Here is a 144,179-nt window from a genome sequence, read left to right on the forward strand (position 1 = left end):
GTATTTCAAGTGTGGCAGCACCATAATTTTGTATAAGGGCATCATAATATTAGCAGTTTTATTTTCAGTCTCCTTCCTTATTATCCCTAACATGGAATTGACCTTTTTTCCCCAACAGCTGCCGCACACTGAGTCGACACTTTCAACGAGCTGTCAACCACAACCCCAAGATCCCTCTCCTGGTCAGTCACCAACAGCTCAGATCCTATCAACATATACTTGAAGTTGGGTTTTTTTGCCCCATCCTCCCTCGCTCCCCAGAATGCCACTCTGATGAGAGAGCAGTCCGTTGGCTAATGGGCTAATGTTGCAGCATACACTGAGAGTACCACCTGGTGCAACAAGAGTACCACCTCGTGCATTTGAAATTAGTCCTCACAGATGGTTCTTCTTCTTATGAGCAAGACTTATGGAGCAAATATCCCCACCTGGAGAAGGGGCTGGGCCCCCCTTCCCCAGCCTTTCTGTGTAAAAAATAGAACTTGGCTGCTCCAGCTTCTCTGTTTGGGTCTGCCTTTTTTGCTCCTACCCCGGCCATTTGCCCCCATCCCTGTGCCGTGAAGGGGTGCCCTGCTTGTGCTGCCACCTGGAGGGTTTGTGCTTGTGAACATACATGACTGTTGCTGAGTGCTTGGGGAGCAAAGCACTGAGTGCCCGTCCTGTTGCCTTGTGCCCTCGGCCTGCCACTAGAGGGAGCAAGGGACTGAGTGGGAAAGATGGGGGTGCCCCCAAGTGGCTGTGTGGCTTGACAGGCTGGCCAGTCTGGGATGGGGCATGTTGGCATCCTTGTAGCCTGGCAACTCCATAGCTGCATGGCTGACAGGAGGGGCATGGCTGGTTTCCCCGAGCGGCTGCCAGTGAGAAATGCCAAAAGCATGGAGCAGCCACGTCCCTGGTATAAAAATATGTTAAATAAATAAATAAATAAATAAATAACTTCAGCCATCTATAACCGCGGTCCTAGTGTACTTGCGAACCCGGCCATTGTTTCTAAAAGCTTTTAAAAAATTATTATTTTTATTTAATACATTTCTATACCTCCCCAAACGCAAGTTACAGAGCCCCTGGTGGCGCAGTGGTAAAACTGCCACCCTGTAACCAGAAGGTTACAAGTTCGATCCTGACCAGGGGCTCAAGGTTGACGCAGCCTTCCATCCTTCCGAGGTCGGTAAAATGAGTACCCAGAATGTTGGGGGGCAATATGCTAAATCATTGTAAACTGCTTAGAGAGCTTCCAGCTATAGAGCGGTGTATAAATGTAAGTGCTATTGCTATTGCTAAGTTCTCTGGGCGGTTTACAAAATGATAAAAACAGCCAATAAAAGATTAAAACATTTCAACATTAAAATTAAAAAGTTAAAACTATTAAAACACAATTAAAAAGACAATTAAAACAGTATCTAATTAAAAGCCTGGGTGAACAAATGCATCTTGACTGCGCTTTTAAAAATGGTAAGAGATGGGGAGGCTCTTATTTCAGCAGGAAGTGTGTTCCAAAGCCTCAGGGCAGCAATGGAGAAGGCCTCAAACACCACAAAAGGGAGCTTTAGGCCCTACAAAGGTAAGGAACAGAGACAGGGAGAGACAGGAAAGAAAGTTCTTCAAAAAAGCAGCAAATTTTAATGTCTTTTTTTAATAATAAAAGGAGAACGTTCATATACTGAAACTGATGCATCAGCAAACTATCAATGTTCTCATACTGAAGAACAGGAATTGAAGGTGCCAGGTGTGTGGTGCATTTCAAAATTATTATTTCTGAGGTACATGGCAGAAAATTTTCTGGAGCACTACCAATTTTAGCTGTCAGCTTATGACTTTGTTCCAAGTTATGTGGTTAAGACTGGGGTCTAAGCACCCATGTTAAAACAAAGAACATGCTGGGACTGGCAGGAAGCTCACATACTCAAATTTAGCCGTGAGAAACAGGCAAGCATATGAAAGCAGATAAGAAAGTAGATAATGTGAAACGGCTTTTTTCCCCTTGTGTAGCAGAAAAAGGAGGTGGGAGGTGGGAGCAGTCCACAGACAGTATTTTTGTTCCCTGCATTATGTATCATCTGAAAGACTTGTGACAGTTTTCTGGTAAATTGACTGTTGGGTTTAAGATGGATTGTTACCAGAAATAGTGGTTTTGTCTGTTATATTTATATCTCCTCCTTCCTCAAGGAAATCAGAGCAGCCTATTTTATCTTCACAAGAAGCCTGGGCTAGGTTGGGCCAAGGTATGGTGACCTGCCATGATGGAACAGAGATCGTCAACTCAGGTCTCTCAAATTCTTTCTGGCTCAGTGGGCTTCTGTTTAGCAGGCAGAGAGCAAGTGGCCCTATCCAGTCACAGCCCATTAGCCTTCCAGTGGCTGTTGCTTGTTGGTGTCTACTCTGTGTATCTTTTAGCCTGTGTATCTTTTTCGGACTGTGAGCCCTTTGGGGAACTTCTTCTTAATTTATTTATTTTCTCTGTAAACTGCTTTGAAAGCTTTTGTTGGAAAGCAGTATGTAAGCAAAAGGGATTGCATTGCTCAGATTATATATGCCTATACAATGCAATAACAATAATTAAGTGCTGTTGTATCATAGGGGTTGGATATGGAGTTCCAGTGCATTGACCTTTTGCCCCGACTATCCTAATGACCACTAGGGGCATTGGGAGTAGAGGTAGCTAGCGAGGGTCTCCTTACCTGTCCCTGATTGCTTCTACTCTATGACCCCTGCTTTGACTCCTCAGGTACTTCCTGTAGTGAGTCAGTCCTCTTCCTTTCCTCCTCGAGAGAAGATGGCAACCTCTCTCTCTCTCTCTCTCTCTCTCTCTCTCTCTCTCTCTCTCTCTCTCTCTCTCTCCCTATTCATTGTGTAGCAGATAGGATAGGTCTTTCCTGTCTCAAAGGTACTTCACCAATAAATCAATTTAGTTCGGACTCTACAGTGATCTCCGTGCGGGTTCCTTAAATAGCTGCAACAACTAAACTCTGTACTCTGTAACTGGAGTGGTAGTGTCACTCATTGGTGCTTTGCTAAATAACCACAAACCCCAATAGGCACAGGGGCAGTCCTTTCATGGGGCGAGGCGAGGCGGTTACCTCATGTGACAGCATGGAGGCAAGTCCCACCCCCCGTACTGCAGTCTGACCCCTGCAAGATCTGCAAGGGCAGAGATCAATCAAAGGCATCAAAGAGATCTATCAAAAAGGGATCAAAGAGATCACTCAGAGGAATCACTCAAAGGGATCAAAGGGATCTATCAAAAGGAGATCTGTCAAAGAGATCTATCAAAAAGGGATCAAAGGGATCAATCAAAGGGATCAAATGGATCAATCAAAGGGATCAAAGATCTGCCCCCCCCGGCCCTTTCTCTGGGAGGCAGAAGGCAAGGCAGAATTTGGCACCTCATCCCAGGTGCCGCCAGCACCTTGAACCACCCCTGCATAGATACCCTGTTGGACTCATAACCAGATCGTGTGATCTGCGGTGCATTACAATCAGTGGAAAGGATCCGGTGAAAGAATCCTTACCGTATATGAATCACGACACTGAACCAGTCCAATGATTCACTCATTGCAAGGCCCGGGAGCCAGTGGCAGCTCCCATCGGCCCAGGGCTGGACTGGGGGCACTGAGAGGGCGGTGGAATGTATGTGGGGCGGATGCCAGGTTTAGAGCAGAATGGGTGCTTAAGGGTGGGAGTATTCACTGCTGCCGAATGCGGCAGGGTACAGGGGCGCCCTGCGGGTGGGGCACACCCGGAGGAATATGCCCTGTTGCCCTGTGGCCCAGTCTGAGCCTGCATCGGCCCTAAGTGCAGCTCCCTGACTAATCGTTAGGCCTGTGCAAAGCTTTGGTTGAAGCAGAAACTTCGACAAAGGCCCCTTGGCAAGGTGCAGAGCGGCAACCGTTCCCACCGTGCAGTGCTGCACTTTCCTCAGTGCCCGTGGGGTCCCTTTAAGGGAAACCGAGCCCTCTCAAGCCCCAGCACCATCTCAGAGGAAATGTAGTCCTTACTCCTTCCTTCTGGTGCTTCCTCCATAGGGATCTACAGGAGAAGCACTGGGAAGGGCTACGCTTCTTAGCACTCTGTGCACACAGGGCCGGATTATGACATGCTGAGGCCCTAAGCGATGCCAAGCTTAAAAGGCCCCACAGCATTACAGAATGGGCCCTACTAGGGTTGACAACGTTGCGTTGGCTGAAACTGGGATGGAGACTCCGAGGGGGCCGGGGTGGAGTGGGGCATGGCCACCTAGGCGTGGGGCTTGTCTAAATGTTTAAAACCACTGCTCAGCAGAGGCGGAGTGGGGCAGCGGCGAAAGCTCTCCCACCTCCCCCAAACTATGGGAATGGCTGCTCTCTGGCACGGGCTCGCTGGGGCAGGGTCACTGGCGACAGGCACACTGCAACGAAATGAAAGGCACTCAAGCACTCACAGCCACTGACTGACTGCAGGAGGGAGGGACAGAGTCGGAGAGAAGGCGGCGGAAGAGCGTGCATGCACATGTGTATGCAGAAGCCTGAAATTGGCCGGCCTGCCTCATTTGGAGGAAGGCGGAAGGCCGAGGAAAGGACTTTTTCAACGCCTTCTCTTTAAACGCTAATAAATAAAGAGGGGTGTTTTTTTTGAAAGGTCAAAAAGCAGGAAAATGTGCGTCCCAAACGGGACGAGCGTTTCCCCGCAGAAAGTAGGGACATCCTGCACAGTGTGGGACAGTTGTCAATCGGCCAACAACTGGACAGTTGGCCCACCCACTCTAGTGTGTCACCAACCCATTGCTATTGTGCTGCTCACAGTCACAGCAGCGTTCATCTAAAGACGTAAATGCGGCCTTTAACTGTGATGGCAAGTGATGGTCTAAACTGGGCCCTGGCCGAATGAAATGTCAGTGTAACTTATGATAGTTTCTGTACAGATTGATAAACTCAATATGATGAATACTTGTGTAGCCGTATAAGTATATGTTTGTCTTATCAGAAAGATAATGTCTGTTTTAGCATCCCCCCCACTTCTCCTTTATTTTTCAACCAATTGTGTGAAACTTGAAATGTAGCGTTATTTTCAGGTTTTCAGGGACCTCTCGTAATGTGAGGCCCTAAGCTATAGTAGCTTGCTTGTCTTGTACTTAAATCTGGCAATGTCCGTGCACATCTTTCAAGATGGCCCTGGAGCTTGGAAGGGCTCTGTTCCTCTTAAAGGCCATCCCCACTGCCCAACAGTGGGGAAAGCACAGTGCTGTGTGGCAGTCAGCATGGCAGAAAATGTCTCTTATACTGAAAGTGAAGCTCTTCTCACGATCAGTGAGAAGAGCTTCTGGTGGGTCTGCGGGGAGAGCAGATGATCATGCCTGCAGCCCTAGGTGGCCCACATGACTACCATCTCCGTCTCCATGACTACTGGGGATTGGGAGCTGCGAGGCCCCCAGAAGTTCCAGGATGCCCTGCGTGAGTGTGCGGGGCATTCTGGCGGGACTCCCGAGACCGAGAGGCTGGCTGCAGCCTTCCAGTTGGGGGTCTACTCATGTGTCGCCATGCACCGTGGTGGCACACGAGCAAAACAAATGAGGTTAACGGAGTACTCACTCCTTTAAACTCATTTAAGGGGAGGGGGAATTAGGCGGGCTAGCCACCTTGGAACCTCCGGGCTCTCCTGCAAGCCCAGTGGTTCCCACGATCAGTAGAGCTTTCTACTGATCGAGGGAATAGCTTCAGTGTGTTTGTTTTGCCAAAGTGATCGCTGCTTGAAAAACAGTGAAGATCACTACATGAAACTATTGCAGTTTCTATGCAATAGTTTCTCCTCTAACTATGGGAGGAGAGCAGGTCTATGGGAGGAGACCTGGTCTTGTGGTAGCAAGCATGAATTGTCTCCTTTGCTAAGCAGGGTCTTCCCTGGTTTACATTTGATACATGTGAGCACTGTAAGATATCTCCCCGTAGGGATGGGGCTGCTCTGGGAAGAGCACCTGAAGGTTCCAAGTACCCTCTCTGGCATCTGCAGGGCTGAGAGAGACTCCAGCCTGCAGTCTTGGAGAACCCGCAAACAGTCTGTGTAGACAATACTGAGCAAGATGGACCAATGGTCTAACTCAGTATCAGGGGCGTATCTAGGGTAGGGCAGGCAGGGCACATGCCCCGGGCGCCACTTGAAGGGGGGGCGCAATTTTTTGAAATTAACTTTTTTTAAAAAAGGCCACTGAAAACAAAATGGCCACTGCACATGCTCAAATGGTCTCTGTGAGGCCCTAGGCCATGCAGGCCTCGCAGAGGCCATTTGAGCATGCACGGTGGCCATTTAGTTTTCAGTGGCCATTTTTTTTAAAAAAATATATTTTTTAAAATGGCCCCCGCCCATGCTCAAATGGTCCCTGCAAGGCCCTAGAGGCCAGCGGGGGGAGAGGGAACCGTTGCAGACTCCTGCCATGGCCTTTAGGAAGCCCCCTGAAGGGGCTACAGGTAAAAAAAAATTAATATAATATAAGTCACTGTACACATATTCAGTTTGGCACTATGTACAGAGAATCGGGGCTTGTGAATACTGAGCTGAAGCTTATGAGCTAGGATTGTATTCATTTGCTCTTACTCTGCTTCTTGTGATAAGTGAGTTAAATGTGATGGCTATTAATGGTGAGCTTGTCTTTGAATCAGTGTGAAATCCTTAGTATTAAGGCCCACTGGGAGTTTCTTGCTCTCTTTCTCTCATTTTAACTATCTTTCTGAAATATTAGAATATATTCCAAGCAGTGACACAATTTACTCTGCATTTTCAGAGTATCTGAGAAAAGTCAAATTCTCCATTTATTTTTAAAACTTGTGTAATAGTGATGCTACAATGCACAGTAGACAATTAGGCAGGTGCTTCTGTTTAGTTTTCCAAGTACACCTCCTGATAGTATTGGGGTATTTCATGAGCCCCAGCGTACTGAAATTTGTAGTTTTCCAGCATTATTTTTAGTCTGGCTATGTCCACTGCTAAATAGTTTTTGAAATATTAAAAGATTAACTAGCTTGACTTGTATTTTTGAGCTGATAATATGGTAAAGTAATCTGAAAGCTGGGTGTCAGATGTTTGGACAGGGGGCGCAATTTCAGTGCTTGCCCTGGGCGCTATTTTCCCTAGATACGCCTCTGCTCGGTATAAGGGAGCTTCCAGAATCCTCAGCTGCAATGGCTTTTGCCTGGGGATTCTGGTAGTTATAGTCCAACAACATCTGGGGGCCCAAGGTTAAGAAATCCTGGGCTAGAGCAAGTCGCAAGTAACCCTGTCTCTGTCAAGGGAACCAGAAATCTGCTTTTTGTCTGAATGTATGGCATCTGAATTTATGCATGAAGCATTAAATAGATCACACAGCTTATGTCTAACAGTAAATCTCCAACAGTAACTGCATAATTGTCTCTCAGGATCTCCTCTCAGCAATGAACATTTAGTAATAACATGCCCACAGCTAATGATCTCAGCTCTCCTCCCACTTGTAGGAACCAGCAGTGAGTGGGCCGAGAAACAGTCTACTAGCTTTTATATAATATTTTGAAAGGATGAAAACAGTTTAGGCCAGAAGCTCCGGTGGAAACAGCAATGTGCCTTAGCCACTGAACATAGGGTGAGCTTTGCCAGGAAGGGTTGGTCCCAGAGATGAGCTCAGAACCAGTTACCAGGAGGGTCTGCAACTTGGGCCCTCAGATATTGTTGAACTTCAGCTCCCATCATTCTTTGGCAATTGTGTCTGGGAGGAAAGACACTTGTGAGAGGAAATATAGATTATTAGATTTGGTGGCTGCAGGGGAGCAACAGCAGGAGAGAGAGGGCATGCACGTACCTCTTGCCTGTGGGCTCCCCACAGAGGAGGCATCTGGTGGGCCATTGTGTGAAACAGGATGCTGGACTAGATGGGCCTTGGGCCTGATCCAGCAGGGTTTTTCTTATGTGGTGGCAATTCAGAAAAATGAAGGAGGGAATTTCGCAAATGTTTATGGGGGATCTGCACTCCTGATTTGATCCTACATTTGTTGCTCATGTTCCCCTGGAAAGGGTCCTGGCAAAACTGCCAGCTGATGGACACAGAGGCGCTTTTACCCCTGGACTTCGGGGCTGAAGTCCAGGGCCTCCACACCCACTGGGGGCCTCAGGATAGTCCTTAGTGTGTCCTGGGTGTTGTGGTTTGTGCCCTCAAGAATCTATCTATTAAAAAATGAGGGTTAACTTGCAGTGGGAGGGTCTCCAAAGGCCTTTAGGTCCAGGCTCCACAATTACCTAGGTGCACCTCTGGACGGACAGCAGTGGCCACTTCTTCACCCATGATGCCATTTTAGATTTCCCATCATGCTCTGCCTCTACCAACAACCCAGTATGCTGCTTCCATCATGGCTACTTTTTACAAAACCTTTGTTCAGGAAGTTTGGTCACAGTTCTTCAGTGCCTCGTTTCTTTTGGCTCTAACTTAACCCTTGAGTTTTAATGGGACTTACTCTTCGAAGGGCTTCTAGGAGTGCTCAGTCCTTGTATCACCACCACAACTCAGATTGCAGAGATTGTGGAGTGTGGATGATGGATCTGGACTGCTATCCCAGTGGCCAGGACTGGCTCTAAGTTCAGGAGCCCTGGCAAGGTGGTGTCCTCTGGGGGGGCCTTCTCCTCCCTCCATGTCAGGAGACTCTGGTGGCAGGTTTACCAAGAAGCAGCACATGTGCCCAATCTCAGGACCACCAAACTGTGGCAGGTGAGTTTGCCCTGGGGATGGGTCCGTAACTCAGTGGCAGATCATCTGCTTTGTATGCAGAAGGTCCCAGGTTCCATCTCCGGCAGGCTCCATCTCTGGGGGAAACTCCTGCCTGAAACCTTGGAGAGCTGCTGGTGGTCAGTGTACTGAGCTTCATGGACCAAAGGTCTGACTCAGTGTAAGGCAGCTTTCTATGTTCCTGTGGATGTCATGATGTTAGAGGTTGTTAATTTTTACCCTCAGTGGGTAAAACAGGAGAGCACTAAGGAATGAGCACACACTCTCCAGTTACAGAGTAGGTTGTAGAGGATGGTTTAGTTGTTGCAGCTATTTAGAGAAAAACACATGGAGATCCTTGTAGAACTAAATACTATTTATTGGTTAAGTACACTTGGATAGGAAAGACCTAAACCTAATCTAAAGGACTACATAATGAATAGGTAAGGAGGGAGAGAGATGATCTTCTAGGAGGAAAGGGAGGATTGTGACTCAGCACAGGAAGTGAGGAAGAGTCAGATTGGGGTCATAGAGTAGAGACAGGTAGAACAGTTAGAAAGATCCTCACTCACTATCTCTACTCCCAATGCCCCTGGTGGTCATTAGGATAGTTGGTGCAAAAGGTTGATACACTGGAACTCCATTTCCAACACATGAAGCCAAGATGATGAGCTTCTCAGCCATTGCTGAGAAGTGGGCCCACTCTCGTGCTGCCATAAGTCCAACCACAATGCCATGCCCCAGACATAGCACTGATGCTACATCCCAGACATTGCATGGCAAGGGAATTGAAATAGCATCTTTTTTTACTACAACAACAATTTAATTTATATACCGCCTGACTCCAAAGGCTCTAGGCAGTTTACTAAAATAAACCCAACAAACACAATCTAAGACAAACTGTTAAAACAATGTAAAACATTCAAAGATTACTAAAAGCCTGGCTAAAAAAATGTGTCCGAATGGCTCTTTTAAAGGCTGGTAAAGATGTTATGGTGCAGCAGGGAAATGACTTGATTATCAAGTCAGCCGCTGTTATGTTTCCCAGACTAAGGGAAACACCTATATTGGGCAGCAGTGATATAGGAAGATGCTGAAAGGCATCATCTCATATTGCGCGGGAGGAGGCGATGGTAAACCCCTCCTGTATTCTACTGAAGACAACTGCAGGGCTCTGTGGTCGCCAGGAGTCAAAACTGACTCGATGGCACACTTTACTTTACTTTACTTTAAAGATGTTAAACCACAAACCTTTATAGGGAGCTCAGGAGAGGAGAGGTAAGCTGGTCTTGTGGTAGCAAGCATGACTTGTCCCCTTAGCTAAGCAGGGTCTGACCTGGTTGCATATGAATGAGAGACTAGAAGTGTGAGCACTATAAGATCTTCCCCTTAGGGGATTGAGCCGCTCTGAGAAGAGCAGAAGGTTTCAAGTTCCCTCCCTGGCTTCTCCAAGATAGGGCTGAGAGAGATTCCTGCCTGCAACCTTGGAGAAGCCACTGCCAGTCTGTGAAGACAATACTGAGCTAGATAGACCAATGGTCTGACTCAGTATATGGCAGCTTCCTATGTTCCTATGAGTGCATTCCATAGCTCAGGAGCGACTACAGAGAAGGCCCATTCCTGAGTCTCTGCCAGACAAGCTGGCGGCAAATGGAGATGGACCTCTCTATGACCTTAATGTGCAGTGGGGATCATGCAGAAGAAGGTGCTCTCCCAGGTAACCCGGTCCTAAACTGTTTAGGGCTTTAAAGGTAATTACCAGCACTTTGTATTGTGCCTGGAAACCTATTGGCAACCAATGCAACTGTTTTAAGACAGGCATAATATGGTCTCTTGGAGAAACCCCGGAGATCAATCTAGCTGCTGCATTTTGGACCAATGGAAGTTTCTGAAGTACATAAAAAGGCAGCCCCACGTAGAGCACATTGCAGTAGCCAAGCCTAGAGGTTATGAGAGAGTGCACCACAGTTCTGAGATCACTATCTTTTAGTGCTGACACGGAGAGATTCAGCACTGCTGCTGCCACTTGCCACCCCTTAAGCCCACCGGAGTGGGCCTACCAGTGATGGTGGTGTTGGGAGGCACACTGGGAAAGAGGGCCTAATTCCATCACTGCCCAAAGAAGCAGGGCTGAGTGGGGGCTGGGCTGCAGCTGCAGGCCAGGGGCATTGGTGGTGGGCTCTCCCCACTGGGTTGCCAACATCTGCACAATGGTTTCAGCCCCTGATCCTGCCCTTGCGATATATTCATATCAGATTTGATAGGAAAGGCCTATGTAAGCTCTTGACTTGGCGGTCTCAAGTCTGAGCTAAAGCCAGAAGTGTTTAGGTTTGCTTGCTGAAAGGCTTGCAAGATGCTGGAAACTGGAGCTTGTGTCAGCCCACATGATCACACAAGAACAAGTGCCGGTGTGATCATTGTTTGCTTTAAGCCAGAGTCAAAGTTTGTGAAAAGAAGAGTAGTCATGTTAGTTTATTGCAGCAAGAAACCCGCACCTTAAAGACTAAACAGATTTATTATGGCATATTTTTTGTGGATAATACAACTCCCATCATCCCCAGCCACAGTGGATGATGGGAGTTGTAGTGTCTTTGGTAGTTTATACCACAGTGAGTCAGATAGGAAATGTACTGTTGTACCTGCTTTCAGCATAACTTGAATAACTGTACCTGTATACAGATACAGTGTACAGTGTACAGTGTACACTGTACAGTGTATACAACACTACAAGTGTTGAACTTAATGTGTGAATAGGGTTAAATTCATCACAAATGGAGAAAATAAGACCCAGAGCCTGAGACGTTCTTGTAAACCACTTGAGGACTGCAGCATCAAGAGATGACGTGTACACTTACCAAAGTGTTTGCTCCCATGTTAGACTTTTAGATCTTCTTCCCTGTCTGCATGTTGCCACCAATAGAAGAACTCAAGAACAGCCTTGTTGGATTGAACATCCACCTAGATCAGCATCCTGCTTCCCAAACCAACCAGTCATAATCCTCTGGGATGGCAATAGCTCCTCCTTCTGTTGCCCCACCCCAGCAACAGGTATTCAGTTGCATACCACCTCTGAACAAAGAGGTTTCAGGTGGCCATCTTGGCTAATAACCATTGATAGACTTGTTCTCCATCCTGTGGCAATTAATTCCCCAGATTAATTATGCATTGTGTGAAGGAGGTTAGGTTTACTGCATGGTGGAGCAGGGGCGTGGTAAGGTTGGAGCAGGCCGTGGGGAAAAAAATGAAGATGAACCCTTGCCATCTTTTTCAGAGAGGCAAGCGGGGGAGTCACCCAGCTAGCAGGTCCCCCTCCCTTATTGGCCCAGGGACATTTGTCCCGCCCCCGTTCATATTATAGTTACACCCCTCTTACGGAGTCAGGAGCAGCCCAAGATATTGTGATGCCTGAGGTGAGGCACAAAATAGTTTACTGCCTTGCCACACATTTTGCCAGCCCCCACTTCAAAACCAACTCTTGCAAGCTTTGGAAGTGCATAGAAGCAAAGACAGTGGGCGGGGGAGGTTTTCAGCAGCCTCCTCTTCTCTCCTTGGCCTTCTTGCAAGCTTTGCAAGGAGTGTGAGGAGAGGCATCCCTCACAAAACTTGCAAGGGTCATCTGGCTACCCTGTTGCCACCCCAGTGATCTGTTGCCTGAAGTAACTGCCTCACCTTGCCTCATGTAAGGGCCAGCCTTGTAAGGAATCACAATTGCGGAACTACGTTCGGAGGCCGATTCTCATCCTTAAAAACAACAACAACAAAAAACCACCACGCTGAGAACTTTTCTGTTGACAAGCAGTATATAAATGGTAATCATAATTTGACTCAATCTTCTCTTTGGTTGCCTCCTGAAAGCTGCACAGGCTTCTTGTTTTTGGAAAGCACTCAATGTAGCCTGCTGTTTTCAAACATGTTTATGATAATTTTATAAGATTTTTATTGTGTTCTCAGGATAGGCTTTGTTTAATGGATTGGTAGATTGCCTTAGGTCTTTGTGTTAGAGAAAGGCAGGGAAGAAGTAGAATTAGTCATAACAAATAGTGCGAGTGAGCCATCGCCAATCAAACACTGCAGACAAAACTGTCATATCAACTCAAGCGCAATGTAGAATCAGTTCACGTATTCAGCCACACACCGTAAAGTGATGAGAAGACATACATGATGTATACATATTGGAGCTGGCCTTCGGGCAAATGGAACAGGAGTGCTGGATATTTCTTCCAAATTCTAGACAGCATCCAGCCTAGCACTGCAAGATAGTTTCTCACATGCATTATGGGAAGGTGGATTTTCACCAGTCATCCTTCCCTCTGGAGTGCCTCCCAGCTGCTGTCTTTGAGGTCCTTCAGCCCACAAAGACATATTTCCAACCATATCAAAGAAGTAAGAGGGATCAGCAAAAATGATCCATCCCTGTTGCATAAGCAAAACATTCTCATGCAAGGGCAGCATTAATTTGGATGCTGATTTCTGTTAACTAGTGATGATGCAGTGTGTGTGTGTGCGCGCGCGCTATTTGTTGTAGATTGTGTTTGCTTTGCTACATGTCACCAGAAAGCTTGCCATGGTCCACAGGGACCTTACTCTTCTATTGCCCTGGGAGATATCTATCTATCTATCTATCTATCTATCTCCCAGGGCAATAGAAGAGTAAGGGCCCTGTGGACCATGGCAAGCTTTCTGGTGACTCCTTTCTGGTGACTCCAGTATATATTTATACTGTCCATAAGAAGCCAAAAGAAATGAGCCATGCGCCCTGCACTGACCTCAGACACAGGGGCACTGCCAGGGTGCTTTCCAGATTAGACCCTGCAAAAGGGTCAGGACGTATCTCTGAAGTGTGCTTCCACACTTCTTGTGTTGTGACACCGCAGTCCCTACGCTGAAAGCCGGGGGCCGTTCATATTTCCAATGCCTTGTTTCGAATGTAATCACTGTGATATAGTGCAATGACGTCGTATATCAGGCATAAGGAAGTTAGTGGGTTTTTTTGTTTGCTCGTTTTCGTGAGACTGCTCCCCCTGCTGTTTACGTTTTGAATGCGATTTGCCTGAATGGAAGCATTTTGCTGCTGTTGAGCGGCTAATCTGGAGAGCGCCCAGTACTGGGGATGGGGCCACTCAGCCCCTGTGGAGTTTCCCCTGTCAGTGGTTCATTGAACCGCTGATCGGGAGCTCCTTTCTCTGCCTCCTCAAGGAGGCTTGTCCCTCCTTGCTCCATTGTCTTTACGCTCTTGGGTAGGAGGCTTTTCCTACCCCAGTTACAATCATGTGAACTGCCCTTGTGAGTAACGGCCACGCAAGTGTCTCCTCAGAAGAATGACAGGCCACATCTTAGGTCCTGTGTTAAGAAAAGCTGGCTTTTGCTGTTGGAATATATTAATCGAATGTAGATCCATTTGCTTCTGTTGGCTCTCTGCAATACATAATACATCCAACACTGATGAGAGTATTAATCTGCTAGAAGGGAGGCGCAGGTGATGGGTGCAGGCTGAAGACCTCCGGATGTGTGGTTTGCAGAGGTCAGGCATCCATCAGACACCCTCCAAAACATTCAAGAAGACATTGTTTCAAATTGGGGTTGTGCCAAATGTTTGCTAATTTCAGTGTTTGCTTTGATGCAGCCAAACTAATTACCATGAAGATAATCAACGTTTGCATTGTTGCAATGCTGTTCAGCAGCCTTTGTTCTCCTGGTTGTTGCTTCTTTGTAGTGTCATCCCCTCCACATTTTTTTCTTTGTCCTCACAGTCCTCAATCTCATCATTTGCAATCACTGCCTTTAATCTGATTGTCTGAGGTGACCTGTATTATTTTGTTTGGAGAGGGGCTATAGCTCAGTGCTAGGGTACATATTTTGCATGCAGATGGTCCAAGGCTCAATCTTTAGACTCTCCTGGAAGCTTTTCACACACGGCTTTTGAAGCCCTTTAACTCACATCACCTCCGGAATGGAGGGGGAGCTTTCACATATCAGCTAAATTTACCCCGAAGTCCCTGCGAGTTATCGAGGAGCAGTTCACACACAATTCGGGTTTTTCACTATGCATTAGAGTGTAACCTGATTTATATCCGAGGTAAAAAAAAAATCCACTATTTGTGTCAGTTTTGGGGGACAACTTTGAGTTCCCAGTAAAGCCTCCCCGTAAACTCATGGTAAAACCTACTGTGCGTAAAAGCCCCAAGTAAAGCTCAGAAAGATCCCCATCCGAAACCCAGGAGAATTGTTCCTGGAAGTCTAGATAATACTGAGCTAGATGGACCAGTGGTCTGACCCAGTATAAGGCAGCTTCATATGTTTATTGGTATCCATGATGTCATCGCATGAGATGCAGTGTTACTGACAGAATTACGTGGAGTGCCTCAGCCAATCAGATTAAGTTCAGTGAGGGCAAATGAAATCAAGGACAGTGAAAGAGAAGCAGCAGAATGACACTGAGAAGCAGCAGCAATGAAACAAAACAATGTTAATATATTCTGTGAGTGTCAAAAGATTGCTGAAAATGACAGCTGCCTTTTGACAATTACAAACATGAACACAAAACTAGGTCAGCCCTACTTCATATGAGGTGTGTGTGTGTATTTGCCTGTCACAGGAACATAGGAAGCTGCCATATACTGAGTCAGACTATTGGTCTATCTAGCTCAGTATTGTCTTCACAGACTGGCAGCGGCTTCTCCAAGGTTGCAGGCAGGAATCTCTCTCAGCCCTATCTTGGAGAAGCCAGGGAGGGAACTTGAAACCTTCTGCTCTTCCCAGAGCAGCTTCATCCCCTGAGGGGAAGATCTTACAGTGCTCACACTTCTAGTTTCCCATTCATATGCAACCAGGGTGGACCCTGCTTAGCTATGTGGACAAGTCATGCTTGCTACCAAAAGATCAGCTCTCCTCTCCCAAAGGTAAAGTGTGCTGTTGAGTCGATTTCAACTCCTGGCGCCCACGGAGCCCTGTGGTTTTCTTTGGTAGAATACAGGAGGGGTTTACCATTGCCTCCTCCCACGGAGTAAGAGATGATGCCTTTCAGCACCTTCCTGTATTGCTGCTGCCCGATATAGGTGTTCCCCATAGTCTGGGAAACATACCAGTGTGGATTTGAACCGGCAACCTTTCGCTTGTTAGTCAAGCATTTCCCCACTGCACCACACTTGAGGTGACTGTGTGTCTCTGTCTCTGTGTGTCAAAGTCAGTCAGTTCTCGTGCAGGGGTGGCCAACCTGAAGCTCTCCAGCTATGGTCGGACTACAAGTTCTGAGCCATTTTTGGAAGGGCAGGATAGAAATCAAATAAATAATTCCCTCACCCTCTGCCACATTCAAGTTTTGGAATGCATTTCCCACCATCCCCATAAATAGAGATCTTGGGAGCTGTAGTCCAACTATGGCTGGAGAGCCTCAGGTTGGCCACTTCTGGTCCTATCTATCTATCTATCTATCTATCTATCTATCTATCTATCTATCTATCTATTTAACATATTTTTATACCACCCAAAACTTACATCTCTGGGTGGTCTACAAAAAAATAAAAACAAAACAAAAAAGTAAAAGATTAGTTAAAACAAAAAGAAAAAGTTCTAAACATGATTACAACCATTTAAATTTTTTAAAATAATATTTTAAAACCACATTAAAACCATATCAGTTAAAAACTTGGGTGAACAGATGCGTCTTTAAAGAGTTTTTAAAAGCTGTCAGAGATGAGGAGGCTCTTATTTCAGTAGGGAGCGCGTTCCAAAGCCTTGGGGCAGCAGTGGAGAAGGTCTGTCTCTGGGTAGCCACCAGACAAGCTGGTGGCAACTGCAGACAGACCTCTCCTGATTATCTCAATGGGTGGTGGAGTTCACAACGAAGAAGACGTTCTCTTAAATACCCAGGGCCCAAGCTGTTTCGGGCCTTATAGGTCATAAGCAACACCTTGTATTTTGCCCGGAAACATATCGGCAGCCAGTGTAGCTCCTTCAGTACAGGACTCTCCGATTTCTAATGGCCTTAGAATCCAGGATACCTGAGTTAAAGCACTACCTCTTTTGTGGAATGAGTCTGTGGCCTTGGGAAAATATCCATCTCTCTGTTGTTCCCCATTTATAAAACAGAAACAACAAAGTGCCTTGCAGGGTTATTGCACCATCTTTACATTTAAAAAACTGTAAAGCATTTTGCAAAATAAGAATCCCAGATAGCAAAAGCACTATCATTCTGAAATTTCAATTTCATAGGGCTTTTCTCCTCCAGATTTGGATATGTTTCCTGGAAATGAACTTGTCTCAGTGTCTTTAAAAGATTATGTGAAAAGCAGCTCTGAGGCTCTACCAGCAGGAGTCTTCACAGACAGGGCTTCTACCCCGAATCTCCTTCAGAAGAGAGTGTGTGCATTCACACACCAGCCAAACTTACCCCGAAGTACCTTCAAGATCCTTGGACCCACTCCACACACGCATCGGGCTTTGTCTTGCAAATTCTAGCTAATGTTGGTGTATTTCCGAGTTTTTAAAATGCTGGTTTTAAGCTACTTTTTCTGAAAATGCCAGAGCAAATAAGGAGAGGTACTGATGTAGAATCATTAGCATGATAAGAGGGACACTCTCTTTAGAAATGCAGGCATAGTTCTTTAGGAAGCTCTTTCTCTCCCCCCCCCCCCCCGCCATTGGTTAGAAGGAAAACACAGAGGCATGCGATGTGAACTTGCAAAAACAAAAACCAAGAGCAGAGGGGAGGGGCTGTTTCCCCCAATGCTTCGCTCAACATTTACCCCGCAGCATGAAGCCACATGCGAATAACTCCCAGTTGAATGCAGATTCAGGTTCTTTTGCCTGTGCCTATTCAGGAGGTGGGTAAAGGCAAGTCATTAGCTCTTTAAAGAAGCAAACAGAGTTATAATGTTTTGAACCATGGTTGTGGCATTTTAACCCCGATTTTTAAAAAAGAAGATATTCTCTAGCACAGTGTTTCCCAACAAGGGTTCCTCCTGATGTTGCTGAACTACAACTCCCATTACCCCCTGCTACAATTTATTGTGGGCAGGGATGCTGGAACCATTGCTCCAGCTTAAAATGATCACCACTCTGTCGTTACTCAGCACCTGAAGCCTGCGAAGCGGTTTGCTGGTAGGATTGTGGGCCACTGCAGGAAGACATCCAGTCGTTACCGTTAGCAGTTGGAAGGTAGGGCTGGAGGCAGGGCAGGGGCGGCCTTTCCATGAGGTAAGATGAGGTGGTTGCCTCAGGGAGCAGTTTATCGGGGCACCAGCAGGGCAGCAAGATGCCCTCGCGCCCCATTTTAGCAAAAGGTTGAAGAGGGAGAGGAGGGTGCGTGCAAGGGGAAAGGGGGGCATTTGGTTCCTTGCCTTGGGTGCACAAAGGCCTTGAGCTGCCACTGGCAGGGTGCATAATGCATAGTTGCTGATTGGCTACACGCCCTTGCTGACATCAGCAGCTGATCCCTGAGTGGGGGAAGTCTAGCCAATCAGCAATTGCAGGCATGAATAGTGCTGTCTGAGGTACCCCATACCTCCAGCATGGCCTCCCAACTGCTGCTGGGAAGGGTGGGAATCCTCTTCCTCTGCTGTGGTTGGATGTTTCTGCAAGGGAGCCACTTCACAGGCCACGGCTGATGAGGTGCTGGTCTTGACACTAGGTGCCAATGGCAGCTGCCCTCCTAAGGCAAACAGCAGCCAATAGCAGGGGACCCAATCAGCAAAAGAGGTATTCCCAGATGTTGTTGACTGCAGCTCCCATAATCCCCAGCCAAAGGCTATTGCAGCTGGGGATTCTGGGAGTTGTAGTCAACAACATCTGGGAATCCCTTTTACAGGGAACACTGTACCCCAGGCTTCCCCAACCTGCAGCCCTCCAGATGTTGCAGAACTACAACTCCCAGCATCCCTAGCCACAATTTATTGTGGCTGAGTATGCTGGGAGTTGTAGTTCAGCAACATGTGGAGGGCCGCAGTTTGCGGAAGCCTGCTGTAACCAATCTGAATTGGGAATGTGGTGGGGCTAAACCCTGCCTCCCTCTCATCCTGCATCTGAATCCAGATCAATTCCTCCTGTAACATGCTTATTGTAATGTTTAGTGTAGTATTGTAATGTGTAGTACCTGCAAAAACAAAAACAAGCTTGAGGAGAAATTGTATTGTAGCCTAGAAAAGACTTGTTTAAAACTCCTCTTAAATAAAGATTGCATACTAAAATAAACTCCCACAACAGTTTCCATAAACTTTCCTTTGAGATCAGCAGAATGATTTTTTAAAATATTGTTTTATTAAATAAAGGATAAGAAAATGTCTTTGTTTTATAGAAGATAATTTCAAAATTTCTACCTAGAATCACTTGTCTCTGCCAGTCTATTGTTCATGATGGCTAGAGCACCCACTCCTCCCGAGAAGCCATTTTGTCGAGTGTTTATACAGACATTCCGAGGGTAGCCATTGGCTGTCTCGGATAACTGCTTTTGCAGAAGTGCCAGGGAGACTTTGTTAGAGGCTGTGAGATCCCGCATGGAGATCATTTCTCCTGAAAGCCTTCTCCCCTCTGTATCGCTATCATACTGTCCATCTGTTTCCATAGAGAAGTTATGCCGGCGGAAACGGGATCCTGGCGTGATGGCATTGCGCCGCCCAAGGCGAGCAGTTGGTTTATGGCAATCTGGGCAACATCTACATCGAAACTTTCTGAGCATCCAATTTAAAACCTGCTTGATTACTATCGAGATGACATTAAAAAGAGAGTATATGCAGCATACCCCCATTAATATAAACATGAAGTTCCCGAATCGGTATAATCCCTGATTTCGATACACAGCGTTTTGACTGCTCACCAGATCACCAAATCCGATGGTGCTGAAGGTGACAAAACAGTAGTACAAGGAGTCAATGTAATTCCACCCTTCCACGGCTGTGTACATGGCCGAGGCACAGCAAGAAAGAATAATGGCAAAGATTCCCAGGATCAACATCACATGGTAGACTGATGGCTTCCACCCAATCAGGCTGTCTGCATCGGAGACAGCTGAGCCCCTTCGGCAGGTTGGAGGTAGAAGGCCGCTTCTCCGCAGCCGTCTCTCATGGCAAGCCTTCATGACCAAAGCCAGCAGCGAGATGATGCGCTCCAGGAAAAGATTGAAGAACAGAATCGTCCCAGCACACCCAAAGAGACCATAAACGATAAGGAAAGCTTTGCCAGCTACTGTTGCTGGTGTGGACATTCCGAAACCTGGAGAAGCAGTGAGATAATGAGACTGTTATAAACAGAGATGACCTGAGAGTGAACATTCCAATGCTTCTGCAGTGGTAACATCATCATCATCATCATCATCATCATCATCATCATCATCATCAATAGATCTTTTGTTGTCTTTTTATTGGTACCCCCAAATCTGCCACTTGGGGTCTCACCTTACCTAATAGTATGGCAGGCCCTGACTGTAAAATCAGCACAGGGGTGGTACGGACAATATGCAGCCCAGTACATATGATAAAGTAGGCAGGCATGAATTATCCCCTTTACTATGCAGGGTCTCCCCTGGTTTGCATTGGAATGGGAGACTACGTGTAAGCACTGTAATATATTCCCCTCAGGGGGGTGGGGCCGCTCTGGGAAGAGCACCTGCATGCTTGCATGCAGAAGGTTCTAAGTTCCCTCCCTGGCAGCATCTCCAAGATAGGGCTGAGAGAGACTCCTGCCTGTAACCTTGGAGAAGCCGCTGCTAGTCTGGGTGGACCACACTGAGCTAGATGGCGACCAATGGTCTGACTCGGTAGAAGACAGCTTCCTATGTTCCTGTGCAATGTTGGCAGAGGACATCCTGACATACTCCCAGCATGCCCCTTTATCATGTGTATGGGGGTGTGTCTGTTCATCTGAATTTCCCCCCACATGTATGCCAGGTATTTGGAGCATGTGTAGAGGTGTAATTCAGTCCCCCACATGAGGGACATACCAGAAGCATGTTGGGATGTCCTCTGCCAGCATCGTGGTAGGCGATCCTTTGGTGCCATTCCTTCCCTATCACATGTGTTGGGCTTTGTATCCCACATCCTGTATTAAATAAATTTTAAGCAAATAACTATCAGTTTTAATAAATTGATTCATGCATTGCATAAATCTGCATCAATCTGCATATGAATAAAACAATCATTTGGAAAGGAAAAAGAAAGTTATTCTAGTTTTAGATAATCCAGAGCAGGGAACATCTCAGAAGAGGCATCACCACACCATGTAGCAAATCAGACTTAGTGATGTGCTGGTATCAGTAAGGGCCATATCAAATCTATGTGAGTGAAGGGAACTCCTCTTGTTCTGGCCATGTGATTGGTGTTCCTAGCCAAGCAGGGATCACTCTAAGAATGAAATGGTTTCTTAGTTCTTTCAAAACAGGTGCCCCTCTTTCAATTCTGATTATGGTTGTTGGGAATCTGGCCTTCCCATTTCTGCCCAGGACTAGTTGGCAACCTTGTATTCAGTGCACTCACTGGTTCCACTGGGTTTACTCTAGAAACAGAGTCTACAAGGCCAAAAGCTTTGGATGAGGTGTCATATTTGAGCATGGTAGAACCTCAAATGTTTAACCAGGGCTGCTCAACTTCGGGCCTCCTGCAGATGTTGGCCTACAACTCCCACAATGCCTGGCTATTGGCCACTGTGGCTGGCTATGATGGGAGTTGTAGTACAAAAACAGCTGGGGGGCCAAGTTGTGCAGGTGTGGTTTAAACACTGGAATGGAGAGATGCCTTAGAGGTCTAGGCAGGGGTGGGGAAACCTGGCCTTCCAGCTGTTGTTGACAATAAATAAATTTATTGTTGAACTACAACAATTTGTGGCTGGGGATGATGGGAGCTGTAGTTCAACAACAGCTGGAGAGCAAAATTTGCCCACTCCTGGTTTGCGGTTACCAGCCGACCTCCATTTTAACGGATTTTCTTTACATCAAAGGACTATTCCTTTTTTCAGAACTCTGTGGCATCATTTAGAAATAAAGGTGTGCACAGAATGGGTTTTGCGTTCCATTATGAGCTCAGAATGGAATGCAAAATGGCCCAAACATTCCGACCGAAACATTGGAGTGATCTGGTGTTTTGGTCCGAACAAACCCATTCCACTTGGAATGTTCCAGCCGGCATCCCATGTCGCGGCACATCACTGGAGCTCAACTGGTCTCCGCACATGCAGAGTGTTCTTAGGAGTGTTCTGTTCTGAGCTCGGAACACTCGAAACCGCCTAGGAACATAGGAACATAGGAAACTGCCATACACTGTGTCAGACCATTGGTCTATCTAGCTCAGTATTGTCTTCACAGACTGGCAGCAGCTTCTCCAAGGTTGCAGGCAGGGATCTCTCTCAGCCCTATCTTGGAGAAGCCAGGGAGGGAACTTGAAACCTTCTGCTCTTCCCAGAGCGGCTTCATCCCCTGAGGGGAATATCTTGCAGTGCTCACACATCAAGTCTCCCATTCATATGCAACCAGGGCAGACCCTGCTTAGCTATGGGGAGAAGTCATGCTTGCTACCACAAGACCAGCTCTCCTCTCCGCCTGTTTCAAGATCGAACATTCTGAGCTCAGGTTGTTCTGCACATCCCTATTTAGAACTCCATGGAACAGGCAACGCAGCTCTGTCGCATTCCCAAGAATTGAAATGTGTATGGGGCAAGCTTGTATGTGCTTTACTCACTGACAGTCCAAGGGCTTAATTCGAGGGCTTGTTTGCTAGTGTATAGCTTGTTGCTGGGATGAGCGGGAAGTCTGTAATAGCACACTGGCACTCGATGAATCAAAACATACAGTAAACCCCCATATCCAAGAGGCTAAAGTATGATAATACACTACCAGGGAGTCAGACAGCTGTGGAGATTTAGAGCTCTCGCAGGGGGAAAAATTACACCTTTGTTTGACCTCCATACCAATCAAGTTCTCTTCTGTGGCATCTAAACAACTCAAGGACATTGCGAAAAATAGGACGTTGCCAATTATGCTTTCAGATTGTTCTCCAGTAAATTGCTGGGCAAATCTTCAAAAGCAGTCTTAGACCCCAAACTGGTATACAAAGAATGGAAACAGATAACCGCAAGTTACTTAAAAGCTTCTCATGTGGCAGTTGTAGCAACAAGGAGAGGGCAGTGTGTGTAGTTGTAAGCCCTGCCCCAATGGGCTGCAGTAGTTGGTTCAGGCTGATGGGTGTGGTCAGGGAGTGACATGCTCTGCTGTGAGAGACCAAGAGACCAGAGGGCGATGAGGGATGTCTGTCTGTCTGTCTCCCCTGCTAACTGGGCAAAGAGGCACCTTTTACCGTGGTGATTCTCTTTATTGAGCAGGGGGAGATTAACTGGCCCTATCCACTCCCAGCACAGTACTTCCAGTGACTGTTGCTGGTGTCTATCTGATGTTTCTTTTTAGAATGTGAGCCCTTTGGGGACAGGGAGCCATCTTATTTGTTTGTTATTTCTCTTTGTAAACCACCCTGAGCCATTTTTGGAAGAGCGGTATAGAAATCAAATTATTATCATTATTATTATTATTGATGAGACAGAAGTTGAACCAACTTTAGCCTCTTGCTTAGGCGAGCAGTTGGGCATTTAATTATAAGTGCAGCTTGGGGATTTATTTTGTTTTGCTCTCGTTATGAATATCTATTATTTAATTACAGGCAGTCTTCCCTCTAACAGGGATTTCCAGATGTTGTTGAATACAACTCCCAGAATCCCCAAGCAAAACTATTACAGCCGAGGATTCTGGGAGTTGGAGTCAACCACACCTGGGAATTTCTGTTAGAGGGGACACTGATTACAGGGCATTGTAAAACTTGAAGTTCTCTTGTGGGCCTTACTGGAAAGCAGTGACTGCAGTGGGGTAGTGAGGAGAGAATGGGCTCGTGTCCCAGCACTGAACACGGATGGCCCCCCCTCCCTCACAACAGCATGCTGCTCACACTCATGCGCACGTGAACCCCCACTCTCCCATGCTGCTTCACCACTGCTCCTGCCACCCACCCGCTCACCAGGGCTCCCAGGCTCATCTTGCTTCCATCAGGCTCAGAAGCCACTGGGAATGAGAGCACATATGCACCCTGCGTCTCCATCCAGGTGCATGTGCACCCTCATTCTCAGCAGGCTCCTGGCTGAAAGTAAGCAGGATGGGCTCGGGAGCCAGGACAAGTGGTGGGGGGAGGCAGCTAGCAGCAAAGGAGTACTGGCCAGCCGGGGGGGGGAGGGCTGTGGGCTGCCTCCTGCCACCCAGGAGCCAGCGGACAGAGGCAGTGCGGGTAGCAAGTGGGTGGTGAGTGAGCAGCAGTGGCAGCAACAGCAGACGTGGCCGGATATCTGGCTGGGGGTGGGGGTGGAGGGGAAGTGAGGCTGCTTCCAGTCATAGGGTTGCCATATTCTGGCTTTCCAAATCCGTGTGCCTAATTTGCACATTATGTAAATTGGCTGGAAAATAATTTCTGAGCAGAAGAGTAACTGCACGTTTTGCTCCATAATGCCACTTCTTCAAAGGCTAGAGCTTAGCTTTCTTGAAAAAATGAAATCTGAAATCTAGGAGAATCTGGGAGGGCTAAGCAAGCTGGGAGAGATGCTTAAAATCTGGGTGAAACCCAAAATTTCAGGGGACATGGCCACTCTACTCCCAGATGCTGGACAGCTCACATCCCTTGAACATGTCCGCCCAATGATAGCTCCGCCCCTGAGTGAGTGCTTGCAAGAGCAGAAGAGCTAGATTAACTCTGCAGAAGTGAAGGCAGGAGTTTCAGTTTGGAAAGTTTTTCCCCCTTCGTTCCAAAGCTGTTTGGATCAGTTAAAAATTAGACTCTCCAAAGGCAGTGGGGGAGTGGCAGGACAGAAGTGTGTGAGAATATGTTGAGTTCGAAGTGCTTCTGCTAATCCTTATTTTGTTCTTGCATATTCAGTTGCTGTTTGAGCCCTTAAGAACCCATGTGTTACATAATCTCTGAATAAATAAGTCACATTTTTCTCCCCATTCCAGATATTTAGAAATTTGGGGAAGCGGTGTGATGGCGGCAGGTGGCGGGGGGCTGGACTTATCAGAGACTACACATCATCACAGTGGGGACAGATGCCACATGATAACTCTGGCTAGTATGCATTTCTAGAGGTCCCAGTGTATTGGACAGTTCTGTGTGATCCAACAGTGTGGTGTATTGGTCAGAATGCTGGGCCAGTACTGGGGAGATGTGGATTCAATTCCTTATGCAGTCCTGAATAAGGGCGGGCCAAGGTATTGCAGCGCCAAAGGCAGGCATGGTCCGTGAACGCGCCTCGGGGTGGTGGCGGCGGGCAGCATCATCTGGCTCCCACAGAGGCGAGCCTCCTCCAGCAGCCAGGTGAGTGGCTGAGGCAATTCCCTGCCGTGGGGGCTGCTGGGCGGCACAGAGCACCGGCTCCATTTACACTTAAAGATGCCGCCCGCCGCCCTGCCCCCCCGGAGGCGCATTCACGGGCCGTGCCTGGCCAGAGGCAAGGTGACAAAAAGCTGTCTTGCTGCATTACCCCAGTGAGGGCCAGCTCCCTTTCAGAACTGACCTCTTCAAGTTTTGAAAGTGGCACATGGGATGGGGAGGAGGGCAAGTTGCTAGCCTCTTTCCTCCTTGTGCTTCTTGCAAGCTTTGTAAGCAGTGTGAGGAGAGGTGCTCCTTGGAAAGCTTGCAAGGGTCAGATTGATCTCAAAGAGCTCCTCTGATGTAAGTGGCAAGGGGCATCTTGCTGCCTTTCTAGCTCCTGACTAATCTGCCACCTGAGGTGACCGCCCCACCTTGCCTCATGGAAGGGCCGCCCCTGGCTATGAAGCTCAATGGATGACTTTGGGCCAGTAGCTGCTGCTACTACCACTATTCCCAGTCCTACAATGAAAGTTCTCAAAGAGGTTTACACACACACACACACACACACACACACACACACACACACACACACACGGTTCCCTACTCACAATCTAAAAAGAAACATAAGGCAGACCCAAACAATGCTGGGGTTGGATAGGGACATTTGCTCTCCGCCTGCTAAACAGCAGAGAATCACTGCTTTAAAAGGTGCCTCTTTGCTTAGTTAGTAGGGATAAGGTAGGTCAGCTCTTACTCTAACCTATCTCACAGGGTTGTTGGGAGGATAGAAGGGTGAGGGTGAAAAACACCATGTATATTGCCCTGAAATTGTTGGAGGGATTACTGTAAATAAAATGAGATGGTTACTTCTTGTGCCGTTATGGGTGGTGGGCACAGTTGTTATGGCATCCCTGATCCCGCCCACATGATGGGTCTTGTGTGCTACTGAAACAGCAGCTAGACTGACATGCCACTAAGATCATAACTACAGCTGCTTTTCGATACACGCTCATCTGGGACTAAGTTCCATTAAACTCAATAGGACTGACTTCTGCTTAGACATACTGTCTGCTGCATATTACATCCTACTAGCAGTGTTTACCCCAAACACTAGGGTTTCAAGGCAGACACAGTAATCAATATAAAACAAATTTAAATATAAAATGTGTGAACCTCAAGCAGGGGCCAAGGAAAAAGGTCTTCTGTTGCCAAATGCTTCTCAATCAAATCTTCTTCAGGGGCAACAATTATTGCAATCCTTCTTATTGCAAGAGAGAGAGAGAAGTACAAAGTGCTCCAAAGTAATTTGGTTAATGCCCCACTTGAGATTTCAGAGCTATCATTTAAAGGCATACCTTGATGAGGCCAAGGGCCAAACAGTGCTGTGACATTCACTGCATCAACAGGCTTGCATTTACTTGTGAGTAGCAGCTGTGAAAGGCTGCAAGTTGGATCAGGACTACAGTGCAGAGATAGGGGGTATTTAGCCCTTTAGCTCCATATTTCCCTGCTGAAAATCATCCCTCCGCCCGCCGCTGAAGTGACTGTTTAACCCACAAAGTGCAATTGTAACAAATACTGTACATCAAAGCAAATTTATTTAATGATTTAGAATATTTGTAAAGTGTGCCGTCAAGTCAATTTTGACTCCTGGCGCCCACAGAGCCTTGTGGTTTTCTTTGGTAGAATACAGGAGGGGTTTACGTTTGCCATCTCCCGTGCAGTATGAGATGATGCCTTTCAGCATCTTCCTATATCCCTGCTTGCTGCCTGATATAGGTGGGAAACACACCAGAGGGATTCAAACCGGCAACCTTCTGCATGATAGTCTAGCATTTCTCTGCTGCGCCACTTACTGCCCCAAACCCATGCCTCTCACAAATGACACTTTTGGGATTAAACAGCTGTTTCCAGCAGGGTGTGTGTGTGTGTGTGCGCATTTTTAGCAGGTTAAATACCCCCTACATTTGCACTGCATTCTTGATTGTGACCCTGCACTGATGCAATTCATGAGTAAATGTAAGTTTGTACGTCCACACATATTAGGGTTGCCAGATCCAAGTGGAGAAAATAGTTGAAATCTGTCACCAAAAAAGTGGAAAGAGTTGGTGCTGTTCACCAAAAAAGTCTCTAAAAAGTCCCCATTTTGCATTAAAAAACTGCATAAAATTTACATATGCTAACTGGTACAATTGCAAAAGCAATGAATGCACCACTGTGAGACCTTAAAAGCCAAGTTGAAGACAGATCATCCAGGAGAGAATCTATCTATGTGGTCGCTAAGAGTTGACACCGATTTGTTTGTGTTTGTTTGTTTGTTTGTTTGATTGATTGATTTCTAGACCGCCCTTACAGAATAGCTCAGGGTGGTTCAAAAATATCATAAAACAGTTAAAATCAATCAATGATCAGGAATGAAAATTTTAAAACACAATAAAGCAGCTAAAAAATAAAACAATTCAAAACCTTATAAAAACCCGATACATTAAAAACCCTTTAAAACAATTAAAAAAACCCTGGAAGGCCAGGCTGAACAGGTAGGTCTTTAGGGCTCTCCTAAATGCCAATAAAGAATTCAAATTACGGACTTGGCGGCACTTAATCAAATCAATCAATCAATCGGTACAATACATGCATGCTTTGCTAAAAACAGGATAATTTGAGAATACAACCCACACACCCATTTCCCCACACAGTTCAAACACCAGTCTTCTTCTGACTGGATCACAGAATCCTGTGAGGAAAATGGTGCCTCTTCTTTTCATTTCCAAGGGGGAGGGAAACCACCACAGAACCCTTTCCACAGAGTTCAAACAGCAGTAACCTCTGGATCACAGAATCCCACGAGGCAAATGGGGGCATTTCAATTTCGTTTTGAGGGTGGGAACACACTCCACCGTGCAATACTAGCCTCCCCTCTACAGTGGTACCTAAAGGGAAAGTTTCCTGACCTGGAGGGAGCTTGCTGGCTGAGCACTGCAGCCGTAGAGCAGCAGAGACACAGGACACAGTCAGTAGATGAAATCCCTCCTTGAGGCGTGACTGGGCCAGTCACAGAGATCCACTGAGAAGAGAAGGAGGCAGGCTGCTGCAAAATACCTGTGGCTGGGGAAATGGGGTGAGAATTGCCAGCACAGCAGCAGCATACAAATGAGCTCCTCCTGCCGCCACACAGCAAACATTACACGTGAGTAAGCCCTACTCACGGGTTACCTCATGGGCCTACTCACAGGTAACTGCTACTGACTGATTTGAACCACTTGGTGCTTGCAGCAGGATGGCTGGAAACCTCCACCAGCACAAAAATAGCTGCAGGGGGTTTAAAATAGTTGCAAATCCAGGGTAAAAGTCCACATCTGGGAACCCTAACACAGATGCAGTTAAGGTTACATATAGTTTGGCCCTAAATAGCTCTGGATCTGTTCAGTACCTGGAGACTGGTACTAGATGTATGGTACCTTGCGTTCCATTGTAGAAAGAGGGGCAATAAACAAACTGTTTAAACCTGCCAGTGGGTTACATAGGAACACAGAAAGCTGCCATATATGGAGTCAGACTATAGGTCCATCTCACTCAGTATTGTCTTCACAGACCAGCAGCGGCTTCTCCAAGGTTGCAGGCAGGAATCTCTCTCAGCCCTATCTTAAAAAGTCCCTTTCCATTTATGGGAAACAAGGTGGCGCTTATACCACCAAGTACTACCACTTACTGCGGCTAAGCCATGGCTCCCAGAGGACCAGCAAGAGTGCCCTAAAATCACCTGCAAACAGAAAGCTAGTGAGCTAGGTAAAACATTCAGGGAAACCCACTCACATTTCTTAAAAGAGTGTGTGGTAGCCAAAAGAGTGTGGCAGGGAGTAAGCAAGCTGTTAGAGTGGCCTGATTTGGAAAAACAGACTTGGGAAGAACTAACCTCGGGTTTGAGCGATAGAACCTCCTTTCGAGGTCCAAGAAAGAAACCTTCAAGGAAACGGGACGAACGGGTCCCCTCATACTAGGGAATTGGAATGTTCCCCTCATTGTAATCAGGTTAGTAAACCTGTATGTCATTTATGCAATGCTCCTGCATAGGAATAGGGACAGAAGACACGACCAAGAGGTTCACGCAGATGAGACAGTAAATCTCTTCTGGAAAAGCTTGTGTGGTTATGTGCAAAAAGACAAGAGTATCTCTTCTAAACAGCAATGGGACAAATTGTGGAAATGGACGTCGGATGTAACCACCACCCCCCGATTACCTGATGTGCCTTGAAATCCCCCACCCCCGAGTTACAGTACTACCTGCATATACTTCATAACCTTGTGGGTTTCCAAATCATTGTGTGTAAATCTTTGTAGATATGTACAAACAACCACTTTGTATATAATTGTGCTTTGGCAATGTACTGTATGCTTTGGTAGTTTGTTGGTTCAATAAAAAAATCTTGTCCTATAAAAAGAAATCTTGTCCTATCTTGGAGAAGCCAGGGAGAGAACTTGGAACCTTCTGCTCTTCCCAGAGTGGCTCCATCCCCTGAGGGGAATATCTTACAGTGCTCACACATCAAGTCTCCCATTCATATACAACCAAGGCAGGCCCTGCTTAGTCATGCTTGCTACCACAAGACCAGCTCTCCTCTCCTGGGTTGTACCTGTTTGGGTTGTATCCAATGCACTGCAAGCAGAAAGAAAATAGCTGCAAATTTGGGTACAAACGTTCAAGGAATCATAGGCTGGTTCTAGGGCTTCCAGGTGCGCAAGCTGATTTCGGTTTACAAATAGACTGGATTTAGCTTCATTTTTCTTGCTCAGTACTCCAGCACAAGATATAATGGTTCTTAAGACACATTTGTTCACTCAAGCTTTTTAACTAGAATCGTGGCGTCAAACTGTTTTAGTGTTTTAATTTCTGTTTTAATTTGTTTTATGTTTGTTGTAAACTGCCCAGGGATGTGAGTTTGGGGCGGTGTACAAATATACTAAATGCATTAAGTAATGGTGAAAGATTTCTTCCACAAGTGGAACGGCACATTCTCAGGGATGCAAATCCCACCCCCAAGCATTTGAGGAGTTCCCCCTTCATTTTCCTGAACTCTGCCCACCAAAGCTAACCCGCCCTGCCCCACCCTGGCATTAATGAGAGACACACTGCCTGCTGGCTCGCTGTTCATCCAGTGGAACTGCGTAGGCTGAGTAATATGAATACGACAAATATTTGAATATGAATACGACAAATATGAATACGACGAATATTTATATACCACTTTTCAACAAAAGTCCCCAAAGCAGGGTACATAGATATAAATAAATAAATAAAATGCCTCCCTGTCCCCAAGGGGCTCCCAATCTAAAAAGAAACAGAAGGTAAACACCAGCAACAGCCACTGGAGGGAAACTGTGCTGGGGATAGAAAGGGCCAGTTGCTCTCCACCTGCTCAGTAAAAAGAATCACCATTTTAAAAAGGTGCTTCTTTGCTCAGTTAGCATGATTAACCAGCCCCTGTGGTTCTACCTGAGAAATGGCCAGCTGGCAGGCAATAGCGCTCATTAACGTGGGGTGGGGCAGCAGAATGGAAGAGAGAGCACACACAGCTCCCAAACCCAGGTAGAACACAGTTTTTGATTGTGTGAATGACCTCACTGAACGCTAACACACCAAGGAGATATCCAAGCCTCGTCTTCTTGATGAGATGCTCGGTTACCACTGCATGGAAACTATCACTAAATACCTGGGAACATGCCATCTGAATGTACCAAGGCATGCCTTTTTGTCAAATTGGCTTGGCCCCAAGGGGTCCAAAAGAAAATCAGTCTGGTCACCACAGGAACACACAATTCATTGACTAATTTTAGAAACTGCAAACATGCTGTGACAACATGAGCAGCTTACAAGCAGGGGGGGGGGAAGCAAACCCATCGGGCAGTCCCAGTGCTAGAACAATAGCACAGTAGATTAGCCTTAATTGGTACATAGCCTGCAGGAATTGGAGAAATAATGAGAGAATTTGGAGGCTTAGAGTGAACAATTGGACCTAGGAAGAGAACATGGCAGACAGTGCAGTTTTTTGTTATCGTTTTTTGCAGATATGCTTTTGGAACTCCTTGTGGAGCAGGGAAGAGCCACTTGAGAAAGAGGAAAGAAGAGACAGAAAGCAGGGATGGCTAAGTAAAGTAAATAAAGTTGTGCCCTCGAGTCGGTATCGACTCGTGGCGACCACAGAGCCCTGTGGTTGTCTTTGGTAGAATACTGGAGGGGTTTACCATTGCCATCTCCCGCACAGTGTGAGATGATGATACCTTTCAGCATCTTCTTATATCACTGCTGCCCGATATAGGTGTTTCCCATGGTCTGGGAAACATGCCAGCAGGGATTCGAGCCGGCAACTTCTGGCTTGCTAGTCAAGTCATTTCCCACTGTGCCATTAGGTGGCTATTAGACAGGTAAAGAGAGAAAAAAAAGAGGCAAAGAAAAAGGAAGGGAAAGAAAAGAAAAAAGTAGGGGCTGCCTATGATGCACAGAAGTTATTCTCATGACCAGCACTACCTGGGTAGGACAGGGCTAGCCCAGGTAGGGCTGGTCATGAGAAGTGCTGGAATTGCTCCTGATCCCACCACTCCTCCCCCAGGTAGCCCTGCTTTTTAACCCAGGTTTATAGTGAGGTAGAAAGGAGGACAAGTGTGTGCCTCCTACCTTCCTTGCCAGATGCTGGCAGCCATCTTACCTACAGAGCTGGGGGCAAGAATCGGCCCAGCAGTAGGGAGGTATCCCATTGCACCACACTGCTTGTGCAGTGCATTGTGGGGTATCTGGCGGCCCGGCTTCCTTCTGGGCTCGCCTCAGTGCTGATTGTGTGGGTGTGTGCACGGTGGAGCCCATATTGTGGGGGAAGACAGATAGGCTCTGGCCTTTCCTCCAGCCCCTCCCCCTTTGGCTGTGAGAATGACATCACCGTCCAATGGAGTCATAAGGTCCCATGTGGGGCTGTGATGGACACCCGCCTGTTCCCCAGGAAACCCTCTGTGCCACCTGAAAATATGTCCCTGAGTATTTGTACTCAAGGACACTTGTACACACATACAACATATCTAAATAGTGCTATAGTAACAAATGAGACTATAGGCTCCTTATAACTATGAAGTATTTCTTCATATTTAGTCCAGATGGAAAGGTATTGTTTGTTTGTTTGTTTATTTGATTTCTATACCGTCCTTCAAAAAATGGCTCACGGCAGTTTATATAGAGAAATAACAAATAAATAAATGATAAACCCAAAGATGAACCCAAAGGGCTCACAATCTAAAAAGAAACATAAGATAGACACCAGCAACAGTCACTGGAGGTCCTGTGCTGGGGGTGGATAGGGCCAGTTACTCTCCTCCTGCTAAATAAAGAGAATCACCACGTTAAAAGGTGCCTCTTTGCCAAGTTAGCAGGGGTGTATGTTACTTTTACACAAATAACCAGTACAGATATCTCCTTATCCTACTGTTCAAGTTATGGAGCAGGTATATCCATTCACATTTGTAAGGATTATCTTTTAGTAAACTATGAAATATGGTCATCCCTCGCTAACTGTGAGGGTTCCGTTCCGGGAAAACCTCGTGGTTGGCAAATTTGTGGTTGGAGAGCAATAGAAATACATTGGAAACTGGCGATTAGGGGAATTGCGGTCGGGAAAAGACAGAAAAATACAGTTAAAAATAGGAAAAGATAACCCTCTGAGACTCCCAAATCACCCACTGAGCATCGAAAATCTCCCCCTGAGCCCCGGAAATCACCCCTGGAAATTGCAAAAAAACCCTCACCCCAAATTGCCCCGAAATCTTGCCAAGCCGCAGATACTCGGGTCGCAGTTGGCAAGATCTGCAACAATATCCCAGCCGTGGATACTTAAAACAGCGATTAGGAAACCCGTGGTGATTGTATGTATGTTGTATGGTGATTGTATGTTTAGAGCAGCATTGCCATCCTGTAGATCAGAGGTAGGTCACCTTGGCTCTCAGTCTCCAGCTGTTGCTGAATTACATCTCCCATCATTAGCCGCTGGGGATAAAAGGAGTTGTAGTTCAGCAAGAGCTGAAGAGTCAAGGTTGCCTACTCCTGCTGTAGATTCTAAATGCTTGGAACAAACCCTAAAATGGTGCATTGAGCTTATAGGATAAAGAAATGGTCCAAAGTCATGGTTGAAAATATCAAGCTGGTTTAGGCAGAGTCAGTCCTGTCAAGTGTCATGCCCATTTTTGAGGCATATTTGGCAGTGTTTGCTTTCAAAAGATAAAAAGAAGTTTGAAGCAAGCCTAAGAGAAGCCATCTTTAAGAGAAGCAATCTTTTATGTAAGAGTCCTGTTTTTGTTTAGAGCAAAATTTGTTGTTTTGTGCTCTGTGCAAGGCCTTCACTTGTGCCAGCCTGGTCATATCATTTGCACCTGACTCTTGTTTTTAATTGGGAGGAGGGAAGAGAGGAAAAAGTCCTTTTAGCTAAGGCCTGCAACAGTGTGTGGAGGGCCGAAGGAAAACATCTTGAGTGGATACTGAAGCAGTTTGAAGACATCTAAGATGAAAAAGTCAACTTGGCAAGCTTTTCCTAGCAAGCCCTGAGAGAGAGAGAGAGAGATTCTGAAGTTTGCTTTTTGGAATCTTTTGTGTTTGTTATTGCTATTGCTACTGCTTTTTTCAAAATGAAAACCTCTAATGAAAATTTATACTTTGACATCCCGTCAATGCTTGAGTTTTGCAGCTTTTATTTACGTAATGTGCCTTGGCCTCATGCCAACATGTATTTTATTTGTTAATAGACAAATAAAGAGACATTACAGGAGAAACAAAAAAGGGATGTGCCCAAACCGCAGTTCAAAGCGCAGTTCGAGCACTTTGAGAAATTAGAAAGGGAACTTTATGAAAACAGAGAGCAGGTGCTTACTTGCTCCCCATCACCCCTTCCAGCTTCCTGCTGCAGCAGCGCATGTCCCAAGAAGCCCAGTACACTGTCAGTATGCACATGGCGTCCACGCATGTGCATAGCCTAGTACCACAGGCATTCATTTTGCTGGGAGGGGGAAAGCCTAAGTGGAGATAAAATACACGTTCTCAGAAGGCACATATATCTCCTTATCAAAAGTATCATTTCTGTGACATATTCTAGGGATTTCAAACCTTGGGCCCCCAGATGTTAGACTGCAACTCCAATCATCCCCAGTCTTTGGCCACTGAGGTTGGGAATGATGGGAGTGGCCGTCCAACAACATCTGTGGGCCCAAGGTTGAAGACCCTTGGGCTATACAGTTAATTAACCTACAGAGTTCTTCTAGTCCAGGCCTGCTCAAGTTTGCCCCCCCTGCTGTTTTTGGACTACAACTCCCATAATCCCCAGCCACAGTGTCCAATAGCCAGGGATTGTGGGAGTTGTAGGAGGGCCAAAGTTGAGCAGGCCTTTTCTAGTCCAACAACATCTGGGGATCTACTACTACTACAACATCTACTACATTTATATATCACTCTTCAACCAAAGTCCACAAAGCGGTTTACAAAGAAAAATACATAAATAAAATGGTCTCCTGTCCTGTCCCCAAAGGGCTCACAATCAAAAAGAAACATAAGGCAGATACCAGCAACAGACACTGGAGGGATGCTGTGCTGGGGCTGGATAGGTTGGGGACCCCATCTAAGGTTGTGGACCCCATCTAGCCCAGTATTCAGGCAAAGAAAGGTATTTCCCAGCCTCCCCTTCATGGATTCTTTAAATGAGAGATGCCAGAGATTGAATCTGGAACCTTCAACATAGGAACATAGGAAGCTGCCATATACTGAGTCAGACCATTGGTCTATCTAGCTCAGTACTGTCTTCACAGACTGGCAGCGGCTTCTCCAAGGTGGTAGGCAGGAGTCTCTCTCAGCCCTATCTTGGAGATGCTGCCAGGGAGGGAACTTGGAACCTTCTGCTCTTCCCAGAGTGGCTCCATCCCCTGAGGGGAATATCTTGCAGTGCTCATCCATCAAGTCTCCCATTCAGATGCAACCCGGGCAGACCCTGCTTAGCTATGGGGACATGTCATGCTTGCTGCCACAAGACCAGCTCTCCTCTTCAAAGTAGGCATGGGGCTCTACTTCTATGCTACAGCTCCTTCCTATCTTCATGTATCTGCAAACCTCTAACCACAGCAGGGAAGGGGAACTGCTGTGCTGAGTCGGGAGGCATCGTCCTCACTTGGCATTTGCCTTCAGTGACATCATTATATGAGTGATGGGGCAGTGATGTCATTATTGTTGGAGGGGAGGAGTTTGACTAACCCCAATTATAAAAGAGCCAGCGTGAAAAGTAAAAGTTGAGCCCACTGAAATGTAGGTTGAGACCATTGTTTAAGACTCCAGAGCACGCAAGCTTTATCAGAGAAGTTATATGCTTAGATAGAAAGCCTGTGTGCCTGAGCTTTCTGTCTTCGACTGCTATGGATATTTATATACCGCTCTTCAACCAAAGTTCTCAAAGCAGTTTACATATAAAAATGAATACTACATAAACATGGTCCCCTGGGCTCACAAATCTAAAAAGAAACATAAGGCAGATACCAGCAACAGCCACTGGAGGGAAGCTGTGCTGGGGTTGAATAGGGCCAGTTGCTCTCCCCCTGCTAAATATAAGAGAATCGCCACTTTAAAAGGTGTCTCTTTGCTCAGTTAGCAGGGCTAGGGCCCTCCTTTGTGCTCATAGGGGAGAGAGAGAGAAAGAGAGAGTGAGAGCGAGAGAGAAAGAGAGAGCGAGAGCAAGAGAGAGAGAGAAGCTGCATAGCTAATGGAGTCTGCAGCAGAGAGAGAGTGGTCTGGGAACAGGAAAGGCAGAGTGACAGGCCCTGAGAATATCAGTCTACCATTCCTAGAAAACTTGGTCAGACAGAGAGACAACAAGAGGGAAAATAAAGAGGAAGACCCTTCTTCACGGATACTACTTCTAATGCCCCCAGTGGTCCCTAGGATAAAAGGTGCCAAGAACCGTTGCTGCTGGAATTTCATATTCAACCATTAGACTGCCTTGCAGCCAGCCAAGGGAAACAAGCTGGCCGTGGCAGCAGTGATAGGGGGCTGTGGAGGCAGTGACGGATGTGTGTGTGGGGCTGAGCCAGTGGGGCTGAAGACTGGAGCAGCCTGCCAAATGATTTAGAGACGACATGGGCTGCCGCCAGTATCGCGATGCCACTGATGGTTAGCGAAATATCTTCCCACTTTGATTGGAAAACTAGTGATATTTTTTCCAGTTCATTTTCCCACAATGGTCTACGTTGGTCCATGTCCAGTTCAGACAATCTCATTATTTCCTTTCAATATCTGCATTGCAGCTTTGGGGAGGATATCAGTGCACTCTGGGCGCCTAATCAAGCGAGGAGAAACAGAAGCCCCCAAGGCATCAAGCCCAGATTTGGAGCTAAGGAGATGCTTAGGCTGTACTGCTAATGAGCTGTCAAAAGACTGTGAGGTTGCTGCTGTCCTTGTGAATTCTGAAATGTATCATCAAGTCCCAACAGTTGGTTCAGGGTAGCAGTTCTACAGGGGCTCAGACTTTCCAAATAAAGGGATTAGTGCCTATCTAATAGGCACCTTCTCCGGTGCTTCTCTGTAGCTCCAAGACTTCTCTGTAGCTGCTCCTGGGCTGTGGAATGCACTCCCAGCAGAAATCCGCAATCTGAATTCTTTATTGACCTTTAGGAAATCCCTTAAAACCTATCTGTTTGGTCTGGCCTTCCAGGGTTTTTAGTTAGTTTTAATTGTTTTAATGCTGTAACTTGGTTTTCAGGGTTTTTAATAATAATAATAATAATAATAATAATAATAATAATAATAATAATAATGGTCAATAACGAGAAACTATTCAACACCAATGAAACAAAGCAGGCCTACAAGAAAGAACAAGTGAAGAACCAAGCAGAAAAATGGAGAAATAGGCCCCTGCATGGTCAATATTTGCACAATATAAGTGGAAAATCAGACATCACCAAGACCTGGCAATGGCTTAAGATTGGCAACTTGAAGAAAGAAACAGAGGGTTTAATACTGGCTGCACAAGAACAGGCACTAAGAACAAATGCAATAGGAGCAAAAGTTGAAAAATCCACAACAAACAGCAAGTGCCGCCTTTGTAAAGAAGCAGATGAAACCGTGGACCACCTAATCAGCTGTTGTAAAAAGATCGCACAGACTGACTACAAAGAAAGGCATGACAAGGTAGCAGGGATGATACACTGGAACATCTTCAAAAAATACAAGCTACCTGTAGCCAAAAATTGGTGGGACAATAAAATTGAAAAAGTTGAAGAAAATGAAGATGTAAAAATATTATGGGACTTCCAAGTACAAACAGACAAACATCTGCCACACAATACACCAGATATCACTGTAGTCGAGAAGAAAGAAAAACAAGTTAAAATAATTGACATAGCAATACCAGGGGATAGCAGAATAGAAGAAAAAGAAATAGAAAAAATCACCAAATACAAAGATCTACAAATTGAAATTGAAAGGCTGTGGCAGAAAAAGACCAAAATAATCCCAGTGGTAATTGGCGCCCTGGGTGCAGTTCCAAAAGACCCTGAAGAGCACCTCAACACCATAGGGGCCACAGAAATCACCACCAGCCAATTACAAAAAGCAGCTTTACTGGGAACAGCCTATATTCTGCGACGATATCTATAACAACAACAACACTGACAATAAAATTCAGCCATCCCAGGTCCTTGGGAAGGACTAGATGTCTGGATAAAACAAACCAGTCAATAACACCTGTCTGACTGTGTAAACAAGAAATAATAATAATAATATAATAATAATAATCTCTTTATTTTGATCAGCGACCAGCATGAGGTTAAAACAAATGTAAAAGAGAAGACAATCAAACTTCTATTACAAACAATAACACCAAATAAATTTTTAAAAGTCCTCCTCACCATAGATCAAGGTATTGAAAATACTACTAAAATAATTAGGGATAAAGGAGGCAGCAGTATTTCATACTTATGAGGCTATTACACACAAATTAAAACTCAACCAGTTGCCTTCTCGACTCCTAAATCTGAGAGGGGTTAAACAATTCAGGAGCTTGGGAAAATATTGCTGTTAGATTTACTGATGATATACAGGTGATACCAGTACCTGCGTGCCTACCTGCAGCTAGCCACATTATAGCTACAAGTTGCTCTGGCCTTAAATCTATCACCTATTTTCCCATTATTAAGCTCTTATGCAAATGGAGGGTTTTTTAATTGTTCTGATTGTTTCATTGTTTTTTTATGATGTTTTAATTGTTAATTGATGTTTTATATTGTTTATATTTCTGTTTTAACTGTTATTGGTTTTAATGGTTTTGTTTTAATCATAAACTGCCCGGAGCCACTTTGGAAGGGCGGTATTAAAAAAAAAAATCAAATAAATAAATAAATAAACAAACAAACAAACAAACAAACAAACAAACAAATAAATAAATAAATAAATAAATATCTCAGGATCATACAGATGCTAACATAGCAGCTGTCTATGTGACGATCAGCATTCAGGACCACAATGTGTAAGGGGAAGGTATCACATTTACTAAGGGTGTGCGTGCTGGCTCAGCTTGAAAGGTTCGAGGTCGAACCGGGCTCAATTCAAGCCAAGCCAGCTCGGAACTCTACTGGTAAAGGGGAATCCGGTGAGGATTCCCCTTTACCAAGAAATGGGGAGGGCAGAGGGGCTTCTGTAAAGTTAGATTGCATGGGAGAGGAGTAAAAAGTTACTTAAAAGTGCTGCTGACAGCAGGGGTGGCTCCTAACCCTCGCCCTCCCTTGAGTAGCCCAGGCCGTTTTGGGCCTAATTTGGGCTCAGTTTTGGCCTCTGTACAGGTGTGGAGGTCACTAAAATGGCCAGTGGGGGTGGGTGAGGGGTGGGGAGTCACCCACAACCCCCTGTGGCTGCAGCCACAGGCGGCACATTTAAGGTACTTTTTGACTCCTTTCCTGCCTGATCTACCATTACAGACGTTCCCCTGCCCCCCCCCCTTAATAGTAAAGGGGAATCCTCATTGGATTGCCCTTTACCAGTATACCTGAAAGCCCTTTCGAATCATCTCATTTTGAACCCGAACCGAGTCCGTTTCAATGGTGCACAGAACTTTTGTACACATCCCTGGTATTTACCTGAATCCAAAACTAGGTTTCCCCCAAGATTTTTATATTAGAAATCTGGAGGTTGTCTTAAATTCAGAGACCTGCGCCTTTTGAGTAAATGCAGGTATAACCTGTCATCTTTTAAAGGGCATCATCTTAAATTCAGGGTTGTCTTCGATTCAGGTAAATATGTTAACTTCTGTTTGTAAGGAGTAATTTCAGAGGTGTCTTCTATTCGGGTAAATACGAAATCTCCTTTTCTGTGTGCTATGTGCAAAAACCTCCTCTCCTTGCTCTTACAAGCCCTGGGAAGGGGTGGGTGGGTTTCCACTCATACCAATGGAAGCTTCTCTTCCCTCCCTGGCCTTCTAGTGTGTTGCGGGGAGGGGGAGTTTTCATCAGTGTCTGAAGGAGCTGGGTATCTTGGGCCTGGAGAAGAGAAGACTAAGAGTGGATATCGTCAAATATCTGAAGGGCCATCACACAGAAGAAGGAGCAGGCTTGTTTCCTGTTGCTCCTGAGGACAGAACTAGCCAATGGATTGAAACTATAATGAAACAGATTCAAGCAGGACACTCAGGAATAACAGACATAACACACCAGGGTGCTTTCCAGACTAGACCCTACAACAGGGTCAGGACGAATCTCTGAAGTGTGCTTCCACACTTTCTGTATCGTGACACCGCACTGCAGTCCCTACACGGACAGCAGGGTGCCGTCCACATTTCTAATGCCTTGTTGCAAATTGAATCACTGCAATACAGAGCAAGGACGTCGTATATCCGGTGTGAAAAAGTTGCTGTTTTTTGGGGTTGTTAGTGGCTGTGAGACTGCTCCCCCTGCTGTTTACGATTCAAATGCGACTTGCCTGAATGGAGGAATTTGCTGCTGATGAGCAGCTAGTCTGGAAAGCGCCCAGGACCAAGAAGGCCTTGCAACTGAGGTAAAAGCCTAAGTCCAAACAGGAAGTTTTTCTGTTTCTGTTCTCTTTCTATTCTGGAATAATTCAATGGACAGCCCGCTGGGCAAGGGCAGTCCACAGTCTTATGCTTTTATGCTAGAGAGAGGGCCTTTTCAGTGGTGGCACCCTGTCTATGGAATAGCCTACCCAATGAGGCTCACCTGGTGTTGTCACTTAGTGTTGTCATTTAGATGCCAGGTGAAAATCCTTCTGTTCACCCAGGCTTTTTGAAACTGATTTTTTTAAAAAAGTTTTAAAATGTTTTGTGTTGTAGTTTGTATTTTCTATTGTAATCTGTTTGCTTTGTATTATGTGTTTTAATTGGATGTTTTACTGTTGTGTTGTTGTGAGCTGCCCAGAGAACAATTTGTTATGGGGTGGCTAACAAATCAAGTTTATTATTATTATCATACCCTGGCAAGACTGCTGCAGTTCAGCACTTGGCCACACAGGATAGCTGTATTACAGAGCCCATGACTCTCTATCCCAACTCTTGATACTTGGCGGCAGAGAATGGGAGCCTGCAGGGCTGGCCGGGAAGTTACATGGGAGACATGTGAGCACATTGGGAAGGTCTGTGTGGGTATCTGGGAACTGTAGTTCTGCCTAGCATTGTCCCCACAGAAATAGCACTTGGAGGAACTACACTTCCCAGGTTGGGACGAAAAACCCCAACTTCAAGTATACGCTGATGGGATCTGAGCTGTCGGTGACTGACCAGGAGAGGGATCTTGGGCTCGTGGTGGACAGCTCGTTGAAAGTGTCGACTCAGTGCGCGGCAGCTGTGAAAAAGGCCAATTCCATGCTAGGGATCATTAGGAAGGGGACTGACAATAAAACGGCGAATATTATAGTGCCCTTATACAAAACTATGGTGCGGCCACATTTGGAGAACCATGTACAATTCTGGCCACATCTTAAAAAAGGACATTGTAGTAGAACTGGAAAAGGTGCAGAAGAGGGCAACCAAGATGATCAGGGGCATAGAGCACCTTTCTTATGAGGCACGGCTACAACACCTGGGGCTATTTAGTTTAGAAAAATGACAACTGCAGGGAGACATGATAAACGCCTATAAAATCATGCATGGTGTGGAGAAAGTGGAGAGAGAGAAATTCATCTCCCTCTCACATAACACTAGAACCAGGGGTCATCCCATGAAATTGATTGCCGGGAAATCTAGGACCTACAAACGGAAGTACTTTTTCACACAACGCATCATCAACTTGTGGAATTCTCTGCTACAAGATGTGGTGACAGCCAACAACCTGGATGGCTTTAAAAGGGGCTTGGATAACTTCATGGAGGAGAGGTCTATGAATGGCTACAAGCTGAAGGGCCACCTCCAGCCTCAAAGGCAGGATGCCTCTGAGTACCAGTTGCAGGGGAGTAACAGCAGGTGAGGGCATGCCCTCAACTCCTGCCTGTAGGCTTCCAGTGGCATCCGGTGGGCCACTGTGTGAAACAGGATGCTGGACTAGATGGACCTTCGGCCCGATCCAGCAGGGTTGTTCTTATGTTCTTATGTTCAGGTGCCTGCATGGCTTCCAACATGCACATGTGCCTTGCTACCTGGCCCCGTGGACTCCTATTCCTGTAGAAGAGCGCCCCCACACCAGAAATGGGCAAAACTGCACAGAGATGCCCTGGGGGTGAACATATGCCTCCATGTGACACTGCGGGTATTTGATGCAGATTCATCAGCATCAGACACCCCGATGCACAGCTCTAGTAATCAGAAGCAGTGCTACAGGGAACTACTATAGCTAAAAGCTGTTGTGATCCCCTCTATAGGTTTCTGCAGAAATGTATATGATACAAAGCCATATGCCAAGCTGAATATCCATAATAACCCCCCGTGTAATCACCCATTGGCAAAGTTTATGGATTGGGGTATTTAAACTGTTACAAATCCAAGAGGAAGAAAGAAACTAGGGATCTGAATATGGGTTTAAAGATTCACAACTGCAGTGTTATTTACAAATGAAATGTTCTTGTGATCAAGCAGCAGAAGATTGCTTCGTGCTATGAGCAGAATATTTTAAAAAGAAATATTGGCCTGAAGTTGTGTAAACTCCTCCAACTATTAAATTACAACTGCCCCCAGTTAACAGATGGATTCTAACAGTAAATATGCTGTTTGCCTTTGATTCCCATCTGCAGAACTTCACCCTGTGTCTAGTTCCCGATTAATAGAGAAACACTGTTCTCTTTCATGCTCTTTCTACAATAACAACAAAGTAAACATATGATCTCCATAACAACCATACACACCAACATTACCTCTTTGTAAATCAGATTAGTGTGACTGGGAATTATCTTTTTTCTTACAGTTCTTTTAAAATGTTATTATTTCCCCATAGTTTTCTCTCCTTCTGGTTGCTTTTACGGAGCTTTCTAAATGATGTTATTGGCTCTCAGGAGAAACAAGATCAGGTTTGCAGGATGGCTAGATCAAACCAGCGGGGAATCATATTCAGGAAGCAGAAATGGTAGCAGATGACAGAAATAGCCCATGGAAACCCAAGAGAAAAATAAACCACCGCCAGTTACAGCAGACAGAAAGAGCAAATACAGCAGGCCCTAAAGGCCTGACCCACCAAAAGTGAACAGTTTAGAGGGCTTTAAAAGCAGATGCCATGATGGCTAAACCAAGCCTCCATGTTCAGAGGCCGTATGCCACTGGTTCCCAGTTGCTGGGAGGCAGCAGGAGGTGCGGGATATGGCCTTCAAGCCCTGCTTGTGGGCTTCCAGGAGGCATCTGGTTAGCCACTGTGGCACAGGAACATAGGATGCTGCCTTATACCGCATCAGAGCATTTGTCCATCTAGCTCGGTATTGTCCACACTAGGCCTGCTCAATTTAGCCCCCCCCGCCGCCCCACAGCTGTTTTTGGACTACAACTCCCATAATCCCCAGCCACAGTGGTAAATAGCCAGGGATTGTGGCAGTTGTAGGCCCACATCTGCAGAAGGGCCGAAGTTGAGCAGGCCTGGCTCTGCACCAACTGGCAGTGGCTCTCCACGGTTTCAGGCAGGAGTCTCTCCCAGCTGTACCTGTAGAAGCCAGGGAGGGAATCTGGGACATGCAGCCAGCAAAGCAGATGCTCCACCACGCAGTTCCAAAGTAAAAAGGGTGCAGTTCTAAAAGAACATTTGTGCAGTTCAAAAATGCAAGTCATGCAAAAGCTGTATTATGTAAGATGATGTACAGAGTGACTGATAACAATGAGAAAAATAAAGCGAGCCGTCCAGACTCCTCCAGAACACAGGTGCTGAGCAAGTATACCCATTTCTCCTTCCCCTGCCAAAGATGCTTTCTGCAGATTCCAAGGCTACTCCTCACAGAGCCTTCAGCAGTGAATGTGAACAGTCCTCTACAACAGTGCCATCGAATTCCCAGTTGTGAGGTTTTTTGTTCTCCATAGTTCAGGCTATGCTAGTGGTCCCCAAACTGGGTTCAGCTACAATTTATTATGGCTGGGGCTCCTGGGAGTTGTAGTTCAGCAACCTATGGAGGAAGCCTGGTTAGGAACCACTGGTCCACACACACAAATTGTACTCACATACCATTGTAAAGTTCCAAATTTTCCTTTGAAAAAGCCCTGATACATTAGAATAGACAAAGAGCCTTGCTAGATTAGGCCAAAGGTCTATCTAGTCCAGAATTCTGTCCCAGAGCATGGTCTAAGACAGCATAGTACAACCCCCTTGCTAAAGCTGAGCAGGTCTTGGGGTGGTCAGTGCTTGGATGGGAGACCCATGAGTGCCACCTTTGAGGATGGGGCCATAGAGCTATGAAACATTTTTTAAAAAAATTCCCTTTTATGAATCTAGACTACCAGTCAGGTATGGTGGCATAGGAGGGTCTTAATCTCCTATTTTCTGCTGCCTGCTTGGGATTCCAAACATAGGGGCATTCCCAAGCACTGGAAAGGCCACAAGGGATGACTGGTGAGTTGTATTTGGCTTAGTGAGGCACAAGTTATGCAGGCTTCTAATTAAGAGTTTTCTGGTGTTGTATATGCAGCCTCTGTATGCTACAATTTTAGGGAGGGTACTTTAAGGCAAATGGGCTTGTGGGTGATAGGTGTCTTGAAATTATGTCTACAGTGCAAATGTATATCAATTTTAATGCCAGTATAACTTTCCTGGATTGCCTTGAAGAGTCCTGGGAATTGTAGTTTGTGGAGGGTGCTGATAAGTCTGTTAAAAAACCAAGAGCTGGGGAAGTGTAACTCCACAGAACTTTACTTCCCAGCTTCCTAGTTGGAAGGCATGCCAACATTTTTTCTAATGTGCAGCTGGACACATTTTGAGCAGTGCCACAAACAAACAAAGTCATAGCAACTAAGTTGAATAAGGAAGTAGGTTGTTTTTTTAAAAGAGAGGATAAAAATGGGGGAGGGAACCCAGGAAATGAAGATGAACACTGTTTCCTCTCAGCCTTACACAAAAGCTATTTCAGAGCCTTCCTTTACTCTTTCTCATTCTTTGCAAGGCACCTCCATTTTTCTTGCTTCCTTTGTGTTTTTCCTCATTTTTTCTTTCTTTCCTCCAGGGACAGAGCTATAATTGGATGGACAGGTTCATCTCCCCTGCAGAGTGACCAGCCTTACCCCTCCCCATTTTCTTCATTCTCTCCCTCTCTCCTAGGGGCTGCCAGGGAGAGGGGCAAACATGAGCCCCCACTCACCTAGCTACGTGCCTGCTACCTTCCCTCCGTTCCTGTTTTCACTCTTTCTCTTTTTCTATTCATTCTCATTTCCCTTTCCTTCCTTTCTGTAAGAACATTCTGGAGTAAGGAGATGCTCATTGATGGTGTTGGGCTGCACCTATCCTTTGTGCAGTAGGAAACGAAGCCGAGAAAAAACTTTTATTTCTTTATTTAATAATAATAACAACAACACCACCAACAACAACAACAATAATGATGATGATGTCTGGATAAAACAAACCAGTCAATAACATCTGTCTGACTGTGTAAACAAGAAATAATAAACAAACATCTTTATATACTGCTTTTCAACAAGTGTTTTATATTTGTATAACACTTGTTATACAGATGTTCTCAAAGTGGTTTATACAGCCATAGACAGGCAGACAGATAGAAGGTGGTTCCCTGTTCCAAAGGACTCTCAATCTAAAAAGAAACCCAAGGGAGACCTCAGCAACCATCACTGGGAGGAACATTGTGCTGGACTGAATAGAGATAGTTGCTTCCTTTTTGTTAACTGTAAGAGAGCCATCATCTTGAAAGGTGCCCCTTTGGGACAAATCTGTAGCATGGCTATAAAGTGCTGGTCACCTGCAAATCATATGATCAGGTGGTCATTCCTGTTCCAGGCACTGCTAGTCCACACGGACCAGCAGGATCAGCCTGGGATGCAGAGCTACTCTCGGACCAAGACAAGGATGGTGATGCTGCTGAACTGAAACAAGAAGCACTTCTTTAATGTGGTTCTTCTTCCTGCTGTTTCCGGTTTGACAGATACCATCACTCTTGAGAGAGACATATGGAAGCATCCTGGGACATGTGGAGAGCAGCAAGCAAATTAAATCAGCCGCAACAGTCCTATTGGTTCCACAAAATGAGAAGCACGAAGCAAATAAAGTGCTTTCTTCTAATTCTGCTCTTTGGAATGAAATAGGGGAAATCCCCACAGTGGTATGGTCAGTGGACAGAATGTCGGACCAGGACAATGTTCAAATCTCCACTCAGCCATGAAGGCTGTTGGGGGATAGTGGCCCAACTGCCATTTTTCAGCCCAACCTGCTTTAGAAAACTGGGGTGAGAAATGTCCATTAATTAAATGTATATCCCATTCTTCTTTCAAGGAGCCCAGAGTGGCATACCTCCCCTCCCCCATTTTACTATAGGGATGTAGGGACCTGCCGGGTCAAACTGTTGGTCCACCTAGCTCAGCATAGTCTACACTGCCTGGCAGTGGCTCTCTAGGTTTTCAGGCAGGAGTCTTTTCTGGCGCTACCTGGGTGCTTTCCAGATTTCACCCTACAACAGTGTCAGTACATGTCCGCTAAGTGTGCTTCTTGTACTGCCTGCCTTCTTTCAGGTTTTATTTTTGCTTTTCAGTGCTACAATGTTGCATGTGCATTTCAGGAAAATAGCTGTATTTTCATGTTGTAGGAGGGCTTAGGAGGTTGGCGCAAGCTAGAAAAGACTGCTCCCCTTGCTGGTGGCTTTGCGCAACAAACTGCTTCCACCCTTTATTTACGTTTTCAATATGATCCTGCCAAGCTGAAGCATTATACCGGTGTAAAGCTCTCACAGTCTCAAGTCAATCTGGAAAGCGCCTTGGAGATGTTGCCAGGGAGTGAGCAAGCAGATGCTCTAACATAGAGCTCCGGCCCCATTTTATCCACACAACTGTTGGAGATAGGAGCCTGACAGCATCAGTTCTCAGCTGCAATGTCTCATAGTGACCACTGCGGCGGGGGGTGGGGGGGTTAGGGTCATGGATAAAAGTGCTGGACTCCTCCTATCTTTGTTCTTCCAGTCTCCATTTTGTCTCTCCAGAGATAGCTGTTTGTTTAGTCTCTCTCTTCAGCCATGAGCTGCAGGCAAAATAAGAGGTGGGCTCTTTCCATTTGTTTGTAACCTTCTTAAACAAATCCATGTTGTTCTTCAATACTAAAGAACTGTCTTGAGACATGGCTTTAAGAGGGGTTTGGATAACTTCATGGATGAGAGGTCTATCATCGGCTACTAGTTGGAGGGCTATAGGCCACCTCCAGCCTCAAAGGCAGCAGTAACAGCAGGAGAGAAGGCATGCCCTCAACTCCTGCCTGTGGCTTCCAGCGGGATCTGGTGAGCCACTGTGTGAAACAGGATGCTGGACTAGATGGGCCTTGGGCTTGATCCAGCAGGGCTGTTCTTATGTTCTTATGACCCCTTGCTTTGCTGGTTTCTCACCAAACTGGCTTTTCTTTGCTATTTGGGGACTGAACTGCAATTTTTGTAAGTCAGGTTCAGTTGAGAGATAGTGATGGCCTAGTATCACCTCGTGAGCTTCATGGCTGACTGGAGATTTGAGCTCAGATCTGCTCTAATCCAGTACTCTAATGAGTATACCACATTAGGCCTCTTGAGGGGAAAAAAGGTAAGCCTGTCTATTTTACTTTGAGCTCCTTAGAGACAAGGTGGGCTACAACTTTAATAAATTACTAAAAATACAATAGATAAGGAATAAATATGCATAATATGCATATAGGTTTGTTCATGCGTACACTTCACACAGATTGTAGTATGTTGAACATAATGTGTCAGTAGGGCATACAGTGTACACATGAACAGATACTGTATGTTCACAAGTACCATTTTTCATAGGTTGGACCGCTTCCGATGATACTTCTTCAACCAGCCCAACTACTTACAATAAAGAAGTGTGTGCGCCATGAACACCCCTGCCCCAGCATTCTGGGGCCACTTTCTTTAATTGCACTGGGCGGTGGCGGGTGATTCATCCAAACTGCTTTCTACTTGTGAATAAATACTAGCTGCTCCTCTACATATGCTTTTAAATAGTTTTAAACAAATATTTGCAGCATGTGTAGAGGACTGGTTTGGATGACACCCCCCCTTCCCGGGAACGGGGACCTGGAACACTGGTGGGGAGAGGGCAAGGAGGAAAGTTTTGCTCACAGTACACAGATGTCCTTAGAATGTGTGGTTGGGCTTGTCAGAAAAATAAAATCTGAGCCAGCCCATAACACATGTACAGAAGTCCATTTCATAAGAACATCCATGCTGAATCAGGCCCAAGGCCTCTCCAGTCCAGCATCCTGTTTCACACAGTGGCCCACGAGATGCCTCTGTGAAGCCCACAGGCAATAGGTGAGGGCTCGGGGTGTGCCCAAAACTGGCTGGCCCAGTTCAGTTTGAGTCCAAACTGGACCCGGACTGGACCAGGCCAGTTCGTTCCAGCACACCCTCGAACCCCCGTTTGGTTCAGTTCGAGGAGGTTCACGAATAAAATTAATATATATTACCCTCTGGGGGTTGCTAGCATGGACATTGGGGGATGGCTTCCAGAAGTGCCTCCTCCCCCCCCTCCGAAATTGTCCCCCTTGCCTGGTTCAGGCCATTCTGGGTCTCAACCCTGTTGCGGCAGCCATTTTGGAGGCTGCTGCGGGTGCCTAATGGGCCTCTGTGTGGCCTGGGTCACGACCCTCTCTCTTGCTGTTACTCCCTTGCAACTGGTATTCAGAGGCATCTTAGGCTGGAGGTGGCTTATAGCCCTCAGACTAGTAGCCACTGATAGACCTCTCCTTCAAAGAGGACAGATTCCTATCTCTGCTCTGCATGCAAAGGGTCCTGCATGTTCAGTCATTTAGAAGATACTTGGATGAAGCTACCCTGTCATGTCTGAATCGGGCAAAGTCATTTCTCCATATGTAGGTCTGTTTGGGTATCACAGTACCCTTTTTAGTTAGTTAATTATCTGTCTGTCACATTTATATACTGCCCCATATCCAAATCTCTGGGTGGTTTACAGACCCAAAACACACAAAAAACATTCAAAACTTTACACCATGTAAAACATTTTAAAATAACTATCAATAAAACTTAAATGCAAAACAAAACATGATGAACTAAAAAGCCTGATGAAATAGGTACATTTTCAGTTGTTTTTATTAGGTAGCAAATAGACTGGCAAAACAAAGATAGCCATTCTGAGCAACAAGATGCTTAGGGCGGTGGTGAAGCCTACCATGGAATAGGGATAATCCTGTGATGGCTTCAGCCCAACACAGTAAGGAAATAGTGAGGCTGAGATCAAGCAAGATAGAGCCACCCATTAGGAGTAGGTGTGGGAGGTCAGCACTTAGGAATTGGCTTAGATCTGCCTGTTCTGGATGGGGTTACCCTCCCCCAGAAAGAGCAGGTACATAGTCTGGAAGTACTTCTGGACCCAAACCTCTCCACTCCCAGACCTGTCCGGTTGAGGCAGGGGCAAGCATAAATTGCCCCCTTAGCTAAGCAGGATCTGCCCTGGTTACATCTGAATGGGAGACTCCATGTGTGAGTAGCACTGTAAGATATTCCCCTTAGGGGGTGGGGCCGCTCTGGGAAGAGCACCTGCCTGCTTGCATGCAGAAGATTCCAAGTTCCTTCCCTGGCAGCATCTCCAAGATAGGGCTGAGAGAGACTCCTGCCTGCAACCTTGGAGAAGCTGCTGCCAGTCTGTGTAGACAATACTGACCGAGATGGACCAAAGGTCTGACTCAGACCTGAAAACATACCTGTTTAGTCAGGCTTTTAGTTTATAATTTTAAAGTTTTGGAGTTTCTATCTGTATTTCAAAATGTTTTAACTGTGGTGTTTCTAGATTGTGAGCTGCCAAGGGACTTGCGCATGGAGTGGTATAAAAATGTGTTAATTCATTAATTAAACAAATAAGTAAATAAAGAAAGAGTGAGATCGCAGCACAAAGGAGTTCCAAGGGCTGGTGAGCTACTACAGCATCGTCACTTCTCTATGACACGTTAGAAGAGGCCCGCACAACTTGGGACTCACAAAGCCAAACAGCCCACCAGCCATGTATGGCAGCCCAACTGCTATGTGCGGTGTCCTTCCAGATGGCTGACACCCCTCCCCCCCATCGCCAGTAATTCAACCTCAGGCAGGCCACAAAAAGCAGAAGATTTAGTGAGGCCTGAGAAGGTCATTGCACATGGTTAACACTGGGGCTGCATTTGCAGGGCTGGGAACTGTATGCATCGGAGGCAGGGTGCCAAATGCCGCTGCACTCCTTACCTGGGCGCTTTCCAGATTAGACCCTGCAACGGGGTCACGTCGGATCTCGGAAGTGTGCTTCTATACTTCCTGCGTTGTGATGCCACAGTCCCTATGCGGACAGCAGGATGCCGTTCATATTTCCAATGCCTTGTTTCGCATTTAATTGCTGCAATATAGATCTAGGACGTCGTATATCCGGCGTAAGAAAGTAGCTGTTTTTGGGGGGGTTGTTAGTTTTCGCGAGACTGCTCCCTCTGCTGTTGACGTTTCGAATGCGACTTGCCTGAACAGAGGCATTTTGCTGCTGTTGAGCAGCTAGGCTGGAAAGCGCCCTGGTGGCACATGGCAGTTTGCTGCACCAGATGCTGCTCTCCCCTTACGTAGCAGGTCACCAAGACACAAAGTGCACCTGCTGCTGCTAGTTCTCCTCCTCCTGAGATTTCTTCCTGAGTGGAAGATTTGCTCTGCCAATTAGCTTCCTGAAACAGCTGCTTCAGCCTACCTGCTGGTAGGGATGTGCACAGAACTACTTTTCCTGGTTCTGCTTGAATATGGGTCGTATTCGAGCCGCCTGGAGCAGCTCAGGGCTCAGGCTTGATCCATTTGCATGGTGATGCAAATGGCTTCTGTGCACACACAGAGGTCTCTCTAATGATCCTTGCATGTGTGCAAGGGTCAGAACCGGGCTGCAGCTGGTCTGGGCTGTCACTTGGGAGGCCGACAGGCGGACTCTGCAGCCGCCACCTCTGCCCTCGCAGAGAGTCTTGGAAGCTCGACTCAAGCTTGGACTGGCTTCACTGTTTGTGGGGCTGGTCCAGTTTGAACACAAGCCTTCAAGCAGAGCAGGCTATACATCCCTACCTTCTGGAGGGGCTGGCCCTGTGTGTTTGGCTTGGCAAGCACAAGTTATGCAGGTCTGCTATTTTTCAGAAATAATAGCTCCATGATGGCTTTATTAGCTCACTATCTCAGCTGGCAATCTGAATTTTACCCTCACTTTGGGGCCAGACCAGAAACAAAATTCAAATGGCTGCTAGCTTAGCCCACCATTAGATGGTTCACTTTGAAATGAGGACAGTGAGATTACAGAAAAGGAGTTAAGCCATTTCCTCTTCTCCTCACCTTGGTCGCTTTCCTCATCCTCGCCAATGTGGGCCTGATGTGACACAGGTGTGAAGCACATGGTCTTCCTACCAGGATTGTAATTAAGGATGCTATGCTGCAGAAACCATTCTTCTTGGTACCATTTGAATGGATCTTGGCAAATGCCATATTGTAAATATGATGACTGAATCCATTCCCAAGGGTGAAAATTACACTCCTTAGCAGTATTAGGAGCAACCTGTGATTTTGATTTAGAGAGTGGAATAGAGAAGCCGGCGTTAACAGGCATTTTATTGCCATATTACGGCTGAATTTCATATTACACTGCTATTAGCATTCCTGACTCCAGTCCTATTATATAACTACTGAAGAAAATAGATCTCCTGCTTGGTTAATAATCCCAAGGATTTCACATCTTCCGGACCCAAATAAAAAATAATTATAAGGGAAGAGGCTAATGCTTATATCATGCAGAGGCAGAAATGGATGTTGCAAAAGATCCTGAAGTGACTTGTATATGAAGCAGTTGGCAGTGATTTATCTGGAATCTTTTCCTCCAGGCTGGCTGGTAAACAGGGGTAACTCTAGAACTAGAGCAAAGGGGTGGCAAAGAATATTATTAGGGGAGCAGGAAATAGGTGTACTAGGGAAATAGCTATAGAGGTAGGGTAATGAATGTTTTTCATTTATTATGCAACTAAATATGCCTGTTATGACAAGCAATTCGGTCCGCAGTTTTCTTCAGATAAAGAGGCTTTGACAACTTTTTTTCAATACCAATGATAGCCAGTTCCTTTAACTAGTCATTTGACATGCAGTTCAGAAAATGGGCCAGATTGCTCTTAGAAAATACTGTATTTTGGGATTGGGCTAAATCTTCCAGTCTGCATTCCAGGCTAGTTTTATCTTCCTGTCCAGGACTATGTGGTAGGAAAGACTGGGGCAGGGAGAGAGGCCAGTTAAATCTGCAGGGGAGATAATCCTGCACACACGGCCTCAGGGCGTAACTATAATATGGCAAAGGGAGATAGTTGTCTGGGGGCCCACTGCCTTGGGGGGGGGAAGAGGCAAGTCACATGACTGACTCCCCCAGTGACGCACCCGTCTGGGCTTCCTTCAGTTGTATTCATCCTCTGAAACTGATGTGAGTGTTAAGACCTGGAGCTACCAGAACAGCATGTCTTTCTTTAGTACCATTAAGTGACTTGCATCGTCCACAACAGCGAGGGGGGGAGCATATTGCTGCACTGGCTTCTGTGCCTTGTTGAACACCGACTCAATGGCACACTTTACCTTTACAGACAGTAGATGTGAATGGAAAATTTGGGGGAAGTGAAGGAGAAACTGCATGCATGATGCTCTAACCATTTTTGTTAAACAGCATGTAAAGCAGAAAGATTCGCCCATTACTTTGTTTCAGGTGTACACCTAAAATGTTAAGTAGGCCCTTGAAAATATACAATGTGAATAAGTGGAGGACAAATTTGTGTTAGCAAAGCTGTGCGTCATATATTCACCAGGGGGGCAAGGATTGGTTTTGGTTCCATACTGAGCAACCCTGGTTTGTAGGGATGTGAATGCAGCTGCGGAGCCAGCCAAGCAGCTGCCTGTGTCCAGCCCCGCTCGGCAGCCCCTTCCAATGTGCCCGTGCGCGTGACATCACATGCACGGGGCGTGGCTTGGGCTCCATAGCCCAGGCCACGCCCCCTTGTCATGTGACTTTGTCATGTGCAAGGGGGCGTGGCCTGGGCTGCCGAGAGCCCGAACGAGCTCTCGGCGCGTCATTTCAGGCAGGGTTGGCTGCCTAATAGGACATTTTCCCCTTTCTCTCCCTCCAAAGAGGGAGAGGAAGGGAAAAACGTTCTATTGGGCAGTCTGAGCTGCCTGAAGTAATTGGTGAAGTGTTCGCCAGGGCTCTCGGCGGCCCCGGCATGGGAGAGGGGAGTTCGCTCTGGGCTCCAATGGAGCCTGAGCCACACAGGGCGGGCTCTCTCAGCGGCTTTTCGCCATTGGTGGCCTGGGTTCTTTGAACCCTTTCGCCCAATGGTGGCTCCGCCCCTGTGTGAATGGAACTGGTTTGGCCGGTTCCAGGTTTGACCACTGAACCAGGCCAAACCAGTTTGCAGGCTGGTTTGGGTATACTTGTAAAGGGAATTCCTTGAGGACTCTCCTTTATATTTGTATGTATGCATGTATGTATGTATGTATTTAACACATTTTTTTACTGCCCAAAATGCAAGTTCTCTGGGCGGTTTACAACAAACCAATAAAAACAACCCATAAAAAGATTAAAATATTCCAACAATTAAAATTTAAAATGTTAAAATTATTTTAACACAATTAAAACACAATTAAAGCAATATCTAATTAAAAGCCTGGGTGAACAAATGCGTCTTGACTGCCTTTTTAAAAGTTGTAAAAGATGTGGAGGCTCTTATTTCAACAGGAAGCGTGAAGCCTTCCAAAGCCTTGGAGCAGCAATGGAGAAGCCTTTATATCCTCCCTAAAGGCTGCTGGGCGGCGGGGGCGGGGGGGGTATGTGTGGCAAGAGAAAACAGCCCAGGCTGTCATTCGGGAGGCCGGTGGGGGCCTTAGAGGAACCCCCCCCCACTGCCTCCTACCACCTCTGATGTCTCTGCCACTGCCTTGGCAACTATGCTGCTGCCTCAGCTAATGGTAGGGAGGCCCCTTTCTTTCACCACTGCCATGCCCCCCCAGCCTTTAGGGAGGATTAGTGATGCCCCCTTTACTTGTAAAGGGGAATCCTCAAGGATTCCCCTTTACAAGTATACCTGAAAAAATCCACAAACTGGTTCTTAGAACCAGGACTGGTCTCGTTCGAACTCAGATTGGCATCCCCCTTTGGGGGGGCCAGTCCGGTTCGAACTCGGAGCAGCTGAACTGGTCCAGTTCAATTCAAACCATGGTTCAAATCAAGCCAGCTCGTGCACACCCCTACCTCTTGGTAGTAGAGAGGGGTTTTACTGCAGTCCATTCGTAAAGCTATCAAGTTGCAAGGATCCAAAGTGATCAAGTCAGAGACATGATAGAGGTCTATGAAATCATGCATGAAGTGGAGAAAGTGGATAGAGAGAAATGCTTCTCCCTCTCACATAACACTAGAACCAGGGGTCATCCCAAGAAATTGATTGCCGGGAAATTTAGGACCAGCAAACGGAAGCATTTCTTCACACAATGCACAATCAACTTGTGGAATTCTCTGCCACAAGATGTGGTGACAGCCAACAACCTGGATGGCTTTAAGAGGGGTTTGAATAACTTCATGGAGGAGAGGTCTATATGTGGGGGCCGCCGGGGGGCGGGGCGCCATTTCAGGGCCGGCCAGAGCTTGCCCTGGGCACCGTTTCCCCCCGATACGCCACTGGGGCTGTTCTTATGTTCTTAAGTCTGTATTCCTGCCTAAGGATTCTATTTCAGATTTTCAGCTTAGGGGTGAAAATCCTTTTATCCTATTTTAAGATATAATCAAGACTGTATTGCTACCTGCAACTCGCACTCTCCCTGCCACAAATACCCCAGTGACAGTGGCTGACATCCAGGCTAATGAAACACTTGCACAGTGAACAAAGTTGCAGACCTGCAGGAACATCTGCAAGAAAGCCACAAGAAAAAGGCAGAGGGTGGCTAACAGAGTGGAGGGAAGTCTAGTGGCACCACCAGCAGTAAATATGGAAGAAGTGGGGTGACTGGCGGGGTGGTGGAGCAATGGTGAAGGTGTCATTGGGATGTCTTTCCATCAATCTGCTGCCTGAGGCAATCACTCACTATGCCTCATTAGTAGGCTTGCCCTCCTCCCTAAGCTGCTTCTTTTGCTCCTTATATGACAGACAGGCACACACACACACCACACATGTGCGCGCACCACACACATGTGCACACGTGCATATCCTTAACTCCTTTGCCTCAGCTCAGTGGTGCAGGAGGATCTGACACCTTTGATGGCATTTCCATTTTCCAGGATGTCTCCCATGGAGGAAACATCAATGGGACCATGACCAGTCATCTGATTAACAAAAAGGTCAGCTGACCAGCAGCATTCCGACATGTAACCATTCCATTCGATTGGCAGCCTCTCGTTAATATTTTCTGGTGGCAGGTTATCCTGCCTGTGGGTGGATGCCCCACTTGCATCTCTATTGGATAGGGCCAAGCTCATTCTCGGAGAGGAGAGCTGGTCTTGTGGTAGCAAGCATGACTTGTCCCCTTTAGCTAAGCAGGGTCCGCCCTGGCTGCATATGAAAGGGAGACTAGAAGTGTGAGCACTGGAAGATCTTCCCCTCAGGGGATGGAGCCGCTCTGGGAAGAGCAGAAAGTTCCAAGTTCCCTCCTGGCAGCATCTCCAAGATAGGGCTGAGAGAGATTCCTGCCTGCAATCTTGGAGAAGCCGCTGCCAGTCTGTGTAGACAATACTGAGCTAGATAGACCAATGGTCTGACTCAGTATATGGCAGCTTCCTATGTTCCTATGTTCTCTTGCTGTTCCCTGAAAACAGGACCTGACCTAACCCCAAGGCTTCAGATTTGTCCAGATGCCACAAAACAGTTCCTGAATAGCCTTTAATGCTGATGATTGACAAGGTTATATGGATGCCTGCAGCTTAGCACTATAAATGAAAGGGCCCTGCAGCTATTGCTACAGAGAAGCCAACTCACATGGGGAAACAAAGACACCGAGATTTATAGAGGAAGTGGGAACGTGGAAATAAAGATTTATAGGAGTGTTTATAGTGGGCGCAACCAGCAGCAGAAGATTTATGAGCGCATTTTCAAAAGGGATATGAGGACTTGCTGTACAAGGTGTACACTTTCATTTTGGGCTGGCCTCATTGATAAGGAATGGGATAAGTGGATGTTATTAATGCCCTAACCATCATGCAGATTTGCTGAGATTAGTGCATGCCCCTTGGACACAGGAGGGATATCTTAACCCCTGCTAAGTGGGCATAGAGGTGCTTTTACAAGTGGCAGATCTCTTATATTTAGCAGGGAGGAGCAACTGTCCCTATTGAGCTCAGCATAGAGTCCCGCCCAACAGGGGTGCAGATCCCCTCATAGCATCTTATTAATTAATGTTTACACCACCCCCATGTTTAAGTGAACTCCCCGCTGCCAAACCCAAAAACCTATCCCTCTCCCTCAAAAGAGTCTTCCCACCCATAAGAAATGTAAGTGGAATTGGTCCTCAAGCTTTCCCTCTCTGCATCTCTGCTTCCCAGTGGCTGTCGCTGGTGACTCCCAAGTGTTTCTTATTAGATTGTGGGCCCTTTGGGGACAGGGAACCATATTCTCATTTTTTTAAAAAAATAAACTGCTTTGTGAACCCTTTATGGGAAAGTTATAAATCCTTTTTAAAAAAACCAATAATATTGGTTGATGCCCTGACTAATGAAGCTCTGATGCAAAAGCGTTGCAGTTCAGGTACATGATCTCTCTCTCCTTCTGTAGCTGCCTGTGCCTTCTGAAAATATGCCCCTGAGTCCTTTCCTTAGTCTGGATCCTTAGTATGGAGTGCAACGCTGTTGCAACAGCACTTCATTAGTTAGGATGTCAGGTATAATAAAATAACTAGCTGGGCTGGGCACAGAGCATCTGAGCCTCTATTTCTCCTCCTCCTTCCTTCCCGCCTGCTCGCTGCCGCTTTCTTTCCCTCCCTGCCTGCCACTGCCATTTTCTTGCCCGCCTGCCACCTCTGTTTCCCCCCCTCCTTGTCTGCCCACTGCCGTTTTCTTGCCCACCAGTTGCTGTTATCTCCACCTGTCGCTGTCGCTGTTGTTGCTGCTGTTTCCTCCCCCCATCATCTTTCCCACAAGCCTGTCTGCTGGCAGCGGTGCTTTCCTCTCCCCCCTGCTGGCAGCTCGTTCATGAACTCTCATGAGAGCTGCCACGCATGAGATTAGTGACGGGCATGCTTTAGAGAAATAGATAGATAGACAGACAGATAGATAATAGTGGCTAACATACAAAGCAAAGAAGCACCGGTGCAGTAAGAGGAGCAGGATAACAACATAAAAATGATTGCCAGGAGATTTAGGAGCTACAAAAGGAGGTACTTTCCCACACTGTGAATAATTAATCTGTGGAATTCTCTGCCATGGGATGTGGTGATAGCCACCAGTTTGGATAGTTTGAAAAGAGGCTTAGACAAATTCATGGAGGACAGGTCTATCAATGGCTACTAGTCTTGATGGCTATAGGCTACCTCCAGGCTCAGAGGCAGGATGCCTCTGAATACCAGTTGCAGGAGAGACACCGCAGGAGAAGGGGAATGCCCTTGTCTCTTGCCTGTGGGCTCCCCAGAGGCATCTGGTGGACCACTGTGTGAAACAGGATGCTGGACTAGTTAGGTCTTGGGCCTGATCTGGCAAAGCTCTTCTTATGTTTTAAGAGGTTCTAACGAACTTCTTGTGTTCCTTAGGGGAAGGGAAGGGGTCTGGATAGCAGCCAGGAACTTTGGAATGCTTGTATTAATTAATGATGCAAGCACTTTACAGAACTAGCAGACACGCTTCAGCCTGAGAAAAAAATGGATTCCCCCCCTGCAATTAGAATTTAGCAGCACCACTCAAAAATTCCACATCTTTAGACTCTCTCTTAGGAAACAGGCTAGCACAAAGCAAAACATGTATTTTCATAGTGTGTTGATGGTGGGGGAGGGGGAAAATTGAGCACTTCAAAATGTCAGGAGCATTTTTAAAATATCACATCAACATTTTTCTGCCATTGAACTGTTTGAATGTCTTTCAAAAATGCATGAAAGCTCATCTTGTTTGGGACTGTCATTTCCTGCAGAGCGCTGGCTCTGTTCCAGAGAAGCCTGTGAGATGTTTTAGCAAGCAGTCGTTCTTCTCTCTTTACTGCTTCCCTGTCCCTGCCTTACAAGCTGCTATTTCAGCCTTTTGCATATTTTAAAAGCGGCATGGGTCCGGCATTGGGTAGGCTGCAAAGAAGAGAGGGTGCTTCATATAGCACGGAAGATGGCAGTTAAGTTCTTGGGAAGGTAAGTTCGTGGCAGTCTCTTTACTATTTTGCCACTCAAAAGAAAGAGCAAAGAGAAAGTGCTTCCTCACTCCATGCTATTCTGACATTATGTTGTGAGTGTGGAAAGGAATCTGTACACCTGTGCATGGTTCTGTCTGTACAGTTGCACATGCATTCATTTTGAAAGTGAGCCTGCATATATAATAGGCCCACTGTTCCCTTTAAGATGTGCGCATGTGCACGAACTCTCAAGTTTTCTGATGTCCACTCAGTTAATTTTAGACCCCATTCAGGTTTCATTAGGAAGGCCCCACCCGGAATGCAGGTGCACACACAGTGCCTTGATACTGCCACCCAGAACAAAACTCATTCTGCACAGAGATGAAAAAAATGAGAGGGGCCACTGAATAGGCCTCCTCATGTGCAGGATACAGAGAGGAAGAGCATGCTAGAGTTCCCATGGCAAGGACTCTGCTCCGCACTGTCCTTTGGGGTGACTTGCTTCACTGCAGCAGCTTTTGAGCTTCAAATCCATATGCAGGTCCCCTCGGCTCAGTCTTTCCTGTCTGCTTGGTTTGTTTTTGACTCCTGATTACCTGCTTGATCCTCTGGCTCTGTTTACTTAGCTTGACCCTGACTCTTGGCTCCTGTCTAGGGATCCTCTGGCTCCTGGCTGTCTCCCTGGCTTGACCTCGGTTTGTTCCTGATTCTTGGCTCCTCTCTAGGGACCCTCTGGCTCCTGGCTGTCTCCCTGGCTTGACTCAGTTTGTTCCTGCCTCTTGGCTCCTATCTAGACCCTCTGGCTCCTTATTGTCTACCTGGCTTGATCCCTGGCATGTTTCTGGCTCTCCCAATCCTGAATGAGGACTTGTGCCCCCTAGTGACTGCTGACCATGACTCAACTTCCTGACAGTGTACTGCTGTACATGCTTTAGACATAATGACTCTTGGCTCCTGGCTGTTTACCTGGCTTGACCTCAGTTTGTTCCTGATTCTTGGCTCCTCTCTAGGGACCCTCTGGCTCCTGGCTGTCTCCCTGGCTTGACTCAGTTTGTTCCTGCCTCTTGGCTCCTATCTAGACCCTCTGGCTCCTTATTGTCTACCTGGCTTGATCCCTGGCATGTTTCTGGCTCTCCCAGTCCTGAATGAGGACTTGTGCCCCCTAGTGACTGCTGACCATGACTCAACTTCCTGACAGTGTACTGCTGTACATGCTTTGGACATAATGATTCACATACGATGCAGTCTGCCGACCTTCTAAAGCAGATGCTGGACACGGCAGCATCCTGCTGAGAAGCACTCCGCTGCTCCTGGCAAGCATACAGGGCTGTTTTCATGAGCAGCCGAGACCAGGCTAGGGCAGCTAAGCCTGGTCTTGGTTGCTTGTGAGAACTGCCGGGAGGCACATGGATCCTGGTGGCACTTCTGTAGCAAACCCAGCTAAGAAGCTGGGCACTTTAACAAGGTTCAAGGAGCAAGTGCTCCCTTAACAACGTTCAAATGATTGCCTGGCAGTGCCAGCTGCTTTCAGCCAGTGCTGAAGCACTGATGAGCACCCGCCTGTCTCTGGGTGGGTCCCCATAATGTACTGCACACTTGCGTGGCACATTATGGGATTTCTGGGGGGGATCCTAGGTAGCTTTTCCTCCTACCTCGCTTCCACACAGTCACTTCTACCCAGGTTTCCCTCCTACTTTGCTTCCACACAACCGAAAATTGGGAGCACACACAGCTCCCAAACCCAGATAGACCTCAGTTTTTGACTGTGTGAATGACCTCATCATGTATTCTGTAAAATATGAACTCTTTGGTTCTAGTCCTGTCCTCAGCAGCAGTGCCCAAAGGATCTCTTCAAACGATGAATGGGCATCAAAAATGACAAATGAGGCTGAGTTTGATTGTAAAGTGATGCATATGGGCTGGAGGGGGGAGACCCTAACGTTACACCTGTGTAAAGGGTCTGAGAGGGTCTGAACTGGCCATAACTAGAGAGAGGCAGAAGGAATAGTACAGAAGGTGATGACCATCCAGCCATTTGTTGCTTCATCTTTTTGCTGGACCCATAACCCTGTTGTAGGAAAGGGATTTCAATGATCCCAATTACAATGGAGCTTCACAGTGAGGACCATAACCCTGTTGTAGAGAGCAAGACCCTTGCTTACGATCTCTATTCCCAATGCCTCTAGTGGCCAATAGGACAGACTGGGTTGCCACTGCTGGAGCTGTGTTTTCAACATTCCCCTCCTTCAGATATCAGGGTAAGAAGCTAGTGGAGAGCCTTGAACATGAATTTTATCTTCATCAAGACAAAAGTAGCCAGGGGTAAGGTCGGCTCCAAGTGCTGGAAATTCTGCAACTCCCCTACAGCCAGGCAGAGAAAGCTGGAAGGAGATCTTAGGCAAGCAGCATACAGAAAGCAGCAACTAGGGTCTGCTTTTCTTTGCCCCTTGTTTATATCTGCTTATTGTATCGCTCTTTAGCAGCTAATCCCCCTGTCCTTTCAATCAGCAGAATAAGCTGCTTGTTTTAAAAGCTGATCTGATTTTAACTGATTTTTAAAAATGACTTTTAAATTGTATTGAATCCCCCCCCCCCCTTTTGGTCTATTGTGAGATAAGGTGTTGTGTTTTTCTCATGTTGAAATGTTTTGTAAGCTGCCCAGAGAACAATTTCTTATGGGGCGGCTAGAAAATGAAGATGATGACGATAGTTTTATTATAAACAAGGGACAGAGAAGGGCATCCAGTGGCTCGTCCAGGCACAGATCATTAATGAGGCAAGGTGAGGCAATGGCATGCAGAGGAGGCTACGACTCTGCAGTGGGGTGGTGAGCATGGGTATCCTGCCCTCCCCTCCCCTCCCCTCCATAGCTCGGGCATCTCCTCACTTGCCTGGCACTCTTGGATACCTTGCTGGAGAGCTGGTCTTGTAGCAGCAAGCATGAACTGTCCCCTTTGCTAAGTAGGGTCTGCCCTGGTTTGCATGTGAATGGGAGACTACATGTGCGAGCACTGTCAGATATTCCCTTTCGGGGATGAGGATGCTCTGGGAAGAGCACCGGCATGTTTGAATGCATTATGAGAAGTGTGTACCATCTATCTATCTATCTATCTATCTATCTATCTATCTATCTATCTATCTATCTGTTTGATTTCTATACCGCCCTTCCAAATATGGCTCAGGGCAGTTTACACAGAGAAATAACAAACAAATAAGATGGATCCCTGTCCTCAAAGAGCTCACAATCTAAAAAAAGAAACATAAGATAGACACCAGCAACAGTCACTGGAGGTACTGTGCTGGGGGTGGATAGGGCCAGTTACTCTCCCCCTGCTAAATAAAGGGAATCACCACGTTAAAAGGTGCCTCTTTGCCATGTTAGCAGGGTACACAATTATAGTGTGTACCTACCTTCTAAAAATGAAACCTACATTTGTCTCTAAATATTTATTAAGGTTATATTAGACAACAAGAATGTGCTTTTATAGAAAATGATGGTTAAACAGAATCTTCCTGAGTGGTAATTTAAATTGTGATATAAATAATTAAAATCCTTCTGTGAAGTGATTTAGATTGTAATTTAAATCATTATTTTAAATCAAATCAGCCCTGATTCCAAGTGACTGTGTCTAATTCTGGGCCCTCCAGGAGAGCTTTGGAATTCCAAAACCCGCAGCTCAGTCAATACATGCCCCAGAATGAGGTGGTAGATTCCTGAGAAGGTGACTGAACCACAAGACTGCAGGTGGGGAGTGTAATTTTTTAATCCTCCCACAGGAAAAAAAAAAGTACCCTCCTTAAAAGTAACATCTAGCAAATCAAGGAGAAAGGCCCTGCAGTGCTACTTTTCTACTTGGCAGAGAGATTTTTCCATGGGGGACCTGCAGTCCAAAATGCTACCACCTCAAGATTCTGCCACCTCCTCTGAATGTGTGGACCTGGCCTCAGATGTGGCTATTTTTAATGTGCCAAATGTAGCTTGCTGCCAGGCTCTAAGTTATTGCATTCCATGGGAGAACTTATCATTGGCAAACTTATCATTACACTGGCAAACTTCCAGCTTAAAACAAAGCTGTAAGATTCAGCAAAGTTTACTTTCACACCTTGGTGAAGGAAATGGCTCATGCAGAACAAGCAATGAGACGTTATGAGTTGCAAGGCCATAAATCTATCAGGAAGAATTATGGGGAAGTGTTGGTGGTGTCACCGGAACCTTATGATGGAATTATAGCCTAATCATTTCAAGCAAGCTTGCTTCTCCAAGGAGTCTCTCTCTCCAAGTCAAACAGGAAAACTCAACAGAAGGGGAAAATAATGGAATTCAAATGCATTCTCTTTTTTGTGTCTCTGTTCTCATGTATTCCAGTCTTTAGGGCAGTGTTTCCCAACCTCCCCTTGCCCCCCAAGAGGCACACTTAGATTAGGGGGAAAATTGGGGCATATTGTTCCCCTTGCGTGCCTCCACCCCACCCCACCCCGTGGCAAAGCTGCTGCATGCTTGTTTATTTATATTGTTACCCTTCTGGTGCATTTTGGGGGTAACTCAGCTGCTGACTTGCTCCTTTTATGCATCAGGAAGGAGCATAAAAGAGTGAGTAATGCACTCTTTCCTGGTGCATTATGGGGTGAATCAGCTGTGAAAGTGGGGAACTCTGTGCTTTTGCAACTGACTCAAAGCTAGTCCACGCAGCACACCTGTGAGTGTCCTGTGGCGCACAGGTTGGGATGTGCCGCTTTAGGGCACTGGTGTTCAGTGGGTCACAACCATATCCTTGATCAGCTGCAAAAGACAAGGAGGCTTCCATCTTTATTGTAGAAACAAGAGCATTTGGGCAAGTCCTGCCTTTTGGACAGATCCAGGAATTCCATACTCTTCAACATTTCACAAATGAAAATGGGAATAGTTGTCTATATGCATGCCCAAGATCAGTGTCTGAGTGCCCTTTCTCCACTATGGCAAAGTGCCAAAGGTTCATCTCCTTAGTACAATATATAACCTAGATTCATATACTGTAACTGGATTGCGGAATTTTATGTTCTATGGACTGTATCATTAGAATGTGCTTGCTGTTTCCTAAATAGGAGCTGGGGTATTGGCAGTTTGGAGGAGGATGGCAGCATGGGTGGGGGAGAGAGGATTTAACTGGTTCTCTTGCCATGGGCCCGATCCAGATGAGGATCCTGTTTAGGCTCTGATTTAGAGAGAGAAAGAAACCCAAGCACATCGGATTCGGCTCTACTGGTGGACTTAACGTAAAGTGTAGTTTGGCCCTGAAATAGCCTGCCCAACATAAGCTTGGGAAACAGGTGTGTCAGTAAACAGAACTTTTTTTTTTTAAAAAAGCTTAAATATGCTTAATCATATAATGGAATCTGGCTGCATTTATTATTGAAAAATAACTGCAGCTAAAAGACATTCGGAAATGTTTGCTGCCTGGCTCGGCAGTTATAGAGGAGATGGACAGGAATATACAAAACTGCTTTATAATGAGTCAGACCCTTGATCCAACTTGGTCAATGTTGTCTACACTGACCTGCAGTGGCTCTCCAGGGTTTCAGGCAGGGGTCTTTCCCCGCCTTACCTGGAGGTGCCTGGATGGATAACCTGGGCCCGTCTGTATGAAAAGCAGGTGCTCATCCACTGTGCTACAGCACATGTACACACTAACTTTTTAAAAGTATCCCCCAAAGTCAAAAGGAGGACAAAATATAGTGATTTACCAGGGACAGTGCCTAGAAAATATGGACAGAAGTCTCATGTGGAGTTGAAATACTCATTCCACACTTTGCAACAATTTGCAACATTCCTTCCAGTCAATATTTTGTGTTTTTCAAACATGGTAGACTGACCCTTCCCCTTTTACCCATCCGGTTTCTGTTGTGGTTTGTTGCATCTGGGCATGCATCTCTTAAGAAAAGAAAGAGAGAGAGAAAAACAAAACAAAAAGAAAAGGACATTTCATCTAACAACTGTCCATTGATTCAACAGTCCTTTATGCAGCTGTTCTTCTGTTCTACCAAAACAAAAACAAACAAAAACGCACATGGATTTCTTCCATTAATAATGGTGATTATTTAAGTGTGGGGGAAATATAGTCAAGCAACAGACAGATGATGACATTGTGCAACTTCTTTCAAAAGAGTGAGTGAACCAAGCGTGACAATCCTAGACCAAATATCCCATAGAAAGTGCCCAGATGCACTGGAGTGTTTGTAATTCCCTCTTGCACAAAGATACAGGAGTCCTGACTTTCTCTACATGTATCATGCTATTCCTTGCCTCATAATCACTCTGTTGACAAATGTTTGGTGCAGTCCTTATGAACCAAAATGCCATTAAAGAAGAAACCACATTTCTCCAATGGTTACTTAAAAAAGAAAATCTTTACAACCAATGAAGTCCAAATAACTTGGATTTATACCGCAATAGGAACAAACTGGCTTGAAGCCAATGACCCCAATAATCTTACCTGGGTTATGGACTAGCCATTAATCACATGTGGATGCTGTAAGTACATTTTCATAATGTGAGTGCATTCTATCCTATTTATAACATTTGATTAGTAATTAAATATCCAATAACAAGATTTGGGGGAGGGAATGAGTGCAATGTTGCTTAACCAGGGACCATATATTGTAGCTAAAAATATTTTGAGCTCAGCAGAGGTCTTTCTGCTATCCCTGCTGAGAGCATGGAAGAGGAGATTAATTATCCAGGCACAGTCCCGTGTTGAGCAATGATATCACTCCCTCTGTTTGTAAAGTGGGTTTGTCAGGTATAGGCAATCAGAGAGCCTAGATGGGGTAGAAGGGACCACAGCAGAGGGTCTCCAGTAACAATGTATGTTTATTTGAAATAGTTGGGATCCTGCATTTCAGGCCACAGGCCTCACAAGCTGGCTTACAATTCCCCCTCTATTCTCACTTGCAGCTCCTTCCTTAAACCTTTTCTTCCCCAGGAGGCTTCACACACAGGGCTTCTATGCTGAATCTACTTCAAAAGAGAGTGTGTGCGTTCACATACCAGGCAAACCTACCCCGAAGTCCCTTCGAGATTCTTGGACCACTCCACATACAAATCAGGCTTTGTGATGTGAATTCTAGCTTATCTTGACGTATTTCCAAATTTTTAAAATCCTGGTTTTAAGCTATTTTGTCTTAAAATGCCAGAACAAATAGGGAGAGGCATCGATGAAGAATCATTAGCATGATAAGAGGAAGCTCCCCCACCATTGGCTAGAAAGAAAACACGGAGCATGCCATGTGAACTTGTTTCAAAACAAAACCCAGGAGCAGAGGGAGGGGCTGCTTCTGTCAATGCTGTGAATGTAGTTCAAAGTGACTTCACTCAACATGTACCCTGAAGCATGAAGCCATGTGCGAATAACTCCCTGATAGACCTATTGCTAGGAACATGAGAAAGAATGGGCAAGGGGAACTTTGAGTCCTGTACTATGGCAGAACAGCTCCCCCCACACCCCACCCCAGTACTTGAGTTGGCCAGCCTTCCTCCAACTGCCTAATGGCACCTGGCGCTAGGACCCAGGAAGGCTTAGGGTGGTCCAGTGAGGGCTCCTGCACGCCTGCAAGCTGGTGAAGGGGTGAGTGGGATGAATAGGGGGCTGGTTGTTGGATTATTTATATAGGCTCAGGCTGATGAGTTTCTGGCACTGGCTAATGCAGCTGAATGGGCGCAGTAAGAGGTGGCTAGGTAGCTGAGGGCCATTTCTTGGAGGGATGGCCCCTGTGTGAAAACCAGGTTGGACCAGCAGCTCCATGGAGAGTGGAAAGGGGTCCAGTTGTGAAGTAATGAGTTGGTCCCTGGGCAGGGCAAGGTGACAGTGGCAGGGTGGCACCATAATCCTGCATCACAACACACTAAAAGACATTTGCACATCATGCCAAATGAAGTGAGGTGGGTAGCTAAGAGGGAGAGGGCCTTTTTGGTGGCGGCACCCCGTCTATGTTTTTTTTTAAAAAAAAATTAACATGTTTTGGATTGTATGTTGTATTTTTAAATTTTGTGTTGTAATTTTGTCATGTTTTATGTGTTTCTATTGTATGTTGCTTAATGTGTTGTGAATCTCCAAGGGAACAATTTGTTAAGGGGTGGCTAACAACAACAACAACAACAAAGTTGGGAACATGATGGAACACCAGGCTCCTTTGACATGGAAGTGCCCTTCTGGGGCAGCAACCCTATCAGGAAGGGTTCCAAAGGAAAAAATAGGCATGCTGTGAAGCACCCCTTTCCCCCCACTGATTGACTCCTGTAAAAGCCTCTCTTCTCTCTACATCACAAGACAAATACTGTGTTGGGAATGTATCATTCCGTCCTTTCTGTCATCAACAAAATGAGAGGGAGAGACCTCATGACCTAGACTGTGAAATCACTTAACATGTAACAGGTGTATAGAATTAATAATTGGAAAGCGTTGTTCAGGGTTGTGAAGGGGCTAATGTGCACCCTTTCCCCCTTGAATCAGTACTTGGAACCAACAATTACTCGCTGTGACATTTTAAATGAGTTTTTTGTGGACATAATCTCTTGTATTCAGGCCGCCTTAGATTCAAACTCCATAATTGTTACAGAGTCTGATGCCGAGGTGTCCAGCAGCTCCTCTTATATGATGACCCTAGATCAGTTTCAGTTTGTGACTCCTGAGGATGTGGACAAGGGATGGTGTAGCCTACCACCTGCCCTCTTGATCCTTACCTGACATGGCTTATACTATCTGCCAGGGAGGCTGTTGTAGAAGGCCTGTTACAGATTATAAATGCTTCTCTGAGAGAGGGTAGGATGCCTCCTTGTCTCCAGGAGGCAATCATTAGACTGCTCCTGAAGAAGCCTGCCTTGGATCCCTCAGAGTTAAGCAACTACAGCAGGGATTCTCAAACTTGGGTCCTCAGGTGTTATTGGACTTCAACTCCCATAATCCCCAGCCTCAGTGGCCTTTGGTTGGGGATTATGGGAGTTGAAGTCCAATAACAACTGAGGATCCAAGTTTGAGAATCCCTGAACTACAGGCCTGTCTCCAACCTTCTATGGCTGGACAAGGTGATTGAGAAGGTGGTGGCCTCCCAGCTCCAGGTAGTTTTGGAGGAAACTGATTATCTAGACCAATTTCAAACTGGCTTTGGGATGGGCTATAGGGTGGCGACTGCCTTTGTCGGCCTGATGGATGATCTCCAGTTGTGAATTGACAGAGGGAGTGTTAAATATTGGTCCTTTTGGATCTCTTGGTGGCTTTTGATAACATTGACCATAGTATCCTTCTGGAAAGTCTGAGGGGATTGAGGATGGGTGGCATTGCTTTGCAGTGGTTCTGCTCCTACCTCACTGGCAGATTCCAGATGGTGTCTCTTGGAGACTGATGTTCTTCAAAATCTGAACTGTGTCCCTCAGGGCTCCATATTGTCTCCGATGTTGTTTAACATCTACATGAAATCGCTGGGAGAGATCATCAGGGGATTTCATGCAGGGTGTTATCAATATGTTGATGACACCCAAATCTATTTCTCCATGTCAACATCATTGAGAAGGCATAATCTCCCTAAATGCCTGCTTGGAGGTGGTAATGGGCTGGATGAGGGATAACAAACTGAGGACGAATCCAGATAAGACAGAAGTACCTATTCTGCAGGGTCGGGACTTGGGAGACTATTTTGATCTGCCAGTTCTGGATGGGGGTCACACTCCCCCGGAAGGAACAGGTATGCAGTCTGAGAGTGCTTCTGGATCCAAATCTCTCCCTGGTGTCCCAGGTTGAGGCAGTGGCCAGAGGTGCTTTTTATCAGCTTTAGCTGATACACCAGCCTTGTCCATTTATTGAGATGAATGACCTCAAAACGGTGGTACATATGCTTGTATCCTCTAGGCTGGATTACTGCAGTGCACTCTGTGTGGGGCTGCCTTTGTGCATAATCTGGAAACTACAGTTGGTCCAGAATGTAGCAGTCAGGTTGGTCTCTGGTTCATCTAGGAAAGACCATATTACTCCTGTGTTGAAAGGGCTACACTGGCTGCTGATATGTTTCCAAGCAAAATACAAGGTGCTGGTTATTACTTAAAAAGACCAAAACAGCTTAGGCCCTGGGTATTTAAGAGAACGTCTTCTTCACCATGAGCTCCATTGGCTGTTAAGATCATCTAGAGAGGTTCGCCTGCAGTTGCTGCCAACTCACTTGGCGGCTACTTGGGAATGGGCCTTCTCCATTGCTGCCCCTGGAGTTCAGAATGCGTGGGGGAGCCACAGCAGGAGAGAGGGCATGCCCTCAACTCCTGCCTGTGGCTTCCAGCAGCATCTGGTGGGCCACTGTGCGAAACGGGATGCTGGACTAGATGGGCCTTGGGCCTGATCCAGCAGGGCTGTTCTTATGTTCTTATGAAATAAGAGCCTTCCCATTTCTGGCAACTTCTAAAAAGGCACTGAAGACACATTTATTCACCCAGGCTTTTAATTAGATTCATGGTTTTAATTTTTGATGCTGGTTTTAAATGATTTTAATGCTAATGTTTTTAATGTTTAAATGATCTTAAATGTTTAATTGATTTGATGTTTTACATGATGTTAATTGCAAACCACCCTGAGACGCAGGTTTTGGGCGGTATAAAAATATGTTAAATAAAAATAAATAATAAAATATGCTGTCCAGCTTTTATTATGGGCTAGGGTGAGCTTGCCGAGTGGTTACTGAATTAGGGTCTTTTTGCAGAAGTTTCAGTGGGAGTTCCTTTTCCTTAATGGTTTACAGAAGAAGGCCTTCAGCGAGGTGAAGCTTCTCTGATGTTTAATGAAGCTCATTCTAAGGCCAGGGAGAATTGTGGGTTTGTTGTCTAGAGTAGATAGTATCACCTTTTCCTGGATCTAGGAGTGTGTAGCTGTGGCTATGAACCTTTAACTGTGAGTAAGTTCAGTCCCTGGCTATGAAATTAACCCAGGGGCTTTTGTGTCCAGTCTCGTTACTCTGAGCTGCAATTTTCATTTCTCCTGAACACAAGCTGACAACCGCCCTGGCCTCGCTATTAGAAAATGCTGCAAACAGATGGAGAAACTCTTTTCTTGAGGGCTTTGTCTGGCAATCACTTGCCAGCAATCACAAATGTTTCTAACGCTAGAATTCAATGCATGCTGTCTTGGAAGCCCCATTGGAGGGAAAGGGAAAGCGGCCCGTCATATCACCCACCCCTTCCTCTCCCCTCAAAGCCTCAGCATCGGAGGAAGTGGTGTAAAACAGCTAACTCTAACCAGCTTCAAAGCGATATGGTTTGCCACCCAAAAATATGTCTCCGAAGCTGTGGAGAACCACATGCAGAATCATGTCGATGCTGATGCAAATTCAATGGTGAAGCTCATCTAGGACCCACTGAACTAGATGCATCTGTGGACATTAGTTGCCTTGCATGACTAATTGTGCATGATCAGAACAAGCGTCAGGCCGTCCTCTGTGCGTGCAGCAGCAGAACTAGCCTCCGATTTAAGCTGCTTCTCATTTTGACTTTGCTTCAAAACTAGCCGTGACTAATTGCAGCTGGCAGACTGGCCATGTTGTCAAATGATGCCAAGCTTCACAGCCAGCATGCCAAGAAACTAGTACTGAAGATTAGGGGAGGGAATTAAATCTTGGTTTGACCCTTGCTCTGTGTTCTGTATCAGATTTCTATCCAACCCCATGAACCCTCCTGAATGTTATGTGAGAGATCCAATGAATGGCTTCATCTTGACATTCACAGTATGAATCTTTGAGAATGTTCAAGAGCATTTGTGCAAGTCACGGTGTGCTGTTCTTTCAGCAAGAAAGGATATGGAATTGGATTTCCCTGTAAGCAGTATTTACGAGGGACTTCCTGTAAGGATTCTGTAACACCATGCTTGAAAATCAATGCCGGTGGGAGAATGGAACTGTAGATGAATGCTAAGGCTTACAACGTCAGCAGAAGAAGAGATGGCCTTGTGGTAACAAACATGAATTGTCCCCTTTGCTAAAGTGGGTCTGCCTTGGTTTGCATTTGGATGGATGACTACATGTGAGCGCTGCAAGGTATTCCCTTTAGGGCATGGGGTCATAGCTCAGTGGAAGAGCATCTGCATGCTCCCAGCAGGGGAGAAAATATTTGGGGGGTTAAAAAAATGAGTTATTAGGGTTGGCAGGGGGAATGGAGTTCAGTACAAAGAGGAGGGGACTCCTCAAATGCTTAGAGGATGGGGTTGTAGCTCAGTGGTAGAGCATCTGCTTTGTAAGCAGAAGGTCCCAGCTTCAATCCCTGGCATCTTCAGGTAGGGCTGGGAGACACTTGTGATTCAGCAATGTCTGGAGGCCTCCAGGTTGGAAACCACTGGTGTAGACCATGGGTTCTCAACCTTGGGGCCCCAAATGTTGTTGGACTTCAGCTCCCGTAATCCCCAACCAAAGGCCATTGGGGCTGGGGATTATGGGAGCTGAAGTCCAGTAACATCTGGGGACCCAAGGTTGAGAATCCCTGGTGTAGACAATACTGAGTTAGTTGGATCAAACATCTGGGGACCCAAGGACTTGGTAGATGGACTTGGTAAAAGGCATCTACCTGCCTTCCTATGATCCTCATATTGAAGGTCACAAGGTACCTTTGTAAGGGCCCGTCCTGCAGATACGCCAATATGGAAGGTAAGGGGGCTCATGTACATCCAGGTCATCCTTCTCCTCCCTAGGCCCCTGCTAACTTGGCAAAGAGGCACCTTTTAATGTGGTGGTTCTCTTTATTTAGCAGGGGGAGAGTAACTGGCCCTATCTACCCCCAGCATAGTACCTCCAGTGACTGTTGCTGGTGTCTATCTTATGTTTCTTTTTAGATTGTGAGCCCTTTGGGGACAGGGAGCCATCTTATTTATTTATTATTTCTCTATGTAAACCGCCCTGAGCCATTTTTGAAAGGGCGGTATAGAAATTGAACAAACATACAAACAACAATATTGCCTGCTTCCCCTGGCTGGCCTCTCTCCACGGAACCCGACGTTCTGCTGCCTCTGTTCCTCCTCTATCTCTTTATCCCCCAGCTTGAAAGACCCTCCTCACCCCACCCCCTAGTGATCCCACAAGATCGTTTTCTTCTCAGCTCTCATGAGAATGCCCTGTGAAAGTCCCTCCTGAGCATCATCCTCATTGCCCTGGAAAAATGTTTTACACATCTGGCTGTGTGCTGATGCCCTGATGTCTCCTCCAGTTCTTCTGGCTTGTACCTTGAGATGCAGTGGGAGGCACAGTCCGGGGTGGAATAATCCCTGATAAGCCTGTATCTAGTTACCGCTGAAAAAGCAAAGGAGCAGTCCCAAATGCTGCAAATTTGCACTGGTGTCAAGGTAGCAATGCCAAGGGAAGGAGAGCTGGTCTTGTGGTAGTGAGCATGAATTGTCTCCTTTGCTAAGCAGGGTCTGCCCAGGTTGGCATTTGGATGGATGACCACATGTGAGCACTGTCTGTGGTAAGATATTCCTCTTAGGGGATGGGGCTATAGCTCAGAGCATCTGTCTGCATGCAGAAGGTCGCAGGTTCACCCCCTGGCGGTATGGCTAGGAAAGATTCTTCCCAGAAACCTTGGAGAGCCTCTGCTAATCAGAGCAGACAATACTGAGCTAGATGGAGCAAGGGTCTGACTTGGGATAAAGCAGCTTTCTATGCAACTGGGCAGTGGGGGGGGGAGACTTTTCTTTTTTACATCTGGCTCAGTTGCCAGAATGATCTGAATGAAAGTCAGGAACAGGAATCTCACTTAGCTCACCTGCCTTGCTTGTGTAGCCCATACAATGCATTATGGAGCTTGGCTATTGAGCTTAGCATCTGTTGAGAATTGTGCTATCGTGTTGACTGCTAGCAATCACATTCCATGTGAATTTCTGGGTAGAAGGCAGGAGTGGTTTACCAGTGCCTCCTCCCGCACAGTATGAGAAGATGCCTTTCAGCACCTCCCGATATTGCTGCTGCCCAATATAGGTGACTACAAATATGCTTACTAGGCACAGTCTGGGAAACACACCGGCGGGGACTTGAACTAACAGCGAAGCTATTCTCCCGACCAGGAGAAATTGGGCTAAGGGAGCCTAGCCCAATTACTCCTGGTCGTCTGCTGTCACGGGAGCTGCAGGGCTCCCAGCAGCAAACCACCAAAGGTACCTCTCCCCTTAAACGGGGTTAGTGGAGTGAGTGCTCCGCTAACCTCATCTGGTTGACTGTGTGCTGCTATGCCGCGGCTCCGTGCCATGGCAACTGAGAAGACCCCTGTCGGGAGCATAAAACAAACCTCCCAGCCCCGGGGGACTCTCCAGAATGCCCCACGTACTCACGGGGAGCATCATGGAACTTCCGGGGGCCAGTTGGCCCCCGATCCCCACCGCCCCTGCTGGCTCTATGATGGAGCTGGCAGTCGTGTGGATGGCCGATCTGGCCACCCAGGGCTCCGCCGCTTATCGTCTGCGGGGAGAGCGGGCTAAGCCCGCTATCACCACATACTTCTTTGAGGTGCTTCGCAGCAATTGTGTGAAGTGCCTCTCTCTCTCTTGCACTCCAGGCAAGCTGCTTCCCCACTGCCAAATGCCTTGGAGTCTCCAGGACTCAGCTAATTTCCTGGTGACTATTGACAGCCATCCTGGAGATTTTAATAGCTTGATATTGTGAAAAATATTGGGGAAAGTATGAAGGCGGGGCGGGGGGGGACTTCCACAAATAACTTCAATCCGAGTTGGCAGCCCTGGAGGTCATTCCCGCAATCAAAACCTGAGGCTATGCACACGATGGGAGGAAATTGGGCTAGTGGAGGCTAGCCCGATTTTCTCCCATCGTGAGCATCACTGGGCTCAGCTGCAAGCCCGGTGGTTCTTCAGCGGTCACCCACTTATGTAACCTGGTGCTTAAACTGGGTTTGCGGAGCGAGTACGTCGCAAACCCGGTTTTTGCAATCGTGAGTTGCCGTGGTGCGGCTCCATGCTGTGGCAATTCACAAGTAGACCCCTGACCGGGAGGCTCAAAAGCAGCCTCCTAGCTCAGGGGGGTCTCTCCAGCATGCCTGCACAGCCCCCGATCTGCCCAGCCCCCGCCGGCTCCATCACGGAGCCGACAAGTCTTGTGGGCGGCCGCTTTGGCTGCTTGGAGCCGACTGCCTGCTCGTGTGCAGAGAGAGCGGGCTTAGCCCGCTCTCCCCGCTAGCCCTCCCCAGGCGGCTCCCACTGATCGTGGGAACTGCCTCACTGTGTTCTACCCAGGTTTGGTTGCTGTGTGTGCTCCCAATTTTTGGTTGCGTGGAAGCAAGTTAAGAGGGAAACCTGGGTAGATGTGATTGTGTGGAAGCAAGGTAGGAGGGAAAGTGACTCAGGCTTTCCTCCTACCTTGCTTCTACACAATCACTTCTTGAAGCGATTCTCACAGTCACTGGAAAGCAGGCTAAGGGAGCTTAGCCCACTTTCCAGGGACCGTGGGAACCACGGGGCTCGCAGGTGAGCCTGGTGCTCCCAAGGCGGCTCCCCTTAGACGAGGTTAATGGAGCGAGTGCTCCATTAACCTCATCTTTTTGCTCATGTGTTGCCGCGGCAACACACAAGCTGACCCCCGACCGGGAGGAAGGCTCTCCAAGCAGCCTCCCGGGCTCGGGGGTCTCTCCAGGATGCCCCCCCGTGCTTGTGAAGGGCATCCTGGAACTTCCAGGGGCTGCGCGGCCCCTGATCCCCGCTGGCTCCATGACGGAGCCAGCAGTCATGTGGGCAGCTGATCTGGCCGCCCAGGGCTGCCGTTTGATCATCTGTGGGGAGAGCAGGCTAAGCCCGCTCTCCCCGCAGAACCCCCTCCGGCACTTCACACCGATCATGTGAAGCGCCTCCTTATCTACTCAGGTTTTCCTCCTGGCTTCCTTCCACACAACCAAAGGTTGGGAGAACCCACAGCTCCCAAATCCGGGTAGAACACAGTTTTTGATTGTGTGAATGAGTTCCTAGTTGAGACGGGGGCAGAGTGGAAAGTGGCAAAGCAATATAGCGGCTTGGTAGTGTCAGTTTTGGGATTGCTCTTGGGTTGGACCCAATTATGCACTGCTCCATTAGAAACAATCCAGACTCCAGAATCTTTCCTCACTCTCGATACTCTCCAGCATCTCACTGATGAAAATAGGGACATGCCTGTGAATGTGGAGGGGGTATGGCCAAGCAACTTGGGAGAGGAGAGGTATAATCCTGAATACAAGCATTCCACCAATGGAAAGCAGGTCATAAGCACAGGCAGAGCACATGATTCCAGATTACCAAAGCAGATGAGGCAAGCCCAGCCCCTCCGGCATGTCATAGACGAAAACTGTAACAACTAGCTTATAGCATCCAATTATCATACCTAGCCCCCACCCATATTTCACATTGCTCAAGTTGGGATTCCACCCACCATATGCTACGCACTGATAGTGTCTTAGAGTCCAAAAAACCCAGAGACTATAACAGGGAGGGATTCCAGATAGGGAGTATCCCTGGAAAATAGTTAGAGCCTCTCCTGCTGCCCTCTCCTGCTCTCCTGCTGCAGGCCTGCATTAAGAACCCTGCCCCACTTCCCTTGGACTAGCAGAATCCCTGCTGCAGACCTGCTTTCAGAGCCTTGCCCGAGAGGTGTATAGACCCCTCTTTAATAAACCTGTTGAGTTACCAAAGCCTAAATTAGCAGTCAAGGTTGAGACAACACCACTCATAACATCCACTTCTTTTGCAGTTTCTTCCTCACATGCTAGATTCCCAAGCAGAGGCCGAGCCTGCTGTACCTGCCAGCACCAGCCATGGGTGCAAACAGAATGTGTTTGCTCTCTCAAAGCCCATTATCATGCTTTCCATAGCAAATCTTCATCAGTGTTTCCTGTCCTCATAACATCATTGTGCAAAATGAGGGGGAAACAGCACAGTGCTGGATTACACAATACCAATCACCATTAGGGATGTGCATAAAACCGGTTCTCCCGGTTCGGTTCGGGTCCGAACCGGGTCCGGACCGGACCGGGGTGGTTCGGTTTTGGTTTTGCCAGACCACCCCCCCGGTCCGGTTCGGTTTCGAACCGGTTCGGATCCGAACTGAACCGGTTCGGATCACAAAAAGTGGCTGGTTTTGAAGGGGACATTGTGTTCTACCTGCCACCCAAATTTCAAGTCGATTGGACCTTCCTCTGATTTTTTACAAATTTTTTTCAAAAAATAAATTTTTGCCCATAACTCACAATGTGGAGCCCTTAGGGGCAAAAAAGCTGGGGTGGGTGGTAGCCACCCATGGGTGTCCTCCACCCCAAAAATCCCAAGGCAATTGGTGGCTCCTAGTATTATTGGTGAATTTCTGAAGAAAATTTTTTTCCCATTGGCTAGAATGGGGGTTCGGGGCTGCCCCAGACCCACCTCTGTGGGGTGGCAGCACCCCCAAAGTGGGTCCGGGGCCATGGCAAAAATGCCCTCAGTCCCTCCCAGCAATCCCCGTAGAGATAGGAGTGATGGTTCTGTTGTTTTTCTGAGGTATTCTGAGTGTAGATTCTATGATAGCTTATGAGATTTCCAATGAGACACCATGAATCCACTCTCATTTGCTATCACAGAATCCACACTCACTCAGAACACCTCAGAAAAACAACAGAACCATCACTCCTATCTCTACGGGGATTGCTGGGAGGGACTGAGGGCATTTTTGCCATGGCCCCGGACCCACTTTGGCGGTGCTGCCACCCCACAGAGGCGGGTCTGGGGCAGCCCCGAACCCCCATTCTAGCCAATGGAAAAAAATTTTTTCTTCAGAAATTCACCAATAATACTAGGAGCAACCCAACAATTGCCACCCCATCTTTTTGGCCCCTCTCTCTGGGCGCCCTAACACATAACACCTAGTCAGTCCATCTTAATGCCTACCTACTACCACCACTCCTATCCAAGCAAGTAAGAGGAGGACACTCAGAGAGACAACACCCACTCTCTGATCTAACAAAAAGGCCACTGCTGTGCTGCCTGCCAGCACAGCAGCAGCAGCGGAGCAGCACACTAAGCACAAGAGCAGCACACACAGAGAAGAAGCAGGAGGCGGAGCAGCAGAGCAGCAGACCTGCCGCTCTGCATGATGGGTGACGTGATGCCCAAAGGAACCACCGCCTCACTCAGTGCCTGCCACTGACTAGGCCCGACAGACAGAAGCCAGCCAACCTGCTCTGCTCTGCTCTGATGCTCCCCATGGATGATGCACACACACCCTACATCTGCATCCCAATGACCAGACCAGACCAGACCAAGTGCACAGAGTCAGCACAGGCCAGCAGCCACCAGCCCAGCAACAACAACAGCTACTACTGCTACCACCACAACCAGTGTTGCCGCTACAATAACATTCCCAGTCCAGTCACGCGCGCCACAGCCTGAGCCTAGCACACAGCCAACAGCTGCTGCCAGCCAGTGCCTGGCAAGCCCAGCCAACATGAGGAGGAGAGAGCTAACAAGTAGACGGCGCACGCACATCACCAACCCATCACGACGGCGCAACTGCAAGGGGAGAGGGCACAATTACAGGCAGGGGGGGGAGGAGGAGGAGGAGGGTAGCAAAATATATAAAGCAATATATATCAAGAGAACACAAGCCAGAAGTTTAAAAAAAAAATTAAAAGAAAGACTATAACCAGCAGAAAAAACTTGGGGGTGGGGGTGTGGGGAGGGGGAACCAAACACAGACTCTGAGGGGGGCCACTAAGTGAACAGAGACAATGAAACCACAATTGCTGCAAATTAATAATAGCAAATGAATAAGTGGAACCAAGCAAAGAAAACTGGACTCGGTTTGGCAGCAGCAAACTTGGGAGAAGGCTGGATGGGGTGGGGTTGGGGTGGGGTGTGGTTGGACTTGGAGGGGCAAGTTTGGAGCAGGGAACCAAAACTGATTATATGGGACAACAAGAAACAACAACAGAATCCTCTGGGGGTGGGGGGGAGGGATTCAGGGAACCAACTCGCAGGGCAGCAGCAGTCAGCAGAAACAAACAAAATGGTACAATTTAAGCAAAACCAGCAAGCAATATATAACTGAAACCAATGGAATGCAATGTGAAAATCAAAAAGTTGGACAACAACAAGGCAGGACAAAGAGCAATAATTAATGGAAGAAGATTTAAAGCAATGAGGATGCAGTGGGTGGGAGTGGGGGAGGGGGAGGGTAGGCCCAAAGGATGAGAAGGGAAAGGGGGGGGGGGGAGAAAAGCAGACAGACAAGGAACAGGGAAAATTGGGGGAAATTAAGAAGAAAGTAAAGTGAAGTAACACACAGTATACAGACAAGAGACAGACAGAGAGAGGAGACACACAGAGAGTCACAAAGGGCAGGTGGACAAAGGATTAGACAGAGCACACACAGAGAGACACAGGACACAGTCAGGACTCACAGAGACACCAGAGCAGCCAGCAAAGGGCAAGCAGGTCTCAGAGATGATCCCACAACTGCAGCCAAGAGAAGTTTCCAGAGAAGAGGCTTGGGTTTATATAGGTTTGAAATTCCCTCCTTTGGGAGCCCCCACCTTTGCACTCCCCCCACGGCCAACAGGGTGCCAGCTCTCAACAGTGCAACAGCCAAGCAGCCTACCAGACCAAAGGACTCATTCTGGCCAATCAAGGATCAATAGCGCAGCCAATACAATGCCTGGAAATAGCATCACAAAATGGATGCAAGGAGGAGCAAAAGTTTCGGGAAGGAGACACAAAATGGAGGACACACTTGGAACTTTAAAGAGACACTCCAGAGACTCAATTTCGTTCCCGAACCGGTTCGGGAAACCCGAGCCGGTTCGGTACCGAACCGGCTCGAATTCGGTCCGGCTCGGTCCCCGGGAGGGCCCGATTCGGTCCGGGATCGAGCCGCCGGATCCGGACCGGTTCGGACGAACCGGTCCGGATCCGAACCGAACCGCACATCCCTAATCACCATTGCTACCAGAACCACACAGAAAGTGGAAAGGTGAGCAGAAAAGGCGGAGAGGGGCAAGGGGCTTTCTTGAAACCATTAACCACCCCAAGGTTTTGTTTTGATCTGAAAAGGTTTGCCTCAGAACATTCCGCTCAGCCCCAATAATGCTTCCTGCAAATATCAAACGAATCAGTCAGTTTTATTATCTAGCCAAAGGCCAGAACAATAATGAATCTATAGCTATAAGCAATACTCAGAGATAATAAAATACTGCAACTAGGTACAAGAATCAGCAGAACTGTCCAAATATTGGCTTTAACCATTTCCCCCTCCTGTGCATGGTCTACAGAAAAAAGAAATGTGATGAATATAGGAACTGTCCTCTTTACCCCGTCGGCTAAATTTTTGGATAAGAAGACCTATACAGAATTCTAGGTGATTGAATACAAAATAACAATTTTATATAGACTGAAGAAGAAAGGAAGGAAGGAAGGAAGGAAATTCCCACCATGTCACCTTCCCATATAGATATACATTAGAGCTGTGTGTAACAGTAACCCCAATTCTGTTCTGGGATGTCTCGGACTTCAGAGTAGCCCCCGATTTGATTTGGGGCTTTGGATTGGCAAAGTGGTTCAGCCCAGCCTTGCCGGGGCAAATTCATCAGCCCTCCCTTAAACACCCTTCATCAGCCCACCCCTCAGTGTGTTGTCAGCCCTCCCCTCAACATCTTTCCCCCAACCCCTTTACTTACAGGGAGAAGACAGGCACAGCTGCAGAGACTAGAGCTGCTCTTAACCCTGGACTTCAGGGCCAAAGTCCAAGGCCTCCACAACCTCTGGGGGACTCCAAATCCTCCTTAGCCTGTCCTGGGTGGTGGTGGTGGGAGTGTGGAAAGAAATATGTGGGATGGGAATATGTTAAGTTGTGTGTTGAAATGTTTCTGCTATTGGATATTTGCATAAATATGCCTGTTTTATATTCTTACATTCTTGTGAGTTCAGTTGCTGTTTGTGCCCTCTAGAACCCACATGTTAAAAATGCTGTGTCACAGTGTGTGTGACACACTGGAGGGACCTCAGTGTGTGAGGCCCCTCCAAAGCAGTGGGGCCTCCAAAGGCCTTTAGATCCAGGCTCCAAAATTACTTAGGTGCACCTCTGGCAGCAGAGGCGTATCTAGGGAAAATAGCGCCTAGGGCAAGCACTGAAATTGCGCCCCCTGTCCAAACATCTGACACCCATCTTTCAGATAACTTTACCATAATATCAGCTGAAAAATACAAGTCAAGCTCATTAATCTTTTAATATTTCAAAAACTATTTAGCAGTGGACGTAGCCAGACCAAAAAATGCTGGAAAACTACAAATTTCAGTATGCTGGGGCTCATGAAATACCCAAATACTATGTGGAGGTGTACTTGGAATTGGAAAACTAAACAGAAGTACCTGTCTAATTCTCTGCTATGCATTGTAGCATCATTATTACATAAGTTTTAAAAATAAATGGAGAATTTGACTTTTCCCAGATACTCTGTAAATAATTAAAGGATATGCAGAGTAAACTGTGTCACTGCTTGGAATATATTCTAGTCTTTCAGAAAGACAGTTAAAATGAGAGAAAGAGAGCAAGAAACTCCCAGTGGGCATTAATACTAAGGATTTTACATGGATTCAAAGACAAACTCACCATTAATAGCCATGTTATTAAGACATCACATTTAACTTGCTTATCACAAGAAGCAAAGTAAGAGCAAATGAATACAATCCTAGCTCATAAGCTTCAGCTCGGTATTCACAAGCCCTGATTCTCTGTACATAGTGCCAAACTAAATATGTGTACAGTGACTTATTTTATATTAATTTTTCTAAAAAATTTTTTTACCATAACCCCTTCGGGGTGCTTCCTAAAGGCTGTGTGTGTGGGATCTGCAAAGGTTCCCCCTCCCCCCGCTGGCCTCTAGGGCCTCGCAGGGACCATTTGAGCATGTGCGGTGGCCATTAAAAAAATTTTTTTTTAAAAAAATGGCTGCTGAAAACAAAATGGCTGCTGTGCATGCTTAAATGGCCTCTGTGAGGCCTGGCCTGGCCTAGGCCCTCACAGAGGCCATTTGAGCATGTGCAGTGTCCATTTTGTCTTTGGTGGCCATTAATTTTTTTTAAAAAAATTTAAAAATGGTGCCCCCCTTCAAGTGGCACTCAGGGCACGTGCTCTGACTGCCCCACCCTAGATATGCCCCTGTCTGGCAGAGACATGGGTTCTTTTTGAAAAGGGCTTCTGGGAGAGGATTTTAATTCCTCTTCCTACAGTGCTGGAGAAGGAAGGCATGCAGTCTTCTAGAAATCATAGTTGTTTCTGGGGCTCTGGCCACAGCCTCCCAAAAGTCTACAATTCCCAGATAACATTAAAACTTGCTCAGGACTACAGTAAGGAAATAAACACTTCTTCTGGTGTTCCTTTTCAAATGGAAGCCACATTGCTGTAGCTGCGCCTGTCTTCTACTTGTATGTAAAGGGGTCAGGGAGAGGATGTCAGGCCAAAGTGAAGTGGACCTATTTTGGTCCAGTTGGGTCCAGGCGTGGAGCCTGACCACCAGCGGCCTGTGTGCGGTGGCCCCGCTCACCCCACCCCCAGCGTCTGACGTCAGACACAAGGGGCATGGTCTGGCTCCCAAACAGAGCCCCATGGCTCCATTTAGGAGTTGGGAGTCAGGCCAGCACTGCATTCACAGCGTCGGCCATTTAACTCCAGAAAGGGCTGTGTGGCCCCTTCGAGAGCTAGTCTAGGGCTGGTGCTGCATTTGCGATGCAGCCAGGAGTGGCTCTTCCCTGCCTTAAGGCAGGGAAGAGCTGCTCCTGGCCGCGCCACAAAAGCAGTGCCGGCCATTTAACTCCCGAAGGGGCCACGTGGCCCCTTCGGGAGCTAGACTTTCATCCAGGAGCGGTTCTTCCCTGCCTTAAAGGGAATCACCAATCACTATGTGGCCCCCGCTCAGGAGCTAAACCAACACCCCTGTGTCTGACGGCAGATGCGGGTGGTGGTGGTGTCGGGGCCGCGAGGCATGAACCCTGATTGGGCGCAGCCCGGATTCTTTGAACCCGTTCGCCCAAAGGTGGCTCCGCCCCATTTGGGTCTGAATCAGCCAGTGGTTTGATGCTGGTCCAATCAGGTTGAATCTAGCCAAAGCAGCCTGCTTTGCTTTGTGTTTGAATACCCGCCCAGAGCTTTATACAACCCCAAACATACACAAACAGTCTAAATTCCACATCAGCATTTGTCGTCTCTCTCACAGCATGCTTTTATTATCTGAAATCTTAACACCGTGGAAGCCTTTCTTAATATAGCATACTTGAGGGCACTTTGATAATCTTCCAGGTTTTGACTGTGTTGAGAGATACCAAGAAACACAGAAAGCTCACTGGCTCATGTTGCTGTTGCCTCAGCTTCAATGCTTAATTCCAATGCTTTGTTTACTACTCTGACTCAAAGCCTGCTGGAAGGGGAAGACCTCAGAAAACCCACATCCTTGGATTCCTTTCACAGGTTGGTCCATTCCACAAGTTGGTGGTACAGGCTAAACTGTATTCGGCAGGCTGTTCTCCTACGGAGACAGTTGTTCTAAGAAAAATCTTTCTGAGAACCTACGATCTCCTGAAATATAAATCTATGAAATCCAATACTGTAAGATGTGGGGTGATAGCCACCACAGCCCTTTCCAGACTAGCTGCTCATCAGCAGCAAAACGCCTCCGTTCGGGCCAGTTGCATTCAAAACGTAAACAGTGGGGGGAGCAGCAACTAAGAACCTGAAAAAACAGCAACCTTTTCAAGCTAGATATATGACGTCCTGGCTCTATTTTGCAGTGATTAAATTCGAAACAAGGCATTGGAAGTGTGAATGGCACCCTGCTGTCCACACTGGGACTGCAGTGTCTTATTGCAGGAAGTGTGGAAAGCACACTTCTGAGATATGTCCTGACCCCGTTGTAGGGTCTAGTGTGGAAAGTGCCCGGCTGAGATAGGGAGGAGCGCTAGTCTTGTGGTAGTGAGCACGAATTGTCCCTTTTGCTAAGCAGGTTTAAATTTGGATGGGTAACTACATGTGAGCACTGAAATATATTCCCCTTAGGGGATGGGGTCATAGCTCACTGGAAGAGCATCGGCATGGTGTGGAGAAAGCTGATAGAGAGAATTTTATCTCCCTCTTGCATGGCACATGGGGTCATCCCATGAAACTGATTGCCAAGAAATTTAGGACCAACAAAAGAAAGCATTTTACCACACAATGCATAATTAACTTATGGAATTCTCTGCCACAAGACGGCTTTAAGAGGGGTTTTGATAAATTCATAGAGGGCAGGTCTATCAATGGCTACTAGTCCGAGGACAATTGTCCACCTCCAGCCTCAGAGGCAGGATGCCGCTGAATACCAGTTGCAGGGGAGTAACAGCAAGAGAGAGGGCATGACCTCAGCTCTTGCCTGTGGGCTCCCCAGAGGTATTTGATGGGTCCCTGTGTGAAACAGAATACTGGACTAGATAGGGCTTGGGCCTGATCCGGCAGGAGAGCCACTGCCAGGCAATGCAGACAATACTGAGCTTGATGGATCCATGGTCTGACAAGATGAAGCTAACTAAAGCAGCTTCATATGTTCCTACCCCACAATGTCCCACAATGGCTTCACCTCCAGGAAGCCCACAAGAAGGGCTTGAAGGCCATATCCCTCCCGTGCTTCTGCCACCCACCAGCAACTTCTGTTTGCCTCCCTGCTTGTTTGCACATTTCTGCATTTATTCATCAGTCGTGGCCCAGCTATCCCAAAGGGAGGGGGGCATGTGGCACAGCATGTGTTTCGTATGCAGGAAATCCAGGTTCAATACCTGGCAGCATCTCCAGGCAGGTTGGGAAAGGCTCCTGCCTGAGACCTTAGAGAGCTGCTGCTAGACAGTGTAGTGTCAGATGGTGCTGAGCTAGATGGACCAATGGTTTGACTCAACATAAGGCTGCTTCCTATGATTTTTGCATAGTATGGTACAACTCTGTCAGCTGGCTCTTCCATGGAAGCAACTGCTTCAGCAGCCACGGACCCTAAGACAGGAATATAGGAAGCTGCCCTATTCAGAGTCAGACCACTGATCCATCTAGCTCAGTACTGTCTGAGTGCACCTGGGACCTTCTGCACTCAAGATTTCTTCTTATGATGAGTATTTCATAGAATTGAATAATGCTAAGGTTTCTTTATACTGAGGAGGCAACATACATGGTTATTAGACTGCAAACCTAAGCATACTTATGGAAGGTCCCTCAGTGGAATTTATTTCTTGAGTAAACATGCTGAGAACAGCATGATTAAAGCAAGACTGGACCCTTTGTATGGAGTGCCAGTTGCAGCCTTTGCTTAAATCAATTGATTCATTTTTCTGCAGTGGGATTATTTGTTTCCTTTTCCAAGAAGAAGAAAAAGTGAAAAATTCTACACCAAGGAAATCCAGATGCTGCCCTTGGAATAAATGGTATATATTGTACATGAAATTGTATGTACAGTATTTTCTTTGCATAGTTATTTGGCTTCTAAAATTCCAGTTATTATAAAGAATTTACAGACAGGGCTGTTACCTCGAATCATCTTTGGAAGAGAGTGTGTGCGTTCACACACCAGCCAAACTTACCCAAAGTCCCTTCGAGATCCTTGGACACACTCCACACACAAACCAAGCTTTGTTTTAAAAATTCTATCTTATCTCGAGGTATTTCCGGGTTTTAAAAATGCTGGTTTTAAGCTACTTTTTCTGAAAGCACAGGAGCAAATAAGAAGAGGCTCTGATGTAGGACAACAACAACAACCACCCCCAGTGAGGCACTACCTTGGCGTGATTGTGGGGCTTGCGTGCTCTGAGGAAGGTGAGAGCTATGCCAGAGGTCCAACTATACTGGACAAGTCTCACCAGAGGAGCCAGACGAAGAGTGCCTCTCCCATCAACAATATGGTGAGATGTAACTTTAATAAATCTATACCGGATTGGTCGTTGCCTGGGTCAACAAGGACCATGCCAGGTGCTGGAGTCCCTGGATATCTGGTGGCAAGTGGGCTACAGAACTCAGGATCTTCAGTTGAGCAACCAGGGCTGGAGACTGCAAAGTTACTGGAAGAAACGTCGCTTAACTGAAAAAAATATACGAAAAATGCCAACAAGGAAATAATTGGGGGTACCACTTGGGGTACAGCTTGTGGGTACTACTGGACCCGGCTCTGCTTTTGGAAGCTCAGGTGGAGGCGGTGGCCAGGGGTGCCTTTGCACGGCTTCGGCTAGTGCGCCAGCTGCGTCCCTTTCTCGAGAAGGCAGATCTGGCCACGGTTACCCATGCCTTAGTCACGTCGCGGCTGTATTTCTGTAACACACTCTATGTGGGGCTGCCCTTGAAGAATATCTGGAAACTGCAGCTAGTGCAAAACGCGGCAGCAAGGGTTTTATTAGGAGCTGCCCATTGGGAACACATCACCCCCATTTTGAAAGAGTTGCACTGGCTGCCAGTTCGTTTCCGGGTCCAATTCAAGGTGCTGGTTTTGACCTTTAAGGCCCTTAATGGTTTGGGCCCGGGGTATTTGAGGGACCACCTGCTCCCAAGGGTTGCTGCCTGCTTGACGAGGACATCTGAGGGGGCCCTGCTCCGGGTGCCGACAATGAGAGAGGCCCGGCTGTCGTGCACTCGGGACAGAGCCTTCTCTGTTGCTGCTCCCAGACTTTGGAATGCTCTCCCAGTGGCCATTCGCTCCTCGGACTCCATCACGGCTTTTAGAAAGCTTGTTAAAACTTGGCTTTTTACCCAGGCTTTTACATAATCGTTTTTACTGCTGCTTCTCTGTGTTTTTACATGTATTGTTTTTATGCCTGTTTTTTAATATGTTTTTATATTTTTAGCTTGATGTTTTAATTGCCTTTTTATTGTGTGTTTTTAACTTTTGTAAACTGCCTTGGGGTTGTCTTTTAACAAAAGGCATTATAGAAATGCAATAAATAAATAAATAAATAAATAAATAAATAAATAAATATATATCTGCTATTACAAGTCTAGTCCAACTAGAAGAGGTTATTTTAAAAGAATGTACCAAATTTGGAAAGAGAAGCATCCAGATACAGAAATAACAGAACAAAGGCTAGCAGACCAGAGAAGATTCATAATAAGAAATAAAGTATTCACAGGAGTTGAGCTGGAAGAACTGCAAAGAGCAACACAGGCTCAAGATATGGAAGAAGAATTACCACCAACTGAAGAAGTTGCTCAGGCGCAGGTGGAGGAGGTGTTGGAATTAGAGGATGCCACTGTTGCTGAACTGTTCCAAAATCAAAACCAGGCAACTTCCCCTTTGCCTTCACCTCAAAAACCTGAATGCCATTTAACAGAAAAGCAACAAGAACTAAAGCAAAAAATAACTGAGCACATGAACCAAACAACCACCAGGGTTCGACTTCCAGCTCTAAAAACAGTTGCCAAAAAACAACTTGCTCAGGCCTTAAAATATGTCAATGCTGTACTTGCAGAAATAACAACCAATAATTTGCAAGAAACAAACCAACTAATGTACAATGCAGCAACAATAACACAAGAGCTCGGATATAAGATCAGTGGACCTGTCAAAAAAGAAAGTAGTACATCACCTAAATAGAAGATTAGATTAGAAAATAAAATCTCCAGGCTTAGATCAGATGCTGGTAAATTGAAAGATATGAAAGACAAGAAGCTGAAGAATGAAAACACCAAACAGTATCTGAACCAAAAATACCACCTAGATTCAAGGAAAATTAGAGAAGTCCTGGAAATAATAAAGCAGCAAATAACAGCAGTGTCAAAGAAGATTAGAGCAGATACGAAGCCAGAATTACACAACACAGGCAGAATCTCCAATTCCAGTCGAATCAGAGACATTTCTACCAAAGCCTAGAAGGAGAAACTGCAAGAAACATAGAAACACCAAATAAAGAAGAAACAGTGCAATTCTGGGGAAACTATGGGACAATCCAATAGATTATAATAAAAAAGCAGGCTGGGTGAAAGAGGTCGAAAAATGTAACCAACAAATGCAAGATCTAATAATAACACCAGAATTAAAAAGTGAAAGAGCAAAGAAAATTAAAAATTGGACTGCACCAGGCAACGATGAACTGCATGGCTTTTGGCTTAAACACCTAACAAGCCTTCATAAACAACTATCAAAACAGTTCAATCACATTTGGCAAGGAGGTGATATTGAACAATGGCTAACAACTGGGAAAACTCATCTCATAATGAAAGACCCAGCAAAAGGTGCAGTTCCAGGTAATTATGGACTGATAACCTGTCTGCTAACCATGTTAAAATTATTAACTGGAATAATAGCAGATGAAGTGATGCAACACTTATTAATTAATAAGCAGCTTCCAGTTGAACAGAAAGGAAATTGCCCGAACACCAGAGGCACAAAAGACCAGCTGCTGATTGACAAAATGATTTTAGAAAATTGCAAGAGAAGAAAAACAAATCTAAGTGTTGCATGGATTGACTACAAGAAGGCCTTCGACTCATTGCCTCACACATGGATACTAAAATGTTTAGAAACAACTGGTGTCAGCAAAAATATTCAGATATTTATTTTAAAAAGCAATGAGCATGTGGAGTACACAGTTAACAATCAATGGCGAGACACTTGGACAGGTTAGCATGAGAAAAGGTATTTTCCAAGGGAACTCACTATCCCCTCTGTTTTTTGTAATCGCCATGACTCCACTTTCACAAATACGAAACAAAACAGGCCTTGGATACCAAACATCTAAAACAGCAAGTAAAATAAACCATCTGCTGTACATGGACGATCTGAAGTTGTATGGAGAGTCCAGTCAGAAATCGAAGCAATGCTAAACACTGTCCGTATATTCAGTAGCGATATAGGAATGGAGTTTGGACTAGACAAGTGTGCTGCATTAATAATGAATAGAGGGAAAATAAGAAAAACAGAAGGAACAGAACTGCCCAATGGAAACAACATCAGAACCTGGAAGAGAAAGAACATTACAAATACTTGGGCATTCTCCAAGCTGATAACACCACACACACTGAAGTTAAAAGAAAAATTGGAAGTGACTACATCAGGAGAATTAGAAAAATCCTAAAGTCCAAACTCAACGGTGGGAACACCATACAAGCGATAAACACCTGGGCTATACTTATTATCAGATACACTGCAGGAATAATAGACTGGACCCAGGCAAAGCTAGAGACTCTAGATCGTAAGACCAGGAAAATAATGACCATCAATCATGCTCTGCACCCCCGCAGTGAAGTAGATAGGCTATACCTCCCTCGTAGCTCAGGTGGAAGAGGAATGCTGAAAGTCCATCAAAAAGCAGAGGAGGAGAAAAGAGGCCTTGAGGAATATATAAAGGACAGTGAAGAAGATGTATTTAAAATGGTCAATAACGAGAAACTATTCAACACCAATGAAACAAAGCAGGCCTACAAGAAAGAACAAGTCAAGAAGCAAGCAGAAAAATGGAAAAATAAGCCCCTGCATGGTCAATATTTGCACAATATAAGTGGAAAATCAGACATCACCAAGACCTGGCAATGGCTTAAGAATGGCAACTTGAAGAAAGAAACAGAGGGTCTAATATTGGCTGCACAAGAACAGGCACTAAGAACAAATGCAATAAGAGCAAAAGTCAAAAAATCCACAACAAACAGCAAGTGCCGCCTTTGTAAAGAAGCAGATGAAACCGTGGACCACCTAATCAGCTGTGCAAAAGATTGCACAGACTGACTACAAACAAAGGCATGACAAGGTAGCAGGGATGATACACTGGAACATCTGCAAAAAATACAAGCTACCTGTAGCCAAAAACTGGTGGGACCATAAAATTGAAAAAGTTGAAGAAAATGAAGATGTAAAAATATTATGGGACTTCCGACTACAAACAGACAAACATCTGCCACACAATACACCAGATATCACTGTAGTCGAGAAGAAAGAAAAACAAGTTAAAATAATCGACATAGCAATACCAGGGGATAGCAGAATAGAAGAAAAAGAAATAGAAAAAAATCACCAAATACAAAGATCTACAAATGGAAATTGAAAGGCTGTGGCAGAAAAAGACCAAAATAATCCCAGTGGTAATTGGCACCCTAGGTGCAATTCCAAAACAACTTGAAAAGCACCTCAGCGCCTTAGGGGCCACAGATATCACCATCAGCCAATTACAAAAAGCAACTTTACTGGGAGCAGCCTATATTCTGCGACGATATCTATAAAAACAGCAACAACATTGACAATATAATTCAGCCATCCCAGGTCCTTGGGAAGGACTCGATGTCTGGATAAAACAAACCAGTCAATAACACCTGTCTGACTGTGTAAACAAACAGCAGCAGCAGCAGCAGCAACAACAACAACAATAATTAATTGAATTTATATACCGCCTAGTATAAAAATTTCTAGGTGATCATTAGCATGATAAGAAGGATGTAGTCTTTAGAAATGCAGATATAGCTCTTTAGAAAGCTCTCCCTCCACCTTAGGTAGAAGGAAAACACAGAGGCATGCCATGTGAACTTCCATCAAAATAAAACCTGAGAGCAGAGGGGTGGGGCTGCTTCCCTGAATGCCAGGAGCGTGATTTGAAATGGCTTCGCTCAACATTTACCCCACAGCATGAAATCATCTGCAAATAACTCCCAGATAGTTTTGTGGCAGCAGCTTCTCCAAGGTTACAGGCAGAGTCCATCCTGGTTTGCATTTGAATGGGAGACGACATGTGAGCACATAAGATCTTCCCCTTAGGGGATGGGGCTGCTCTGGGAAGAGCAGTTTCATGCTTGCAAGCAGAAGGTCCCAAGTTCCCTCCCTGGCATCTCCAGATACAGCTGAGAGAGACTCCTGCCTGCAACCTTGGAGAAGCCACTGCCAGTTTGACAATATTGAGCTAGATGGACCAAGGGTATCATTCTGTATAAGGCAGCTTCCTGTGTTCCTATGGAATGATGGGAGTTGTAGTTCAACAACAGCTGGGAAGCCTCAGGTTGGACTCCTTTAGGATAGCTGAAGGCAAGAATCTGTGGATGCAGCCAAAATGGGGGATAATCAGAGCACAGAGCGGGAAGTGAATTACAGGAATGCCAGAGGAGGGCTTGCCCTCTCTTATCTTTTCTAATGGCCCCCTTGCATACTTCTTAAAAGGCTGGGGGGAGGCGGATCTGAGGAGGGACTCAAGGGTTGGAGCCTATGGGTTGAATCCCCCCCCCTTCATTTGGGAATTGTAGCTTTTGGGAGGCTGTGGCAATGGAGGCTGTGGCAGCCCCAGAAAAGAACATTTTCCAGAAGACCTTGTGCCTTTTCCAGCAGTGCTGGAATATGAATTAAGATTCTTTTCCAGAAGCTGTTTTCAAACAGAAGTCACATCTCTGCAGCTGATGTCCCCTCACTTTTCACAAACAGGTAAAAATGCTGCCATGCCTTTGGGAGATCATTCCTGTGGTGTTTATTAAGTATTTTCTGCTACTTCTTGTGTTGCGGAGATTGGATTTTAATTGGTTTTGGCCATTTCACTGACTGTTCTCTGTGTGTGTGTACTGCTTTGAGATCAGTTATTGAAAAACGGCAAAACATTCCATTAATGAAGCTAACTGCTAATATTGATAATAAAGGAATAGATAAGAGAGAGCTTCTTAAAGTGAGCAGAGTTCCTTTTCCTCTCCTCTGGGTATCCAAAACCAGCTTTCATAGATGTGGATCTAATGGAGGGCTTGCAGGTTAGAGGGTATGGTTGTCCACACTGCTTCTCAAGAGACATCAGGAAAATCACAACAGTAGCTATATTGAAGATGGCTATGGAGATGTGCAGGACATTCAAAATTCTCACTCTGGCCCATGGAAGTCAGGTGACTAGTTGCCACTTTACCAAGGTTTTGCCAGTCATTGAGGCTATTCACGATACTGGTGCTGCCTCAACCCCAAGCCTGGGAATTTACCCCAGGCTTTAACCTGGGGTTAAAGGCACCCATAACCCTTTCAGTGCACACAGTGCTCCTGGAGGGATGCCCTCCCTTCTCTGCTGCTTGCCAGTTGTGTGCCAGTCAGGTGTGCGGCAGAGGCAGAAAGCAAAATAACTCGTGTGTGGAGAGGCAGGCAGGTGCCTGCCCCCTTGCCAGCTGTCCACCCCTCCCACTCATTTGGTCATGTACACGACCTCATTGTTTGCAAGGCATATTTCCAAGCTGTCCTTGGGACTGGTGAAGACCCAGAAAGATGATTCTCTCTAACCCTGTGCAGACACTGAGGCTGTTCACACAACTAAAAACTGGATAGGACAAGTGTCCTACCCAGGTTTGGGAGCTGTGTGTGCACTCCCAGTTTTTGGTCGTGTGGGAACTGGTGATTGTGTGGGAGACAGGAGCTGGGTAGGACAGCATCATCCTATCCAGCTTTCATACCCAGCATTTGACCAAGGTAGAAGGAGAAGCTGTCCTACCCAGCTCCTGTCTCCCACACAGTCACTTCTCCCTCATCCTACCTAGTTGTTTGCTCCCACACAAATGAAAATTGGGAGCACGCACAGCTCCCAAACCTGGGTAGGACTTGTCCTATCCAGTTTTCAGTTGTGTGAACAGCCTTATTATGTTGTACGTCTGTACAGATGTTTTTGTGTGAATGAATGTACAGGGTCGTTCAGATGACCCATGAGGCTGGGGCTGGAGAGGGCTGCAGAGGAAGGCAAGACACAGCCTGCTTCCCTCCACCCCATGAAGTAAGGCTCATCTGGACACCACCACACCATGTGCCCACCTGATCAGCATAGTGGCAATGTCCTGAAGGGGATCTGAAGTTCTCCAGTATCCCACTATGCATTACATGGGCAGTGGAGAGGCTGCCTGCATCAAATGCAGCAGCTCCCAGCTTTCTGGCCACTCTATAGGTGGCACTCAATTGTCGAAAAGGAACTGGGCTGCTGGAAACAGCCCCGAATAGCACACACAATTGGGGCTGCGATGTAACATGGTAGCTATGTGGCTTTAACCTTGGTTAAAGCCTAGGTAAAAAATCTGGGTAGCCGTGCTCTGGAACAGCAGGGTAGGAGTGGGTCCTGTGGCTCCACATGAACCTCACTACCCAGGTTTTCCTACCCTGCTTTGGCTAGGATGTGAGAACGACTTTTACATGTTAACACTTTAAATGTAAACCTGGGTACAGACCCCCTCAAATGCATGATACAGATAGGAAGTGTACTGCTGTGTGTGTGTTCAACATAGTGTCTGAATAACTGTACTTCTGTACAGATCTGTACCTGTATACACTGTACAGAGATTATGTTGAACATAATGTGTGAATAAGAATTCTTTCTTTGAGAATGAAACCCAGCACTCTCAAGATTCCAAAGTCCATAACAAAGGTAAGATTTCATATTTCTGTGTTGGATAGGAATAATTATATATTAAAAAACAGAGGATTTCATCTGTCTGTGTTTTCACTAACGATTAAATTTGGAACATTTTGGCTGAAGTAGACTTAGGAACATAGGAACATAGGAAACTGCCATATACTGAGTCAGACCATTGGTCTATCTAGCTCAATATTGTCTTCACAGACTGGCAGCGGCTTCTCCAAGGTTGCAGGCAGGAATTTCTCTCAGCCCTATCTTGGAGAAGCCAAGGAGGGAACTTGAAACCTTCTGCTCTTCCCAGAGCGGCTTCATCCCCTGAGGGGAATATCTTACAATGCTCACACTTCTAGTCTCCCATTCAGATGCAACCAGGGCAGACCCTGCTTAGCTATGGGGACTAGCCATGCTTGCTTGTACAAGGCAGCTTCCTATGGTGTATAACATCCTCCTCAAGGACCCATAATTCCCTTTCTGGCAGGTCCATCTAAGGACACACACACTAATTTTGCACAGTTTAGAAGATTTAAACATCTTGCTACCACAAGACCAGTTCTCCTCTCCAACTTTGACCCTGAAGTAGAAATTGACCACCCCAGAACTGCAGATATGTGAAATTAACCCTTTCAAAACTGGTTTCTCCCCAAGTATACCGAGGTCGGGTGTCAATTTCCCAACCACGGATACGCGGAACTACAGATGTCGTATCTGCAAATAGTGAGGTTTGCCTGTAGTAGCATAACATTTGCATGAACTTAGTAGGTAGCCAGCTGATACCGATTAACCCCATTGCCCTAACTAATGTACTTTACAGAACGTTTTGTCATGGTTCATGAAATTGTATCAATGAAGTACTTTTAACACTCAGAAATGTAATGTAAATACTATTATTCACCATATTGAACACCAGTGCCCATATTTTCCAAAGATAAAGTCTGTCCTACATTACTCACAAATATAAAAACATAGACACAATACAAGGCAGCTTCCTATGGTGTATAACATCCTCCTCAAGGACCCATAATTCCCTTACTGGCAGGTCCATCTAAGGACACATGCACTAATTTCGCACAGTTTAGAAGATTTAAACATGGATTAGACAAATTCATAGAGAAAAAGAGATCTGTCACTAGCTGTTGGTCATGATGGCTATAATGTGAATCATCCAGATTCAGGGGCAGTATGCCTTTGAATACCACTAAGTGTGGTCAAGACTTTATTCAAATTCTCAGACAAGCGGACAAATACTACTTATTCACACAAAAATTAGATTAAGAGTACCTTGCCAAAAGATCTACCAAGACAGAAAAGACACCAAATTGCAAAAAATATAGGCAAATACATATTGACCACCAATCTGATTTCAGACCATACCTGGATTTACCCCATTTAAAAAGGATTTAAGAATAAGCAAGCCCTTCAGTGGCAGGGCAAAAAGGCATCTTTTAAACCAATCCCCATGATGTCAATCAATCCATCTTTATTACGGTCACAGACCAGCATAAAATTCCCATGATGCATTTTACAAAATCGTATTTTGATGCAACAAAAAAGAAGAGACCACAAAATAATGTACTAACTAGCTGGGCCAGGCGCAGAGCATCTGCGCCTCTAGCGGCCCACCACTGCCGTTCCCCCCTTGTCGCCATTCCTCCTACCACCATCCTCTTCGCTGCCATCCCCCCTGCCATCCCCCCAGCTGCCGCTTCTCTGCCTGCTGGCCCTTGTTTTCTCTCCCCCCCACCGGCACCAGCCTGTCCATCAACTGTCATTTTCTCCCTCCTTCCCTCCCCTACCCACCCACCAGCCGCTGCCACCACCGCCATTTTGCCCGCGCAGCCGGCCACCAGCTTGCCCTCCCACCTGCTTGCTTGTCCGTCCTGCTGCCGTCTGTCCATCACAATTTTCTTTGCCTGCTGGCCGCCACCATTTTTCCCCCTCCCGCCTGTACCTGTGGTTATCTGGCAGCTCTCTGAACTCTCTAGAGAGCTGCTATGCATGGGATTAGCCATGGATACGCCTTAGAGAATTAAATATAAAAATGATGAAGGAGGGGGAAATATGTAATTCTCGGTTTTGAGTCTGTATTTGAGTCATTTTTTAAAAATTTCTCTATGTAAACTACTGTGGGAACTTTTGTTGAAAAGCAGTATATAAATATTTGTCTTTGTCGTCTGTAAGCCTTTGTAAAACAGCAAAATAAGGTAGATATTTTATTCTACTGCATGCTTATAAAGATAGACAATATGTAAATATCTGTATGCACTGCTGTTACATAGGAACATAGGAAGCTGCCATATACTGATCCAGACTATAGGTCCATCTTGCTCAGTATTGTCTACACAGACTGGCAGCGGCTTCTCCAAGGTTGCAGGCAGGAATCTCTCTCAGCCCTATCTTGGAGATGCCAGGGAGGGTATGTGGAACCTTCTGCTCTTCCCAGAGCAGTTTCATCCCCTGAGGGGAATATCTTGCAGTGTTCACACATCAAGTCTCCCATTCATATGCAACTAGGGCAGACCCTGCTTAGCTAAAGGGACAAGTCATGCTTGCTACCACAAGACCAGCTCTCCTCTCCTGTTATAAGCATAGATCAGGGTTTGTTTTTGACTCATGATTCAGACTTGAGATGAGCAGTGGAAAAACCAAAATAAAACTAGGATTAAATAGTCAGTGGTGATTAAGGTCACACAGAAGTCTTTGTTCAATTAATATTTAATTTAATTTCTTTTTTTCCCCTTGGGAGGGCTTGGCCCCATTTGGCCCTAAATAAGAGCCTCCACTGCTCTATGGTGTTGTTAATGGAAGTGAGGGGAGGAAACCATCCTGTCTGATTAGGATTGTTTCACAATCAGTATAAGTGGAAGAGCCTACAGGAGGAGAATCAATAAAAGAACAAAGGGCATGGCCAAAGGAGCAGACATAATTAAAGCATGGAAAGGGTACAATGTGGGAAATCGACTTCTGCAAATTTCATTTATGGGATTCATTGGGAAAGAATGAATTTCATTCATGGGATTCAGTGGAACTTCATTGATGGGATTCAGTAGTGATGTGTACGGAATCACAGAGGCGTGGTTTGATGCTGGCGGGGTCTCCCTTTAAGGATGGGGGGTTTGCACTTATCCCTCCTGCCGCTTTCCCCCTGCCAGCACTCCATTTAAAAAAAATGTTTTCAGGGTGGGAGCATTCCTCCCTGCCCCCCCTCCCGCCCCTGTTGTTGGCTGGAAATACTGGAAGTACAGGCTGCGCGTGTACTCGCCGCCGTGTGCTCGCCCGCCACACCCACCGCACACAACGTGCACACGCAGTGTGCAATGTGTACGGTGAGTGTGCTCGCACAGTGGCATGCACACACGCAGCCCATACTTCTGGTATTTCCGGCCAACAGGGGCAGGGGCGTTCATTTTTCTAAAATGGAGCGCCGGCAGGGGAAAAGCAGCGGGTGTTGGAAATGAAGGACTATGCGCTGTCTCTTGTCTCAGTGATAGTGGAGGACAGACTAGTGAGTCAGAGGGCTAGAGGGTCAAGACACTGGTCATCCCTTCTCTACTGCTCTGACACTATCCCTTTGAAATGTAGATTGGTACTCTCAGGGACACTTCCTTCCTTCCTGCTTTGCACTTCCTCTTCCCTTCTTCTTTCCTGTTCCTTCTGCCTTGCAACAGGCAAGCTCCTCAACCCTGCACCATATGTGCAGAGATGCAGAATCCATCTGCATCCAGCTAGATAGATAGATTATTATTATTATTATTTTTACATTTATATCCCACTCTTCCTCCAAGGAGCCCAGTACTACATACTTGAGTTTCTCTGTCACAACAGCCCTGTGAAGTAGGTTAGGCTGAGAGAGGAGTGACTGGCCCAGAGTCACCCAGCTAGTTTCATGTATGAATGGGGATTTGAACTCGGGTCTCCCCGGTCCTAGTCCAGCACTCTAACCACTACACCACACTGGCTGGAGATGGCTGGAGATGGGATTAGAGATCCCATCTCCTCACTTTCCTATCTAGAATGGAGTTCTCTAATAAATACCATTTATATTGATTTGAAACTATGAACTGGCTCCAAGTTACTTTACTCTCAGCATACACTCATGCCTAACTAAATTCCGCTGTGTTGTGTCTCTGTGCACTCTGCTATAATGAAAAGGGGTTTCTCTTACCAGAGAGCATTCCCAACAGTGGGAGGGGTAAGTGCAAACCCCCCACCCTTAAAGAGAGACCCCCGCCGGTGTTGAACTGCAAACCGGCACCAGCACGAACTGATTCTCAGGCCTCTTGCACGTTCGTGCACATCTCTAGGATTCAGTGGTATGTAGACTGAGGCCTAATTGACACATGCAAGAGAACGAGGTGACTATGCCATTTCAGACTGCAGGCAGGGAATACACATGGCCAGCCCTACCATGGAGCAAGGTGAAGCAGGCTGCTTCAGGCATCTAGATTGTTGGTCAGTTCTCTGGAGTGGCACAGCGGCCCATCCAGCACCCCCACCATGGATTGACTGCAGAGGCAGAAAGACAAAAGCAGAAACAATGCTTGCATTTGTCTTTTCCAATATGAAAGGAAGGGGGAGAGGTTTGAAAGTAAGAAACTGGGGATGTGATGTCCATCCTTTCTATGTCCATAGAAAGAAAGAGGAATAGGGGCATTTGCTGTTTTGCTTCAGACAGCAATATGGCATGGGCAGACACTGGGGAATCCACTTTTGAATGGTATCCATGCAAAAACAAAAACAAAACCATCCTGCAAACACAAGACTGACACAGCAGAAAGATTATATTTCAGCCCTTTGCCAGCTGCGCTAGTTTTCTGCAGAGAGTTTTGCACATTAATCTGAGCGTTCAAATATGTGGTCCCATACTGGCAGTCTGCAGTGATACAGTCCATTCTACCACATCAGCATGGTATTATTGCTATCATTATTAAAAATGGCTGACGTACTGTGGAACGTTACCCACATAACGGAACATGACATCCATGCAGTTTGCCCTGAGCTGGGAAGTGCTTGGGTTAAATTCTTTTCAGTCAAATTCATTAGCTGACTTTAGGTAAGTCAGTCTCTTTCAGCCCCCTTTCCCTTCCCACATAACTGCAGCATAGGGGTAAGAATTGCCAGGCTGCATCAGACCAACAATCCATCTAGTCCAGGGGTTCTGAACTTTGGTTCCCCAGATGCTGGACTACAACTTCCATCATCCCCAGCCACAACGGCCTTTGACCATTGTGGCTAGGGCCAAAGGGAGATAGAGTCCGATAACATCTGGGGATCCAAGGCTGAGAACCCCTGGACTAGTCCATCAAACTGTTTTCTAGGGATCTGCCCATACCATTGGGGCGCCTCATTACAGAGGTGCAGAAATGATTTGAGCTGCCGCAGCTGAATTATTTCGGGGGGGGGGCGGCGGCGAAGGGATGCAGTTGCTTTAAAAGGAGACATGCAGGTCTCACCTGCTCCTCTGCCGCACACTACCACCCCACCTGTCAGTTCTAAAAAGCCCCGCCTCCCAGCAGATGTGTGGCATCGCACACACATGGCCAGCGTGCAGGATTGGCACGCACAGATGCATGCTGACATTGCACGCAGACTGCTGGGAGCAGCCAAGCAGCCATGTGACATGGCTTTTTAGAACTGACAGCATCATAGTGGGACGGCGGAGGGGCAGAGGAAGAGCAGGTAAGATCCGCATGCCTCCTTTTAAAGCTACCACTTTCCTTCCCACCCCTCGTGGCTTCATTAAATGCTTTGTGCACATCCCGACTGTTTTCCAGTAGCAGCCAGCCAGGGGCCTTCAGAAGTCCACAAGTAGAACAACCTTCCTTTTTATTGTCTGTCCCCAGGATCTACTATTCAGAGTTATATTGCCTCTACACATGGAAGTTCCATTTACCCATCTTGGCTAATAGCTCTCAAAAAATCTATCCTCTGTGAATTTATCTAATCTTTTTTTTTTTTTTTTAAGCCATCGAAGCTAGTGGTGTGGCCTTCACCGCATCTTGTGGCAGTGAATTTCATGAAGTTGATAATGCATGGTGGCTGACATACAGATCATGGATGCACCCTGTGCAGCAAGAGAGCTGCATAACAGAACTTCCCAACTAACTGCACCAGTGTATTTTTGATGCCCTCCCCTTCCCCAGGAAGCCCTCTGTGCCACCTGAAAATAGGTCCCTGAGGGTTCTGCAGGCCATTGGGACATATTTTCAGGTGGCACAGATAGCTTTCTGGGGAAAGGGAGGGCATCAGAAATTGCCACCTCCCTATTCCATTGGATCTTAAGTTTTAGCATGATGTGTATGATGAGAAAGAGAGAAGAACAATTCTCTTCCCACATACAATTGTAAAAAGTTAAATGCCTCTCTCAAGATGGTGAACCCCTGCTAAATGGGCAAAGAGGCACCTTTTAAACGTGGAGGTTCTCTTTATTTAGCAACGGGAGAGCAACTGGCCCTATCCACCCCCAACACAGTACCCCTCCAGCGACTGTTGCTGGTATCTATTTTACATTTATTTTTAGATTGTGAGCCCTTTGGGGACAGGGATCTGTCTTATTTATTTGTTTGTTTGCTTATTCATTTTTTCATTTATCTATGTAAACCACTTTGGAAACTGTCGAAAAGCGATATATAAATATTTGTTGTTGTTGATGCTGCTGAGCTGCTGTGCTTTAGCTAGCTGGAGTGGTCGGTTCCATCTGTGCAGATAAATGACCATTCTCATTTTTGACAGGAATTACACCCCTAGAGCTGGAAAATGAGTGACAGCATTGTTGCACTTACAGTTTTCAGAGTGTTATCATGCTGTTATGGTCCTGGCCATCCGGCCTGCGGAAGCCAAATTTGCAATGGTGTAGCCTTTTATAGTTTTAAAATTTTATGGAAATGTTATGGTTTTTAAATTATTGTATTTTTTGAACTTTTATATGTGTTATATGTTGAACTATTTTAACTTTTATATGTGTTTTAATTGTTGTTAGCCGCCCAGAGACGTAAGTTTGGGCGGGGTATAAATTTAATTAATTCATCATCATCATCATCATCATCATCATCATCATCATCATCGTCGTCTTTAAAAACTCCAAACCACTATAACATTTCATTGGTGTTGTCAGAGGACTGGAAATGAACATTGGCGGGAATGTTCTCCAAAGATTACTCCATGGAGAGAGCACAACCATTGTTGCCCTAACCCTGGCCCTAACCATTACCCTAATGCTTTCCTCTGTGCAAAAATGATTTGCAAATTTACCCTTATCGTTTGGGAGTAGAGATAAAGAGGGGGTGATAACATGTAGAAAGCTGTAAGTGCAACAACACTGTCACCTATTTTCCATTTCTAGGAGGGGAGACGTTGCCAAAGATTGCCATGAGCGTTCCTCCCCACAGCTGGCCAGAATGTGTGGGTCTGGCTCATGCACTATATCAGTGTTTCTTAGCCACCAGTCCATGGACTGGTGCCGGTCCGTGAGGAGTTGAGTGCTGGTCTGTGCCAGTCCATAAGGAATTACCCTCTCCCCAATAATTTTGAACCGGTGAGGGCCGCTGTTGTCGGAGCTAATTTCTAGGCAGGCAGCCTTTGCTGCTGGGATAATGTTCATTTCAAGGAAGCTAAATGAGTGTTATTCCAGCAATGAGGGATGCCTGCCTAGAAATGAGCTCTGGAGAGCTCCTGGTGGTGGCACCCCCTTCCCAGCTTGAAATTGTTTTGAGGGGTGCCTGGGGGTGGAGGCAAGGGGAGGCAACCCCTATACTAACCGCACGCAAAGTATGTACTGGTCCATGACTCCAAAAACGGTAACACTGCACTATATAACAGGGATAGGCAACTGGAGAGGAGAGCTGGTCTTGTGGTAGCAAGCATGACTTGTCCCCTTAGTTAAGCAGGGTACGCCCCGGTTGCATATGAATGGGAGACTTGAAGTGTGAGCACTGGAGGATATTCCCCTCAGGGGATGGAGCTGCTCTGGGAAGAGCAGAAGGTTTCAAGTTCCCTCCCTGGCTTCTCCAAGATAGAAAGATTCCTGCCTGCAACATTGGAGAAGCCGCTGCCAGTCTGTGAAAGCAATACTGAGCTAGATAGACCAATGGTCTGACTCGGTATATGGTAGTTTCCTATGTTCCTAACCTTGGTTCTCCAGCTATTGAACTGCAATTCCCGTCACCTGCAATTTATTGTAGCTGGAGGTATTGTAGCTACATACAGGGCTTCTGCCTCGAATCTCCTTCAGGAGAGAGTGTGTGCATTCACACACCAGACAAACTTACCCCAAGATCCCTTCAAGATCTTTGGACCCACTCCACACACAAGTCAGGCTTTGTAGTGCAAATTCTAGCTGATCTTGAGGTATTTCTGGCTTTTAAAAATCCTGGTTTTAAGCTCCTTTTTCTGAAAACGCCAGAGTAAATAGGGAGAGGCACTGATGTAGAATCATTAGCATGATATGATACTCTCTTTACAAATGCAGATCTATCTCTGCAGGGAGCTCTCTCTCCCCCCCCCCCCGCCCCCGCCCTTGGCTAGAGGGAAAACACTGACCATGTGGACTTGTTTCAAAAGAAAACCGAGAGCAGAGGGGAGGGGCTGCTTCCCTCAATGCCGCAAGTGTACTTTGAAGTGGCTTCACTCAACATTTACCCCCCAGCATGAAGCCATGTGCGAGTTGTAGCTCAACAGCAGCTGTTGAGTCAAGGTTGCCTACCCTGGACTATAAGCATGTGTGTGAAACAATTTGAACCTTCTAAAGCACTGTGTAGATGTTGGCAAGTGAATACTGATCAAGCAATATAGAAAATCTGCTGCTTTCATTTTGATCCAGCGCTCCCTTGGCAGTGCTATGCATGACATCCCCTCCTCCACCCACTTTTGGCATGCAGGGTGCAGAATTGGTGCCGTGACAACTGCTGCAATGCTGTCAATGGGGCTGGGACTATGCCCTGATGTCAGTGTGGTGCATCTTGGCATGGTGACCCTTTTTAACAGATTGCCTGAGCATACATCTGGACCATCAATATGTCTAGCTCAAGAGAACAAATACATTATTCAGCGTTAAAAATTACTGCAATGTTAATCAGTGTTGTTATATTCATTATTTTCCTTTGCATCTCAGTGATTAACTGCTTGGTTAATAAAAATATTTCCACAGGCTCTCAAAACACATGTGCAGCTAAATAGCTACTCCCCAGCCCCCACCCCGAATTGTCAAAACATGATCTTCTAACCTGACACCTGACATATTTGACAACTACATTCTTAGCTGGAAAAAAAACCCTGGTAGGATTCCTTAAAGAAGGTCTTTATTATATTGCTGAAAGCAGTGCTGGATTTAGGCACAAACCAAGTAAGATACAGTTTAGGGCCACACATTATGAGGGACCTCTGAATATTTTTTTAAAAAAAGACTAAATTTCAAGTTTGACTTTGTTGGCTGGAAAATAAAGCAGAAAGGAAACAAAGATTCTAAACTGGACACTATCGTTCTGATAAGACAAACATGTACGTGGCAAGCCCTGCCGACACAGTGCTTTAACAATTGGAGGTAACAGAACAGAAGTGCCGTGGTGACTGGGCAGTGAGGATTCCATATGCAGACAGGGAAGAGGAATGGGTAGGGGGCACGTGAGTGAGTGAGTGGCAGGCAGGGGGTGAGCGAGTGAGCAAGCGGTGGAAAGGGGGCAAGCGAGGGAGCGAGCGGCAGAGAGGGGATGAGCGAGCGAGTGAGTGAGTGGCGGGGAGAGGGCAAGCGAGTGGTAGTGGAAAGGGGGTGAGTGAGCAGCAGGGAGGGGCAAGCAAATGGGGGGGAGGGATGGGGGGGTGAGCAGAGAGTGAGTGAGTGAGTGAGCGAGCAGGGAGGGGCGAGTGAGCGAGTGAGCAGGAAGTGAGCAGTGGGGAGGGGGTGAGCGAACAAGCAGTGGGGAGTGGGTGGCTGACACTGAGCAATAAAACAGGGGCTGTGGCGGAGGGCAAGGAGCGAAACAAAGTCCTAGCACACAGGTGCTCTGTGTGGGTTCAGCTAGTTTAGCATATTGAGTTTATAGGAAGAGCGGGATATAAATGTAATAAATAAATAATAAAATAATCCAGCCCTGGTCCTTTGGATACATAAGGTGGTTGTCTCTCTAGGCTGTTATAGCACTTGATTCCTGGAAATGCTTTATTATTAATCATCATCATCATCATCATCTACCATACCACACAAAGGAAAGTGGGCACCTGGAGTACTGCCCAAGTCCCTGTGCAGATGTGAGCACTGCCAATGGGGCTGCACTGCAGGGCACCATCACTCTGTCACAAGCGCTCCGTGAATGCAGTTGCATGATGTGATGCGCATTGGAAATAATAGGAGTTGCACAACTGCATTCACAAAGTGCTTATGACAAAGCCCCACTGGCGATGCTTACTTCTGCACAGAGGCACAGGTGGTGCTCCAGTTACTCATGTTCCTTTGCATGTCATGTCAGCCATTTTTATTATGATTATGATTATGATGCTTTTCAACAAAAAATATCAAAGCAGATTGCATAGGGGGAAATGGAATAAATACGCCTTCTTGTTGTTATTATTATTATTTCTTGTTGACACAGTCAGATACTGTCAGACAAACCACTATTGACTGGTTTGTTATATCCAGACATCAAGTCCTTCCCAAGGACCTGGGATGGCTGAATTTTATTATCAATATTGTTCTTGTTGTTATTATAGATATCGTCGCAGAATATAGGCTGTTCCCACTAAAGTTGCTTTTTGTAATTGGCTGATGGTGATTTCTGTGGCCCCTATGGTGTTGAGGTGCTTTTCAAGTAGTTTTGGAATTGCACCTAGGGTGCCAGTTACCACTGGGATTATTTTGGTCTTCTTCTGCCACAGCTTTTCAATTTCAATTTGTAGATCTTTGAATTTTGCGATTTTTTCTATTTCTTTTTCTTCTATTCTGCTATCACCTGGTATTGCTATGTCAATTATTTTGACTGGTTTTTCTTTCTTCTCGACTACAGTTATATCTGGTATATTGTGTGGCAGATGTTTGTCTGTTTGTAGTCGGAAGTCCCATAATATTTTTGCATCTTCATTTTCTCCAACCTTTTCAATGTTATGGTCCCACCAATTTTTGGCTACAGGTAGCTTGTATTTTTTGCAGATGTTCCAGTGTATCATCCCTGCTACCTTGTCATGCCTTTGTTTGTAGTCAGTCTGTGAGATCTTTTTACAACAGCTGATGAGGTGGTCCACGGTTTCATCTGCTTCTTTAGAAAGGCGACACTTGCTGTTTGTTGTGGATTTTTCGACTTTTGCTCTTATTGCATTTGTTCTTAGTGCCTGTTCTTGTGCAGCCAGTATTAAACCCTCAATTTCTTTCTTCAAGTTGCCATTCTTAAGCCATTGCCAGGTCTTGGTGATGTCTGATTTTCCAGTTATATTGTACAAATATTGACCGTGCAGTGGCTTATTTTTCCATTTTTCCAAGTCCCAGCTAGTCCAGCATCCTGTTTCACACAGTGGTCCACCAGATGCCACTGGAAGCCTACAGGCAGGAGTTGAGGGCATGCCCTCTCTCCTGCTATTACTCTCCTGCAACTGGTACTCAGAGGCAGACCTGCCCCCCCCCAACACACACCCCACACCCCAACCGGAACATTTATAATTTAAAAGCACTTACTGCTGTGGCTCTGTGTTAAGAACATAATAACAACCCTGCTGGATCAGGCCCAAAGCCCATCTAGTCCAGCATCCTGTTTCACACAGTGGCCCACCAGATGCTGCTGGAAGCCTACAGGCATACTAGGTTGGGCACCCAGGGCACGTGCCCTAGGCGCCACTGGGGGGGCACCAGTCCCATGCTGCCCCCCTTCCCGATTTGTGGATTTAAAAAAAACTTTTTACCTGTAGCCCCTTTGGGGGGCTTCCTAAGGTCCACGGGGGGCAGGGTCTGCAAAGGTTGTCCCTCCCCCCTCTGACCTCTTAGATCACTGCCACAGCCTGTCTCGGGCTAATTTTCAGTCCTGTTTGGGCCTACAAAGATCAGTGCAGTGGCCATTTTGGAGGTTGCTGAACATGCTCAAAAGGCCTCTGCGAGGCCTGGCAAGGCATATGACTTCGCAGGGACCATTTTTGCATGTGCAGTGGCCATTTTGTAAATTTTTTTTAAAAAAAAGGCTGCTGAAAACAAAAATGGCCACCGCACATGCTCAAATGGCCTCTGCAAGACCCAAGTCTAGATTTTTCCCTGATCTAGAGAGTCAGAAGAATGCAAAGTTGTTGGCAAGGGACCCGAGCATTTAAAAAACAGATATAAATGGCACAAAAGTAAGTGGACAAAACATCCCTTAAAAAGACAATGTTGGTTTAATAACTTGTAAGCTGGCAAAACTGAAGGGTGGGGGAGAGAGGCAATGAATAAAATAGAAATATTCACTCGCATGCTGTTTAATTCTCTATACAGAGCTCTATCTTTATTTTCGTATTTGTCAAGCAATCTGATTATAAGGTTTGTGAGATTTCAAACTTGGAAAGTGCCTGCCTTTAACTTGTGTGGCGCTTTAAAAAACAAACAAACTGAACATCATACTGTTTTGCTGTTCTGTAGCTAGTTGCTACTTCCATCTTCTTCCTGATCAGGCTGCTGGATCCAAGCCTATTGCACGCTGCTGGATAATTTCAGATTGTTTGGGGTCCCTAGGATTTCCCATTGCAACCATCTCCCTTTAAGACAAAAGCTGTTTGGACAGAAAAAGGCCCATCCCTGAATTTCTTGGAGGCAGCAACCTGTAGTGAAGTGTGCTGAGGTGGCAGAGTATTTGCTAAAGAGAGCTTTCACTGCTTAGCTTTATGGAGGCATGCCGAGCACATGGATGTGCTGTGTTTCCTTGAGAAGGTGACTGGCACATATGTGTGGTTGTATATGTGTGTGTATGCATGTGTGTGTTGCTTATGACCTGTTTCTCCTGAAAGTGTCTGAACTTGTATTTTTGAGCTGATATTATGGTAAAATTATTTGAGAGATAGGTGTCAGATGTTTGGACAGAGGTGCAATTTCAGTGCTTGCCCTAGGTGAATTTTTCCCTAGATACGCCTCTGCCTACAGGCAGGAGTTGAGGGCATGCCCTCTCTCCTGCTGTTACTCCGCTGCAACTGGTGCTCAGAGGCATCCTGCCTTTGAGGCTGGAGGTGGCCTTTAGCCTTCCGACTAGTAGCTGTTGATAGACCTCTCCTCCATGAAGTTATCCAAACCCCTCTTAAAGCCATCCAGGTTGTTGGCTATCACCACATCTTGTGGCAGATAATTCCACAAGTTGATTATGCTTTGAGTGAAAAAGTACCTCCGTTTGTTGGTCCTAACTTTCCTGGCAATCAATTTCATGGGATGACCCCTGGTTCTAGTGTTAAGTGAGAGGGAAAAGAATATCTCTCTATACACTTTCTCCACACCATGCATGATTGTATAGACCTCTGTCATGTCTCCCCGCGGTAGTCTTTTTTCTAAACTAAACAGCCCCAGGTGTTGTAGCCTTGCCTCATAAGGAAGTTGTTCTGGGCCCCTGATAATCTTGGTTGCCCTCTTCTGCACCTTTTCCAGTTCTACAATGTCCTTCTTTAGATGTGGTGACCAGAATTGTATACAGTACTCCAGGTGTGGCCGCACCATAATTTTGTATAAGGGCATTATAATATAAAGAATGTGGGACTTTTCAGATTAGGGGGAAAAAAGATGGTTAAGGGAACTGTAGCTCAAGGGTAGAGCACATGTTTTCCATCCAAAAGGTCTTAGGATCAATTCCCTGGTATCTCCATGTAGAGTGGGAAAAGACCTATCTAAAACTCTGCAGAACTGCCTGCAGAATACTGATCTAGATGAACCAGTGTTATGACTGAGTATAAGGCAGCTTCATAGGCTCATAGCAGATTACATAAAGTGTGGACATTTCTCTTTCTTTTTCTCATTATAGTAGAAAAGGTCACCCAGTGAAGCTGAATGGTGGCACATTTCGACAAAAGGAAGCAGTTATTCTCACAACACATCATTAATCTGTGGAACTCAACGCTCCAAGATACAGTGCTTAGACAAACTTTAAAAATGGATTAGAACAATTCACAGAAGATTGGTCTGTTCCTAGCTATTAGCTATGATAGGTAAATGGAGCCTCCATCTGTAGAGGAAGTATGCGTCTGAATATCAGGTGCTGTGGACAAAAAGGAGAGCCATTGCCTTTGTTCCCTGCTTGTGGGGATTCTGGATGCATATGGCTGGAAACAGAATGCTGAGCTGGAAGTAATGGCAGCTTGATACAGCAAAGGGCATTTTTATAACCTTCTACAGGTCAGAGACATGAGAAGGATGAACCAATATCAACATGCAATGAAATTGCACATAACAAACACTGATCTTTGAAACTTCTCTCTTTCCCCCCAAGTGGTTATATCTTGTAATATACCTCTTCCCTACTACCTGTCACCCTGGGTGAAATTGCTGCTCTGTCTGAATTGCCGTCAGAGACAGCAAATTTCAGTTAGGCACGATCAATGTTGTATTGAGTGAGCACACCACCCGCTAGCTTCAAAAATGCCCCTTATCTTTCTTGATGCATATTCTAGGTTTTGCATTGTGTTTTTTAAACTGCAAAACATCTTTGAAATTTGGGGAGGAGGTTGAATTAAGTTTATTTGGTTTCTTTTTGCTTTGTAAAATTAGACAGCCAAAGAAACATGCCCATTTAAATCTCTATCCATCTCTCTAATCTCCCCACACTGTGCTTCAATCGGGTCCTTTCTTGTATTCCATTGGTATTATTCAGCTATTAACTTTATAGAAGAATTATATGAAATGGTGATTTCCTTTTGAGTTGGGAATATTTTCTACACTTGCTCCAGAAAGCTACAGTAATTGTCAGCCTCTTAAAGGAAATGATTGCTGGATCTTATGTTGCATATGAATGGCATACAGATTGTGTGTGTGCATGTTACTGGAATGTGAAAACAAAGCAGGCCAAGAGCAGGCTTGCAGACCTCATCCACATGTCCCTCTTTTGCACACAGGAAAGCTAATGTGGGCCAGTTCAGAGAAGCATGTTCCTTCCTTGATGACTGCGGCAGCAAGCGATGACTTAACCAAATGCATGAGCAAGCACAGATCAAAAATCGCACTGGGACAACTCTCACGACTGCCGAGAGTGGGTGCGGAGGGTGTCGGGGGAAGGCTGATTTTGACTCGCCTTCCTCCCGCCAGACAACCAAGTTCTTCTGTTGGGAACGCAAACCATGCTCCCAGATGAGCCGAGCTGCATGCTTGCAGCACTGAGCTCCGGAAGCTGGGACGATGCATCCTGGCCCCCGGAGATCCCACAATGCACCATGCAAGTGCATGGTGCATTGTGGGGGTCCCACTAGTGGTGGCTGGGAGCCTGCTCCTGTGCCAGTGCCAGCTGGGAGCAACCGGCACTTGTCCATGAGCAGTTAGCCTGAGTTAAGGGTGCACTCGTGCCCTTAACCTCAGCTAACCGGCGGGCTCCGTAGGCAGGTTTGCTGCAGTGGTGCTGCCAGGATCCATGTGGATGCTGGCAGTTCTCATGGGCAGCCAAGCCCGGGCTTCACTGCCTTAGCCCACTCTTGGTTGCTCATGAGAAGAGCCTCACTCTTTACTAGTTTGTTTCTGGGCTGTTGGTGCTAACCTTAAAACACTAAAGGGTTTATTTATTAAGGCTTTAAAGGCTTTATTTCCCCTCTTATTGTCTCACTTTTTCGATCAAGTTTTCTAAGATTGGTAGACTGGTATTCTCGGGGCCTGTCGCTCCACCTTTCTTGCTCCTAGGCTACTCTTGAGTCTCTCTGCTGCAGACTCCATTAGCTATGCAGCTCTTCTCCCATCCTCCCTCTATACAGGTGAAACTCGGAAAATTAGAATATCATGCAAAAGTCCATTAATTTCAGTAATGCAAATTAAAAGGTGAAACTGATATATGAGACAGACGCATTACATGCAAAGCGAGATAAGTCAAGCCTTAATTTGTTATAATTGTGATGATCATGGCGTACAGCTCATGAAAACCCCAAATCCACAATCCCAGAAAATTAGAATATTACATGGAACCAAGAAGACAAGGATTGAAGAATAGAACAATATCGGACCTCTGAAAAGTATACAGTGTACTGTGCTTGATTGGCCAGCAAACTCGCCTGACCTGACCCCATAGAGAATCTATAGAGCATTGCCAAGAGAAGGATGAGAGACATGAGACCAAACAATGCAGAATTGCTGAAGGCCGCTAATGAAGCATCCTGGTCTTCCATAATACCTCATCAGTGCCACAGGCTGATAGTATCCATGCCACGCCGCATTGAGGCAGTAATTGCTGCAAAAGGGGCCCAAACCAAGTACTGAATACATATGCATGCTTATACTTTTCAGAGGTCCGATATTGTTCTATTCTTCAATCCTTGTCTTCTTGGTTCCATGTAATATTCTAATTTTCTGAGATTGTGGATTTGGGGTTTTCATGAGCTGTACGCCATGATCATCACAATTATAACAAATTAAGGCTTGACTTATCTCGCTTTGCATGTAATGCGTCTGTCTCAAATATCAGTTTCACCTTTTAATTTGCATTACTGAAATTAATGGACTTTTGCACGATATTCTAATTTTCCGAGTTTCACCTGTACTATGAGCAGAAAGGAGGGCCCTAACCCCTGCTAACTGGACAAAGAGGCACCTTTTTAACATGGTGATTCTCTTTATTTAGCAGGAGGAGAGTAACTAGCCCTATCTACCACCAGCATAGTACCTCCAGTGACTGTTGCTGGTGTCTGTCTTTTTAGATTGTGAGCCCTTTAGGGACAGGGAGCCATCTTATTTATTTATTGTTTCTCTATGTAAACTGCTTTGGAAACTTTTGTTGAAAAGTGGTATATAAGTATTTGTTGTTATTGTTGTTGTTTAGGGCTAATATTCTGAAGGCCTGCAGAGAGCCTGGCTCATGTTCTCCTAGTTTCATAACTGAGGGAGATGGACCTGAGACAACAGTTTGGTTGTGGTGCCACAGTTATGAAAAATCTCTCCAGAGGGAGACCTGCCTGGCCACCCACATGTTGGTGAGCAGCAAAAACCCAGCTCTTCAAGAAAGCCTTTGAGTGTTGACACTGCTGAAAAGTTGTTGCATGCATTGTTCTCATTATGATCCTGCTGTTTTTATGTATTTTATGTAAGTCGAATGATTGCATGTTAGTTTATTGTGCTATATTTTGCTCTTTTTATTTGTAAGCTGCCTTGAGGGTCTCTAAGTGCAGGCTATCAGTTGCCATAAATAAATAAATACCTATCACCTTGCTTTATCTCAATCAGTTCACACATTCAAATATGGATTGTCAAGCCATCAAGTGGTGTACATTCATGTGTGAACTGGCTCTAGGAGATGACTTTTTTCGAGGGGTTAATGTTTGGTATGATCAGCTCCAGGATTTGGGGACTCTTAGGCAAGTATCCTCAGTGGATCTCATTAACCTAATGAAGTCAGGGAATGCAAGCTGAAAATTCCCTCACACTGCTTCTGACCTCCTTTATTATTATTTCTTATTATTTATTTGCTACATTTTATACTGCCTTTCTGCCTTGACAAAGGCACCCCAAGTGGTTTACAATATTAAAAGAAGCAAATTACAGAAGATTTAAAAAAGGTTTTCTCAGGCTGTTGGTCTTTTCAGGAGCCGAGGGCAAGAGCTCCCTGACCTGGGCGCCTCCTTTCTTGCCTTCCTCTCAGGGCACTCTGGTCTTTCCGTACTCCTGGGAAGGTGGTGGTGGGGCTGCCCCAACAGTCCTCACAGGCCAGAGCTGATTTGTATTCTTCATGCAGAATGAGAATGGTGGGGCTCTTGGAATGGTGTACTCATTAATAGTCTTGGAACTCTATCAACTTCCCAGCTGTGTCATCCATAAGAGCTGACCTTGGTGAATACTGGTTACTTAACCTTGTGACTGCTGTGACATGTATGCAGAGAGATCAAGAGAAAAGTTTTAAAAAGTGGATGGAGCTGGGCAGTCCATTACAGTGGTGGGAAAAGGCTTCAAACCACACTTGTGGGCTTCCTAGAGGCATCTGGTTGGCCACCATGGGAGGCACAATGTTGGACTAGATGAATATTTAGTCTGATCTAATAAGTCTCTTATGCTCTTACACTCTTGATGCCCTTAACTCCCCTCCTCTCTTGCTTCTACACAATTTTATCAATCACTGGCTTACTTTGCCTTTTTCTCCCACAGAAAGAGAGAAGGGCAAGCAACTGGGCTTCGCTTGTTGTTTTTGTTTTTGTTTTTGCTGTTGTTGTTGTTGCTGCTGCTGCTAAAGAGGCAAGCCACCTTGCAAACTGAGCAGCAGCTTGACTCTTCAGCAGTGGAAAACTGCAACAGAAATAACTAAATGCATCTTCAGCTGCATGCATAGTTTTCTTGTGTATATATATATCTTCTTTTGGTGCTAGTCTTTGCCTGGAACAGCCCTTGCATTGTTCAAGTCTCTCCCAGGATCCACTTCTTCATCCATCCTGAACCATCCTCTCCACTTTCTTGAACCATAAGATCTCCTCCAGTAATGCCTTATTGTTTCCTAAGGCATCTCCATTACTCATTCTACAAGTATTTCTGAACATATAGCAATAGCAATAGCACTTACATTTATATACCGCTCTATAGCCGGAGCTCTCTAAGCGGTTTACAATGATTTAGCATATCCATAGAGCACACCTTTTGGTCAGGGACAATGCCAACTTTTGTCTTCTGCATAGAGTGCATAGTGTAATATAAACATTAAAAAGAAGCAAGGGTTGTAATTTTGACATGAGTCAGGGCATTCAGCAGACTATTTTTGCATGATGGACCAATCTTGCAGAAACACGCTCTACCAGTCAATTTATGGAATCTATCACATAAACCACCATAGGTGAGCAAATGGTACATTAAATGGCCCATAGCACAAGAGTTATTTTTTACTTGATTAATAATCTGTTTTTAAACTGGTTAGTTGGATAGCTAATCAATTACCTGTAAATAAAGTTGCATCTTATCAAAACTTGAATATAGGTGCCTTTCTGAAATAGTAAAGTAAGCATGAGATGGCTTGCAATTTGATTAATGAAAGGTATCCATTGTAAATAAGAAAGGCCTTCTTGAGTATTTGCCCTTGCTAATTAAGATTGCCCACACCCTCATTAACTAACCAAAACTTTAGAATAATGACTAATTTGCTGATTAACCTAATTAATGCTGGGAGCCTTATTAGTCTTAATTGTTTCACTGGTGATCCTGCCCTTTATCTAGATTGCTGATGGGGATATAAGTCACATTGGTCTCAGCTAATGGATCATAAGTGAGCCTTAGCCTGACATAAGATGGGACACATCAATGGCTCCAAAACATTTGCTTGTTTAAATATAAAAATAAACTACAAGCATAATAACAGGCTGGGATGGGAAGAAAAAGAGTGTGAGAGTGTGGTTATATTAGACAGCTATACTGGTTCTATACTTATTTAACTAGCATTGATTATTATTGGCACGGGTCTTATTTTCACTGTGCATATCATGGGAACTGTAGTTTAATACCAGTGATAAGAATTCTGTACTAGAGATGGCAACCCTGCCCACCTACCCAGCACCATAATCTCTGGGGCTCTCCAGGAAGAGGAAAGAACTGCTAAATTCATATGTTATGTCTGCTGTGTAGATATTCCCCGAGAAAGGGCAAAGTAGATGGGACCACAGGAGATCTTGGAGTAGATGATCTCCCACTTTTTAAATGTGCTAACTGCAGCCATGGGGCTGGGGAGGGGGAATTTAGACTGGGACTGGGGCGATAGGGTTTTATCCTATTGCAATGCCCAGTCTGAATTGCCTCCATCCATGGAGCTGTTATCTTCCCAAGGAGCAAACACACAGCCACTCAAGTAAGTATGTGATAGTATGATGGTGGAAAATGGTGTGTATGTTGAGGGCAGGGGAGGAAAACCATGGCCAGGATGAAATCACACACCCCATAGCTGCATGCATTATCCTTTTAGGCATTCCAGTCATGGATCTCAGAGCGAGAAAGAGAGAGAGAATTTGGTCCCATATTGCAGGCTGGAATCAAAGGTGGGTGCAGGATCTGAAAATACTGAAGACTGCTGATCTAAGTTAGATGGAGAGATACAGCAATATAGAATGTGCACCCCATTGGATTCTCAGCCGAGGAATGATATCGACCTGAATTTCCGACACCCAGTCACACACTCCAACATGTATTTGGGGTAGGATGAGTGTGTGTTGGTACAACAACCAAAGGTTAGAGAGGCATATATTGAGTGTCTCCCTTCGTCCCCTTTAAGTCAAAGGGATACACACTTGAGGATACGTTTCTTTCTAACTCTTGGCTTTTGTAACAAGAAGGAACTCCTGGGGAATAACAAGGGATGGAGAATGCCATCCTGGACTCCTTGTGAATCTCCCTGAGGCTGTTGGCTGGCTACTGTCCGTAGACAGGATGCTCAGCTGGACAGATCATCAGCATGACCCAATATGTCAATTCTTATGATTTTATGCTGTGTTCCCCTTTAGGTGGTGAAGCACCTACTGCAGAGCAGTACTGAGACTGAGAGCAGTGGCTAGAGCAGCAATAGAGGCAAGGAAGTGCAGCCTATTTCTAGCATAATGTAGTGACAGAAAGCAGTGCCCAGCAGGTCAAGATGAATGTTTCCTGCTCCTTATTTTTATGAGCAACAGGGCATTCCAGGGGACAGCCTCTTACAGAGTCCTGTTTGCTTGTGAGGAGAGAGAGTACTGGGGACATTGGGTTATTTTAAAATAAGACCTATTTATTTACCAGTTTGTAAGATCTGCATGTGGGAGAAGGTGGACACCCAACAGAGATAGTGGTAGTCTTTTCAAACACTCTCAGTTTCACCCAAAGCAAAGAGCATGATGCTGTTGGACAGGGCTGTCCTTAGGGAGGGGCGACTGGGGCAATTGCCCCAAGCCCCGCACTGGCACAGACCCCGCAGCCTGCCCTCCTCTCTCCCCCAGTCCCAGCCACTTATCTTTCTCTGCAGCCCAGCCAGAGAGGATCTTTTGTGTCTGTGTGCAGCTTGAAAGGCTCCCAGGCAGGCTGCTAGAGCTCTGCCTCTCCCCGCCTCTCAGTTGTTTGGCGGGTAGGCAGGGCTTCTAGAGAGGCCTCCATGCAGGCCTCCATGAAGCCTGAAGCTCAGAAAAGAAGCAGGCAGGCAGGCTATGCCAAGCACCAGAGCTCTCTGCAGACCCTCTGTTCAGCCCAGCCCAGCCTTCGTAATGGAGGTATGATGTGATTTCCTTTTTGTGGTTATCTCTCCCCACCCTTGAATATTTAGGGATTGGTTTGCCATAGGGCTTTGGTATTGAGCAGAGATGTAGGGCAGGGTGGGAAGAATATGTATATTTAAATTGAAGTGGATTGGACAAATTGTTGGTTTTTAATGTTTTTCTTTAATTTAAAAAAGCCCATCCAAAAAGTCCTATAAGTGGCTTGCTTCATGGCAGAAAATTACAAAAATGTCTGGAACTGAAGGCCCCCCCTCTGACCATTATTTCACCCCCATATGGAAGAATCTGCCCTTTGTCTTCATAAAAAGGGTAAAATGCCCCCCCCCCATTTCTGCCCCAGCCTTTAGATCACCTGTCCTGGAATGACTTGGCATAAGGCTTTGGTATTGAGCAGAGATGTAGGGCAGGGTGGGAGGAATATGTATATTTAAATTGAAGTGGACTGGACAAATTGTTGGTTAAAAAAAAACACATCCAAAAAGTCCTATGTGGCTTGTTTCATGGCAGCAAATTACAAAAATGTCTGGAACAAACAATATATAATTTGTTTGTTTGTTTGTTTGTTTATGAATGCACTATGCTCAAGTTGATTTGCAACCCGGAAGGTCTGAGAACTGTGAAGCATGTGTTGTGCTTTTTACTTTTAGTTCTTTAGAAATGCATTATATGTCCAAGCTGGTTGGACATGTCCAAAAACCTCACTCACACTATTTACACTGTATGTCATCAATCAGTATGATGCTGTAAGGATATGAAATGTTAAGGAGGCCCCACACATGCTGATATGCCCCCAACCCCACATCCCACTAGGGACGGCCCTGCTGTTGGAGCTCCTCTGCCATCTGCAAAATATGTGCAAAATATAGTCAATGCTGCTAAATGGTTTTCTCTCCAGGCCCTGATAAAGCAGGTGAGATGCAACCAGTAGACAATATCTACCATCAAAGAATCATTCACTGAATACTTGCAACATTGTTTGTCCACTAGTGCCCATGAATTGACTGGCACATCTTTAGCTATTTACTAAAAGCCTAGAGATCACTATCTCTTCAACTGGCATGAAACAACAGCACTCTGCCTTGCCCAAGGGTGAATGCTGAACAAACATGATGCACATTGCTCTTAAGGCAGATTCGGTGGTTGCAACCCAATTTTGTTATGAAAACATCTTCCTGGGCCAATTTTGTGCACTATTGGTTTTAGGTGGTTGGAAATCTTGTAACACTAAAAGTGCAAGGCACGGAACGTTCTCAAAAATGCCATAAATCTTTTTTAAAATGGGCTATTTATTTATTTCTTGCTTTGAAATATGACTTTTTAATTCTGCTTCATGCAGAGGCAATGTAAGATAAAATGCTACACTAATCAGTATGGTGCAAGGAAGAAGGTGCAATAATATAATTAAAAAACTAAAGGACAAAGCATGAATCCAAATTTTGCAACCTTTTAATGCCATTCACGATAATCTCACTTTGCCAGAAGATTGAGGCACTTCCAGGGATCTTACAATGCAGGGTAATTTAATCTGGTTTTAAATTAGGGTTGGTAAAGTGCAGAAAGACTGTGTCAACACAGAATTGACAGGGGCTACAAAAAGGAGGGGTGTGGTGTGGTGCAGGAAATTGGCGATTTGCTTCTCCCTCCTCGCATTTGGTCCCAGTCCAAAATGTAGTCAACCGCTCACTGTAGGGAGACACCAGCTCTGTCCTCCCCCCTCCTCAGACATCCCGACTTTTCAGACCACTTTCCCAACTCCAGTTGCTATAGCAACTTCAGGAAGCTTTCTAGAAAAAGAACTACACATCACTTCTTGAACTTCACCCAATCTACTTCATTAAAGTGTAGCAGCTGCTTATGTTTGTTTGGATTCTTGAAGGGGCAGACATGTGTGTGTTACTCAATCCATGCTTTTTTCTTCTTGGAAAAAAGAGGGAAGTCAACAACAAAATCCCATATATTTATAGTAACTGCTGATCTTTCCAAATATTACGGAATCCTAGTAAATTATTTTCTTCCTCTTCAGTGCATTTCTGCTGCATTGCTTTCCTTAAGACTATTTACATGCAACACCCCCCAAAAAGTGCTTTTGAGCCTCTCACACAATATTTGTGCCTCCTGTGAATGTTGTTAATGCAGGACTGACCACAGAAAAGACATAGCAAGCATTCTGTAGGCAAAATAGGTTTCATATTCATATTACAGACTGATTTAAATACAAACTGATTTGAGCATCACACCTGAAAATGCCCTTTTCAAAGTAATTATCTTTTTTGTGTTCTCAGCATTTGTAATTTGAATGTAAAACTTCCTTTGGCTAGTATGTGTACATTGGATTAAAAATTGGCTCTCTTCCTCATTTTACTCAGCATGAGCAACACACACAGTCCACACTTATGCAACCTTATATTGCACATATGAGGACACCCTTGGTGGAGATGTTTGAGAAACAGATCCCTTACATTCTGAATTCAAAATGAATCAAGAGAGGAGAGATGGGGAATGGGTAGGGGAGGGAAGAAATGGAGAAAGACAGAGAAAGGGAAAGATCCAGAAGGTGAAAAGGAGGGGAAAAGCACAGAGAGTAGAGGGAACTAAGTCAAGAGACAGGAATGGGAGAAAGAAATGTGAGAGAGGTAGGAAGAGAGAAGTGGAAGAATGGGAAATGGTAGGGAAAAGCACAGCTATAGATAGGTATGGAACATTAAAGTTAACTTATACAACACTGTTCATGATGAAGGAGATCAGCTTGAAAAATGACCAACTTGCTTCTCTCTTTGGACATACAATTACTCCATGAATGTGCCCTTATCTAGGAGCAAAACATTTTAGATTTCATTACAGTTGGACAAGTGTGTGGATGGCTGAGTTGGTGAAGAGTGTTATTGACCATTCACAGATAAGAAGAAAAGTGGTGTGATGTAGACCCTAGGTATGTGAAAGAGGGTGAAAGAAAAAGACTTACCTATAGTTGACACCACTGTGCCCACAAAATAGAAAGCACCTGTGAAGTCCCATCTTGGTCGGAGGGCATCTGCTCTGATGCCTGCAGCCATGGCTGCCTCATAACTTCTCAAGAAGGTCCTTAGCTCAGGGAGGCTAATGTTGAACATCTGGCTGAAGTTCTGAAGGGTCCAGTTCCAGCGATGTTGAGCTTCTGTTTCAGATGGGCTTTCAATTGCTGAGAAGATGGTGGCTCCAGCGGTCAGGTATGCCACAATGAGCACCGCCAAGAGGACAAACCTGCCGTTGTCCTCATTGAAATGCGACATGCAGCAGCAGCCCTTAGGTCTCCTGATCGACATCATCCAAATTTCAGCACCACAGAGACAACGGACAGCGACCAACTCTTCATTGGATACACCGGCATGGGGCTACTGTCCAGTTAAACAGTCTGAGAAGAAAATGTGGATCCAAATTCTCTGGACGGATTGTTTGTCTGAGTCATGGATCTTGGCTTGCCATGCTTGAGGTCAATGCAGAATTCCACCAACCCATATCGCATATGGCTCCTTCACATTAGCCCAGAAAAACAGATGTACTTTGGGCTACTTTAGGAGTTCCTTAGTCTTTGTAGCCCAGTGCCCACTACTGAGCTCTGGAGTGCAATGACTATTTGCTTGTAAACAATGGCTTTACTTTCACATCCCAGGTAGCTCCATATGGCCATATTCTTTGTATTCCAGCCTTTATCAAACTAAAGGCAGACAGATCTAGGGTTTTTGTTGTCATTTTTGGTCACCAGCTACAATAGGACGGGGGAATGTTTGCATTCAGTTTCAGTTGTGCTGAAATGTGGCAAATGAGGCCATTGGTATTTTTCTTTCTAAATAATTCCCAGTTAAGTCAGTCATCTCTGTGCAAAGGGCCAATTCCTCCTGCCATCTCCTTGTCACCCTTCTGTCATTTGAGATAAACAGGCCTAAACACCAAACTATTTCAATTACACATGACACAAGTCTCTCTTTCTTCTCTGTTGGGTCTGCAAGTCTCTTTATGTAAGTTGCCTTCTCATGTACTAAGAAATCTACATGAGGCAAGAGCAGGACAAGCAGCTGCATTCAGCACCATGTTTTGAGGCTGTAGGAGTGCAAATGTACAGAGAATTTATTGAGAAGCTGCCAATCAGTATTTAAGGTGGACCAATCTATCCAACCAGCTCCTGCTTTTCTCATTTGCTTCAGTTTTGCAGTCATCTCCTTGGACTGGAAAGCCCTAGATCAATGAGATTCTTGTTCCAGGTCCATTTTTATTCCTCAGCCATAAGCCATTATAAAACCTCAGAGAAACAATTCAAAAACAGAATAAAACAATAAGTTGCTTTAAAACACACTCAATGACAATTGACTTATTAAACTCCCTGCCTTGGTTTACACACCAGTAAAAGAAGTGGCAGCTTTTTCTGTTGTTCTATAGATGAGATCCCAGTAGAATTTAGCAATAATTTTTACATTTGTATGTGCTTTTTGAGTTTGCAAAGTGCATTATCTTGACAAAATCTTTAGAAGAAACCTGTAAGTTAAATAGCCCCATATTCCAACTGGGAAGCTGAGGCTGAGGGGGGAGCTTGTCAAAACCCACCTAGAGTTCATAGCAGAGGTAAGATTCAAACCAGGGTACCCTTGATTTGCAGCTCAGTTTCCTATCATTTAGGTCTTAATCAACCGTATTGTTCTGCATGGATCTCTGCAATCAAGGTGGACCTTTATTTAATAAAAGGTATGGCAGATGCAACAATTCATTCCTCTATGCTGCGGTTTGACTTTTCTTCTGGCAGATATACAGGTATCACTTCACCATGCACCTGAGTGGATCTTTGAAACAAACAAACAAAAAAGGCAAGGGGTGGTGGTGGTGGAGAAAAATCACTCTCTACAACCGAATGCTTACAGAGTCTGCACTTTAACATGTAGGGGATTTTAAGCAGAGAAGAGAATAAAATGATAGGGGCTGGAATGGACCATAAGATCATCTAGTCCAACCCCTTTATTAAGGCAGAACCCCAACCTAGCCACCACACTCTCCTACCCCCGATTAACCCACCCAATCCAGATTACAGTGTGCCAAAAACAAAGATAAAAAAGCAAGAGGTTTTGTTTTTTAAAAAACAAAGAATACTTGTTTTATTTACCTTCCTAGTGATCCAAGCAAAGCTAGCGCCTTTGGTCTCTTCTTTCCGCCTCCACTTCCAAAGCTCTAGTCTTGCTATTCAGTCCTGCTCCCCTTTCCCCCACCGCTCCCCGCAAACGCAGCCTCCGGCAAAACGTTTCAACCCAGCCGCCAGCAAACATACACCTGGATCTCTCCAAAAGTACATCTGGCGCCCCGGAAGGTGCGGCTTCAAGTCCCCGAAGTGGTTTCCCGTAAACCCGGGCGGGGGTCGCCTCCGCCGCTTGATCGATGGGGAGCGCTGCTGAAGGAAGTGCGGCTGTTCAGCACCACGGATAGCGCACTGCAGCTCCGCGTGCGCCCGCGACTCCTCGCCCTCCTCGCCAGTAGTTGAGCTCCGGGGGGCTGGCAGGGAGGGGCGGGGGGCTGCTCCGGCTCCCAGTTTCCCGAGTTGCTCAATGATCGCGGTCTCCTGCTCAGTTCTTTGCCCGCAGATCTGTGGCTTGCAAAGCGCCCAATCCGAAGCGAATGGGAAAATGGTGGTTTGTGCCCGCCCTGCCCATCAGCCGAGAGGGTTTGGGGTTGTTGTTGTGTTTCAGCTGTTTGTAGCAGTTTGTGCTAGAGAGAGCGGTCTTCGACGCTGCTGCCCGAGGTTTTCTTGGGGGCGAGCGGAGGGGGGGGGGGGGAGAGGTTGGTCCACGGCAGAATTTCTCTCCAGACGCAACGGCGGAGAGCAGCGGCAGCCACAAAAACCCTCCGTGCTGGAAGAGGACTGGCGTTCTGAAGCAGGAACAAGAAACATCACTTTCTGCGCATAGACGCTCCAGAGCAGTTTTAAATCTTTCCCGAGCATCTGTCGATAATTATGGATCTCGCAGAGACAGAAGTGTATGGACGTTTGTAGATTTAATTGCAACTGTGTGTCAAATATTTCTTTGTTAAAAAAAAAACCCAACACGTTTCAAGTAGTCTTTTGAAAAACTACAAAAAAAGACGGAGTTCTCCCCTCCCCCGCCTGCATTATCAACTCATCTTTGTTCAATGGCAAGGCAGAGGGCAGTTAATTCATAGCAGAAGTGGAGTTCCACCCTAAGCATTTGAGGAGGCTCCCCAATTTTACTGAACTCCCTCTGCCAAACACAATAGCCCACACAGTTCCCAAAAGTGTCTTTCCCCCCACCCCCCACCCCCAAAATGAGCAGTAGTTCCTCAACAAGGCTTCCCTCTGCCACCTCTGATTTAGAGAGCTGAATATGAGCTGAATGATTTATTCTTGCCGGGGATGTGAACGCCCACCTCAGTGCCTTCCCTGTTATAAACAGGTGTTGCAGGTTCCAAAAACCTGCAATATCTGTTTGATCAGAGATTAAATGTGTTCGTATAATAAAGGCAATAATGTCTCTCTGTCATTCAGCTGTCTTCAAAACAACCATCTCTTTCCAGGCTGTGTCACAGGATGGACTGAGAGATTAGCCTTGTTAACTAAAAGGAATTATTGTTATCTGAGGCATGGGCAAGACTAGAAATAGACACAGGCTTTTGGATAAATCTTTATGTACTCTTTCCGTATATAAAAGAAGAGTTATTTTTTAAACAAATATTTCAGCACAAGCTAATTTTAATCAGCAGCCGGATCAAAGAACAAAAAAGAAGTTGACAATGCATAATGGGGGGCGGGGGGGGGGAGAGAGAGTGAGAGAGAGAGAGAGACTTTTGGATTAATGTTGTGCCAGGATGTTATGTTCAGTATTGTATGATAGGAAGTGTAGAATTGTGCTGGTATGGCCGAGTACAGAATCAATGTGCTGTCCTCATTAGTGTGTTGAATGAGGACTGGGAAAACTTGGATTTGAATCTTCATTCAGTGATGAAGATCCCAAGGTGATCTTAGTCCAGTCATGCTCTTTAAGGCTAACCTAACATTGCAGGATTGTTGTGAAGATCGAGGGCGTAGCAAGGGGAGAGGGGGCCCGTGTTCGCCTTTCTCCCCAGAGGCTCTTTGGAGTGAGGGAGATAATGAAGAAAATAAGGAGGGGTGGAGTTGGGGGCCCTCTGGAGCTGGGGGTCCCGGGTTCTTTGAACCCATCTGCTCAATTATAGCTGCACCCCTGGTGAAGATGTATGCTGCCCTGAACAACTTGGATGTAGTTCCCTAAGTAGTGGTAGCGGCACAGCAGAAAATGACTTGACTAGCAAGCCAAAGGCTGCCAGTTTGAATCCTCGCTGGTATGTTTCCCAGACTATGTACTGTAAAAGTAAAGTGTGCTGGCAAGTCGATTTTGACTCCTGGAACCCACAGAGCCCTATGGTTTTCTTTGGTAGAAGACAGGAGGGGTTTACCATTGCCTCCACCCATGCAGTATGAGATGATGCCTTTCAGCATCTTCCTATATCGCTGCTGCCTGGACTATGGGAAACACCTATATTGAGCAGCAGCAATATAGAAAGATGCTGAAAAGCATAATCTCATACTGCACAGGAGGAGGCAATGGGAAACACTTCCTGTATTCTGCCAAAGACAACCACAGGGCTCTGTGGGCGCCAGGAATCAACACCGACTCGGCAGCACACTTTATCTTCTGAAACCACAAGACAGATACTTAACAAAGTTTCACTGTGTGATCAGGCTGGAACCATTTCTTGGAGACCCAGCCAATTTTCTCTGGGTACAAGAAATGCATCTGGAGCCTAGGTGGGAGAAAAGCAGCTGGGGTCAGGAGGGCAGTTGCAAAGGTAAAGAAGCAGGCAGAGAGGGGGGGTTTAAGCACTCCTTTCCCCACCTGCTGTTTCTCTGCTTCAAACTGCATCCTTCCTCTCCGCACTTTGCAACTCTTTCAACAGATTCCTGATATCTCATGGAGGTCAAGGGAGGTGGCGTCAGTACTCAAAAAAAGAGAAAAGGAGTGTCTTGAAGGGTGCTTCTGTGTCTCAGTAATGGCTTAGTAAGAAGAAGTTTAGCAGGTGCTGCTTTTCCTGCCATTGTGTCACAATGCTGGAAAAAGCTGCATTTGTTAAATTCCTGCCTGCCTGCTCTGCCATTGAAGTTAGAGATGTCACACACCAGAGTCAGGAAATGGAAGATTTAGAATGAAGGGAGATTCTACAGCAGAGTAAAAGACACCCTCCTGTGATGAAAGAGAACAGTGGCATAAAAGCCGAGGCTTGGATAAGGATTGCTAGTGGACAGGGGCTTAGGTCTTGCTTGCACTACATGATATTCTGGATTAACTCCCTGCCAAGAGACCACTAGAGAAAACACACTACTCTCCTCTTTATATTCCTGCGGCCATAGTGGTTTCCTGCAGCTTTACTTGGCTTAGATGAGGATTGGGGTATGCATGCAGATTGCAGAAAGTCCCCAAGCTCCATCCTTGGCAGCCTCAGAAAGGGCCAGGGAAGATCCCTGTCTGAAACCCTGGAGCTGCTGTCAGTCAGTGTTGACAATAATGCCTTTAATTATACTGTGTTTTATCTGTTTTATGGTTTTATTTTGTAATGTTAAACCGATTTTACTGTTTTATTGTTGTGAGCCGCCTGAGCAGTATTGTACTGGAGGAGTGGGATATAAACACTTCAGACAAACAAATAAGGCAGTTCCCCAGAGATGTCCAGATGTTGAGATCGAAGGGATTCTGATCTGCAAAAGTCAGCGCAAATATTTAGGTGCAAGCTGTTGAGGAGGTGGGGCAGAGAGTGGAGGAGAACTGCTAACAGATCAAAGGTCAATGGGACTGTGCAAAGAATTATCAGATATGCTGTCTCTGAAAAGCCTTTGGAGTCAGGCAGCATATTAAATGAATGAACAAACGAACGAACGAATGAATGAATAGTGGCCAAGGAAGGAAGGAAGGATGGATGGAAGGAAGGAAGGAAAGAAGGAATAAAGAGAAAGAAACTGGCCCATGGATCTCATCCAGATTGGCCAATGGAGCTAACCAATTCCCCAGACTATACCAATTGGGTTTTATCCGGAGTTTTATCCGGAGCTGCCCGTTGGGAACATATCACCCCCATTTTGAAAGAGCTGCACTGGCTACTGGTTTGTTTCCGGGTCCAATTCAAGGTGCTGGTTTTGACCTTTAAAGCCCTAAACGGTTTGGGCCCGGGGTATTTGAGGGACCGCCTGCTCCCAAGGGTTGCTGCCCGCTTGACGAGGACATCTGAGGGGGCCCTGCTCCGGGTGCTGACAATGAGAGAGGCTCGGCTGTCGTGCACTTGGGACAGGGCCTTCTCTGTTGCTGCCCCCAGACTCTGGAATGCTCTCCCAGTGGCCATTCATTCCTCGGACTCCATCACGGCTTTTAGAAAGCTTGTAAAGACTTGGCTTTTTACCCAGGCTTTTACATAATCATTTTTACTGCTGCTTCTGGGTGTTTTTATTTGTTGTATTGTTTTATGCCTGTTTTTATATGTTTTTATACTTTTAGCATGATGTTTTTATTGTGTTTTTATTGTATGTTTTTAACTTTTGTAAACCGCCTTGGGGCTATCTTTTAACTAAAGGCGGTATAGAAATGCAAAATAAATAAATAAATAAATAAATAAATAAATAAATAAACAAACAAACAAACAAACAAACAAACAAACAAATAAATAATTGGTACAGGCCAGACTGACCAATGGAGTCCTGTGCAAAGCAACATTTCATTTATTTGTTACTTTTGTCACTTTCAATTTATCTGGATGTCAGAGAGGTGGGCATTAGCAATTCAGGCAGCTCCTGAGTCCTGACAATTAGCCACACTAGGATGTGCGAGCCTGCAGATGGCCTCTGTGCATTCACAGAGGTCACAAAAATGGCATCCGCATGTGTGCAGGGCCCCGAATTGGGCTGCCGATGGTCCAGGCTGCCATTAAGGAGGCCGGTGGGGGCGTTGGAGAAGCCGCCGCCAATGTCTCTGCCACCGCTGCCCCTGCCGCCTGAAATTTAAAGGTAAAAAGTACCCCTTTCCCACACCGCCCCACTTTACTCCAAGGAATGCCCTGTGATTGTAAAGGAGAATCCTTGCCGGATTCCCCTTTACAAGCATACCCACTGAGGCAGCCCGCAAACCAGTTTGGTCCAGTTCGATGGCTGAACCGGACCAGACCCAGTTCAGCCAAACCCAAAGCAGGGCCAAGCCAGGCCAATTTGAATCTAGTCCGGATTCAAACGGAACCGACCAAACTGGTTCCATGCACATCCCTAAGCCACACCCCTTGCCTGCTATCTTGTGCCTTTTCTAGCTCAGACAGTGCTCACTACCAGTCTGTTTGTGTGTTCTGCTGTCCCAAGGTGAAAATGGGGCAGCTCTTTCCTTTACTTTTAATCCCATTTACCACCCACTTCATCCTTAGGCTGAAGCCTGATCTACACTTGCAGGAGAATGAGGTGAAGAATCTTGAGGTGACAGAGTGGAATGTACCACTTCAGGCTTTCAGGTGGGGAGGGATGACATTTTTTAATGCCCCTCCACATTAATATTCCATATAAGCAACAACAACAAAAAATCCCACACTCATGCAAATCAGGAAGAAAGGTTTGAATCTTGCCTGCTCTCTGCTGTGCTTGTTTCCCACCTGCTGGTGAGCTTTCCCTCCCCAAAATGGAAACATTAAAAAATGTGATCCCCCCCACCTGCAGTCTGAAATGACGCATCACCTCAGGAATCATTACCCTTGCTAACTTGGCAAAGAGGCACCTTTTAAGTGGTGATTCTCTTTATTGAGCAGGGGGAGAGTAACTGGCCCTATCCACTCCCAGCACAGTACCTCCAGTGACTGTTGCTGGTGTCTAGCTTATGTTTCTTTTAGATTGTGAGCCCTTTGGGGACAGGGATCCATCTTATTTATTTTTTATTTCTCTGTGTAAACCGCCCTGAGCCATTTTTGGAAGGGCGGTATAGAAACTGAATGAATAGATAGATAGATAGATAGATAGATAGATATTTTTATTTATGGTCAATGACCAAATGATAGATAGATTGATAGATAGATCAATAGATAGATCGATAGATAGATAGATTACCACCTCATTTTGCTATGTGGGCAGAGCAGGCCTTAGTTCTTGATTATCCTTGGGCAGACAAATCTAAGCGTTGGACTGATACAGGTAGTCATTTTCTCAGAGCACGTGAAAACAAACAAACAAACAAACAAACAAACATTTGTGCAACATTTGATTGCACATTGATTACGTTTAATTGCATGTTGATTAACTAAAGTTTGTGCAACTAAAGTTTGTGCAAAAAAACTTTAGTTAATCCAATGGTTTGGTGGTTTAGTTGGGCCATTTGGTAAAATGAAGTTATATCATACAGCTCAAAGATCATGTAGAATTAACAGGCCTTATTCATCGCTAATCCTGATGCATCTGAGTTCTGCAACAGAGGCCCTTTTCGACCTCTTTTATCAGTCATTGTTTTATTTAAACATGTTTTGACTGAAGTTCACATATAAGCACAACAGCAGCCAATTTCCTGAGTTTATGTGTAGTGCTGGCCATTTTTTTTTTTTAAAGAGGAGGCCTAGGCTAGTTAAAGCAATTTTTTTTAATAGAATAATAAACTGTATTAGTTTAGTTGTTTGGAGCAACATGAAAGCAAAGCAAAGGAAATGCATTCATCAGATATTTAATTAAGCCACCAGAATGAAAGCAGGGCAGAATACAGAACATCACATGCTGCTAAAGAAATAATAATAAGAAAATCAGGACTGTGTTTTATTACCAAACATGCTCCAACCTGTTTTCGACACACATGTGCAATTATGCTTTGAGATCAAAATTGGAATTACTCAGAACCAAATTTCCAACCATGAATAACCTATGGATCACAGTCTAGGCAATGCTAAGATACACTAACGTACCCCAAGGGAGCAGACTCAGAGGCAAAGATTTTTGAATAATAAAAAATAAAATTGTTACAGAGCAGATGCACAGTGCAAAAATATGGCATTTGCGACTGCATTACCTACCAACCAACCACTAAACTATCTGAGCCTCCCTTCACTCCTCCTTCTTCTCTCCCCCTGGGAGCTCCCTGTATTACCAAATTTGCCAAGTATCATATTTTTGCATTGTGCCTCTGCCCTGTAAAAATAATTTTAGTTCTTATTCTTCAAAAATCTTTGCCTCTGAGCTTGTATGCTCCTCTGGGGTACTCTAGTGTGCCAGGGGTCCACGGCTATCCAAGACAGTCTTATGCAGTCCCCTACAAAAGGTCCACAAGAGGACCTATCTACCTGCTGACCCCAATTGGTAGACCAACACTCCCCAGAAATAAGTGCCATTTTGAGGCCATTTCCCCAGCAAAATGGACCTCAAAATGGCGCTCGAATCACTTTGGGTGATTCAAGGGTAATTTGTCGAGACAGCTGGCCAAGCCAACTGTCCTCAATGAATCAATTCGATGGTTTTGCAATTCGATATGACCTTGAATCACATCACAGAATTTGATTCATGCACACTCCTACTACTGATATAGAAACACTGGAAACAGCTCTGATACACCATGCATGAATTCTTCTGGGTGACATACTAAGACAGAAAGAGGCAATTTCTCTGATGTGTTCTAGAATACATGGTACTCATACCAGGGACCTCAAAACAAGAGGTGTCTGAAAATTCTATCTACCAACAAAGAATTTACTAGTTTAAAAGACTGTTACTAGACAGCTCCCTTTCATCTTCCCATTCAGCTTTGCATCTGCATAAGTCTGTTGCAGAGTCAGGTATGTGGTGTCAGGAGCTAAGCAGGCCTCCATTTAGACCAAAGCAAAAGGCATGGAGCCTGAACTGGTGCAAACAGCCTGGAGAGGCCAAGCATTCTGTATGCCTTGAAATCTTAATGAAGCTGTTGTGCTGTGACTGTAATAAAGGAACTGTATAATGCTTCAGTATAATGAAGCTGAATTTCCATATGGAGCAAACCAGGGTCTCAGGCAAAAGACAAGCCCTGAGAAATGCCAAGCTGTGTCACCACCCCCTAAAATGCAACCAAGGCAAGCTCAAAGGCAGTTAATTAGATCTGGCATACAAGTGCAATCCCCCCCCCCCCGGAATCCTTCTGAATAGCAGCCTCCCCATCCATACATCTCCCCCTTAAAAATTCCTTATTACCTCTCTGTCCTTGAGTCTCCCTGCCTTTGCCACCTATGCTGGGAGACCCAGAAGTCTCTGCTTTGGGGCCCATGTGTGATTTCTGGCATGGGATTTTATTGCTACAGTCTGTCCTATACCTCTCTGAAGCCCCAACTGGCTGTGTGCCCATTTTTGCACTCAACCCGTCTCAAGCTGAATCACTGGACTGCAGAGTTCCACTCCTGAGCTGTAGCCACAATTCTTGGTAGTTATGCCATAAATAGGAGGTCACACTTCCCCAGAAGGAACAGGTGCACGGTCTAGGGGTGCTTCTGGATCCAAGTCTCTCCTTGGTGTCCCAGGTTGAGACAGTGGCCAGAAGTACCTTCTATCAGCTTTGGCTGATACGCCAGCTGCGTCCGGTTCTTGAGTTAGACGACCTCAAAACAGTGGTACATCTGCTGGTAACCTCCAGACTGGATTACTGCAATGCACTCTATGTGGGGCTGCCCTTGTACGTAGGCCGGAAACTACAGTTGGTCCAGAATGCAGCAGCCAAGCTGGCCTCTGGGTCATCTAGGAGAGACCATATTACTCCCGTATTGAAGGAGTTACACTGGCTGCCAATATGTTTCCGGGCAAAATACAAGGTGTTGGTCATAACCTATAAAGCCCTAAACAGCTTAGGCCCTGGGTTTTTAAGAGAATGGCTTCTTTGTAATGAACCCCGCCGCTCATTGAGATCATCAGGAGAGGTCCGTCTGCATTTGCCACCGGCTCGTCTGGTGGCTACTCAGGGACGGGCTTTCTCCGTTGCTGCCCCGAGGCTTTGGAATGCGCTCCCTAGTGCAATAAGAGCCTCCCCATCTCTGACATCCTTTAAAAAGTCCTTAAAGATGCATTTCTTCACCCAGGCTTTAACTGATATTGTTTCAGTTGTTTTGAATGTTATTTTTAGAATATTGTTTTAAAAATTTTAAATTGTGTTTTACATTTCTTGCTTTTAAATTTTTGTTTTGTTTTGTTTTTGTTTTTAATTAATGTTTTACTTTTTAATCTTGTTGTAAACCGCCCAGAGACGTAAGTTTTGGGCGGTGTAAAAATATGATAACTAACTAACTAAAATAAAATAAATAGAACAAAGTAAAGGAACATGAAGTTCTGTGCATGGCCTATCTGTCTCTTGAATTTTTCCTTCTCTCAGTCAGTGGCCTCAAGTGCAATCAATATGAAGGGGTGGTGACAGTTATCTTCTAGTTGATGTAGGCAAAATCTCGGGGGGATTGGAGGGATACTATAGATTTTATGAGCAATAGAATGTTCAGGGCTTATAATGGTGGAATATTGAAACCACTCCTCATCTTAACTATTCCTCAAGAAGGCAGAAGCCAAAATGTCTTGACTATATACTGTTATATTTTTGTGATGTTGATCACACATAATGAGTTTGCCCCCCAATAGACAGATTTCTACTTTTTGGATACTGTGCACAAATGAACACACACACATTTAAATGCCTGTCAACTTTCACAAGTATATCTCAGTTTTCAGACAATATTTATCTTGGACTGTTAAAATTCACATCGGAATGTTAACATCCATCACATTCCAGACATGTAATATCACACTGCAACTATCCCTCTTAGTTACATCATGTGTGGGTTACCACATAAGATGTAGTGACTGTGTGGCTTGTGATCAAGGTGTGTTTGTGCTTGCTGTCTTAAATGGAAGAACTCCAGTGGTGGAGATCTGAATAGGCCTATGGGCTGTGTATGACTTGAAGAGGAAGCAGTAGGCAGCTGTTCCCTTGTATGTGCCACTCCAAAACAAGACTTCCCTGGCTCACGGGAAGAATGAAGACAGACATTCTGAAGTGCTTCTGAACCTGGCTTTGCTCCTAAATTCCCAGGTGGCAGCTATGGCCAGGATTGCTTTTGTGCCACTTAAGTGGTGTGCCAAATGCACCTGTTTCTGGAAGGGCTAGACGTACGCATGTGGGCACACTGCCGTGGTTACATCAAGGCTGGGTTGCTGCAATGTACTTGACATGGGGCTGCCTTTGAAATGCATTCAGAAACTTCAGCTGGCGCAAAATACAGCCGCTAAAGGACTTGCTAGAGCTATTGGGGGTAAGAAGCAGGTGGCACTTGGAGCTTCACGGGCTTCTAGTCTGTTTCAGGGCTCAATTCAAAGTCCTGGCTAGTGGCTGACTTCCAGACTACCTTTTTGAATAAGACTACTCAGGGCGTAGTCTAAAGGAGTACTAAATCTCGATAGGAGATGGAATAAATTTACTCTAGCAAATATAGTCAGGATGTCAGCCACTATCGTTAAAAGTCCTAAATGACTTGGGAGTCGACTAGGAAACTTAAAAAGGATTGTCTCCTCCCACATAATCCTGTCCAATCAGTAGCAGTTCGTCCTAACGAACCAGGGGGACACCAAAGGAGGCAGCTCAGGTTCCTCCTCTCTCTTTTTTTCAACCCAGCATTAAGGAGAGCTGTGCTCCCTGCAGGCTGGCCATGCATCAGATAGTGCTGTGTGGTTAACCACACAGTTCTATCTGAGCAGCGCAGCTCTCCTTAAACCAGCCCTGCACAACATAAGGCCCAGGGGCCAGATCCGGCCCACTGGGACATTTTTCATGGCCCACGTAGCCAGCAACAGCAGGAGCCCCAAAATTTGGCATTTGTGTGGGGCTGGAACGGTCAGGTGCCCACTGACTGAGCAAGGACAGGGCTTATTTTTGGGCCACCATCTTTGGTTAAAATTCTGAGCCCCTGCGGGGAGGGAAGGACCCTCAACTAACTAATAATTGCTTTCATGTTTATCGTTATAATTTTACTACAATAATTAATGCCCTGAAGATTGCTGTCCCCCCGCAATACATCATCATGGTCGTTTCTGGCCCAGAAGGACATATGAGTTGTGCACCCCTGCTTTAAATACTGGGGCGAAAAGTGTTGGCATTTGTGATTATTTAGCAAAGTGGCAAGGAAGCTACCACTCCAGTTACAGAATGCAGAGCTTAGTTGTTGCAGCTATTTAAGAAATACTCATGGAGATCCCTGAAGAGACTAAACTAAATTGATTGATTGCTGAAGTACGATTGAGATAGGAAAGACCTATCTTATCTATCAGCTACATAATGAATAGGTAGGGAGAGAGACAGAGATGTTTTTATCTTCCCACAAGGAGGAAAGGAGGAGGACTCACTACAGGAAGTACCCGAGGAGTCAAAGCAGGGGTCATAGAGTAGAGGCAAGCAGGGACAGGTAAGGAGACCCTCACTAACTACCTCTACTCCCAATGACCCTAGAGGTCATTAGGATAGTTGATGCAAAAGGTCGATGCACTGGAATTTCAACTCCAACAAAAAGGAGAGAGGAGCAACCCAATTTGCCTTTTATGGCAACCCCTCCCCTGCACCCCGGTTCGTTAGGACAGGCTGCTACTGTGTCCAACCACTTAAGTCTGCCAGGGAAGGGAAGCCTTTCTGCATATCCTGCCACCATCTGAGGGAAGCCCACAGGCAAGAGGTGAAGGTGTGCCTCCTCTCCTGGAGTTTTCCCAGACAGCAAGCTTCACCACAGGTTTTCTGCGAGGCTTTACTGCAAGTTCGAAGTTGCCCAAAAAACCCGATGCCAAAAGTAGATTTAAATTGGGCTACACTCTGATGCATGATGAAAAACCCAAATTGTGTGTGAAGTGCTCCCCGAGAGCTCACAGGGACTTTGGGGGTGAATTTGGCCAATATGTGAACACACACCTCCATTCTGGAGGAGATGAGAACTAGATGATGGGTGTGGAAAACATCCTGCTATTGCTCCCCTGAAACTGGTATTCACAGGCCTTCTGCCTCTGAGCCTGAGACAGCTTATAGCCATTACAACTAGTAGCCCATAGACCTGTCCTCCACGAATTTGGCTTCAAGGCTTTCAATGGCAGGCTCCTGTCGATTTTTTGGAAACACACAAGCAGGGTGGCCTTTCCATGATGCAAGGTGTGGCCTCAGGCAGCAGATTCTTGGGATGGCAGCAATAATCTGCCATGCCTCCATGTTTTAAAAAAGCGAACGAGGGGGTGCACACATGGGGACAGCAATATTTATTTATTTATTTATTTATTTTATACCCCGCCCAAACTTGCGTCTCTGGGCGGCTAACAACAATTAAAACACATATAAATGTTAAAACAGTTAAACATATAACACATATACAAGTTTAAACGATACAATAATTTGCACCATGCCTCAGGTGCAATGAAGAGTCGCCACTGAACATATGAGGGTCTTCTTTGTTACAGGGCTGAGACTGTGGAACTCCCTGCCCCATGAGAAAGCACCTCATGCTGTGAACGATCACCTCCACATGGTGCCAGAGGGGTATGTGAAGTACTCAGCTATTCACCAGAGCTACACACAAGCCTAGCAAACAATTGGGAAATTGTTCTTAGGGTTGATGGGAGCTGCTAATGACTCCCGGGCCTTGTAATGAAGAGCACTGAATTAAAAGACCTCTGAGGTCCTTTCTAACTCAAACATTCTATTATTCTGTGCATAAGAATGTAAGAATGGCCTTACTAGTAAGGTCCAGCTAGTCTAGCTTCCTCTTTCCTGGAATGGTCAGAGATACTTCTGAGAACCCCACGAGCAGGGCTTAAAGTCCATCCTCACGGTTGACCCCCAGCAACTTATATTCTGTGATATACTACCTTTGAACCTGGAGGTTCCTCTTTGCTGTCATGGTGAATAGCCACTGCCAGACCTGTCTTCCATGAATTTTAATGCCTTCAAAGGAAGTGGCCATCATGGCCTCTCATAGCACTAAATTCCATAAATGAAGGATGTGTTGGGTAAAAAAAGTACTTTCTTTTGTCTCTTAAGAACAGGGCTGCACAACTTTGGCCCTCCAGCTGTTGTTGGACTACAACTCCCATCATTCCCAGCCACATTGGCCAGTAGTCAGGAATTATGGGAATTGTAGTCCTATATCTGCAGGAGGGCCAAAGTTGTGTAGCCCTGTTCTTGAAAGAGTTTTCATTTTTCAGCTGCAACGTCGATTTCATGGCCTCCTCCCTTCCTCACTAGTCAGTGCTGCAGAATACAGAGCCGTACTCTGTGCGACTCCCTTAAGCATAAATTATTCTTTTGAATTCGACTCCCCCGGTCCCCCACAGATGAGAAGGCTGGCCAGTGACAAGAGCCTGCCACTGAAAGCCTTGAAGCCAAATTCATGGAGGGCAGGTCTATCAGTGGCTACTAGCTGTGATGGCTATAGGCTGTCTCCAGGCTCAGAGGCAGGAGGCCTCTGAATATCGGTGGCAGGGGAGCAACAGTAGGACTCCCCACTCCTTCTGGCTGTATCCCTCTAGGAGAAATGGGAAAAGACCAGAGATGTACTGTGTGGACGCTTGATCCACTGAAGCCAGGCTTACTGAAGCTGACAAATTGTTGTGGTTGTTGCTGTTGTGATCCTTTTCGTTTTGTTCTGCTGCTTCTGTGAGTTCTGTTACTTATTCCAAAGATTAGTTCTGACATTGTGTGAGGGATTTGTTTCATCTGCCCTAACTCAAGAGCACAGAAACTATGCAATGCCTCTGACTGGTCTTGAGATGCTATCATTATCAAGGGAAACAAAACTGAAGGTTTCAAAGAGAAACAGGGTGTTCTTCCCCATCCCAAAGGGCTTAACATGACCAGGGGATAGATACCATCCCAGCACAGGGATTCCATTCATTTCTGGGAATGGGATAGAAACCACCATAGAAAGTCCATTCATTTTGGGGTAGTTTTCTACCTGATGTCATATCTTTATTAATAAAATAAACATCATAACAGGTGGATACATCATGCACTAGAGTGCAGGTGAGAGTCTGACCACAAGAGCACAGTTGGGAGTGCAGTGGTTTGCTTGTTTACGCACTTTTATGCAGCTGGGGGTGGGAATCCACCCCAAAATCCAGGTGAGGGTTAAGGCTTTAAAGGTTAAAACCAGCACTTTGAATTCAGGTTAAAACCTGAAGGTTAAAACCAGCACTGGAAATGGACTGGGAGGGAGCCAGTCTGATCTGGTGAGCAGATCCCTACATGGCACTGAAGGGAGAATTGCCCCTTCTTCAGTTGGCCATTCCTCCAGCAGAGAGGACTGCTGCTCTCTCAGCAGTTTGAGCCTGGGCGGGCTCTATCCAGAGGCTGTCAGCTTAAGACAGTGTGAAGAAACAACAGAAGGGGGGGGGGAGAGGCACTTGATTGGTTTTAAGAATACTGATTAATTGCCTCTCTCATTTTTTCATGAAGCGTTTCCTTTGCTGGCATCCTGTCATCCTGTAATGGATGGAAGATTATAGAAGCTAAGTGATGTCAAGGGCTATGAAAGCTACATGGAACTCCCCTATGCAAAAGCAGTATATCTCTGAATACCAGATACTGGAGACAAAGAACAGGGGAAGCCTGATGCCTCCAGACCTTGTATCTAAATATTCCAATAAATCTTGCGGTGGGTCACTGCTGGAAATGAAATGCTGGGTTAGATAGACTTGTAGATCTTTGTATTTTGTGATCTTTTCTATTTCTTTTTCTTGTATTCTGATATCCCCTGTAATTGCTATGTCGATTATTTCTGTGGCAGAAAAACACCCAAATAATCCCAGTGGTAATTGGCGCCCTGGGTGCAGTTCCAAAAGACCTTGAAGAGCACCTCAACCCCATAGGGGCCACAGAAATCGCCATCAGCCAATAAAAAAAAGCAGCTTTACTGGGAACAGCCAATATTCTGCAACGATATTTATAATAACAACAACAACATTGACAATAAAATCCAGCCATTCCAGGTCCTTGGGAAGGACTCGATGTCTGGATAAAACAAACCAGTCAATGACACCTGTCTGACTGTGTAAACAAGAAATAATGGCGAGACACTTGGACAGGTTAGCATTAGAAGAGGTATTTTCCAAGGGGACTCACTATCCCCTCTGTTGTTTGTAATCGCCATGACTCCACTTTCACAGATACTAAACAACAATACTAAACAATACTTTTGTGCCTCTGGTGTTCGGGCAATTTCCTTTCTGTTCAACTGGAAGCTGTTTGTTAGTTAATAAGTGTTGCATCACTTCATCTGCTATTATTCCAGTTAATAATTTGAAGATGGTTGGCAGGCAGGTTATCGGTCTATAATTACTTGGAACTGCACCTTTTGCTGGGTCTTTCATTATGAGATGAGTTTTCCCAGTTGTTAGCCATTGTTCAATATCACCTCCTTGCCAAATGTGATTGAATTGTTTTGATAGTTGTTTATGAAGGCTTGTTAGGTGTTTAAGCCAAAAGCCATGCAGTTCATCGTTGCCTGGTGCAGTCCAATTTTTAATTTTCTTTGCTCTTTCACTTATTAATTCTGGTGTTATTATTAGATCTTGTTAGTTACATTTTTCGAACTCTTTCACCCAGCCTGCTTTTTTATTATAATCTATTGGATTGTCTCATAATTTCCCCCAGAATTGCACTGTTTCTTCTTTATTTGGTGTTTCTACATTTCTTGCAGTTTCTCCTTCTAGGCTTTGGTAGAAACATCTCTGATTTGACTGGAATTGGAGATTCTGCCTGTGTTGTGTAATTCTGGCTTCGTATCTGCTAATCTTCTTTGACACTGCTGTTATTTGCTGCTTTATTATTTCCAGGACTTCTCTAATTTTCCTTGAATCTAGGTGGTATTTTCTAGATCAGATACTGTTTGGTGTTTTCATTCCTCAGCTTCTTGTCTTTCATATCTTTCAATTTACTAGCATCTGATCTAAGTCTGGTGATTATATTTTCTAATCTAATCTTCCATTTAGGTGATGTACTACTTCCTTTTTTTTTTACAGGTCCACTGATCTTATATCTGAGCTCTTGTGTTGTAATTGTTGCAGCATTGTACATTAGTTGGTTTGTTTCTTGCAAATTATTGGTTGTTATTTCTGCAAGTGCAGCATTGACATCTTTTAATGCCTGAGCAAGTTGTTTTTGGCCACTGTTTTTAGAGCTGGAAGTCCAACCCTGGTGGTTGTTCGGTTCATGTGCTCAGTTATTTTTTGCTTTAGTTCTTGTTGCTTTTTTGTTAAACATTTGGGTTTTTGAGGTGAAGGCAAAGGGGAGGTTGCCTGGTTTTGATTTTGAAACAGTTGAGCAACAGTGGCATCCTCAATTTCCAACACCTCTTCCACCTGCGCCTGAGCAACTTCTTCAATTGGTGGTAATTCTTCTTCCATATCTTGAGCCTGTGTTGCTCTTTGCAGTTCTTCCAGCTCAACTTCTGTGAATACTTTATTTCTTATTAGGAATCTTCTCTGGTCTGCTAGCCTGGATGCTTCTCTTTCAAATTTGGTACATTCTTTTTAAATAATGTCTTCTAGTTGGACTGGACTTGTAATAGCAGATCATTATTTCCTTGTTGGCAATTTTCGTATATTTTTTCCAGTTAAGCAACGTTTCTTCCAGCAACCTTGCAGTCTCCAGCCCAGGTTGCTCAACTGAAGATCCTGAGTCCTGTAGCCCACTTGCCACCAGATGTCCAGGGACTCCAGCACCTGGTGCGGTCCTTGTTGACCAGGGCAACAACTGATCCGGTATAGATTTATTAAAGTTACATCTCACCATATTGTTGATGGAAAAGGCACTCTTTGTCTGGCTCCTCTGGTGAGACCTGTCCAGTATGGTTGGACCTCTGGCATAGCTCTCACCTTCCTCAGAGCACACATTCCCCACAACCACACCAAGGTAGTGCTTCACTGCGGGCTTATTATTATATTATTATTTCTTGTATACACAGTCAGACAGGTGTTATTGACTGGTTTATTTTATCCAGACATCGAGTCCTTCCCAAGGACCTGGGATGGCTGAATTTTATTGTCAGTTGTTATAGATATCGTCGCAGAATATAGGCTGTTCCCAGTAAAGCTGCTTTTTGTAATTGTCTGATGGTGATTTCTGTGGCCCCTATGGTGTTGAGGTGCTCTTCAAGGTCTTTTGGAACTGCACCCAGGGTGCCAATTACCACTGGGATTATTTTGGTCCTTTTCTGCCACAGCCTTTCAATTTCAATTTGTAGATATTTGTATTTGGTGATTTTTTCTATTTTTTCCCTTCTATTCTGCTATCCCCTGGTATTGCTATGTCGATTATTTGGACTTGTTTTTCTTTCTTCTCAACGACAGTTATATCTGGTGTTTTGTGTGGCAGATGTTTGTCTGTTTGTAGTCGGAAGTCACATAATATTTTTGCATCTTCATTTTCTACCACTTTTTCAATTTTATGGTCTCACCAGTTTTGGGCTACAGGTAGCTTGTATTTTTTGCAGATGTTCCAGTGTATCATCCCTGCTACCTTGTCATGCCTTTGTTTGTAGTCAGTCTGTGCGATCTTTTTACAACAGCTGATTAGGTGGTCCACGGTCTCATCTGCTTCTTTACAAAGGCGGCAGTTGCTGTTTGTTGTGGATTTTTCCACTTTTGCTCTTATTGCATTTGTTCTTAGTGCCTGTTCTTGTGCAGCCAATATTAGACCCTCTGTTTCTTTCTTCAAGTTGCCATTCTTAAGCCATTGCCAGGTCTTGGTGATGTCTGATTTTCCACTTATATTGTGCAAATATTGACCATGCAGTGGCTTATTTCTCCATTTTTCTGCTCGGTTCTTGACTTGTTCTTTCTTGTAGGCCTGCTTTGTTTCATTGGTGTTGAATAGTTTCTCGTTATTGACCATTTTAAGTGCATCTTCTTCACTGTCCTTGATATATTCTTCAAGGCCTCTTTTCTCCTCCTCTACTGTTTGACGGACTTGCAGCATTCCTCTTCCACCTGACCTGCGAGGGTGGTATAGCCTATGTACATCACTGCAGGGGTGCAGAGCATGATTGATGGTCATTATTTTCCTGGTCTTACGATCTAGCATCTCTGGTTCTGCCTGGGTCCAGTCTATTATTCCTGCAGTGTATCTGATAACAGGTATAGCCCAGGTGTTTATGGCTTGTATGGTGTTCCCGCCATTGAGTTTGGACTTGAGGATTTTTCTAACTCTCCTGATGTATTCACTTCCAATTTTTCTTTTAACTTCAGTGCGTGCGACATTATCAGCCTGGAGAATGCCCAAGTATTTGTAAGGTTCTTTCTCTTCCAGGTTCTTGATCTTGCTTCCATTGGGCAGTTCTATTCCTTCTGTTTTTGTTATTTTTCCTCCTTTCATTTTTAATGCAGCACACTTGTCCACTCCAAACTCCATTGTTATATTGCTACTGAATATATGGACAGTGTTTAGCAGTGATTCGATTTCTGACTGGGACTTTCCATACAACTTCAGATCGTCCATGTACAGCAGATGGTTGATTTTACTTGATGTTTTAGATGTTTGGTATCCGAGGCCTGTTTTGTTTAGTATATGTGAAAGTGGGGTCATGGCGATTACAAACAACAGAGGGGATAGTGAGTCTCCTTGGAAAATGCCTCTTCTAATGCTAACCTGTCCAAGTGTCTCGCCATTGATTGTTAACTGTGTACTCCACATGCTCATTGCTTTTTAAAATAAATATCTGAATGTTTTTGCTGACACCAGATGTTTCTAAACATTTTTGTATCCATGTGTGAGGCAATGAATCGAAGGCTTTCTTGTAGTCAATCCATGCAACACTTAGATTTGTTTTTCTTCACTTGCAGTTTTCTAAAATCATTTTGTCAATCAGCAGCTGGTCTTTTGTGCCTCTGGTGTTCGGGTAATTTCCTTTCTGTTCAACTGGAAGCTGTTTGTTAGTTAATAAGTGTTGCATCACTTCATCTGCTATTATTCCAGTTAATAATTTGAAGATGGTTGGCAGGCAGGTTATCGGTCTATAATTACTTGGAACTGCACCTTTTGCTGGGTCTTTCATAATGAGATGAGTTTTCCCAGTTGTTAGCCATTGTTCAATGTCACCTCCTTGCCAAATGTGATTGAACTGGTTTGATAGTTGTTTATGAAGGCTTGTTAGGTGTTTAAGCCAAAAGCCATGCAGTTCATCGTCGCCTGGAGCAGTCCAATTTTTAATTTTCTTTGCTCTTTCACTTATTAATTCTGGTGTTATTATTAGATATTGCATTTGTTGGTTACATTTTTCGACCTCTTTCATCCAGCCTGCTTTTTTATTATAATCTATTGGATTGTCCCATAATTTCCCCCAGAATTGCACTGTTTCTTCTTTATTTGGTGTTTCTGCGTTTCTTGCAGTTTCTCCTTCTAGGCTTTGGTAGAAACGTCTCTGATTCGACTGGAATTGGAGATTCTGCCTGTGTTGTGTAATTCTGGCTTCGTATCTGCTAATCTTCTTTGACACTGCTGTTATTTGCTGCTTTATTATTTCCAGGACTTCTCTAATTTTCCTTGAATCTAGGTGGTATTTTTGGATCAGATACTGTTTGGTGTTTTCATTCTTCAGCTTCTTGTCTTTCATATCTTTCAATTTACTAGCATCTGATCTAAGTCTGAAGATTTTATTTTCTAATCTAATCTTCCATTTACGTGATTTACTGCTTTCTTTTTTGACAGGTCCACTGATCTTATATCTGAGCTCTTGTGTTGTTATTGTTGCTGCGCTGTACATTAGTTGGTTTGTTTCTTGCAAATTCTTGGTTGTTATTTCTGCAAGTGCAGCATTGACATCTTTTAATACCTGAGCAAGTTGTTTTTTGGCAACTGTTTTTAAAGCTGGAAGTCGAACCTTGGTGGTTGCTTGGTTCATATGCTCAGTTATTTTTTGCTTTATTTCTTGTTGCTTTTCTGTTAAATGGCATTTGTGTTTTTGAGGTGAAGGCAAAGGGGAGGTAGCCTGGTTTTGATTTTGAAACAGTTCAGCAACGGTGGTATCCTCGATTTCCAACACCTCCTCCACCTGCGCCTGAGCAACTGCTTCAGTTGGTGGTAATTCTTCTTCCATATCTTGAGCCAGTGTTGCTCTTTGCAGTTCTTCCAGCTCAACTCCTGTAAATACTTTATTTCTTATTAGGAATCTTCTCTGGTCTGCTAGCCTTTGTTCTGTTATTTCTGTATCTGGATGCTTCTCTTTCCAAATTTGGTACATTCTTTTTAAATAACCTCTTCTAGTTGGACTAGACTTGTAATAGCAGATCATTATTTCCTTGCTGGCATATTTCATATTTTTTTTCGGTTAAGCGACATTTCTTCCAGTAACCTTGCAGTCTCCAGCCCTGGTTGCTCAACTGAAGATCCTGAGTCCTGTTGCGCACTTGCCACCAGATGTCCAGGGACTCCAGCACCTGGCGTGGTCCTTGTTGACCCGGGCGACGACTGATCCGGTATAGATTTATTAAAGTTACGTCTCACCATATTGTTGATGGGAGAGGCACTCTTTGTCTGGCTCCTCTGGTGAGACCTGTCCAGTATGGTTGGACCTCCGGCATAGCTCTCACCTTCCTCAGAGCACGCAAGCCCCACAACCACGCCAAGGTAGTGCCTCACTGGGGGATCCAAGGTAGTGCCTCACTGGGGGATTATTATTATTATCTTGTTTACACAGTCAAACAGGTGTTATTGACTGGTTTGTTTTATCCAGACATCGAGTCCTTCCCAAGGACCTGGGATGGCTGACTTTTATTATCAGTTGTTATAGATATCGTCGCAGAATATAGGCTGTTCCCAGTAAAGCTGCTTTTTGTAATTGGCTGATGGTGATTTCTGCGGCCCCTATGGTGTTATTTAATAATAATAATAATAATAATAATAATAATAATAATAATAATAATATTTACATACCAAATGTTCACAAAGTAAGGATGAGGGTTTCTCATTCCAAAGGGGCTCACAGTGTGAAAAAGGAACACAAAGCAGACAGCAGCAGCAGCAACCTGGAAGGAACTGTGCTGAATTGAACAGAGTCAATTGCTGTATATAGGAACATAGGAAACTGCCTTCTACCGAGTCAGACGTTTGGTCCATCTAGCTCAGTATTGTCTACACCAGGGTTTCTCAACGTTTGGTCTCCAGATGATACTGGACTTCAGCTCCCATAATCCCCAGCTCCAGTGGCTTTTGGTTGGGGATTATGGGAGTTGAAGTCCAATAACATCTGGGGACCCAACGTTGAGAATCCCTCGTCTACACAAACTGGCATTGGCTTCTCTAAGGCTGCAGGCAGGAGTCTCTCTCAGCCCTGTCTTGGAGATGCTGCCAGGGAGGGAACTTGGGAATTTCTGCATGCAAGCATTCAAGTGCTCTTCCCAGAGGAGCTGCATCTCCTGAGGGGAACATCTGACAGTGTTCGCATGTGGTCTCCCATTCAAATGCAAGTATGCAACCAGGGCAGACCCAACTCCGCAAAGGGCACAATTCATGCCTGCTGCTTCTTTACCCAGCTAGCAGGAGATACAATTGACCTTTGCAGGCACTAGAAGTGCGGCTCCACTTGCTACCATTTGTACTGACTCTGCCTGAAGAGCAGCCACCTCGACATGCAGAAATGAAGCAGGTGGCACTTGTAATGGACATGGAGATGCACGGCATCAGCTGCTTCTGAATGGCTGCTGCTGTCCCTACGACCAATGGTCTGAGTCCGTGTAAGATATGCCCATGGCAGGGCTGCACAACTTCGGCCCTCTAGCTGTTATTGGACTACAGCCACCATCATCCCTGACCTCTGGCCACTGTGGCTGGGGGTGATGGGAGTTGTAGTCTGACAACAGCTGGAGGCCTGAAACTGGGCAGCCCTGGTCCATAGATTAATATCACGTGTCCAAGCAACTGGTGGCTGTCGAGGAGACCCAAGGTGGACTGGGTTTAGAAAGGAGGCTGGTTGTGTAAAAGTTCCTCCAGTCACTAGTGCTGCCACAAGCTTATTTGTCAATGGGGATGTTCTCGTCATGCCAAGCTGGTGTCTTCCATTCCTTTGTTTATTCGTGGGCTCCATCCAAGATGCAAAAGTGCTCCGTTCTTGAGAAGGCAATCATGAAATGTGCTCTTGCTCTCACATTCCTTCCCGTGGGGCTGCCAAGAACTGCCGAGGAAAGGAACTCCATGTTATTATGATCCTGCAAACTATATTTTCCAAGCAGTGTGTGGCATGCAAGCTGTTTTACTGTTAATGGGAGTCCTGCAGCTCAAATCCCTGCTTGCTACTTTGAAAATTCAGGGGGCAGGAGTGCTACAACTTTGATCATAAAAACACAGACAGCTTCAGGAAGGAGCAGGGATCTAGCCCTAGGAAATGGCGAGGCTGTCACGCTGGAATTTCTGAAGCCTGACTGCCTACTAGAGGCAAAGGTTCATTTTTCACTGTAAGCTGAATCCGCAGCAGAAGAAATGATGGATCAAATATTAATTTAGCACTTTCATCGCAGAACACAAATGGCTAATGCAATTTCCATTTGCTCATTGTTTTGAGAATGGAATTAGTCTCAGTAGGCACTGACTGTGGCATGTCAGGAGTTTTTCATTAAGTAGTTTAAGCCACTTTCCCCACTATTGAATTACTAATAGGTTGGACGTTCTCACTCAGAGAACAGGAATCAGTCACAGTATGGCACATCCATTCTTGTGGCCCTTGGAAACTTCAGGCTCTGCTGTTTTTGTCTACCCAAGGAAGGAAAGAAGAGAAGACAGCAGCTAAGAATTTAAAAAGGGAGGAGTCATCTGTGGTGCACTGAGAACAATATACAGGGGTTTTCCAACTTGGGTCCCCAGATGTTGCTGTACTACAACTCCCGTCGGCCTTTAGTCATTGTGGCGGGGTGTGATGGGAGTTTTAGTTCAACAACATCTGGGGGACTCCTGTATTCAGTCCTGGAAGCTTTTCACACAGGGCTTTTGAAGCCCTTTAACTCGCATGGAAGGGGGTGTGTTCCCATATTGGCTAGATCTACCCCGAAGTCCCTGTGAGTTATCAGGAAGCAGTTCACACACACTTCGGGTTTTTTTATTTTAAAAAAACCCTGTGTGTTAGAGTGTAGCCTGATTTATATCCAAGTTAAAAAAAAATCACTATTTGTGTCGGGTTTTGGGGACAATTTCGAGTTCGCAGTAAAGCCTCCCAGTAAACTCGCAGTAAAGCCTGTTGTGTGTAAAAGTCCCTGGGTAACAAATTGTTTCAGGACCACAACTCTCGTCTTCCCCAGTTTTTGGCTATTGTGGCTGGGGATGATGGGAGTTTTAGTCCAACAGCTAGTTAACAAAGACTGCCTCTACTAAGACCTTAGTACCATGCTCTCAGTATACTTTTGCATTCTCTTCCCCGTTTTACTCTCAGTGCTTGTCTCACACCACCGCCTGCTTGCTATATTTTTATTATGCTAAATCATTGTAAACCGCTTAGAGAGCTTCCAGCTATAGAGTGGTATATAAATGTAAGTGCTATTGCTATTGCTATTCAGGAAAAATGACCTTGGTTTGAAGACAACTGATCTGCTATGACGGATCAACTTTGGCCCTCCAGCTGAAGTACTATAACTCCTATCACCTACAGACGCAGTGGCCAGTAGTCAGGGATGATGGGAGTTGTAGGCCAACATCTGCACGAGAGTTGAAGTTATTCAAAGAGGTATAACAGATGAATTGCATCTGGGCGTTTTCTGCCTTACATGCTGCAACAGTTTCACAATGTGTCTGCTAAGTGCCCCTCCGTATTGCCCGTGTTGCGACATCACGGTCGCTGCACTGTCAGCAGGGTGCCGTCCATATTTCTGATGCCTTGTTTCAGATTTTAGCAATGTATTGTAGCCCTACAATGTTGTAAATGAGTTGCAGGAAAGTAGCTGTATTTTTCCATGGTAGGAGGCTTGCCCTGACATTTATGCGTTGCAGTGTGGTGTGGTGTGGACGGCTCAAATTGTGGTGTAACGATTTTTTGTTTTTTACAGCCCCTTTCCATCCCATGCATGATATATTTTTTTAATTTTTCTGCCCGGGTTTTTGCACAAAGGTGCAACCTGATTCTCATCTGCTTTCAGCTTTTGATTTTGCTTTTGTTTTTCATCAGACTTATTTTTCAGACAATTCCATGTTTCCTCCTTTTTCTGCTGTGGCTTGGCTGGATCATTCGGTAGATCGAGGATATGTAAGGGCATATGTGTTTAAAAAATATAAATTTCTGCTCCGTTTCATTTCCTGGTGCTCTTGCTTGCACAAGCAGAACAAGCAGAACAGAAGGAGCTGGACTTCCCCATTGAACTAAATTATTTACTTCTGTACAGTCCCATTTGTTTTCTACAAGGCAATGGAACAGTCCAGGGAAGGGAGAGAGAATGGTCATGTACTTAGGAGGAAGCCCAGTGAACTGAATCATTTACTTCTGTGCAAGCCCATTTATTTACTGCAAGGCAAAATACTTTCCTCCACCTTTGTTTACTGCAAGGAAGTCCCATGAACAGAATCATTTACCAGCAAGCCTGCAAACTATTCTCAATGCCATGTAGTGTAGAAAGCTCATCCCGCAGTTCAAGGATTTGTTAATATCTAAAGCCCTTTTCCGTATATGAATTTTTAATTTATTTATTTTTTGGCCCGGGTTCTTGTGCAAGAGGAAATCAAGGAATTGTTGTTTGTGTCATGGTGCTCCCCCTAGTGGTGGCTTTGCACAAAACCACTTAGAGGAAAAATTGCCCACCTAGTCATGTCATCCTCCTCTGCGACCCCATTGTCCAAAAATAGAGGGGGTGGGGCAGTGAATGTGATTCAGGTGGAATATGGACACCCCAGCCCGGAAAACCTTCTGCAGTGGTGGGCAATTTGAACGGCCACAACCCTGTCATGATGCATTGAAAAACACACTGAGAAATGCTGTACGCATGGTTTCAAGCTGCTGCCTCATGCTGTTGCACTTTGCAACACTTGAACAAAAAGTGCAAAAAGTTTGCAAATCTCATTGTCTGGATTCTGGAAAATTACCTGGTGCTCCACTTGGGGCTTGTTCACACAGGTACGTCCATCGCTTGGAGACTGCGTATTAAATTGGTGGCTCAGATGCATCTTTGCCCCACTGCAGATCTAACAGGATAGACAGAACTTCCATATGACTTGATGGCACCTCTGATGCAATTGAGTCTTTTGTAGCCACATTTATGAGCTGATTATCAAGGCTGGTTCACCACAGGCATTCTCATTGCCTGGCTTGATTTATTCTTAATGTGTTTAATCTATGTGTACTATCCCTTTTGACCTGCAATGGACCCTCAAGATATCTTCTGAGATAAAACACCATCCAATGAACAACCACACTCTGAAGTGATCACATGACTGTAGGGGCAGTGCAAGATATTTTACTGCTGGAAGAGAAAGACAATATGATGTCCCTCTTTTGGATGGACGCTCAGCATTCCCAGGCCATGCTGCTAAGGCAGTATCAATGGCATGTGAGTGTGGCATGTGACTATTAGGGATGTGCATGAACGGTCCATCAGACGGTTTGGCGGGGGGTTACCTTTAAGGAGCTGGGAGGGTGCGCTTACCCCGCACCCCACCGTGTTTCCCCTGCTGGCGCTGCTGCCAAAATTGCTGGCGTGGGGTGGCAGCATACCTCCTTGCCACCCTGGTCACCGTCAAACCGGGGATGCCCGACTCGTGCGCATGCGCATTGGAAAATTCTGGTTTGATGCTGACTGGGGTGGCAAGGAGGTACTCTGCTGCTCCACACCAGCAATTTTTGCGGCAGTGCTGGCAGGGGAAATGTGGTGGTGGTGGGTAAGGAGGAGAGCTGGCCTTGTGGTAGAAAGCATGACTTGTCCCCTTAGCTAAGCAGGGTCCACCCTGGTTGCATTTGAATGGGAGACGATGTGTGAGCACTGTAAGATATTCCCTTCAGGGGATGGAGCTGCTCTGGGAAGGGCAGAAGGTTTCAAGTTCCCTCCCTGGCTTCTCCAAGATAGGGCTGAGAGAGATTCCTGCCTGCAACCTTGGAGAAGCCACTGCCAGTCTGTGAAGACAATACAGAGCTAGATAGACCCATGGTCTGACTCAGTATATGGCAGCTTCCTATGTTCCTATGTTCCTAAGCGCACCCTCTCAGCTCCTTAAAAGTAACCCTCCGCCACCGAACTGGTCCGGCCGTCCAGAAAAGGACGGCCGAACCAGTTCATGCACATCCCTAGTGACTATGCCACACAGTGGTGGCAGTGGCCGCTCAAGTAAGCGGACACTGGACAGGGGATGCGAAAAAGTCTCTTTCAGCAGGGCAAAGAGAGGGAAATGAACAGCATGCCATATCAGGACAAGGGAGGAATGGCAAGGGGATGGGAGAGTGATTCCTGTGGTGGTGAGAGCCACAATTGTGGCTGAGCATGATGGGAGTTATAGTCCAACAACAAGAGCTGGAGAGCCTCAGGTTAGTCACCCCTGCACTAGGGGTCCTCATCATGAAGGACAAGTCTATCTATGGCTACTAATCTTGATGGCTACCAGCAGGCCTGTAGCCAGCTGGTGGCATGGTGTGTATGTG

At 45.6% G+C, this 144,179-nt stretch overlaps 1 protein-coding gene and 1 non-coding gene across 5 annotated transcripts; one reads left to right on the plus strand and one right to left on the minus strand.

Moving 5' to 3' along the window:
* Nucleotides 1-18,938: 18,938 nt before the first annotated feature.
* On the minus strand, nt 18,939-118,314 carry KCNK12 (potassium two pore domain channel subfamily K member 12). Of its 4 annotated transcripts, none has more exons than XM_053243868.1 (3): nt 117,700-118,314; nt 115,534-116,847; nt 18,939-19,900 (listed from the first exon to the last, which is right to left on the minus strand). In XM_053243868.1, exons 2-3 carry the CDS (start codon nt 115,874-115,876, stop codon nt 19,005-19,007), a joined length of 1,239 nt encoding a protein of 412 aa, XP_053099843.1. In that variant the 5' UTR covers nt 115,877-116,847; nt 117,700-118,314; the 3' UTR covers nt 18,939-19,004. The 4 variants fall into 4 exon arrangements, with proteins under 4 accessions (XP_053099843.1, XP_053099853.1, XP_053099860.1 ...); XM_053243878.1 differs by lacking the exon at nt 117,700-118,314 and adding an exon at nt 20,628-20,725 and having other exon boundaries at nt 115,534-115,726; XM_053243885.1 differs by lacking the exons at nt 115,534-116,847; nt 117,700-118,314 and adding exons at nt 20,628-20,725; nt 27,969-28,117.
* On the plus strand, nt 70,151-70,222 carry TRNAT-UGU (transfer RNA threonine (anticodon UGU)). Its single transcript has one exon. It is a non-coding gene; the product is annotated as a tRNA-Thr (tRNA).
* Nucleotides 118,315-144,179: the final 25,865 nt, after the last annotated feature.

This window comes from Hemicordylus capensis, chromosome 1, assembly GCF_027244095.1.
Source record: "Hemicordylus capensis ecotype Gifberg chromosome 1, rHemCap1.1.pri, whole genome shotgun sequence".
Lineage (NCBI taxonomy): Eukaryota > Metazoa > Chordata > Lepidosauria > Squamata > Cordylidae > Hemicordylus > Hemicordylus capensis.

Coding starts and splice junctions, on each gene's coding strand:
- KCNK12 (XM_053243868.1), bottom strand. CDS start 115,876: ATGATGTCGATCAGGAGACCTAAGGGCTGCTGCTGCATGTCGCATTTC. Junction 19,901..115,533: donor CACAGTGGTGTCAACTATAG/GTAAGTCTTTTT, acceptor CTGCTTCTCCAG/GTTTCGGAATGTCCACACCA.